The 144,179-nt window shown below is 43.3% G+C and overlaps 1 protein-coding gene and 1 pseudogene across 2 annotated transcripts; one reads left to right on the forward strand and one right to left on the reverse strand.

Moving 5' to 3' along the window:
• The first annotated feature begins 17,278 nt into the window (after nt 1-17,278).
• On the forward strand, nt 17,279-105,230 carry LOC147447803 (Serine/Threonine-kinase). 2 transcript variants are annotated; one of them, XM_086523513.1, is made up of 8 exons: nt 17,279-17,485; nt 71,914-71,987; nt 72,136-72,216; nt 73,090-73,182; nt 76,378-76,500; nt 76,692-76,766; nt 104,494-104,571; nt 104,664-105,230. In XM_086523513.1, exons 1-8 carry the CDS (start codon nt 17,326-17,328, stop codon nt 104,853-104,855), a joined length of 876 nt encoding a protein of 291 aa, XP_086379639.1. In that variant the 5' UTR covers nt 17,279-17,325; the 3' UTR covers nt 104,856-105,230. The 2 variants fall into 2 exon arrangements, with proteins under 2 accessions (XP_086379639.1, XP_086379638.1); XM_086523512.1 differs by having other exon boundaries at nt 17,287-17,485; nt 71,917-71,987.
• Nucleotides 22,342-25,521, reverse strand: LOC147447804 (uncharacterized; annotated as a pseudogene).
• Nucleotides 105,231-144,179: the final 38,949 nt, after the last annotated feature.

A 144,179-nucleotide genomic window follows, 5' to 3' on the forward strand; every position in this document is an offset into this window, starting at 1 on the left:
TTATATATGAGCTATGCAAAACGACACAAAAAGAATGCCCAAGAAGTGGATCCACAAGCAAAAGCTGGAACAACTGCCAACCTTCACTTTCCTCACGGAGAAACAGAAAGCATGACAGAAGATTCCTTACTACTAAACCTTGACTCATGTCAAGGATGACATGAAGTAGGAGGGGGGAGTGTTGGAATATGTCAACAACAGATGCTTGCTCAAGAAAAGGAGATGCTCGAGAGGTTTTTTAAGCCCTTGTAACAGAAAGTGTGTTACCATATACATGTGGTAGTGATGTGTGTGAACACATTTAGGACCGTCGGGGCATTTTTTTCCCTCTTTAGGAGGTTTTTTCCCCCATGTATTGTATATACGCCCATTCATTCTAGGGCTATCTATCTTTCCATTGCACACTAAGTAATACACTCTCTGTTGTGTGCCTTGAGCTTCCTTCGTCTTCTCCAAGCTGTATGTGTTTTCTTGCAACCCTAATTCCAACAATTGGTATTAGAGCAGGTCACGTCCTCCCGGGCTTAGTCGCAAGTGTCGCCAAAACACCCCTGCTCGTTTTTCAGATTTCAACAAGCTTTGGCGACCGTCAATAGGTAGAAAAAATTTGTGTAAGCTCGTAGAGCTTTGTCTGCTCAGATTTCTGATTTGGGCTCATTTCGGCCTCCGTTTCCACTACAGGCAATCCTGCACAGGCTAGTCATTTTTGTGCAAAAATTTTGTCAGTGCCTTTTTCTGCATAACATGTCCCTTACGGTCTTCTACGGTTATTTCAATTTAGCACGTGTTGTTCTCACTTCGTTTCTCCTCTTTTCGGGCAGTTTCACATCAGCTGCAGCATTTACCATGGCTGACAGCAACACAAATGTGTTCAAGATGTTTGTTGCTGAGGACACATTGGATGGGAACAATTACCCTATGTGGGCTTATATGATGCAACATGTTCTTGTGTTAAAGGGCATCTAGAATATTGTGCAGGGCATTGATGTATGTCCTGGTTCTGAGGATGTAGGCGATGTTGAGGATGTTGCAAGTCTTGCTACAAGGATTGCTGCTGTTAGAGTTGTTTTGCCTATGGTAGATCAAGCTTGTTGGGATGTAAAGGATGCATAGGCTCATGCATTGATTCCTTTGTTTGTGAAGCGCACCATTACTCCTCTCATTCATTCAGTGAAATATGCAAAACAGGCTTGGGATATCCTGGTTGGTCTTTATGCAAGTTGCAATGAGGCACAAATTGCATTGCTGCGTAAAGAGCTGGAGTCGAAGATTATGCATGAGGAAGATGATAAGGACACTTTCCTTGCTGGTGTCAAGGATATCAATGATCAACTTATTTCTGCAGGTGAAGTCATTTCAGATAGTTCCCTTGTGCAGTTTGTTCTTAATGCCTTACAAGATTCTTACTAGACTTTTGCTAGTACTTGGAGACTTATGACTCAAGGAAATCCTGAAGTTGTCAAGTTTGATGCATTATGCACATTGCTATTGCAAGAGTCACTTTCTAGAAAAACAAGACTAGACAGTATGCACTTGAACAGGCTTTTATTGTTGCTCAAAGAAAGGGTGGTAACAACAATGCAGCCACTTCTTATGGTTCTTCTGCGAGTGGACAATCACATGTTCCTAAAGCTTTTGCTGGCAGCAATTCGTCTAGAAATTTTGGTGATAAGGGCAAAAAGAAGATGCGTTTCCATTATTGTAAAGCTAATGATCACTTGATCAAGCAGTGTCCTAAGTTAAAGGCCAAAGAGGCTAAGAAGAAAGAGGGTGGTTCCACTGCAAATGCTAGTTCCACTACAAATGCAGTTATTGTTTAGTCTTATGTGAAAGGAGATTGTGATGTTGATGTTGATGCAAAATGGGCTTTTAGTCCAGAGTCTACCTATAATCCTATTGTCCATGATGCATGCATGTCAATTGCTGTAGATTCATATGTGTGGCATTTTGACAATGGTGCTACAAAGAACATTACCTCACATCGTGATTTGTTTGCCTCTCTCGATTCTATCCCTCATGGGAATTCAGTCACTTGTGCCAACAATGCCTCTTATCAAGTTTAGGGAGTTTGAAAGATTGTGCTTATTGTTGCAAATGGCAGTTCTTTCCCACTTGTTGATGCACTTTATGTACCTGGATCAAGAAGAATCTTTTGTCTATATCTACACGTGCTAGACTTGGTCTTGTAGTAAAATTTGTGGATGACAGATGTACAATACACGATCTCAGTTTTGGTGATGAAATTGTTGCATCTTGCATTTTATGCCGTGGGTTGTATAAGATCACTTTGTATGACAAGTGTGGATAGAATTTTGCAAATGGAGTTTTGGATTCAAAGGCTATTTCAGATGCAAAACTTTGGCATGCACGTTTTGGTCATCTGAATTTTGCCAGTTTGCTGTGTCTGCAAAAATTTGATATGGTTGCTTCTTTGCCGCCTCTTGAAGCACCTATCAAACACGTTTGTGAAGGCTGTATTTTGGGTAAGATGCAGCGTTCTAAGTTTTCAAAGGATGGTTCAGTAAGGGCCACATGCAGGTTGCAGCTTGTACATAGTGATGTTCGTGGGCCCATGCAAAATGCATCCTTGGGCAATTACCTTTACTTCATGACTTTCATTGATGATTACTCCAGGCATGCATGGGTAGTTTCACTTAAAGCGAAGTCCAAAGTTTTCATGTGCTTTAAACAATTTCTGGCTATAATTGAAAATGTCTCAAAATGTACTATGGGCACCCTCTGTTCCAATCAAGGGGGGGAGTATATGTCTCATGAATTTAATGCATTTTTGGCTAGTCATGGGATAAAACACCAATGTAAAGTGCCTTATACGCCTCAGCAAAATGGTGTTGCTGAGAAGAAAAACAGGTTACTTACGAAAATGGCACGATGTATGGTCAAAAGTCAAGCTTTGCCACATTCTTTTTGACTTGAGGCCATCATGTGTGCCACTTATGTACTAAATAGGTGTCCTATGAAAGCTTTGCAATCTATTACTCCATATGAAGCATGGCATGATAGAAAGCCTTCTATTGAGCACATGCGTGTTTTTGGATGTTTGGCATATGCTTTGGTGCCACAAACACACCGCAGAAAATTGGATGATAAGGCTGTCAAATAAATTTTTGTTGTTTATAGTGCTGAAAGCAAAGGTTACATGTTGTATCATTCGCAAACAAAACGTATCTTGGTCTCACGGGATGTTGTGTTTGTGGAAGATTCTGCTCAGCCCTTGCTGTCATATACTAGAGATAGTAATGTCAGATCACAGGACATTTATGACACTTTGTTTCCTCTTTTCAGTGGTGGAAGTTTGAATGTAAATTCCAATGAGGAAAATGTACAGCCTATGGCGGTTTTTGAAAATGTTACAGATCAGCCTGTTTTTGATGTCGATGTACATGATGTACTTGATGAGTAAAGGGTTGAAAATGAGCAGGCTAGAGGTATGCCAAAGTGGCTAGTGCATACTTTGCGTGACAGTAAATTGGTTGCACCTTTTTCTAGTCGTACTCGTTCAGGCTCTCGCCATGAATCTTATGCATCAGATTGTTATGCTTTGGCTGTGTCTAGCCTACATGATGTTGAGGAACCTCTGTCTTTTGATGAAGCAAAGAATTCAAAAAATTGGATGGCTGCCATGCAATCAAAATATGATGCACTTATAGAAAATGACACATGGACTTTATGTGATTTGCCTCCTAGTAAAAAGGCCATTGGTACAAAGTGGGTTTACAAGTTGAAACGCAAGCCGGATGGTGAGGTTGATCGCCATGAGGCTCAACTTGTTGCAAAAGGCTATGCACAGCAAAAAGGCATAGATTATGAAGAAACTTTTGCTCCCACTTGTCATATGACCACTTTGTGTTTTCTATGTGCATTAGCAACTCATTTTGGTTGGGATGTACATCAATAAGACATTGTTACTGCTTTCTTGAATGGTGACATATTTGAGGAAATTTATGTAACGCAGCCTCACGGTTTTGTCAAGAAATGACGAGGATAAGGTGTGCAAATGTAACAAAGCTTTGTATGGGTTGAAGCAATCTCCTCGTGCTTATGAAGAGGCTGACACTCATTTGGTCAAACGAGGCTTTCGTAACGCTGATCATTGGACCAAATGAGAGACATATTGCTGAATTTAAGGCTGATTTGAATGCTACTTTCAAGATGAAAGATTTGGGGTTGTTGCACCTAGTAGTGTGATGGTGGTATTGCCTTATGTCAGAAAAGTTACATAGAAACATTGCTATGTAAGTTTGGACTTGAGGATTGCAAACCTATTGCCACTCCAATGGAAACAAGTTTGAAATTAAGTCTTCAAGATGCTGGTGATCGTGCAGATGTCACTCTTTACCAAATTGCTATTGGATGCCTCATTTATGTATGCAACATGAGGCTCGATATTCAATTTGTAGTCTCACAGGTCGGCAGATTTATGCATAGCCCATGGTTTAAGCATTGCCAGGCTGTCAAGAGGATTTTCCGCTACTTGAGTTTCACTTTACATCTTGGCTTGTTTTATCCCAAGGATGGACCATTGCCGCAAGAATTACATGCTTTTTTAGACTCACATTGGGTTGGTTGTTTTGACACGCGAGTGTCCACAAGTGGTTTTTGTTTCATGCTTGGCTGTTCATGTATATCATAGTTGATCAAGAAGCAACCTACTGTGGCCACTTCGAGCTGTGAGGCTGAGTACATGGTAGTCTTCACAACTACGGTTGAGTGTGGATGGCTCAGACGCCTTATGGCTGATTTGAGTGTTGGATAAGGCATTGCCAACATCATCTACACTGACAGTCAGAGCGCATTGGTAGTTGCGAGGAAGCCAGTTTTTCATGCTCGTACAAAGCACATTGAGGTGCATTACCACTATGTCAGGGAGAGGCTCTCAGCAAGAGAGATCAGCTTGACTTATGTGCCAACACAGGACAACCTTGCAGATCTTTTCACAAAGGCATTGTCTTATGAGAAGTTCGAAGCTTTCCGCAAAGCTTTGGGCTTACTCCCCTTTGTGGACTGATCATGTCCTCAGGGCATGGCACTTCCCTTTATTCATGTGCTAGTTCTCGTTCATCACATCACTCCAGGGGGGATTTGTTACCATTATACATGTGGTAGTGATGTGTGTGAACACACTTAGGACCGCCGGGGCATTTTTTCCCTCTTTAGGAGGTTTTTTCCCCCGTGCATTGTATATATGCTTATTCATTCTAGGGCTATCTATCTTTCCATTGCACACTAAGTAATAAACTCTCTATTGTGTGCGAGCCAAGCTGTGTGTGTTATCCTGCAACCCTAATTCCAACAAAGTGATTGTAATTTTCCCACCAAAAAAACCATTAGATCTTTTTTCACGTTTTATTTATGCAGAATCCGGGGCTATGAGCTTCCAAGCTATATCATAAGGTAGACAAATTTCCCGGATATTTCACTTATTTTTGAAGTAGTTTTAGCCCTTTTACATATAAGACTCTTAGCAAGGGTATAAAAAGGCAACTTTGTAAGGTTTTGAGTAGACAGTTCTATTATCATAAAAAACAGATAAAGGTTTCTCTATACGTTGGTGAGCACTCTCTTGTTGTCAAGATTCCATCTCTTTGAGCCGCACCACATGGTTACCATATTGACAAGGCAAGAGCATCAACACATTAGCCTCAAGGAGCTTTGCAGGTTGATATCTACATTGTAAGCATTTTGCGAGATCCAAGCGCCGACTCCCACGATCTTCCATCTGACAAATCTCATTATCCGAGATTTAGTTTTAGATTTTATCAATTGCATTAGATTCCCATCTAGAGGTGTAAATCAGCTAGCTATTTCATGGATGCTCATATGGGGGTGTATTTGAAGGAACCAGGGGTCAAAAGATAGTGTATACAATCATATACTAAAGCTAGTCAAAAGTGGCTAGTCACAGGTTCAATGTATCTAGTCATAGTGTGCAAGAGATGTCCCCCATGAGGAGGTGTGATCAAGGCACAAATCCTAACAAGCCTCCCCTTTTGTGTTTGAGAAAGTCGAATGTCCTTCTAGTAGGGTCTAAGTCTCCCCATCTAGATAGGCTTACAAAGTAGTGTACCTCCCCTAGAGAACTAGTACCAGTAGGATGTAGGTAGGTCAAATATCCTCCCTGGAGAATTCTCAACTAGGTTGAGGATGGGCAAAGTTTCCTCCCCTTGAGAATAGTGGTCAACAAGGTGGTATGACAAAGCAAAGTCAAATTTGGTGGACAAATACAAAAGTCAGATGTTGCGTTTGGAGAACATTTTCAATACCAAATGGTGCTAGTATGTTTGTATAGTAGGAGGAATGGTCCCCCTGCCTTTGCTTGCTTTGGTGTTGTTGTCAAATTTGTCGTTATCAAATGTCTCTTCTTCTTGGTCTTTATGTTCTTCATTTTTGTTGTCATCTCCTCCCCTCAAATTGGAGCTATCCAAGCCAGTTGTTTGTGTTGATGCATGTGGTGTAGGCATGGCATACATATCAATCATCATGCTAGTAATGAATGCGGACAAGAGAGGTCTTATCATATTTTCAATGGAAATATCTAACTCTTTCACAAATGGCATGTCCATGGTACACAAATAGCTAGATTTGTGTGTTTACAAGGAATTGTCATGATAGATTATACACACAAACTTTACCTAATGATGGCACTTGGGTAGTTGAGTCAAATTTTGGTAGCTTTGTCTAGTGCCCAGAAGCTACTTTCTACCTACAAATTCTTGTGGAAATGAGCCCGTTTGGAGGCTTTGAGGTTGGTGTGCTACCGAGAATAAGAGGCTGTGGGAAAGTCCCTCTATTGGCACAGGGCTCAACGATTGTGGGAAAGACCCCTTGAGAGGGCGGTGCAAAACAACTAGGTGAGGGGAGGACACGTGGGAACACCTGCAAGTGGACCCAAAAAATAAATTGAGTGAAATTTGATGGATGTGGCATCCGACTCTAAGGCAAAGGGGGAGATGGCGTGTGAAAACCTTCTTGCGGACCCAAAACTCGTTCAAATGGAGTTGAGCGCAAATTTGAAGTCTGCCACCAAGGCCTCAGTCAAAATAGGCAATGTGATTGACCTCACGACCTTGAGAGTCCAAATATAGAGCGATTCCCCTTAGCCAAGGCACCCTTTTCGTTTCGTTATCGAATGTGGCACTCTTGCAAGATATGAACTTATTGCAGTAGTTTATAAGAAGCTCAAATCTCAACCAAATTACATGCTCAAGGGCTCAAAATGAAAGCTTTTAGAGATTCCATTGCACACACATAAAAACCTCTTCAATTATGAGCTTTGAGCTGATATTAATTAGAGACCAAAGTCTCATAAAAAATGTAAGGAGAAGCTTGATCCTCACATGGTTGAAGTGAAAACGATATTGCTATACTTTATCAAATGAGGATGCTATAGCTCGTTGGAAAGACCTTGAGAAAATCTACAAACACACACAATTGATAATAAACATGAGTGGGCACAATTTTTCAAGGCTCAAATGAGGGAAAATCAATTCTTTTATTATGCAAATCTAGATGTAATGCAAGGACATTAATTAGAAATCATCATAAGCATAAGGGGGAAGCTTCGATGATCTAGCATAGAGGATTATGCACCTACATACACACACAACCATTATCTAATGAAGGTAGGAAATGGTAGCCCTTATTAGGCTCTGACAACACTTGTTGAGTAAGTGTCTATGGTGGGTGGGTGTCGGTGTGTGTGTGTGTGTGTGTGTGTGTGTGTGTGTGTGTAGGATTCATGGTGTGCGCATAATGTAGGTGCTTAGCACTAATAACACACACCACAAGAAATAAATAATGAGCAATTAAGCATAACCAATAGAGAGATGCAAAGTAGAATACTAGGATTGATTGATTCCAACCAAATTGTGAATACAAGAGGGGCTCTTTAATATAGCAGACCAAAGGGCATCTTTGTGACATCTTGTGATGTGTTGGGCAACTTCTAGAGGTGTAAATCAGCTAGCTAGCTCGTGGATATTCATATGGGGTGTACTTGGAGGAGCCAAGGGTCAAAAGGTAGTGTATACAAGCATGTAATAAAGCTAGCCAAAAGTGGACAGTCACAGGTTCAATGTATCTAGTCATAGTGTGCAAGAGATGTCTCCCATGAGGAGGTGTGCTCAAGGCACAAATCCTAACAGAAATGTCCTAGACACCGTTTCATACACCTCATGCAACTTCGTGAGAACCAAAGCAGTTAACTAAGTATTGGTCAGTGCACTTTTCATAGCCAGTAGTTGATCATGGATAAATTTAGTCTTAATAACAATGATTGTATGGAACTCAATGGCAAATAACTATCCAAGAAGGGTCACTGCTCGCATTGTAGAATCTTAATTAGACATTCCAATGAGCTTGAACCACATATTATTGCTAGTCTTCAAAGCCTAAATGGCTAGAGAAATTTCCTTTAAAAGAGATTCTGCAATGGCCAACATTGCCTTTGCATTACAAGCATCCCAATCGACACACAATTTTTGATACTCTTCATCTTGAAGGTGGGTGTACTTGTTGTTGGAATCCCTCATAGGATAGGGCTTCAAGCCCTCAACTATGTCCCTTAAGCCTTTTTGGGAGAACCAGAGTTGCATAATCAAGTTCCAATGGATGTAGTTATTGCCAGTCAATTTGTTGTTGGTGCTCGAGCAAGGGGGTGGCATACTGAAGTTGCAAGATCTAGAAGTTGGGAATCCTTCTCGCACTCCAATGGGCAATTGCACAATCTCCAAGTCGCATCACACACTTTGCACACATGGCTCCAATAATTTTTGGTCAAAGCTCTCACAAACGCTAGGCATTTTAAAATGCTAGCGACAACGCTAGCTCAATGATGCACAAGTGAGAGGCAACAAGGAAAACTCTAAGGGCTCCGGTAGCCAACGTTTTGAGGCAGAGGTGGGGGTATAATGCTAGCAATGATAGCGACTGTTCTCAATGCCAAGGCTCTGATACCATGTCAAAGGTGATGATGCGAAAGCATAGAGACCAAGGAGAGTAAGAGAGAGAGAGAGAGAGAGAGAGAGAGAGAGAGAGAGAGAAAGAGAGAGAGAGAGAGAGAGAGAGAGTTTCCTAAACCAATCAACCTAAGTGATGATGAATAAAATAGGGGCAATTGGTTGCATATATACCCATCTAAGTAAACTTCCCCATCTGCCCATTCATCTTCATCTATGTCCTTTAGATCAGCATAATGCTTGAGCGCATGAATGTGGACACTTGGGTCATCTCTTCAGCTTCCTTTGAAAGTGGGGAATGATATTTTCAGATCATTAGACCTCTCCCCATACCTAGATTTCACATAATGATCCGACTCTCTTTTTTAGCATATGGGTTTATCATTATGATCTAGTTTCTCTCCCAGTGTTTGTGCTTGTCGTGATGTTCAGTTTTCGTGTCCCATCTGTCTTTGTAGTCATCATTAATCTCTGTAACTGTGAACTTCTTTTCCCCAACTAGGTTTTTCTTGAGAATATGATCGTTGATGTCTGTGTGTTCTTGCATCGTTGGTGTCATGGCTCTTGTAGGTGACCACTAAAGAGGACGATCAATTCACCTCAGATATGGGAAGATAAGCTGGTGGATTTGGACTCTTGTATCAAGACTAAGGTTCTAAAGAGGAGCTTGGAATTGAGCTCAATTAGGATGAACCAGCCTTCTTAAGAGGCCAAAAAAGGTACTCCATTGACGTGTCACCTATAAAAATCGTAAGCAATCTAGATGGTTCACTTTTGAGAGCTAAGGAAATTTATGGCATAGGATTCTTTGCGTAGGACATGCTGAAGTGGAAAGCCATCAAAGTTGTCAATTCAAGAGCAAAGACACAGTCTTCCCATTTATAGGCTAAAAAATGACCTGGTTAGAGTAGTCCATGAGAACTAGATTTTAGTTGACGTAAAAAATACTAAGATTAGCTTAATAACTAACATTAACTTTATAGGTGAGGAGAAGAGGTATGAAGACTAACTAGTAGCAAGGTGGTGTAAAAGTGACTGGAGGTTTAGGAGTCAATCCATCCAAGCTTGTGCTTTGAAGGGCTACATCATCTAAGCGCATCCTAGTGGCCAGGTGGTGGAACAATGAGAGCAAGGTTTAGGAGCCGATGTGTCCAAGATTGTGCTTTAATGTATACGGCGTATACCAAAGGTACACTTATATTTTGTATTTAATTTCCTCTATGTGATCTCAAAAGTACTTACATTAGATTCCACCAAATGAGAGGAAGGTTTAGGAGCCGATGCGTCCAAGATTGTGCTTTAATGTATACGGCCTATACCAAAGGTACACTTATACTTTGTATTTAATTTCTTCTATGTGATCTCAAAAGTACTTAATTACATTAGATTCCACCATGTACGCATTGAAATACTGATTTTACATTGTATTTATTGAATGATTGTAGATGAAATTGACAAAAATTGAGGAACTTTTGGGATGTCTAGTGAAGAGACACATGGAGAGTACACCACGGTATGACAATCTAATTAATCACAAGCTTGCATAAAATCAACAATATTGACTTCTTCCTTGTGCAATTTTGCAATATTTTTGGCATGCTCCAAAGGGGTAAGGCCTTAGTGATGCCTCCCCTTTTTGCTAATGAAAATGGGGAGATTAACTTAAAAATAGATTTTATATTTTTAAAAAATTGATTAGTTTTTGATCGGTGCGCCCTAAAAGTAGTGGTCATTTATTTCATTCGTTGGGTGGGATAGGAATCCCAAATAGAAGCAATGAAGAGATCTCTATCGTGATCTTGAAGATATGGGGTGTCGTGATATCATGTTGTCCGTTAGCCCACCATTGCTGTTGCGCATGACCACTAATTTGATGCCCTGGCCGGCTGCCTCTTCCAACCTTGCCTCAATGCCATTGTTCTCATAAGCATGATAGTGAACCATTTTCAAGTTTCCAAACGTGTTGATGTGTTGCTCTAGCTCCATCACCACTACCAGATGGGTGAATTACACTTACAATGGCAATGTACAATGTACAATATTTGATCAATTAGAAATGAGACACAAGCTATACAACTAAAGGATCAATGGACGCCGAGGATATTGTGTATGGGGTCATCGTGGTGCTGGAGTCATGGGGAGGAAGACACCACAAATGCAAGCCACTATAGCTTAAGTACTTGAAGAAGCTACAAATCGACATGTAATGAGCGTTTGCACATTGAAAACCCTTCGCCAACAAAGCTTTACTATCACAATACTCTTTCTTGCTGGTGAGACAATGTTGCCCCTCCCAGTCTACTCCTCCTTCCCTTCAAATATTGTAGGGAATTGAGCTAATTGATGTTTTTTTTCACTCTGCCTTCCTTCAATTGCCTTTGTGATTGGATAACTCTACCTCCTGCAAGCACGATAATTAGCCACCTACCATGCACTCCTCTAAAGACATTGAATCACGATCCCTATCTATCACACTAACTAGGTGACCGCTTTTGCGCGTGAAGGACTTCAAAAGGTAGTGGTTGTACATTTGCACCATTATGTGTACTTCCTCGGCCTATGTTGTGTGTGTGTGTGTGTGTGTGTGTGTGTGTGTGTGTGTGTGTGTGTGAGAGAGAGAGAGAGAGAGAGAGAGAGAGAGAGAGAGAGAGAGAGAGAGAGAGAGAGAGAGAGAGTGGCTGGAGTTAGGTATCATGGAGAGATAGATAGGTAGATAGATTGATTGATTTATCGTCCATTGAGGTCAAATATGACCCATGGGACCAAAAAAAGACATTACATCCATTCCTTCAAAGTGAGGCCATCAACAAAACATATCAGTTAGGGTCCATCAAGAAGCTAGAGGAAAAGAACAAGAAGAAAACCCAAGAGGGGTCAAATGAGGGGGGAGCCGGCTTGGGAGTTCAAAACTCCTGAATAATGGATTTATCACCTCGATAGACTGCCCATTTACCTTGTGTATGGACTTCGTGCATCTTCTTCAGTTCACTTGCGTTAATCTTCAGTTGATTTGTGGTTGATTCTTTGACGATCCAAATCTTTTTCCCCTTGAAGTGGTAGGATTGGCTTAGCAACCTCCTCCGCTCTTCCTTGTCCTTGAATGGCACTCACCTATGCGTGTCGTTGATACAAGAGATAGACTTGGGCTTGAAGTTACTTGGTTGAAGAATGTCATTGAGCTTGGTGATTGTTTCTTCGAGGGTGTCCTCCTAGGTGCATCATTGTGAGTGGAGCCCCCCGATCCTAACTTTGAGGCTAAGAGATTCTTGTAGCCAAAATTCTTGTATCTTGCTATTGATCTCCATGTGTGCTGCCTCCTGGTTTTCTTGTTGGGCCATCTTCACAAAAGAGGCTTCAACGTAGTGCACTTTTGTAAGCAGAGTTTGACTCTCCTTTATCTTCGCATCCTCAAGATTACTCAAGCATTGCTTGAGTTTAGCATTCTCCGCGACAAGTTCTAAGATGTGAGCCTCTAGGGCTATGATCCTTGCATTGGCAAGTAGTAGAATTCTTCCTCGGTGCAGCTGCCACTGCAAGAAAGCTCTTGTGTGTACTGGAAATTGGTGTTTTCAAGGGAGACATTAGAGCTTTGATGTAGAGGCTCGGACTTTCTTCTAGGAAGCAATCTTTGTTACGATCGTGGAAACAAGACCAAGGACTTTAAGGCTACCTTTGAATTTTGGAACTCATACAACGATGATCTGTAATCGTCAAAACAAGGCATCATCCTTTTGTTGCACAACTCCTCGCGCACGCGCGAGAGAGAGAGAGAGAGAGAGAGAGAGAGAGAGAGAGAGAGAGAGAGAGAGAGAGAGAGAGAGAGAGAGAGAGAGAGAGAGAGAGAGAGAGAGAGAGAGAGAATTCCATGGTTTCTTGCAACCATCACAAGCTATGTACTTGTAGATAAGTGCATTCTCCATGCTCACATGGAAGCAAATTGATGAGGAGGATGTGATTGTAGGTTAGCTCGCACAAGCGTATGGTGATGACGATGAAGTGCACGTTTTTGTGGCATACATCTATATGAGGAACTTGAATAGCAAAGCACACTACGAATCATGAATATAAGAAAACCAAAGCCTACAAAATAATATAGCAAAGCACCACATAGTTTGAATATATGAAGTGGTAGTGGGTTTGGATCCCGAATCCAATGCTCATTTAATTTGATCTAAGGAAACTTTCTGTGTGCTCAATTTTTAACTCTTTCATAGCACCCTTTGAGATACCAACAATCCCATCATTTCCCCTCTCTTTAGCATCTCACATGAGTCACATACTATAGTTGAAGTGGCCAAGCCATAGAGACCATCATCGTACTGTGGTAGCTTGGAAGTGACACAATGGTGCAAATGATGCAGACAGAGTGGAGGCAATGACCCAAACGGGGCTGGGTGTAGGGCTTGATGTGAATGGAAATGAGGCTGGTAGAGGTAAAGTGGTGGCTCGACATTGTAGCTGTGTCACAACTAGATCAGAGCTCTCCAAAAAAGAGGTTTAGTGTATTTGTAACCAACTAAATTTACAAGATCTCAGTTGGATCTCGAGATGGCCTTAAAGAAAATCGAAAAGAATTTACAAGTTTACGACATACACTGTACAAGGTTTGTAACCAGCTAAATTTACAAGATCCAGGTTGGATCTCGAGATGGCCTTGAAGAAGACTGAAAGGATTTTACAAGTTTTACAACGTACATGCCGACAAATGCTTCAACTTTTGACCCCTGAAGAGTTTTAAAGACGCGCTTATTTTCTTTGGTTAGGAAAAATGTTTTTGGCAAGCGTTGATTCAAATCATGGTGTGGCTTCCTCAAGGTTTGCACTTGGTATCTCCTCCAAGCAGTAGCTTGCTACCTGCGAGCCAAAATATTTTTTAATGTAGTTACATATGCATACATGAGGTGTTATGCAGTTAGAGACTATGTAGATTGGTGTTATGTAGCTCTATACTATTGATTGGTCTTTATGCTCTCATTTATTCAAGTAATCTCAATTTACTTTTTGCGTTATTTTTGTTTTATTCATGCGTCTAATATAGCAAGCCTCATGATTATCACTTGTTATAATAAAAATCTCCTCCAACATTGTTGGAAAGAAAGCATAAGTCCCCCCTACAACACTGGAGGGGATAACAGTGGCGGAGCAAGAGCACATTCTCTACGTTATTACTATAAGTGTGGAAAATGGTGCCAGCTACACACCATACATACAACAAGCATTCAAGTGTATGTGCGAGATGCATCTCCCTCTAGCTTTAAAAATTAGAATGTGCAAATTTTCTCCTTCACACATCCATTAATGCCAAATCTTATCTGTGTTGCGTAGAGCTTCTGGCAAAAGCTTCGAGGAGAGATGCTATGAAGCCTTGAAAATAATCGATGATATGGGGTGAAAGGTCCAACACCACTTTGCTTTTTTAGCTCCCACCATTTCAACAGTGAAGCAATCAAGGTTAAGAGGGCCTCCAACGGTGGGTTTCAAGATCCACACTCTCCAAATAAAGGTAATAAAGGAGGAGAGGGTGCGTTCAAAAGACTTTTGCAAGAATACAAAAGTTTGCATAGTTTAAGAACATGAAGGGCCTTAGCCTATACAATATATCAAAATATTAAAAAAGTGGAAGCTGTGATTAGACATACCAGACGATAAGGTTAGCAAGTATAGGTTATCAACCTTTATCAAAAAGCCACTGACGTGGCATTTTGAGAAGGTTGACTTCATGGCTGCAGAGATGGAGGAGGCGAGAGCTTCACCCCAAAGATGGTGTGCGCACGCGAGAGAGAGAGAGAGAGAGAGAGAGAGAGAGAGAGAGAGAGAGAGAGAGAGAGAGAGAGGACCCTTGGCCTCATTGAAGCGCGCAGTCGCACGCACAAGGTGAGTAGCTCATTGGCTATCAGAGGTAGCAGTGCATGAGAGAGAGAGAGAGAGAGAGAGAGAGAGAGAGAGAGTCCTGGGCGAGCGACCGACCCTGTCTTTGTCCGCCTTGCCTCCTGCCTCGTTGCTTGGCTTTTCACTCCAGCTCTTCATCATGCCCCAAAAGTCAAAGTTTCTATTATAACAATAGTAAAAACTTACTATTTATAAATAACAACTGATTTTTTTCCAATTTTGAAGAGCTAAACCAACGGAATATTTTGGTTTTATTAGGGAACAAATATCAAAACTAAGTTTTGGGTGCTCAATACAGACGATAAGGTTAGTAAGTATAGGTTAGCAACCTTTATAAAAAAAGTAACCGATGTGGCATTTTCAGAAGGTTGACTTCATGGCTGCAGAGACGGGGGAGAGAGAGAGAGAGAGAGAGAGAGAGAGAGAGAGAGAGAGAGAGAGAGATGAATTATTGTCCACGAAGTTCAGATATGACCTATGGGACCAAAAACAAAACATTACATTTGTTCTTTTGGAGTGAAGGCGCTGGATACATATCAGTTAGGGACTGAGGGTCCATCAAGGGGGAAGGAAAAAAGAATAAGATCAAGAACAAAAACCTAATGGGGGTCAAGTGGAGAGGGAGCTGGCTTGGGAGTTCGAAACTCCTGAATGATGGCTTTACTACCACGGTAGACTACCCATTTACCTTGTTTACGTGTGTCATGCATCTTTTTGAGCTCGCTTGTTGTAAGCTTGAGTTGGTTTGTAGTCAATTCCTCGGAAATCCAAAGCTTTGTCCCCTTAAGGTGGTAGGATTGGCGTAGCATCCTTGTCCGTTCTTCTTTGTTTTTGAAAGTGAGGATACATTGGCCAGGTGGTATATGCCTATGCGTGTTGTTGATCCAAGAGACAGTGTCGGGCTCGATGTTGATTGGTTGAAGAGTGTCATTAAGCTTGGTAATCTTCTTCGAGGGTGTCCTCCTCGGTGCACCATGGTGAAGAGAGTCCTCCAATTTTGATCTTGAGGGCAAGGGAATCTTGTAGCCGGCATTCTTGTAAGGCTGCTTGGATTTTGCTGTCAATCTTCTTATGCACTGCCGGATTTGCTTCTTGTTGAGCCGCCTTGACAGTCTCATTGAGAGAAGCTTTGACTTCGTGTTTTTTTGCAAGTAGAGTTGTGTTCTCCTTTGCCACATCCTCAAGCTTATTCAAGTGTTGTTTGAGTGCATCATTCTCCAAAACAAGTGCTTGGATCTGAGCCTCGAGGGCTGTGATCCTCGCGTCTTGGAGAACGGCGGGATCCTTCCTGAGTGCAGCTGCCACAACAAGAAAATTCTTGCGTGTGCTGGGGGTCGGCGTGTTTAAGGAAGACATGACTCGATGGGTAAATCTTTAAGTGCTGTGTGAACAGTGTAAAAACCCTAGAAGTTCGGCTCTCTGTAACCCGTGGGACGCTATTCTTGTGGTTTTTCAAATCGGAGTCGTCAAATGAGGCCTCGCGAGCAGAGCAACTGGTTATACTGGCCTTATGTTGAGAGCCTCTCACTGTGTGAGCATGCCCCATGTATGCATTCTGTCATGTTGCTGCAGCAACAGCAGCTGGCAAAGATAAGGATGAAAAGGGAGCTCTGTAGAGGGCAGAATCTGGTATTGAGAGCCTCTCACTGTGTGAGCAAGCCCGGGCGGGTTGCGAAGCAGGAGAACGCCTGCACCATGGCACGTTGCCGAAGGCCTGATGCAGAGATGGAGCGAGGCCTTGTTGGTTCGTCTTTAGGATTGTGTAGGGCAGGGCTAGGTTCAGAAGCCCTCCCATAGGGTTGCCCCTCGCCCAAGGGAGGACAGCCTGAGGCGTTAGGGTTTGCGACCTGAGAGAGAGAGAGAGAGAGAGAGAGAGAGAGAGAGAGAGAGAGAGAGAGAGAGAGAGAGAGAGAGAGAGAGAGAGAGAGAGAGACCCTAAGCTGCTCGCCACAACGAGGAGGTGCAATTGCGACACTCCCACTCTCATTGCTGCACATATCAAGTAGCCGCTCACTGTACCTCTATGCAGCAATCGCAGGAGGAGACAAGCTGACACAAGCCACAGAGAGAGAGAGAGAGAGAGAGAGAGAGAGAGAGAGAGAGAGAGAGAGTCCTGGGCGAGCGACCAACCCTGTCTTTGTCCGCCTTGCCTCCTGCCTCGCTACTTGGCTTTTCACTCCAGCTCTTTATCGTGCCCCAAAAGTCAAAGTTTCTATTATAACAATAATAGAAACTTACTATTATAATATAAATAGCAACTGATTTCTTTTCAATTTTGAAGAGCTAAACCAACAGAATCTTTTGGTTTCGTGGGAAAAAATATCAAAACTAAGATTTGGGTGCTCTATACAGTACAAAAATGGAAAGTGAATTTTATTTTCCTTCTTGTAGCCCACTTAAAACTTTTCGTGAAGTAATTCGAGTGACAAGGCACGCAAGACACGGCTGGCTGGACACAGTAATGCAAAAACGAGATCTCCAATCAGTCTACTCGTGGGCGCAATCCATCGCTTCCTCCTCGACTCCTAAAAGGCCCACCAAGCGGGCCAAGAAAAATGAACCTCCTCAGCAGACTGAGACCCTGCCTCAAGTGGCCAACAACGCTTCTGAGGAGCAAGAAGGTGAGAGAGAGAGAGAGAGAGAGAGAGAGAGAGAGAGACGTACTTAAATGGATGTATCCCTTACGCAAACTTTTGCATGCGTGAAAAATCTGATGTGGACATGTGAGACAGGTCTATTGAGAGAGAGAGAGAGAGAGAGAGAGAGAGAGAGAGAGAGAGAGAGGTAGGTAAATGGATGTATCCCTTATGCAAACTTTGGCATGCGTGACAAATCTGATGTGGACATGTGAGACAGGTGTAATAGACTTGGACACTCCAAACCAAAGATATATTGCAAACACACGCAAGAAACTACAAATAACTGAGCAAAACTTGGGGGTGGGGGGTGGGGGGTGGGGGCTGAGAGAGAGAGAGTCGACATAACATGGTAGAGTTCCACGCCTAGATGCATTGGCCCCAAAGACTGGCGCCCCCTCTCAGTATTTCTTTATTATTATGCTTTACAAGGTACAATGTTGGAGGATCCTCCTCCTCTCAGTGCTCCTAAACCAAATTTAAGTAGAAGTGAGGCCCAATACACACTTATAAAAGCCCCTGGCCAAAAGCAATTACATGAAAAGCTGGCTCCCAAAAGCCTCAACGTAAGTCGCGGAAATCCATATAGCTGCCACGTTATCAACACAAATCACGGAATTCCATACAGCTGCCACGTCATCAACCTCTACGTAGTTTGGGGTCCTTGCTTTATTACCTCAACCCCCTTTTAGACCACTCGACTAGAACCTACAAGTTGGTGAATACTTCTTTTGCTTCTTCCATTAGGGTTTAGGCCCCTCGGTCGGGTCTTGCCCATTAGGCCATGCCACATCATCAATTTGTGACATATTCCCTGCAAAAACAAACATAGGGCAGAAACTAGTTCATTGGACACTAACTCTTAAGTACCGATGGACTAGATTACACATATCCAACACTTGCACAAAGACGACAGGCACTGAACGTTCGCATCACATTCACATCGTAACCGGCTTGAACATTCCAAGTGAGAAATCAATAGCAACACACAAACAGAAATCTCATAATCACTGAACTTCAATGGAGAGAGAGAGAGAGAGAGAGAGAGAGAGAGAGAGAGAGAGAGAGAGAGAGAGAGAGAGAGAGAGAGAGAGAGAGAGAGTCGACATGGCCTGGCGGAGTTCCGTGCCCAGACGTATTGGCCCCAAAGATTGGCGCCCCTTTTGGTATTTCTTTTATATTAAATCTTTGAGCAAAGTACAACTGCCCGTGGGTGTTCGCTCTCAGACTCTGCGTAAGATGCTCTGCCGAGTGAGCACCCTTGGGTCACTTATAAACATTACAAGGGATGCTAAAAGCAGAGCCCCAAAAGATGTAAATCAAAAGCAATAATCTCTCAAAAGCAACTAGCTCAAAATCTGCCATTGAAATCAGCCAACGTGATTTGGGGAAACTCCGTACAACCTGCCACGTTAGCAGCTGTGAGCGCAAAATACGGAAATCCGTACTGTCTGCCACGTCAGCATGCCAGCGCAAATTCCGAACAGTTTGCCACGTCATCAGTCTGCCAGATTGTCAGCGTGTGTGTGTGTCTGGACATAACTGCCACGTCATTAATTTGTAACATACCCCCCTCTTGAAAGAATTGTAATCGCCCTTGATTATGCCTGCAAAATAGACAGAGGCCATAAATTGTCTTAGTAGACACTGACTGTTAATACCGACGCACTAGACACGACACATCTAGTACTTGTACAAATCAACAGTCACATCACAGGACATCACATGACAAATTGTCACAAGACGGGCACCACGTGCCAATAGCAAAGAACAGACTGAACAAACTTTTAGCACTTCAATAACAACTGAACTGAAAGAGAGAGAGACGACACGCGACATGGAGTGGCGGAATTCCACCCCAGAGAGTATTGGCCCCAAACCTTGGCTCCCCTTTCGGTATTTCTTTATATTATTGCCGATTCACAAAGTATAACAGCCGAGGAGCACCTGCTCTGCAATCTGCGCGCTAAAAAGTGCCAGAGAGGGCCCCCAAGGCTCATATTTAAAGGCCCAAAGCCTAAAAGCATCAAATATGAAAAGCTGACCCCAAAAAATCACTTTCCTAAAATTTGGGGATTTCCCTAAAAATCCGCTGCGAATTCCGGGACGTCTGTACAGGTGCCACATCATCATATTTTGATGTGCAAAGTCTTTTGAGTGTGTTCTGCTTTGTTTCTAATGCCTTTATGTCACTTGGGGCCCCATCGGACGGGGTCCCCATAAGTTGGTAGGACTTCTTCTTCTGTTGCTTGTTCTTCTTAGGGTTTCTAGAATTAGGGTTTCTAGAATTAGGGTTTGCAGGTTTTAGGGTTAGGGTTTCTAAAATTAGAGTTTCAACAGTTAGGGGGTTTCTAGCAGAAATTAGGGTTAGGGTTTCTGCTCTCGAGCAGCCCACATCATCTGTAAGTTGGCTCCATTCTTTAGGCTTTGACACGTCAGCAGTTTGTTACATCTCCCCTTCTTGAAAGAGAGTAATCGTCCGCGATTACAGCATATCTGCAAAACAACTCAAGTTAGCTCAAAAATTTCCGAGGGTCATTCCGAGGGACATTCCGAGGGACAATTAGTTTGCTCTTTTTATTAAGGAGTTAGCTTCTCCTTTCTGCTCTTTTGATCAAGGAGTTAGCTGCTCCTATCGGCTGTTTTGATCAAGGAGTTAGCTTCTTCTTTCTGCTCTTTTGATCAAGGAGTTAGCTTCTCCTTTTTGCTCTTTTGATCAAGGAGTTAGCTTCTCCTTTTGGCTGTTTTGATCAAGGAGTTAGCTTCTCCTTTCTGCTCTTTTGATCAAGGAGTTAGCTTCTCCTTTTGTCCAAATCGGAACTCTTGATATTTCGGCGTAGTAAAATTAGCCATCACACCCAGACCGTACTGATCTTCCACGAGTGTCTTGATGCACTAAAATTACATACCCAGGCAATCTCATCCAATTAGGGATATTCAGTAATTGGCATATCACAATGCAACACAAATGCTTACATATGCATGTTACAAGACACAACAAACAGCGCCGTTGAGCACTCCCCCAAGACAAACGGTCTGCGGTATGAAGCTACTCAACGACTACCTCGTCACTCCCCCCGCAAATAACCTAAAAAGGTCCGGGCCATGAGGTCAGAGGACTATAGAACCAAACGCTCCCCAGACCACAGTCTGCGTCGCTTGGAGGTTCAAGCATATAACCAAACGCTCCCCAGGCATCGGCCTGCGTCGTTCCGAGGTTCAAACAATACCAAAACAGTATTTCTCACTTCTCCACCCGGGAGTAAAATCACCAATCATTGAAACCAGTATCAAACCAGAGTCAAACAATTCAAATCGGCACCAAAACAGGTTCAAAACAGATACCATCCATTTCAAACAGGATCAGCAAACAAGATCAAACAGAACTCAAACTTAAAAAGCAATCTCGACATCAGTCGAGCTCGAAAAATCGACTGACTTTCCATCCTGAAACTTGCACCAAAAATCTGGGTTAGGTTCATTCCATAAGGTCGTAGCCGAGCACAGAATGGTCCATGAGCTCTTGGACAGACGGTGTTTCTTTGGCGGCTATGGTAGTCTCAAGAGATAGCAATCACACCGAACCTCCAAGGTTATCAACTCGAGAAGAGACATCTACTGAGAGATGTCGAGAATTTCGAGATATAATCTGCTAGGGTTTCCATGGCAAGCATTTCAGGATACCCCACTCTGCCAGAAGTTGCAGTCCGAAGGAAGATGTCAGAAACCATATAACTTCGGGCAAAAATTTTCTTGAAAGCTTGCCAAGTACTTGGAGTATGCTGCTTGGTAGTCGTAGACATCAACATCTGCATGGCACTACTTCTGAGAAAAACAGTAACTTGAAACAAATCTGGATCCTTCTCTTGCAAGGGATCTTAATTGGCTTATGCCCTGTAAGACATGAGCGGTGAAGACGGGAGCGCGTTTGATGCGCGATGAAGTATGGGTTGGAGGGCGAAGATACCTCACATAATAATTCCAATAGCTCTGTCTGCTCTTTTGTAGGACCGGTATGCTTTCAGAAAAGCACACGCCTGATGCTCTGATACCACTGTCACAAGACGGGCACCACGTGCCAATAGAAAAGAACAGACTGAACAAACTTTTAGCACTTCAATAACAACTGAACTGAAAGAGAGAGAGACGACACGCGACACAGAGTGGTGGAATTCCACCCCAGAGAGTATTGGCCCCAAACCTTGGCGCCCCTTTCGGTATTTCTTTATATTACTTCCGATTCACAAAGTACAACAGTCGAGGAGCACCTGCTCTGCAATCTGCGTGCTAAAAAGTGCTAGAGAGGGCCCCAAGGCTCATATTTAAAGGCAAAAGCGTAAAAGCATCAAATATGAAAAGCTGACTCCAAAAAATCACTTTCCTAAAATTTTGGGATTTCCCAAAAAATCCGCTGCGAATTCCGGGACGTGCGTACAGGTGCCACATCATCATATTTTGATGTGCAAAGTCTTTTGAGTGTGTTCTGCTTTGTTTTTAATGCCTTTATGTCACTTGGGCCCCATCGGACGGGGTCCCCATAAGTTGGTAGGACTTCTTCTTCTGTTGCTTGTTCTTCTTAGGGTTTCTAGAATTAGGGTTTGCAGGTTTGAGGGTTAGGGTTTCCAGAATTAGGGTTTGCAGGTTTCGGGGTTAGGGTTTCCAGAATAAGGGTTTCAACAGTTAGGGTTTCTGGCAGAAATTAGGGTTAGGGTTTCTGCTCTCGAGCAGCTACATCATCTGTAAGTTGGCTCCATTCTTTAGGCTTTGACACGTCAGCAGTTTGTTACATCTCCCCTTCTTGAAAGAGAGTAATCGTCCGCGATTACAGCATATCTGCAAAACAACTCAAGTTAGCTCAAAAATTTCCGAGGGTCATTCCGAGGGACAATCAGTTTGCTCTTTTGATCAAGGAGTTAGCTGCTCCTATCGGCTGTTTTGATCAAGGAGTTAGCTTCTTCTTTCTGCTCTTTTGATCAAGGAGTTAGCTTCTCCTTTTTGCTCTTTTGATCAAGGAGTTAGCTTCTCCTTTTGGCTGTTTTGATCAAGGAGTTAGCTTCTCCTTTCTGCTCTTTTGATCAAGGAGTTAGCTTCTCCTTTTGTCCAAATCGGAACTCTTGATATTCCGGCGTAGTAAAATTAGCCATCACACGTAGACCGTACCGATCTTCCACGGGTGTCTTGATGCACTAAAATTACATACCCAGGCAATCTCATCCAATTAGGAATATTCAGTAATTGGCACATCACAATGCAACACAAATGCTTACATATGCATTGATGCGAAGTGGATGGAGGAGGAGGACCTAGTAGATACTCCTCGGATTGTGAAACTTTACCTCGATGTTTTGGTTTAACGATAGTCTACTCCAAACGGAACCCATAATTCAGCTTGGCCGGAGATCTGGTGCAGTGGGATGCATAAGAGGGGTGTTAGGTGCAGCGGAATGAATGTTGTATTTTCTCAAGATTAGTGATCTTTACTGCTCAAGGTTCCTTTTAGTTCTTAGGGAAAGAGAGAGCTTTCCGTCTTGTAGAGTGCTGTGGTCACGAACAAAGTGAGTGGATATTGTTCGTGCAAATGAATGAGACTGAGAGAAGGAGAGAGAAGAGATACGACACCTGAGAGGTTGTAAAACCCTCCTCCGAAGGCCCCACTCTCGTCGGTGAGAGTAGTCTATTCTTTGATTGCACAAAGGTGTACAATGCGTATGCAATGGACTATGCAACTTGGTCTATGCCGATGACGACGACGACGATGACGATGGCTGAAATATGAGATCTTCTAAGCGCTGAATTTCGAGACTATTTTGGTGGCTGAAAATGACTGTTTTGGCTGCGTTTTCTTGGCTGAAAAATGAGGTTTCTTAGGGCTGAAAACTGATGGTCTTTACGGGCTGAATCTGCTACACTTTAGGTGAATAATGCCGGTCTTAATTTGCTGCTGAAATCCAAAAATGCCAGGGGCTGAAATTGGTCCTTCTGTCGCCGGGGTTCTGCAAATGCAAAAACGCTAGGCTGATCTGCTGTGTCGTGATGACGTTGGGGCTGATCTGCTGTGCACAAATCACCAAGGCTGATCTGATGCAAAAACGCTAGGTCTTCTGTGGAGAAAACGCCATAGTAGTCGCGGGGGTTGGTCTTGTTGAGAAGTTGCCTGTTGAGCAAGGTGCTCCTACTGCCTCTTCTGCCAGAAAGTGCTAACTTGGGTTTGCTTATATATTAACTTAGCAAAATTGCCCTACCTACTTTTGTTGGAAAGTCACTTAAAAATAATAAGTGAAAATAACCAATAAATAGGAAAATAGGCTAAATGCACTAGAAAATTCCCCTAACTGATGCTAATGGATTCTGATGGGAATTCCGATGATCATGCTGTGTGCAACCGGAGGATATGCATCTATGCTAAGTGACTGGGCATGCACGGTCTACGAATAGACTCACAAAAGTGCCAGATCACTGCTAATCTAGACTTGACTGAACTGACTAAACACTGCTGTGGTGTAGCTTGTCCACGGACACATAGGGTTGGGATGTGTCACGTGACATCCCCTCCTTTTCAAAGTGAGGTACTGGTACCGAACTGTATGGCGTCGAGGGAGATCGCCAACAGCATCCGGAATCCTGGAAGGGACTCTTCGCCGGCCCACTCTGATGTGTGGGTCGTGCGGTACTTGAACTTCATAAAGGTCTGCAACGCTTGCTTCTTTGGGCCGCACCGAAAGCGACACAAAGTCGTTTGAATCTCCTTTCTTGCTTCAACTTCGTCTAGAGTCCTGCTTCTTTCGTCTTCAAGAATCTCCACGGCTGAAAATTCCTGAAACCATCTCCAACACAAAACCATGAACATACCTATTCCATGTAAAGTGAAGGAAAAAAAATCTTGTCTTTTCTAATGACTGTGTATGCAATGTAGATGAACATAGAGACGGAGTGACAACCCGTTCATCAAACACATGCAAACAATGCGATCGAATGTTTTCCGTTTGATCGAAATCAAGCAACTGTGGCAAATCACAATGGAAATGCCCATGCTTGGTGCTCAAACTATCATGTGATCTTTCAAAAACTGTGTCATGCCAAGGAAGGGACATGGAATGCGCCTTCCTAACATACAAACTTTTCAACTTTTCATGAACAATCTGCATACATTCGTGCTCATCCATGAGAGAAACGTGCTCAACATACACTATGTCATGCCTAGGAAAAGGGATCACATAACGATGCTGACTAAAATACAGGAAACCTTCACGAATGAAACACTCGAGTAATGCGTGCGTATCAATCATGCGAACACGTAATACTTCTTGTGAGGGTTCTTTGGACCAAGGCTCGAGAGCCAAGATCGCTTCTTCGGAATCTATCGAATCTTCTTGTGGAGGTTCATTAGACCTCGACTTGAAAGCCAAGATCGGATCTTCGTGATTGATCGAATCTACAACGAGGTTAGTTTCGCTAGGAAAAGCATCCACTAACACATCATCCTTGTGAACAATCACATTGTCTTCATGCAACTCATCATGCTTGTGAGAAATCACATCTTGATCATGCAAATCATCATGCTTGTCATTGTCATCCAAATCATTATGCAAATCATTGGCATCCAAATCATCATGCTTATCATTGTGCTTCAAATCATCATGCAAATCATTATGATTCAATTCATCATGCAATTCCTGTGTGTCATGCTGTGGAGAAGAAGAGACTGAGAGAGTCTCCTTTTTCCGATTCTGTTGCATCTGTGCCTGAGCTTGAGAAAAGAGTCGCAATAACTCTTGCATTTGAGCTTTGTTCTCGCGATAAAATTCTGCTTCTATGGCTGCCCTTCTTTCTTGGTACTGGCACTCTATGGCTGCCATGTCTTCTTCGTAGGCTTTTCTTTCTGCTTCTCTTTCTAGGTCTAACTCCTCCATAGAAGTTAGTGCAATCTTTGTCGTAGAGGGGGAAGGGTCGGAAAAACCTCGTGGTGGGGAAAATTCTTCTTCGCCTCTCTCATGCTCATCACCTCCAAGCGAAGTATCCATTCCGCTTCGAGTGATGACCATTCTGTAATCGGGGTTCTTAAGTTCACGAGGAACTTGGGTTCTTGCGGGTCTTGGGTTCTTAAGTTCACGAGGAACTTGGGTTCTTGTGGGTCTTGAGGTTCTTGAGGTCCTTGGTTCGTGAGAATCTTGGGTTCTCGAGGTTCTTGAGGTTCTTGAGTCTTGAGGGTCTTGGGTTCTTGGGGTTCTTGAGGTTTTCTTTCGCTTGCAAATCGCGTTGGAGAAGGATCTTCTCTTCACCCAAGTTCTACCCTTTTCTGCGGACGCACCCCTTGGCGGCCTTGCGCTCACACCAAGGTTACTTTTTCCCACCTCACATCGAGTGGCCGGCCGCTAAGTGCACGGTCCGCTCTTAATGAGCGAAAAGAGACACAAGGGGAGACTGGACAAGCCCTTCTTTCTTGGGATTCCTGTCACTCTTCAATAAAACACGATTAGGAATCGCCACGCCCAAGTAAACTTGGGTTCGTGCGACCTCAACAAGCAAAAAAAAAATCTTGTGGTTCTTGTGGTTCTTTCCTTAAGTGATGCAGAACACTTCCAAAGCTTTGATACCAATGTTAGGTGTAGCGAATGAATGTTGTATTTTCTCAAGATTAGTGATCTTTACTGCTCAAGGTTCCTTTTAGTTCTTAGGGAAAGAGGGAGCTTTCCGTCTTGTAGAGTGCTGTGGTCACGAACAAAGTGAGTGGATATTGTGCGTGCAAATGAATTAGACTGAGAGAAGGAGAGAGAAGAGATACGACACCCGAGAGGTTGTAAAACCCTCCTCCGAAGGCCCCACTCTCGTCGGCGAGAGTGGTCTATTCTTTGATTGCACAAAGGTGTACAATGCGTATGCAATGGACTATGCAACTTGGTCTATGCCGATGACGACGACGACGACGACGATGGCTGAAATCTGAGATCTTCTAAGCGCTGAATTTCGGGACTGTTTTGGTGGCTGAAATGACTGTTTTGGCTGCGTTTTCTTGGCTGAAAAATGAGGTTTCTTAGGGCTGAAAACTGGTGGTCTTTACGGGCTGAATCTGCTACACTTTAGGTGAATAATGCCGGTCTTAATTTGCTGCTGAAATCCAAAAACGCCAGGGGTTGAAATTGGTCCTTCCGTCGCCGGGGTTCTGCAAATGCAAAAACGCTAGGCTGATCTGCTGTGTCGTGCTGATGCCGGGGCTGATCTGCTGTGCACAAATCGCCAAGGCTGATCTGATGCAAAAGCGCTAGGTCTTCTGTGGAGAAAACGCCAGAGTAGTCGCGGGGGCTGGTCTTGTTGAGAAGTTGCCTGTTGAGCAAGGTGCTCCTACTGCCTCTTCTGCCAGAAAGTGCTAACTTGGGTTTGCTTATATATTAACTTAGCAAAATTGCCCTACCTACTTTTGTTGGAAAGTCACTTAAAAATAATAAGTGAAAATAACCAATAAATAGGAAAATAGGCTAAATGCACTAGAAAATTCCCCTAACTGATGCTAATGGATTCTGATGGGAATTCCGATGATCATGCTGTGTGCAACCGGAGGATATGCATCTATGCTAAGTGACTGGGCATGCACGGTCTACGAATAGACTCACAAAAGTGCCAGATCACTGCTAATCTAGACTTGACTGAACTGACTAAACACTGCTGTGGTGTAGCTTGTCCACGGACACATAGGGTTGGGATGTGTCACGTGACAAGGGGAGTCACTCCGCTCCTTTGTCAACAGATGCCTTGATTTTGATACTAAAGTCACTGATGTCTCTTTGAGCTTCAGGGATACTGAGAGCTGACAATATTTTGCTGGATGACTTTATGAAATGGAATTCCTGATAATGATACTGATTTGTTTCTTCACTTCTTTTGAGTGCAGGAACTGATAGACGAAATGACTGCAGCATTTTGGTCTGATTGATCTCGAATAGACATGGTTGCAATAGGGGTTAGTCAATCGGACATCGATGAGGTCCCGATTGGACCCAGATGTGATTGCTAGCTACATTGCCGATAAATCATGGTCTAAGATCCGAATGAATGTTGAATGTCATGTGATGTCCTGTGATGTCTGGTGATGTCTTGTGATGTCGTGTGATGTGACTGTCGATTTTGTACATGTGCTAGATGTGTGTTCCTAGTACGTAGGTACTAACAGTCAGTGTCTGCTAAGACGGTTTATGGCTTTTGTCGGTTTTGCAGGCGTAATCGCGGTCGATTACAATGCTTTCAAGAGGGGGGTATGTCACAAAGTGATGACGTGGCGGACAACAAAAACCCTAAAATTCCTGCAAACCCTAATTTTTGCCAAAAACCCTAATTTCCGGAAATCGCGGAGGCTAATTTTTTTTATAAAAAAATTATAATAATGATGAGCGACGCGAATCTTGCTTTTTGTCCATGCCATGAGAAAGAGAAAGAACTAGCTTTAAAAAAAAAAAAAAAGAGACTCTCTAAGAGAGAGAGAACTGATGCTTTATATTTTTAAAAGCTTTTGGGGCTCTGCTTTTGGGCATCCCTTGTACCTTTAAATATGTGGTGAGGGCTTCACTTCTCAGAGCATCTGGACACAGAGTCGGAGAGTGAAACCCTAGCCACTCTCTTGTACTTTGATCTGATTAATATAAAAAGAAATACCGAAAGGGGCGCCAGTCTTTGGGGCCAATATCTCTAGGCACGGAACTCCGCCGGGCCAGTGCAAATCTATTGTGATCTGTGAATTGTTTTGAAGTGGTTATTTGGTGCTGTCGCGATTGATTCTTGACTTGGAGTGTCCAAGTCTATTACAATATCATTTGGTTCCCTTGATTTATTCTCCTTATTGGCAGACTCTTGTCTTTTTGAGGTGGATACTATCTTGCCCCTCACATAAGTCAATGAGCCGGCATGCATTCCAAATTGATGCTTAGTCATGTGCCATAAGTCTCTGAATGGAGTTAGACTTCTGGTTTAAAGCATAGTCTTGATCTCTTTAGTAAATCATAGCAAAACCTCTCAATTTGATCTTTCAAAAGAATCTTCGACAAGGATCCCAAAACCTCTGGTAGTAGTCATCCAACGTATCTTTCTCAGTCATTTGCAAGTGATGCCAAGGTGTGATGACATCTCTTGCATATTTATCTAATATCCAAGTTGACGTGAAAAAAAAAAACCACGTCGCATGTGTTTCTCTGCGTAACAACAGAGTAAGATGCCGCTTTTCGCTCCCTGGAATGTTCTGAGAACTGCTCTTTAGAGAAGGTGACGTCAAACTGTTGCACAAAGTCAAGGGCGCGATAGGTGTCATGGCCTGACTCCCTTCCTTGAACTCCTTGGTTTTCTTGTTGATCTGGTCATCGTCAAAAGAGGACGACCTCTTCTTCTTTAAACGGCTAGATGGCCTTCCTTGCCTTCTAGATTTTGTTTCAAAAATCTTCTTCAAAAGAATCTTGTGTTAGGTGCTTAGAAATTGAAGAAGCTTCTTAGTACCCTCGAACTTTTCAAATGGCGCCTTCCTCGTGTGTTGGTGTTTTCTCATTTAGTCTTCTGGTCCGAAAAGGAAGACTTTAACAAACTCAAAATGTCACCAGCGTGTGACTATTATCTATCCTTTTTGTTGATTTCTTTCTTATTATCTATTTACTTTCACTTTTTGGAAACACCCTTCGGGAAATCTAACTGCCCTGCATTGCATAGCTAGTGTGGAAATGTCCAGAGGGAGTCCAGGCCTGAGGGCAAGAGAGCACTAAGGTTGGACAAAGACTATGGTTAGCCAAAGTGGGGTCATTGACTAGTCAAAGTGGAATCCTTTGCTACAGAGGCTACATTTCAGTTCTGGATGTGGCCGCAGTGTACAAAGAGGGTCGGATGACCTAGAAAGATACAATGGCAGCATCTCCTAAAATTTAGGGAAGTGCTATTTTGGGACCTGAAAATGTGTTGACGTCATTACTACCTCCGGAATGACAAGGGGAACATTTTCTTACTCTGCTGTGAAGTCAACTGGGCAACCGGTTGGGATATTTTTAGACGGCAACCCCGAAACGGGAAAATGCTTATAAATGTGCCAAGTGGCACCTTCTGGAGCACTTGCCTCATGCAACAAGAGTTGGCGCTGAATTTAGGAGGGGGAGAGCCTCATTTTCAGTTTTGTCACAGGGTAAGAGCTATGGAGTGCTTGCTTTCTCTCTTATGCACAGTGCGGTGCCAGGAGTGATGCCGTGACGCTACGCACTGCCCTCTCTCTCCCCTTTGGCAGTATGTTATGCCCCTCTAGTGGGCTCTTCATTTGACCAATGTACAGTTGTGTGGGTTCATGCGCAATTGCCGAGGCAAGAGCCTCTTGCACAGGTATTGGATTAGCTAGCGGCTAATCCCCCTGCAGGTACAGGTGAATTCGGAGAGGTTTCACGCCAGAAATCTCGTCCGATTCAAAGGGCAAGTAGCCCTACAGGTGCGGGAGCTCGAGGACTTGTTATGGATGCGACCGGCACGCGAAACGGAGCCCAAAACAGTAAATTACAGCCTGCTGTGTATTTTTGCAGGTTTAGGGTTTTGGCCCTAAACGGACCCTAATACTCCCAGGAGGTTCGGGGACGCAAGGGGACCGCTGTACAGGTGATCTGGCGCATTTTCGGGGCTGAAAACAGAGAATTCAGCGTGCTGCAGATTCTCGCCAGGTTTTGCAAAGTGCCCGTATGCGTCGGGAAAGTCAGTCAATGCGTGGGAATACTGACTGTGAAGGGTTCTAGTACAGTTATACTGCCGAAATCGGGTTGGAACAGGGGAAATTCAGCCAAGTTTGTGCGGGGCAGCTTGTAGGGATCCACAGCGTTTATTCCCTCTTTTGAACAATAAAGAAATACCGGAAGGGGAGCCTAAGTTAGGGGCCAATCTGGTGTCGGTCTAATCATACAGGTGCAATCTAGCAGCTTGTATCCCTTTCCCCTTTGTTGTGTCCTGAAAGTACAGGTAAAATAGACGACTAATAATGGGTGAAAGCTAAATCAAGGTTTAAAGTAAAGTCTACCGCCCTTTTTGGATTGAACAGGCCGGTTTCACAAAACCATTGAATTGGCTATTTCAAATTGCCCATCTGTCTGGGGGTGGAACGAAGACGAGAACTGCAACCACGTGCCAATGTTCTCCCAGATTGCTGTCCAAAACAACTAGTAGACCGGGGATCTTTGTCCGAAACAATGGGCTTAGACATGCCATATATTCTAACAGTTTTGCCAAAGGATCGGGCTTAACTGTCTTCTTTATTGCAAAGCAGTGAGCCTGCTTACTGAATCTGTTGATGACCGTTCAGAGGCCATCATTCCCACTCTGTCTTCGAGAGATCAAAGATGAAATCCATTGCAATACTAATGGGTAAATTCTTAGTAATCCCTGTGCCTTATGCTTGTTAAACTTGACCTTCTGGCATACTAAACAATTGCGAACAAAGTCGTCCACATCCTTCTTGAGTCTTTGCCAAAATAAATAACGCTCCACACCTTTCAAAGTGGTGTCGATGCCGTGGTGACCCGTTGTAACAGACTTGGACACTCCAAGTCAAGAATCTACCACGACAACTGTAACAAACTGCTGACGTGGCAAAACCCTAATTTCTACCAAAAACCCTAACCCTAATTCTGCCAGAAACCCTAACTGTTGAAACCCTAATTCTAGAAACCCTAACCCTAAAACCTGCAAACCCTAACCCTAAAATTGCAAAAAACCTAACCCTAACCCTAAGGGCAGCGTGGCAGATTTTCGAAAATTGCATTGGCATGATGATGTGGCAGGTTGTATGGATTTCCGCGTTTTGCGCTGACTGATGACATGGCAGGCTGTACGGATTTCCGTGATTTATGCTGGCAGCTTTTTGGCTTTGCTTTTTTTTTTTTCCGAGAAAAAGATCCTTCTATTAGTTAATGAAAACTGCCCATAGGGCTACATCCACCTCTGCAAGAGAGGGCTACAATAAGCATGATGGGGAGACTCTCCCAATGAAAAAACAGCATATATACAATGAGGCTAAATCAAGAGATGGGAGGAGGGAAGAGCCACACATGTGGACAGTAGTGCCATCTGAGCACCCCTTGGACTATGGTGTAGAAAGGCCCAGGGCGCCAGAGTCGAAGGAAAGCCTCGCGGCGCTCCCGCATGCGGTCGGAGCTGCCCTGTAGTCCCTCAAGCTGTCCTCTAAGAGTATGGATCAGCTCTAGCCAAAAGTCACGAACACTCTGCTGGTGGCACAGGGCGAGCCTCAAAGATGCGGAACCAGAGAGCTAGGCCGCTGATGAGCTCCCAACACTCCTCTCTCTCACTGCACCACTCCTGTGGAGTAAGCTCTGTAGCAGGCTGGAGTGTAGGTCGCCCCCCCTGCATCATTATCATCCTGCTGGTGGAAGATACCTCAAACTGAAGTGCCGGGCCCGTGAGGGCGGACCAAGCCGCTGCCCCCCAAGTGTACTGTCGAGCCGTGGAGAGGGCAGGCATCAGCCGAAGAACTCGAAGCCACACCTGTTGGGCCGAGGGACAGTCCCAAAGACAGTGATGCTGACTCTCCACCAACTGGTCACAGGTTGCACATGCGGCCGAGAGACCACTATGCACAAGCCAGCTCCCTACTGCTGTGGCTCTGTGTGCAACCAGCCACTGGAACAAAGTGACGCGCCTCGGCTGTCTGGAGTCCCACAGCCTCTGCCAAAAAAGTGCCAAGAACTCGACTGTGAGGCCCTCCTCCTGCCAATGACGTGCTGCAGCGGGGCGGGCCTCTCTGTGTGGTTGCAAGTATATGACGTCCAAGCCGAACAGTGTACTGAAAGAAGGGGACTCCTGGGAAGTCTGCAGAAGAGAAGGGGTCCCTCCATAGCCACTCACCAGGATCCCACTGTACTCGTGCCAGTGGACAACACTCCCAAGCCCATAGCCTCCAGTGTCCAGTCTCAAGAGCTGCTGGGTCAGGGTCTATGACGCAAGTCCTCCCACAGATGCCCACAACTCGGATCCTCTGGAAACAGCACTCTGCTACCTGCGGGGCCTCTACTGCAACTCGTTGTAATCGTCCCCCACCCTGAAGCTCGAAGAACAAGGCTGGGACAGTCTCTGAGCAAGCCCTGACTGAAATGAGAACCTCCAGTCGTGTGAAGGCTCCCATCCACCGGGGTGCTACTGGCTCGAGAGGCGTGAGCCACTCAGCTGGAACTGACTCTGAGATGTCCTGACACATGCTCTGCACCCCTCTCATGCCCTGTAGCTGGACAGCTTGCACCTCCTCTGACAAACCTGTGAACTCTAGCCAGTCACCTAGAGAGCGCGCTGGACTTGTTGCCATGGAACCCCAAGAAACATGAGGCAGACTCTGTTGCTAAATTGGCTTTATCTATCAGAAAAATAATTCTAAACGAATTATTGGATTTATAAGTGAGAGGGTTTTCTCGCTTGGAACAAAAGGAAAAATAATTCTAAATGAATTATTGGAATTTTAAGTGAGAGGGTTTTTCTCACTGGAGACATCTGAGTACAGAGTATTCCTGGTGCGTCATTCAAAGTAATGACGGGAGCACTGTGAACGGGAATATCTGTAAGGCCACCAAGAACGAGTACTTCTGATGCGTCACATAGGATGGGTGATAGGGAGCATCGGAAAGAAGTATCCGACCATCCGGGAACGGACATCTCTCATGCGTCATAGGATGGGTGACATAGAGCATCGTGAAGGAGATTGTACCGTAAGTTCGGTAGGAAAGGACTAGGTGATGGGTATTCCTGATGCGTCACAAGGTGGGTGACGGGTACATCGGAAAGGGAATATCCATAGTCGGGAGGAAATTCCGAACTGTGTTAGAATTGTGCACAAGGAAAAGCAAGCACTTGAATGAAGATGGGTTCAGAGGAAACTTTGAGGAAAAACAGATGCTTTTTGAGAAAGCGGGATTGCTTTTCGGGAAAGCAGATGCTTTCCCGCGAGGAAGTTTATGTTTGCATTGCAATTGTGCGTGTGATTGCATCCAGGGACGCCTGGGAAGTGCTGTGAAAGCATTGTTTTTAACTTATAAGGTTTTATTGAGTTTTTGGGCAGGTTCAAACTATTTTTAAAATACGCCGGCCGCTCACTTAATAAGTGGGCAGCCATCTGATAAATAAGGCAACAGATCAGCCAACGTTTTCTCTCTCTCTTTTTTCTGGCAGAACGGAAAAAAAAAAAGAAAAATTTTTTTTTTGAAAAAAAGAAAAAAAAAAAAACGGCCGCAATCTCTACGCGAGCAGCTATTCGTGCCCGTGGCTAGGAGCTATAAAAGCATCACATGCCCTCACTCAGAGGAGAGGACCAATCTTTGCAAGGAGGAGATGCTACTGCAGATTTCAGCCGTAAAGAAGACGTTGCCGGTGATGCCCATGGCTGCCTCAAGTGTACCAGATGTCGCCAAGACCCAAAGCGCGAGTTCCCTCGCGAAGAAGTGCCTACGAAGCGTGTTTCCATCGCGACAAGTTGCTGTTTTTCTCTGTTTTCAGCCCATAAACGTCGTAGACGGGGCTGATGTACGAGAAGGAACCCGAGAACACCTCTTTTGTGTGTAGGATTGGAAGAGAGGATTTTCTATGGAGAGATCTCTTTCGAGGAATTGCTTTTCGAGAATCGAGTTGCGTTTCGAGCGTCGAGACTTTGAAGGTAACGATTTTCATGTTCTGATCTTTGAGTATTTGATTGCAGGTGTACTTCCTCTTCGTGAGGGAGTAGGAGCAGAGGAAGGCATGAGCCTCTGCAGGAGAAAAGCGCTCTGAGGAACTAGAGCCAGATCAGCCCAAGGGTTTCGTACCCGAGTTTGGGAAGTAGATCCATAGATCGGAGAGAGGTAGTCTCTCAAGTTGTGATATGGAAGTTGGGATTCCCAAGTAAGGACTTCGTGTTCGGGAAAGCAGAGTTGTTTTGCGGGAAGAGGACTCTGAAAAGAGAGTTGCAGGGATGCCATGCCCCGAGTCTGGAAGGTGAGATCCAGAGGCGAGAACCTTGATTCTCGAGGAATTGGAATAAGGAACGGAAGTTCCTTGGAATAGGGTTTCGCCCTAGGAATCGGAAGTTGAGGCTTCTGGGAACCATCAAGTCTTATTCTAGAACGAACGTGGTAATACGTTCGGTTCAAGTGCTTGTATAGACTTCTCCTCAGTAATAAAGATACTATTACGGGGGGGGACCAGCCCATCTTCTGGTCCCCAGTATTGTGTCGATCTTCTCACTCTCTATGTCTCTCTCTATTTATTTCTCTCTATATCCTCTGGCTTCGGTAATAAGTGATAAATCCTATTTATCCGAATGTATTTTATATTGTTATGCGCTCCCGTTTGTGACAGTGGTATCAGAGCATGGTCTCCTCTCTTTCTCTGTAAAGGAGGACGACTCTGGGAAGATACGGGAAGAAGCCATGACAAGCCAAGAGAGAAGTAAGCAGGCGGAACCCTAAGTCCTGCAAGGAAAAGCTTGCAGAGTTGGAAATTTTTTTTCTCTCTGCAAGAAGTCGACACAAGGCTTGGGATTCTCTGAGAAGGCGAGAAGAGCATGATGCTCAAGAACCTAGAGAATCCAAGGAGCGGAATGCTCGAGATTCTTCAGAATCCAGAAAATATCCACGAGCGTCAATCCAGAACTATAGCCAAGAAATCCCATCATATCGGGAAGGATATGAAGAAGGTCTCTAGACCTAGGAACACTCCAGTCAAGTTTGATACTTTTGACGGAAGGGAAGATGTCTTGAAAGCTACTGCTTTTATTCGACAGTTTGAAGTTGCCTTTGCAAATGGCAATTTTTGAGAAGTGTCGAAGGTGAGGCATGTGACCAAACACCTCAAGGGGATTGCAAGTACTTGGTGGTATACCAAAGCTGTGCAAGGAACTTACAACAAGACTTGGATTCAATTCAAGGCTGAATTTTTTGACAAATGTTTTTCCTCTATGCTTTGAAGAAGGCATCCAAGAAGATTGGGATCGGTTTGCCCAATAGGAACACGAGTGAGTCAAAGCAAGTAGTGGTTCACTCTTGCCAAGGTAGCTCCATTCTTGATCCTCTCTGAGGAAGGAAAGATGAACAAATTTAACGAAGGACTTTTGCCTGAATTTGTAAACCCATCTGCAAGATACTTTGTAGCAGATGGTGGAGTCAGCAATACAAAGCTGAAAGTGTACACCTTAGTGTACATAGAATCCAATCCCCGTGGTTGGACGGGAAACATTGAACACAGAAAGTTTGGAGTAAGGGAATTAAATCTAACTCTTGAGTTCTTGAATAGAAGACCCTTGAACTTTAAGTGAGAGGGCAGGTTTTTAATCAAAGTTACATCTTTGAGGAAATCATACAGTGCATTATGCTTGTTTGCTCTTTTGCACGAGGTATAGTTGTGTCTAACCAGGACAATCACTCTCGAGTGTTTATGAGAGTAAGGTTGAGTCAGAACATTGTTTATACGATGAACTGCTTTGCTTAACCATCCGGAAGGTCCATGATTGATCTGGTATCCGGTAGTTCTCCAACAAATTACCTGCTATTGCGGGTAGGAAATTATGAAGGAACCATTCTGAGTTTTCAAGCAAAGAAAAGCTTTCATGAAGCTTGAGTACTCTTTAAGCCCACACCCCCTACCCGGTAAGGGAAGACATGGTAGTGCTTTTCGCACAAGTGAAGGAATACTCTCTTTATGAGGGAAGGAACAAGTGACGACTACGGCCTGTGCTCGAGGAATCCAAGGATTAAAATCCTAGATTATTTGATGAGCGGGTTTTGCTCTAAGATCGAGCCAAGGGATCGTTAAGTTGAGCGTCTTCGCTCTAAGGATCTTATGAAGGGAAGGAAATTTCCTCGGTTCACCGAAACTTTAACACAGCTTAAGAATTATGTACACTTTTGAGTACATGGATAACACATGAAGATGCAGACCTATGTCAAGGAATTGGATGAGAGTTTGTTTTACTCTCTTGGGCGCCTTTTTGCGCGCAAGGATATTCTGACACGAGAATCTCTATTTGAGATGTGTTCGGTAGAAGGAATTTGAGTTTCTCTACGGAGAAGAGGTTTTCCGATGGTCGTTGATCATTGAGTACGCTATGTGCCTTTACCATTACAGTAGCAACTTTTGGTTGCGGTATATGTTTCTCCATGAGAAGGTCAAGTAGCATTTACACGTTGCTAAAATTAATTCGAACTATTATGTTCGTAAGAATATAGCTCGTCAACCGTTTCAAAATGGTAAGAATTACATACGGGAGAACATCCCTGAGAATCAAAGAAGGTTCGCTCTATTGTGAACTGGGTTTGAACGTACGTTCAGAAAATGCTATGGCTAGAATCCTATCTGCCTGAGATTTTGCAAGGCGTCATTGATGCTTGCAAGGAGGAAAAGATTGGAAGGAAGTGCGCCGTGCACAAAGAATCTTCGGATTGGAACCGTCCGCCTACGTTGAGCGACAACCCGAAACAAGAACCTTCTTTAAGGTGATGGCAAACTTTGTTTGTGAAAGAAAGACATCGAGCTTAATGCTTTATGACTTGAGCATTCCCTATGTGGGAGGACACAAGAGGTTTAATACCCTCTAAACTAACAACGCAGGATTCTGCGCAAGGGCAGATACCTAGATTGATTTCTAGGAGGATTATTCTTCTCAGATTGAGAAGGTGGATTTGAGTTAACAGACTCTCGAATGAGGAAACGTTCGATCTGTTGGAAAGACGCGAATGACGAGTTCTTCCACGGCTCGTAAGTTTGATGATTGGTGAAGGATGTCCTCGAGGTACTAGAGGAAGGACATGAATCGGTAAGCTAAGTATTGAATTATTAAATTTTTGAATTTTTGTTTAATTTAATTTGTAAGTTCTCTTTTGAGAAAGGACTAGCTCAACTCACCATTGAGCAAGATTTGAAATTTTCCGGTTTCTCCCCGGCAGTTCAGTTGGACCTCTACAGTTGAGGACAACTGTTTATAAGTGAGAGGGATGTTGCTAAATTGGCTTTATCTATCAGAAAAATAATTCTAAATGAATTATTGGATTTATAAGTGAGAGGGTTTTCTCGCTTGGAACAAAAGGAAAAATAATTCTAAATGAATTATTGGAATTTTAAGTGAGAGGGTTTTTCTCACTGGAGACATCTGAGTACAGAGTATTCCTGGTGCGTCATTCAAAGTAATGACGGGAGCACTGTGAACGGGAATATCTGTAACGCCACCAACAACGGGTACTTCTGATGCGTCACATCGGATGGGTGACAGGGAGCATCGGAAAGAAGTATCCGACCATCTGGGAACGGACATCTCAGATGCGTCATAGGATGGGTGACATAGAGCATCGTGAAGGAGATTGTACCGTAAGTTCGGTAGGAAAGGACTAGGTGATGGGTATTCCTGATGCGTCACAAGGTGGGTGACGGGTACATCGGAAAGGGAATATCCATAGTCGGGAGGAAATTCCGAACTGTGTTAGAATTGTGCACAAGGAAAAGCAAGCACTTGAATGAAGATGGGTTCAGAGGAAACTTTGAGGAAAAACAGATGCTTTTTGAGAAAGCGAGATTGCTTTTCGGGAAAGCAGATGCTTTCCCGTGAGGAAGTTTATGTTTGCATTGCAATTGTGCGTGTGATTGCATCCAGGGACGCCTGGGAAGTGCTGTGAAAGCATTGTTTTTAACTTATAAGGTTTTATTGAGTTTTTGGGCAGGTTCAAACTATTTTTAAAATACACCGGCCGCTCACTTAATAAGTGGGCAGCCATCTGATAAATAAGGCAACAGATCAGCTAGCGTTTTCTCTCTCTCTTTTTTCTGGCAGAACGGGAAAAAAAAATGAATTTTTTTTTTGAAAAAAAAAAATAAAAAAAAAATGGCCGCGATCTCTACGCGAGCAGCTATTTGTGCCCGTGGCTAGGAGCTATAAAAGCATCACATGCCCTCACTCAGAGGAGAGGACCAATCTTTGCAAGGAGGAGATGCTACTGTAGATTTCAGCCGTAAAGAAGACGTTGCCGGTGATGCCCATGGCTGCCTCAAGTGTACCAGATGTCGCCAAGACCCAAAGCGCGAGTTCCCTCGCGAAGAAGTGCCTACGAAGCGTGTTTCCATCGCGACAAGTTGCTGTTTTTCTCTGTTTTTAGCCCATAAACGTCGTAGACGGGGCTGATGTACGAGAAGGAACCCGAGAACACACCTCTTTTGTGTGTAGGATTGGAAGAGAGGATTTTCTATGGAGAGATCTCTTTCGAGGAATTGCTTTTCGAGAATCGAGTTGCGTTTCGAGCGTCGAGACTTTGAAGGTAACGATTTTCATGTTCTGATCTTTGAGTATTTGATTGCAGGTGTACTTCCTCTTCGTGAGGGAGTAGGAGCAAAGGAAGGCATGAGCCTCTGCAGGAGAAAAGCGCTCTGAGGAACTAGAGCCAGATCAGCCCAAGGGTTTCGTACCCGAGTTTGGGAAGTAGATCCATGGATCGGAGAGAGGTAGTCTCTCAAGTTGTGATATGGAAGTTGGGATTCCCAAGTAAGGACTTCGTGTTCGGGAAAGCAGAGTTGTTCTGCGGGAAGAGGACTCTGAAAAGAGAGTTGCAGGGATGCCATGCCCCGAGTCTAGAAGGTGAGATCCAGAGGCGAGAACCTTGATTCTCGAGGAATTGGAATAAGGAACGGAAGTTCCTTGGAATAGGGTTTCGCCCTAGGAATCGGAAGTTGAGGCTTCTGGGAACCATCAAGTCTTATTCTAGAACGATCGTGGTAATACGTTCGGTTCAAGTGCTTGTATAGACTTCTCCTCAGTAATAAAGATACTATTACGGGGGGGGGGGGGACCAGCCCATCTTCTGGTCCCAGTACTGTGTCGATCTTCTCACTCTCTATCTCTCTCTCTATTTATTTCTCTCTATATCCTCTGGCTTCAGTAATAAGTGATAAATCCTATTTATTTGAATGTATTTTATATTGTTATGCGCTCCCCTTTGTGACAGACTCCAACCAAGTGGCCTCTCTGAGTGCTAACCATGGGGTTCCAGACGAGGGGCTGCCGTAGGCGCTCCTCCGTGCACGTCGGCTGTCTCTGCTCTAGGACATGCCGTAAGAGCTCCCAAGATCGAAGCAAACTCACAGCGAATCGGTCCTCCAGTCTCCTGCTCAAACCAACTCGGCGCAACTCTGTAAAGATCCATCTGGTCGAGGTTGCCAAGGGCCTCGTGACTGAGGCACCCTGGCACGAAGCCTCTGCAGCAAGAACTCCTTCCGGGGCTCCTCGCCTGGAAGAAGTCCTCTGACGACGAACTTCCCAAGAAGGGCTCTGCTCTGCTGTGGTGGATCAATGATCCCAAGAGCTCCCTGAGAACAAGGAAGTATGATGACTGACCAAGCCACCTTGGCTTGGGCAATCGGAGTGTCGCGACCTGACCAAAGGAAGTTCCTGATCAGCCTCTCTACCTGGCTGATACAAGAACTCGAGAAGATCCAACAAGAAGTGATGTACCACATAGTCGCCAACAACACCTGGTTGGCAACTACTACTCTACCAGCCAGCGAAAGTCGTGCTGAGCTCCAATGTAACAGCTTTCTCCTGATGGACAGGAGAAGAGGAGCAATTTGCTGCTCGGGGGACAAGTCCAAACCAACCTGACAACCCAAGTACCGAACTGCAGTCCCTGGAGGAATCCACCTGAAACCCTCTCCTGGCATCCAATCTGGCATAGGAGCACTGCCAACCGAGAAAGCCACTGTCTGTCTCCAGTTGATCAGTGCGCCCGATGCACAGTAGAAGGTCTCCAAAGCCTGCTCACATCTGTGTAGATTGGCCTCCTGGCCCTCGAAGTACAAGGCTGAGTCGTCGGCAAACTTAGCGTCCAGAAGCTCATCTCCCCGTATAGGGAGTGCTAAGCCCCTCAGACCAACCTGCTGTGACACCAAAAATCTGCTCATCGCCTCCGCATAGAACAGAAAGAGAAAGGGGGCAAGAGGACAACCCTGTCTGACCGATCGTGTGAGCATGAAGCGCTCACCTCTACCTCCTGCCAAAAGCACCTGACTGTGAGCCTGTCTGTACAAAGCTGACACCCCTCTAATCCAAGCATCTGAGAAGCCCATCCTGCGTAGCGTGCCCTCTAGAAAGTCCCAGTAACCTCTGTCGTATGCCTTCTCGAAATCTAGAAGAAGAATCACAAGGTCCTCCCCACGGAGCCGTGCCAGGGCAGAAGCCTCCCAGAAAGTGAGCTTCCGAAGAAGATTTAGACTGCTTCTTGGACGTATCAGCTTCTTCAGTGGAGGGCTTCTTTGTGGGAGGCTCAGAAGGCTTTGCTGCAACATTGCCCTTGGCTGAAAACTGTTTGCTCTGGGACCCTTTCTTGTGGCTATTAAATCCATCGGAATCTCCCTTCGACAGATTGCTGGGCACTCTTGCATTCTCTATCAACTGAAACATATTCATGACAATAGTCTTTGTGCAGTAGTCCCTGATTTCTTGGGCAATTCGCAACAGTACTTCTCAATCTGTTCTGACAATGGCACAAACCTGTAAGAGGTGACTTGCAACAGTGCGGCCCAAAACTGTTTATTGTACTCTTCCAAATTCGCACACTGTTTAGCATTCAACTCGTGCCATTCTGTCATCACATCCACTTCAAAAGTGTTTGTCAACCATGCAGGCGCAAAAAGTTGTTTGAATTGGACCCACGTTGTTGGGGCTTGACCTTGGTTCAACAATGCGGTCCACCATTGGAGCGCATTCCCTTTCAAGAAAGTGGCAGCCTTGCGTATCTTTGAAGATTCCGTGAAGTTTCCTCCAGCATAAGCTGCATCGAACTGCTGTATGAAGGTCAAAGCCTTTAATTGGTCCTCAATTCCTTTGAAAGTTTCAAACTTCACTCCCTGCCCACCTTCCTTGTAATCCTTAGGCTGACTCAAAGGAGCCACATTATCATAAACAGGTGCCTGTAACAGTGGTGCTCCATGAGTGTTCATTCCAGCACTCGCATCAACTGTTTTCCCTGTCATATCTGCATTTTGTACGTATGGCTGCGAAAAACCAGCCATACCAAATTGTGTTCCAGGCACTTGAAACTGGCCATAGGCACCCTGAAAACCTGGTTGGACACCCATGTTCGCGTACATAGGGTTACCCATGCCTGTTTGCATTGTCCCGAACACATTCCCTGGCATATAACCTGTGGAAGGTCCAGCCATAGCTTGAAACACTGAACCACCTCCAAAATAACCAGGATAAGTATTAGGTAATGGAAGGGTCTGACGCATAGCCTGTTCATTGCTCCCTTGACCATTCACAACTGGTTCCTGTCCAGCTAAAGCAAGTTGCTTTGGATCATTGGACACCGCTAGTTGCTCAACCACATGGGCTTTCCCTCGAGCATCATGAGTCCTCTGCGCATTGGAAATCTCCTTTTCCTGCAACGGCTCAGTCATGCCCTGTGTAAGAGGCTGAAAACCCTGTGTCGGAGCCTGTAAGAATTCCTGCATCCTTGGGTTGTTAGCCAACTGTTGAAACATGTCCATGCAACAACGTAGTTGAGTTCTAAACAACCTGTCCTCTTCTTGAAGAGTTGAAGGAATTTTCTCTGTGCCATGTGAGGAAGATCCCTCTTCAGGTACTTGGTCTCTCTTCTCTGCCATATCGACAATCTCTGTGTTGCTTTCACCCACAACAATCCACGCTGCACTTTTTGAAGAAAAAGTGACTATCCCGCCGATGGAACCATATAACCGGCCTATACAACGTAGAGGCCGGTACTATTTCAATTACCTGTTAACTTTACACAGAGCACTGAGAAGGGAAGAGAACACAGTTGCGTCCAGCGACTAGAATGTCACTGCGCACACGAGACCGACACCCTGTAGGCCCCAAAGACTGGCGCCCCTTTCGGTATTTCTTTATTCAAATTAAGGTAGACGATCCGACCACTTAGCGCAAGCTTTCACAAAGCTGTCCAAGCCTGGCGAGGGCTGAAAACGCAGGTTTTCGACCGGATTTCGACAGCATAACGGCGCAAAAACCCCTGTAGGTCAAAAACACCTATCTAGGACGGATTCCCTCGATATCTGGAAGCTTTCTGGTGAGCTGTCACAGAAATTCAGCGGGCTGTAATTCTCTGTTTTTCACTGCCGGGAGCCCAAAAGCGTGTACACGCATCCCAAGGCTCTCACAAGGCTCCCCCGATGTTCCCTTGCAGTTTAGGTGCGAAACCCTAAACCTGCAGAAAAACACAGCAGGCTGTAATTCCCTGTTTCGGATCGTTTTTAGCGGAGCGAACACGCCTACGCGTGTCCCAAGGGCTCCCGCACGCAATGGGACAGTTCCCCTGTGAATTGGACGAGTTTTCGCGCGAGAAAACTCTCCAAACTCGCAATCTTTCGTGATGGAACTGTGCGTACCTGTGGGGGATTAGCAATTAGCTAATCCGGTTCCTGTTCAGAAGGCTCTTGCCTTGGCAAACGCGCATAAACCCCCCAGAACTGTACATAGGTCAAATGAGAAGCCCACTAGTGGGGCATAACATACTGTACGTAGGGGAGAAAGAGAGCAGTATGTAGCGTGCGGGGCATCACTCCCGTCACCATACTGTGCATAGAGGGCAAGGTAAGCATTCCATAGCTTCTGTACCTGCTACAATCCACCTGAGGCTGAAAATGGCGCCCCCTTTGTTGATATGCAGCTCGTTTTTGCCTCCCAGAGTGGCAGAATCGCTCACAGGCTGACACGTCGCCCAGTTTTCGAGTTTGGGCTTTCCCTGCTAAAAATATCTCAACTGGTGCGTCAGTTGACTTGGCAGCAGAGCAATAAAATTTTCCCCTTGTCATTCCAGAGCTAATGACGCAAACACATTTTCCGGTCAAAAATAGCAGTTCCCTAAATTTTAGGAGATGCTTCCATGGCGTCCCTATCGGTCTCCTGACCATCATTGAAGACTACCATTTGACCAACATCTACAATGTGGGTTAATTTACTAGCCCCTTTCAACTTATAAAGTTGCAGTGACTTGACGAGTGGCCCAAATTCCAGTTTGGCGCACACGAGCCTCCATACTCATCAGAATTCAGTGCTAACTGGCCCGGGCAGTCCCTGTCTGACCGACCTAGATCCCCGATGTGAGAAACCCATTTGGCTGCAGCTGTTTCACACTGGCCATGCAATGTCCACTTGCACCTTTTCAAGGGTTTTGGGACAAACAAGTAAAAATAAAATAAATATATCTAATACTTATTTACGGAAGGCAACAGGAAAAATACACCTCCTGGTGACACACCCCACCCTTGAAATACTGCAAGCGACCTCGCTTGCATGCCAATAATACATGCAGATATCTCCTGATATCACATATATTCTATGATGGGAATCCAAGATATACATGCTTCCGGAAATGTAACGTTGGACGATTAAACAATCCCACCAACCTGGCTACGACACATATATCAAGCATAGAAGTCTTCTAGTGTACTCTTGAGCACAAACTTCTCTAGCTAAATTCTGTATGGAAAGAGTAGATACAATTGCTTAACTACTCTCTTGAGCATCATGAACCATGCTCTTGCCTTGCTCCAAAAAGGCTGCATCAAGTCACTGTGGGTTCCATTTGAAAGGCTTCAAGATACAATTGCAATAGCTGAGGTGAATCAAGCAATTCAGACTCTTCCATCCATTTGGCATCTAATGATGGATAGTTCTTGAACTTCACCAAATAGCGTCTTTCAACCTTTCCTCTAACCTTTCTTTCTTTATGTGCCAATATCTGTTCAGGAACAAGGATTTCATCCAATTCTTCCACTTCGGGTTGTTCGTCATCAAGCATATTCTCTGGCACATCACCAACAAAGGGCCTTAGAAGGCTGACATGAAAAGCATTATGTATTTTCCAGCCTTCTGGTAGCTTTAACCTGTAAGCTACATCGCTGATCTTTTCTGAAATCTGAAAAGGACCATAATATCGCATACTGAGCTTAGGAAACAAGCGTTCCTTGCCTTTCCTTTTCCTTAACCTGGCCTTTTCAAAGCGCAAAAGTACCCAATCACCAAGTGAAAATACAAGTTCACGACGGTGACGATTAGCAGCTTTCTTTTGCTTAGCCTGAGTCTTCTCAAGAGCAATCTTTATCTTCCTGTATGTTTCATCCATATCTTGCACATACTTGTCTGCCTCAAATATCTTGTCCTTAGTCTGCAAAATGGGTGGGACTTTCTTTCCTCTTTCCACTATCTCAAATGGTGCCTTATCTGTTGATGTATGCACAGTGTTATTGTAAGCATATTCAACCAATGGGAGATGGTGTTCCCAAGTTGCCTTGTGCTCTGAGACATAACATTTGAGTAGGTCCAAGACAGTAAAATTTGCCTCTTCTGACTGTCCATCAGTTTGCGGATGAAACGAAGAAGAGAGCTTGAGCGTAGTGCCCATGTTCTCAAACAATGCCTTCCAGAAAAGACTCGTCATACGTGGATCCCTGTCACTGACAATTGACTGAGGCATCCCATGATATTTAAAGATATTGCTCATGAATATCTTGACCATGTGTTCTGGCTTTATCTTCTTCCTAACAGGAATGAAATGGACCTGCTTACTGAACCTACAAATGATAGTCCAAATCCCATCATTTCCTGTTTGCGTCCTTGGAAGATCAAAGATAAAGTCCATTGCTATACTTTCCCATGGCCTATCAGGGATCGGCAATGGCTGCAACAATCCCGGTTGCTTTTGTCTGTCAAATTTGACTTTTTGGCATACTAAGCATGATCTTACAAATGTGTCAACATCTTGACGCAAAGCTGGCCAATAGAAGAATGCCTCAACCCCTTTCACTGTCGCATCAATTCCACGATGCCCAGCATAAGGTGGAGCATGACTTTCCATCAAAATCTTTGGCCGTAACTGTTTAGTAACGCATAACTTTCCATGCATCATGAGAAAGTCATTCTTAAGCATATAGTGCTCATGATGTTGCCCATCAACAAGCTGGTCATAGATCCTTGCAAAATCTGAATCTTCAACATATTGTGTCTTCATTTCGTCTAGTTCACAATGGTACGGAATTGACACTGCTGAAATTTGGGGCTTTCGTGACAACGCATCAGCCACCACGTTCTTTTTCCCTTGCACATGCACAATCTGAAAATGGAACATTGACAAGATGTTTGCCCATCGCATGTGCTTCTCAGACAACTTCGTCTGTGTAAGAAAATATCGCAAGGTTTGATGATCCGTTTGGACAACAAAATCAGCCCCTAGCAAATAGTGTTTCCAACTAGTGAGAGCATGAATTACTGCCAGCAATTCTTTCTCATAGACTTGCAAGTTCCTTTCAGTCTTCAAAAGAATTCTGCTCTCATATGCGACTACTCGGCCATTCTGCATTAGAACTGCACCAAGACTATGGCCACACGCATCACATTGAACCACAAAAGGTATAGAAAGATCAGGCAAAATAATTACCGGATCTGAAGTCAGCTTCTCTTTCAAGTGTTTGAACGCTAAAATTTCCTTGGCTGTCCACTTGAAAGTAACTCCTTTTCCTTGCAGTGCATGGAGTGGAGAAGCAATCTCAACAAAATTTCGGAAGCGGCTGCAACAGGGGGTCGGCAGCGGATGGCAGCGGCGGCAGTGGCGAGCGGGGTTGCATTAGTGGCAGTGTCGTGAGCTGCTACAGCAGGGGTGGGGCAGCGCGCGGACAAGCAGGGCAGCAAGGGGGGCAGAGAGGGCAGGCGGGCAGCGCTGGGGGGGGGGGGGGGGGGGGGGGGGGGGGGGGGGGGGGGGGCGATGGCGCAGCGTAGGGGGAACAGCAGCAGCGAGTCTTCTCGAGCTTTTTTGCCTACGTAAATGTCTGAACTTGTAGTCAAAGTGATCCTCACTATGTTATCATGTTAATGTATGCTTTTGGCTTTGCTTTTGGACCAGAAGCTTTTGAGTTTTAAAGGCTTCTTACTGTAATTGCTTTTTAGGCTAAGGGCCTTTAAATATGAGGCTAGGGCTCATTCTCTGGCATGCTTCAGTACGAAGGTGTAGAGTCTCGAGTACCGGCTTGTACTGTGTTGATGCAATATAAAGAAATACCGAAAGGGGCGCCAAGGTTTGGGGCCAATACTCTCTGGGGTGGAATTCCGCCATTACGTGTCGCGTGTCATCTCTCTCTTTCAGTTCAGTTGTTATTGAAGTGCTAAAAGTCTCTTCAGTCTGCTCTTTTTTATTGGCACGTGGTGCTTGTCTTGTGACAGTGGTATCAGAGCATCAGGCGTGTGCTTTTCTGAAAGCATACCGGTCCTACAAAAGAGTAGACAGAGCTATTGGAATTATTATTTGAGGTATCTTCGCCCTCCAACCCGGACTTATTAGCCACTCCCACCCTTACTTCATCGCGCATCGGGCGCGCTCCCGTCTTCACCGTAGTGTCTTACAGGACATAAGCCAATTAAGAACCCAATACTTGGAATTCATGGATTCAGCAGAATATTTGCAGTTTCTGCTCAATGAGCTTCACGACATTCTTTCGCGGAATCTTCAGCAGAATCTTTCGATGCTGCAAAGTTTTCAACACTTTTTGAACTACATGTTACCCCCTCTGGTGCCCAGGTGGTACCTCCTCCTCCGGCACCAGAAAGTACGAGAGCTTCCAACCGACAACCTTCTCAGTCGTCTGTTCCGATCGGGGGAGTCTTCAGGAATATGGTGCAGCCATCTGACCCTGATCCAGTGCAACCGCCTTTGCCACCGCCATTGCCCCCACCTCCACCACCACCGCCACCAGGCTACAATGGTTTGAGCCCATATGGATACCCTTATTAGCCATACCCGGAATATGCGCCAAACCAACCCAAATATTTCAAAGATGGTGGCAAAACAGTCAAATTTTCCACTTTTCCGGGGTGAAAGATTGCAAGAAAGCATTGCAGTTCCTACAACAATTCGACAACATCTATGCTTTAGGGAATTATACAGAAGAATCAAAGATTACTCGAGCAGCGGGATTTCTCAAAGATAATGCTATGCAATGGTGGAGTTCAATTGCGACACAACCGCATGCTCCAAGGACCTAGCAAGCTTTTAAGACAGTTTTTGCACGTAGTTACATGACTTCTATGTTTGGAGTGCGGATTTTGGCAGAGGGGCAACTTGAAAATGCCATCCACTGAAACCATGGACGAATATAACCAAAGGTTTCTCGACGTGTACCTTCCGGTGTCCTTCTTTAGATCTGTTCCCTTGGAGGCCCAATGCGAGCGATGCACCTGTAACAGACTTGGACACTCCAAGTCAAGAATCAATTGCGACAACACCAAATAACCACTTCAAAACAATTCACAGATCACAATAGATTTACACTGGCCCGGTAGAGTTCCGTGCCTAGAGATATTGGCCCCAAAGACTGGCGCCCCTTTCGGTATTTCTTTATGTATTAATCAATCATCAAAGTACAAGAGAGCGGTTAGGGTTTCACTCTCAGACTCTGCGTCCAGATGCCCTGAGAAGTGAAGCCCTCACTACTTATTTAAAGGTTACAAGGGATGCCCAAAAGCTTCAAAATCAAAAGCCCTGAAAGCAAAAGTTCTTTTCCCTCTCTCAGAGAGTTTCTGAAAGCAAAAGCAAATTCTCTCTCTCTCTCTCTCTCTCTCTCTCTCTCTCTCTCTCTCTCTCTCTCTCTCAATGAGAGCAATAAAAAGCAATTATGCTTTTTTCGCCAAAAGCTGAGATATGCGTCGCTCAAAAATATCCCAATTTTTTTTTAATTTTTTATAATAGACGTCCGCCATTTCCGGAAATATGGGTTTGTGTTAGGGTTTGCAGGTTTTTTTAGGGTTTCTGGCAGAAATTAGGGTTTCTGTTGTCCGCCACGCCATCACTTTGTGACATACCCCCCTCTTGAAAGCATTGTAATCGACTGCGACTACGCCTGCAAAACCGACAAAAGCCATAAATTGTCTTAGCAGACACTGACTGTTAGTACCTACGTACTAGGAACACACATCTAGCACATATACAAAATCGACAGTCACATCACACGACATCACAGGACATCACTAGACATCACAGGACATCACATGACATTCAACATTCATTCGGATCTTAGAGCATGATTTATCGGCAATATAGCTAGCAATCATATCTAGGTCCAACTGGGACGTCATCGATGTCTGATTGACTAACCCCTATTGCAACCATGTCTATTCGAGATCGAGTAGACCAAAATGCTACAGTCATTTCGTCTATCAGTTCCTGCACTCAAAAGAAGTGAAGAAACAAATGAGTATCATTATTAGGAATTCCATTTCATAAAGTCATCCAGCAGAATACTGTCAGCTATCAGTATCCCTGAAGCTCAAAGAGACATCAGTGACTTTAGTATCAAAATCGAGGCATCTGTTGACAAAGGAGCGGAGTAACTCCCCTCTTGTGCATCCCACTGCACCAGATCTTCGGCCAAGCTGAATTTCTAGGTTCCGTTTGGAGTAGACTATGCTAAACCAAAACATCGAGGTAAAGTTTCACAATCCGAGGAGTATCTGCTAGGTCCTCCTCCTCCATCCACTTCGCATCAACTGCAGGAAAGTTCTTGAACTTAACCAAGAACTGTAACAGACTTGGACACTCCAAGTCAAGAATCAACCATGATAGCACCAAATAACCACTTCAAAACAAGTCACAGATCACAATAGATGTACACTGGCCCGGCGGAGTTCCGTGCCTAGAGATATTGGCCCCAAAGACTTGCGTCCCTTTCGGTATTTCTTTTTGTATTAATCAATCATCAAAGTACAAGAGAGCGGTTAGGGTTTCACTCTCAGACTCTGCGTCCAGATGCTCTGAGAAGTGAGACCCTCACCACTTATTTAAAGGTTACAAGGGATGCCCAGGCCCCAAAAGCAGAGCCCCAAAAGCTTTTAAAATAAAAAGCATCAATTCTCTTCTCTCTTAGAGAGTCTTTTCTCTTTTTTTAATAAAAAAAAGCAAGTTCTCTCTCTTTCTCATGGCATGGAGAAAAAACAAGATTCGCGTCGCTCATCATTAAAAAGAACAAAAAAAAAAAAAAAGCCCCCGCGATTTTCGGAAATTAGGGTTTTTGGCAGAAATTAGGGTTTGCAGGAATTTTAGGGTTTTTGGCAGAAATTAGGGTTTGTGCTGTCCGCCACGTCATCACTTTGTGACAAGAACCGCCTTCGGACTTTACCTTTCTTCGTATCGTTATGTGCCAAAATCTGTTCAGGAACAAGGATCTCCTCGTTTTCTTCCACTTCGGGTTGCTCATCAGGCTCCCCATCATCAGGCACATCGCCCTTAACAGGTTTCAAGAGACTCACATGCAATGCATTGTGAATCCTCCAAGTATCTGGCAGTTTCAATCGGAAGGAGACATCATTTATCTTGTCAGTGATTTGGAAAGGTCCGTAGTATCGCATACTAAGCTTTGGAAAAAGCCTCTCCTTTCCCTTTTTCTTTCGTAGGCATGCCTTCTCAAAACGTAAGAGAACCCAATCATCCTCCTTGAATTTCAAGTCGCGACGATGGCGATCCGCTGCCTTTTTCTGTCGTTCTTGAGACTCTTGCAAAGTCTCGTGAACCTTGGCAAAAGCCGTATCCAAATCTCGCGAATAGTCATCCGCTTCAAATATCTAATCTTTCGTTTTCAGGAAGGATGGAACCTTCGCAGCACTTTCAACAATCTCACATGGCGTCTTCCCCGTCGAAGAGTGTATCGTGTTATTGTAGGCAAATTCCACCAAAGGTAAGTTCTTTTTCCATTGAGTCTTCTGATCCGAGATACAAGACTTCAATAAATCTAAAATTACTGAATTGGCAATCTCAAATTGCCCGTCAGTCTGCAAGTGAAATGATGACGAGAACTGCAACTGCGCGCCAATGTTCTCCCAAATTGCCTTCCAAAACAAACTCATATATCTGGGATCTCTGTCGGAGACAATCATCTCAGACGTGCCATGTAATCGGAAAATCATCATGATCATTCTGTGTTCTCGGGAGATCAAAAATGAAATCCATTTCAATACTTTTCCAGGGGCGGGTGGGTATGGGTAAAGGCTTTAACAATCCCTGTGCCTTATGCCTGTCAAAATTGACCTTCTGGCATACTAAGCAATTGCGCACAAACTCTTCCACATCCTTTTTGAGTCTCGGCCCAAAGAAGTATCTCTCTACCCCCTTCATGGTGGTAGCAATGCCGCGGTGACTCGTAAAAGGTGGACAGTGGCATTCAGTCCTAACCTTTTCCCTCAACGGTTGTGTAACGCACAACATAGTCTTTTTCATCAAGTAGCCTTCCCGAAGGGAGTATCCAGCTACTGTCTCCCCATCCCGTATCTGTGTGAAAATATCTGCAAAATTTGTATCTGTGGCGTACTGATCGACCGTATCCTCGAAGCTCCTATGATGTATTGCGGAAATAGCCAGAACCAACGGCTTCCGAGACAAAGCATCTGCCACCACATTCTTCTGTCCCTGCACATGGACAATCTGGAAGTAAAACTGTGACAAGAAGTTCGCCCACCGCATCTGCTTTTCCGAAAACTGCTTCTGTGACAAGTAGCAGCGCAAACTCTGATGGTTTGTAAAGACAGTAAAATCTGATCCGAGTAGGTAATGCCGCCACTGAGTAAGAGCATGGATAACCACCAAAAGCTCTTTCTCATAAATCTGTGCTGTCATCTCCGGCCTAGAGAACAATCGGCTCTCGTAAGCAATGACATGGCTTTCTTGCATCAAGACCGCACCTAGACTACGACCACAAGCATCACAATATACTTCAAATGACTTTTGCAAGTCCGGCAAAGTCAAAACTGGTCCCGTAGTCAATTTCTGTTTCAATGTCTGAAAGTCACCTCTGCGGATCCCCACGAGAAAGGGACTCCTTTCTGTATCAAGATATTCAAAGGGGAAGCAACATCTGCAAACTTTCAAATGAACCCTCTGTAGTACGAACACAGTCCCAAGAAGCTTTCAACTTCATGGACATTCTTCAAATCGGGCCAATCACGGATAGTGTCTATCTTGGCCGGATCCATATCATTTGCACTCCTGTTGCTGAGACAAGTGTCCCAAAAAAAAATGTATCTCTGAAGCATATGATCTCTGTGTTTTGCTTCATTCTTGGAGAAAACAATGATATCATCAAAGAAAGTGCCAACAAATAGCCTGTACTCTTGAAAAATCCTGTCCATCATCCGGTTAAATGTCGCAGGAGCATTGGTTAAGCCAAAAGGCATCACCAAAAACTCAAATAACCCAAAAGTCATCAGAAAGGTTGTCTTGTAGACTTCTCACGGCGCGAAGTCATCTGAAAGGTTGTCTTGTAGACTTCTCACGGCGCGATTCGGATCTGATGATATCCACTCTTCAAGTCAATCCTGCTAAAGCACGAGGATCCCTGTAAACTGTCGAGTATATCATCGATCCTAGGAATCGGAAATCTGTTCTTGATGGTGATTTTGTTGAGAGTGCTATAATCGATGCACATTCTCCAAGATCTGTCTTTGTTCAAATCCAACAACAGTGGAGAGCAGTACGGTGAAGTACCAGGCTGGAGAAGACCCTTTTCCAAGAGGTCTTTCACTTGGTTCATAATCTTTTCAATCTGTACTCGGCTCACACGGTAAGGTGGCCGGTTCGGTGACGTGCTTCCAGGTATCAAGTCAATGGTCTGATCTTCAGGCCCTCTAAAAAGCAATCGGCATGAGTGTGGAGAAAAATCTTGGCGTTCTTTTGTTCAGGTCAAAACATATTCAATCTTTATCCATCATTCAGTTCTCTCCCAAAAGAATGAGTAAAGAAACTGAAGTTCATCAAGTACAATCTCTGAGCCCTTCATTTATCAAAGTCGCTTTCTCGCCCGGTAGTCAACCACGGCGTAATTCTTGTGGTACCAAGGGATCTGAGTAGAACGTCACTCGTGTGCCCTGAACACCCTTGTCATTGCAAACGAAGTTTGCCAATGCTCGGTGTAATGGCAACATCCCATCCGGGTGCCAATCAAACTACATCCGGGTGCCAGTCAAACTACCTCCGCCTGTGGCGTCAATCTATCGGGCGTAATTCCAAATCGAGCCGCCAATTCCAAGTAAAAGAAGTTGGCCTTGGCTCCTTCAAAAGAGCTTCCTGATCCTTCACTTTGCCCCAAAAGCGGCAAAGTTTGTACTTTCATTCATTAGATTCGGTGTAGGTCCCACGCCATGTGGTACCAGTTCTGCTTTTCTATTTGCCTTTTTTGCCACGTTCCTCAACTGCTCTCGAACTCTCAGGCCTGTCGTCGTTCTTATCATTTTGTCCTTTCGGTGCCTGTTTAGGGCACTTTGCGGAGATATGTCCATGTTCCCCGCATCCAAAGCACTTCCCCTCCCTGATGAAGCGAGCTTTCTCCTGAGGAGTAAGCTTGGGTCGTGCATCCTTCTTCTCTGGGTTGCTCTTTTTCCGTCTACTTTCATTCCCAGAAGTCTGTTCGGCTCGTTGTGTCATGGCCTCATTTGTGGGGTAGGTCAGATTGCCAGAGTGAATGGCAAAGCCCCGCTTTGCATGACTCATCAACTCCTGAATAGAAGCTGACTTCTGTTCTAAGCAGTGATCTCGGATCTCTGTAGGTAGACCCAAGGTAAACCGCTCAATCTGTTCTCTGAACGAGATCTTCTTGAATGAAGAGGCTGGTCGAAAAGAGCTCTAGAATCTTTTAGAATAAGCATTGATTGTATCTTTCTTGGTCATCCGAAGATGGTTCCAAGCAGCTCGTACATCTCGTTCATATTCTTGCGTCAACCAAGAAGAAATAAGCTTCTTAAATTTCAGCCATTTAACTGGCGTAGTCTTGTTTAAAAGAAGAGTGGACCACCAAGTACGAGCATTCCCCTTAAAGTAAGAGGTAGCTCTCGGAATCTTGGAGTGCTCTGAATAGCGTCCTCCCGCGAAAGCGTTGTCAAACTGCTGTATAAAAGACAAAGCCTTCGAAGCATCTGAGTACCTTGAGAAAGTATCAAACTCGATCGAGTGGCCTCCTTTCTTAAACTCTCGGACTTTCTTGCTTTTATCTTCGAGAAAGTCATACTGGTTAGCTTTGTAAAAAAAATTCTTCTTGTTCACATAAAAGTTTCCGTTATCGGAATCTGAGCTGTCTGTAGACGAGTCCTCAATAGAACTATCAGTCTTTGGGTGAGATTTAGCCTTCTTTGCCTTTCTCTTTCCCTTTCCGAAGCGTTGCTTCTTGCTTCGCTTTTTACCTTTTCTGTCTTCTTCGCTCGAATTCGAGGAGCTAGAAGAACTGTCAGAAGAAGAAGAAGAAGAACTGGGTACTCCTTCAAATCGAACACGCTTCTTCTGCTTCTTTGCCTTGTCAAAAGTGGACTGACGACTCAAATAACCTGGAAAGTCAGTGCTTTTTTTTTGCTTTTTGCCGTGCTTTTTGGCTTTCTTCTGTGCGTCAAAAAGCTGAGCAATCCGTGCATCAACCACCTCTTCTAGTTCCTTCTCTGAATATTGTTTTGGATCAGAAGGTTTCTTGAAAGCAGATTTCGGGGGTGGTGTAGTGGTTTTTTGCCACTGTGCATGCACTTCCTGAAAAGAAGTCTCGCTCATATATTTTGCCAATTTCGGATCCTTCCCAAAACTGAGCATCATCTATGTTGCATCCCCGATCAATTGACGACGCTTCATCTCTCTTTGCTCTGCCTGAATAGGCCGAGGCGGGCCATACTCTCTGTCTGAATCTTCGTTGTGATCCCAGCCCGCATCTCCAGATGCAGAGGGAGTCAACTGATCCTTGCGTGAAGCCATAGGTGCCGCGGAAAAAAAATTGGGGATCGGATTTCCCGTAGAAGAGAAATCGGCCGTGCTCTGATACCACTGTAACAGACTTGGACGCTCCAAGTCAAGAATCAATCGCGACAGCACCAAATAACCACTTCAAAACAATTCACAGATCACAATAGATTTACACTGGCCCGGCGGAGTTCCGTGCCTAGAGATATTGGCCCCAAAGACTGGCGCCCCTTTCGGTATTTCTTTATGTATTAATCAATCATCAAAGTACAAGAGAGCGGTTAGGGTTTCACTCTCAGACTCTGCCTCAAGATGCCCTGAGAAGTGAAGCCCTCACCACTTATTTAAAGGTTACAAGGGATGCCCAAAAGCAGAGCCCCAAAAGCTTCAAAATCAAAAGCCTTGAAAGCAAAAGTTCCTTTCCCTCTCTCACAGAGAGTTTCTGAAAGCAAAAGCAAATTCTCTCTCTCTCTCTCTCTCTCTCTCTCTCTCTCTCTCTCTCTCTCTCTCAATGAGAGCAATAAAAAGCAATTATGCTTTTCTGGCCCAAAGTTGAGATTTGCGTCGCTATAAAATATCCCATTTTTTTTTTTTAATAGACCTCCGCGATTTCCGGAAATTAGAGTTTGTGTTAGGGTTTGCAGGTTTTTTTAGCGTTTCTGGCAGAAATTAGGGTTTTTGCTGTCCGCCACATCATCACTTTGTGACAGCACCATTGGACTACCATCACCATTGCAGGAATATTGTCTATCCAAGCAAGTCTCTACCATGATAGAACTTATGGACCATGCCGCAGTCGGCTACAAACTGATGAAGGGAAAGCTAGAGTTTACCACAGAAGAATCTCCGGCCACTAACCACAACCCTCGGTAACAACGAACAAATTGTAGAGAGTCTCGTGAAAATCAACCGGAAAGGCCTCGTTTGACGCCTCAACAACGAGACACCTTACTACAAGAAGGCCGATGCTTTGGATGCTTTCAAACAGGGCATAATCATTCTAATTGTCCCAAACGCACTGATAGACCAGAGGAGCCGACGTCCGCACCAACGGTCGATAGAACCCCAGCGCCACCTCCTACTAAGAGAGCTAGAGCCGCTATTGGACTAGTTCTTGATATTTATGGCGTACGCCTTGAGAGTACAAATGAATTGTGCCGAGCATATGGCAAAGTCAATGGTTGCAAAGCCCTTATTTTCTTTGACCCCGGAGCTACAGAGAACTTCATCCATCCAGAATTCTTAAAGCAGATGCACTTTGATTATGATGCAGAGGGTGGAGAAATTGAAGCTGAGCTAGCCACAAGGCAAACTCAGAAAGTAGTACCGCTCATTGGTGCTCTTCCAGTGACTATTCAAGATTATCATGGAAAAGCTGATTTCCACATCATGAAGTTGGGCAATTGTGACGTTCTATTAGGCATGCCTTGGCATGACAAGAATGATGCGACTCTCCAAGTTCGGAACCGAACCATCACCGTGATGCAGAAGGGCAAGCCAGTCGTCCTCAAAGTTCGGTTGTCCGAACAAAATTCTGAACTCTCTAGTTGTTTTATAGTTAGATACTTTTGAACTTTGTTTGAGAAAGTATTGTTTGAAATGTTGTTTGAAATAGATGGTATCTATTTTGAACATGTCTTCGTGCCGATTTGAATTGTTTGACTCTGGTTTGATACCGGTTTCAATAATTGGTGATTTTACTCCGGGGTGGAGAAGTGAGAAATACTGGTTTGGTATTGTTTGAACCTCGGACCGACGCAGGCTGATGCCTGGGAAGCTTTTCGTTGTATGTTTGGAGAAATACTGGTTTGGTATTGTTTGAACCTCGGACCGACGCAGGCCGATGCCTGGGGAGCGTTTCGTTGTATGTTTGAAAACCTCTGAACGACGCAGGCCGATGCCTGGGGAGGGTTTGGTTGTATGCTTGTAAAATAATTGTTGTTGTGACTCCCGGCCCGGACCTGGATGGTTATGCGGGAGGAGTATTAAGAAGTCTGAGCAGTGGTTACTCTCAGCACCTCCAAACGACGCAGGCGGCGATCTGGGGGGGCGTTTGGTTGTAAAAGGCCTCTATATCTCCCGGCCCGGACCTTTTTAGGTTATGCAGGAGGAGTGATGAGGGAGTCGTTGAATATCTCCCAGTCCGGACCTTGTTAGGTTATGCGGGAGGAGTGTTCATCGGCGGCTTTATGTTTCTATGTCTTGTACCATGCATATGTGAGCATTTGTGTTGCATTGTGATGTGCCAATCAATGAATATTCCTAATTGGATGAGATTGCTTGGGTATGTAATTTTAGTGCATCGACACCCGTGGAAGATCAGTACGGTCTGGGTGTGATGGCTAATTTTACTACGCCGGAATATCAAGAGTTTCGATCTGGACGAAAGGAGAAGCTAACTCCTTGATCAAAAGAGCAGAAAGGAGAAGCTAACTCCTTGATAAAAAGAGCAAACTGATTGTCCCTCGGAATGTCTCTCAGAATTTTTTTTGAGCTAACTTGAGTTGTTTTGCAGATATGCTGTAATCGTAGACGATTACTCTCTTTCAAGAAGGGGAGATATAACAAACTACTGATGTGGCCAAACCCTAATTTTTGCCAAAAACCCTAATTTTGAAAACCCTAACCCTAAAATTGCAAAAAACCTAACCTTAACCCTAAGGGCAGCGTGGCAGATTTCCGAAAATTGCGCTGGCATGATGACGTGGCAGGTTGTACGGATTTCCGCGTTTTGCGCTGGCTGATGACGTGGCAGGCTGTACGGATTTCCGTGATTTACGTTGGTAGCTTTTTGGCTTTGCTTTTGGACCAGAAGCTTTTGTGTTTTAAAGGCTTTTTACTGTAATTGCTTTTTAGGCTAAGGGCCTTTAAATATGAGGCTAGGGCTCATTCTCTGGCATGCTTCAGTACGAAGGTGCAGAGTCTCGAGTACCGGCTTGTACTGTGTTGATGCAATATAAAGAAATACCGAAAGGGGCGCCAAGGTTTGGGGCCAATACTCGCTGGGGTGGAATTCCGCCACTCCGTGTCGCGTGTTGTCTCTCTCTTTCAGTTCAGTTGTTATTGAAGTGCTAAAAGTCTGTTCTTTGTTATTGGCACCTTGTGCCCGTTTTGTGACAACAACACCAAATAACCACTTCAAAACAGTTCACAGTTCACAATTTATTCGACACTGGCCCCACGGAGTTCCGTGCCTAGAGATATTGGCCCCAAAGACTGGCGCCCCTTTCGGTATTCGTTTTTGTATTAATGTGAGTTCAAAGTACAAGAGTGCGGGCAGGCGCTCACACTCAGACTCTGCGTCCAGATGCTCTGAGTTGTGAGAGGCCTGCTCACATATTTAAAGTTACAAGGGTTGCTAAAAGCAGAGCCCCAAAAGTTGAAGAACAAAAGCCTTAAAAGCTTTGGAAAAATAAAGCAAAGGTTCTTCCTCTCTCTTGCTTGTAAACAAAAAGCAAAAGGATGTTTTATCTCTCTCTCACAACAATTGCGTAGAAAAAGCATTGCTCAAAATCTGTCCTAAATCTCCGCAAAAAGCGCCACAAATCACGGGGTTCCGTACTGCAGCCACGTGTTATCCGTACGGCCAGCCACGTCAGCATTTTCTGCAGCCTTTTAGGGTTAGGGTTTACAACAAAATTAGGGTTTTTGATTTTAGGGTTAGGGTTTCAACAAAATTAGGGTTTTTGATTTTAGTGTTAGGGTTTCCTACAGAGCGGACAGCCACGTCATCACTTGTGACATACCTCCCTCTTGAAAGCATTGTAATTGCCCTCGATTACACCTGCAAAACAGACAGAGGCCATAAACCGTCTTAGCAAACATTGATTGTTAGTACCTACGTACAGGAACACACATCTAGCACATGTACCAATCGACAGTCACATCACACGACATCACAAGACATCACTCGACATCACAGGACATCACATGACACTCAACATTCATTCGGATCTTAGACCATCATTTCATAAAGTCATACAGTAGAATACTATCAGGTCTCAGTATCCTTGAAGCTCAAAGAGACATCAGTGACTCTAGTATTCAAAAATCAAGGCATGTGTTGACAAAGGAGCGGAGTAACTCCCCTCTTGTGCACCCCACTGCACCAGATGTGCGGCCAAGCTGAATTCTAGGTTCCATTTGGAGTAGACTATGCTAAACCAAAAGCTTCGAGGTAAAGTTTCACAATCTGAGGAGTATCTGCTAGGTCCTCCTCCTCCATGCACTTTGCATCCAATGCAGTATAGTTCTTGAATTTAACCAAGAACCGCCTTCTTACTTTACGCTTATTCTTTGTGTCCTTATGTGCCAAAATTTGTTCAGGAACAAGGATCTCCTCGTTTTCCTCCACATTGGGTTGCTCATCGGGCTCCCCATCATCAGGCAGATCACCTTTGAAAGGTTTCAAGAGACTCACATGAAATGCATTGTGAATCCTCCAAGTGTCAGGCAGTTTCAGTCGGAAGGAGACATCATTGATCTTTTCGAGATCTGGAAAGTAGTAGTTCTCTTTGGAAAAAGCCTCTCCTTTCCCTTTTTCTTTCTCAGGCGTGCCTTCTCAAAACGTAAGAGCACACAATCATCCTCCTTCAATTTCAAATTGCGACGATGGTGATCCGCTGCCTTTTCCTGTTGTTCTTGAGATTTCTACAAAGCCTCGTGGACCTTGGCGAAAGCCGTGTCTAAGTCCCGCGTGTACTGATCCCCTTCAAAAATCTTATCTTTTGTGCTTAGGAAGGGTGGAATCTTCGCAGCACCTTCAACAATCTCAAATTGCGCCTTTCCTGTCGAAGAGTGTATCGTGCTATTCTAAACAAATTCCACCAAAGGTAGATACTTTTCCCATTGAGTCTTTTGATCCGAGATGTAGGACTTCAATAATCTAAAACCACGTAATTGGCAATCTCAGATTGCCCTTCAGTCTGCGGGTGGAAAGATGACGAGAACTACAAACAGTCCAGATACCATCGTGACCACTCTGTGTTCTCGGGAGATCAAAAATGAAATCCATTGCAATACTTTCCTAGGGGCGGGTGGGTATGGGCAAAGGCTATAACAATCCTTGTCACAAAGTGATAACGTGGCTACCGAGAGCAAAAACCCTAATTTCTGCCAAAAACCCTAATTTTTGCCAAAACCCTAATTTTTGGAAACCCTAAACCTAACTCCTAGCTGGAAACCCTAAAACAGGCGGCAGAAATGCCATGTGGCAGCAGTACGGACCTCCGGATTTTATAGCGCTGAAAAGCAGCCCTATTGGCGATGCAGTTCGGCAGAGAGAGTGAGAGAGAGAGTACATTGCTTTATCTCAAAAGCCCCTATAGAGGGTTGAGAGAGAGAAATTTTGCTTTTGGTTTTTGAAAGCTTTTGGGGCTCTGCTTTTGGGCATCCCTTGTAATCGTTAAATTGGCGGTTTAGGGCTCACTCTGCAGAGCATCTGGATGCAGAGTCCTAGAGTGAAACCCTAACCGCGCTCTTGTACTTTGACATTGATTTAATACATAAAGAAATACCGAGAGGGGCGCGAGTCTTTGGGGCCAATATCTCTAGGCACGGAACTCCGTTGGGCCAGTGCAAATCTATTGTGATCTGTGAATTGTTTTGAAGTGGTTATTTGGTGCTGTCGCGATTGATTCTTGACTTGGAGTGTCCAAGTCTGTCACAGTGGTATCAGAGCACGGCCGATTTCTCTTCTACGGGAAATCCGATCCCCAATGTTTTTTTTCCGCGGCACCAATGGCTCCACGCAAGGATCGGTCGACTCCCTCTGCATCTGGAGATGCGGGCAGGGATCACAACGAAGATTCCGACAGAGAGTATGGCCCGCCTCGGCCTACTCACGCGGAGCGACGAGAGCTGCAGCATCGTCAATTGATCGGCGATGCAACAAAGATGATGCTCAATTTTGTGAAGGACCCAAAATTTGCAAAATATATGAGCGAGACTTCTTTTTAGGAAGTGCAGGAGTAGTGCAGAAAACCACTAGACCACCCCCGAAACCCGCTCTCAAGAAACCTTTTGCTCACAAGAAATATTTAGAGAAGAAATTAGAAGAGGTGGTTGATGCACGGATTGCTCAGCTTTTTGACGCGCATAAGGAAAGCCAAAAAGGACGGCAAAAAGCAGAAGAAAAGCACTGACTTCCCGTGTTATTTGGGTCGTCAGTTGACATTTGACAAAGCAAAGAAACAGAAGAAGCGTGTTCACTTTGAAGGAGTACCCAGTTCTTCTTCTTCTTCTTCTTCTTCTGACAGTTCTTCTAGCTCTTCAGATTCGAGCGAAGAAGACAGAAAAGATAAAAAGCGAAGCAAGAAACAACGCTTCGGAAAGGGCAAGAAAAAGGCAAGGAAGTCTAAATCTCGCCCAGTGTGACTGACAGTCCTACTGAGGACTCGTCTACAGACAGTTCAGACTCCGATGATGGAAACTTTTATGCGAACAAGAAGAATTTTTATAAAGCCAACCAGTATGACTTTTTGGAAGATAAAAGCAAGAAAGTCCGAGAGTTTAAGGAAGGTGGACACTCGATCAAATTTGATACTTTTTCAGGATACTTAGATGGTTCAAAGGCTTTGTCTTTTATACAGCAGTTTGACATCGCGGGAGGACGCTACTCAGAGCACTCCCAGATTCGGAGAGCTGCCTCTTACTCTAAGGGGAATGCTCACACTTGGTGGTCCACGCTTCTTTTAAAGAAGACTGCGCCAATTAAATGGCTGAAATTGAAGAAGCTTTTTATTTCGCTTGGTTGACGCAAGAGTATGAACGAGATATACGAGTTGCTTGGAACCATCTTCGGATGACCAAGAAAGATACAATAAATGCTGACTGTGAGAGATTCTGGAGCTCTTTTCTACCCGCCTCTTCATTCAAGAAGATCTCGTTCAGAGAACAGATTGAGCGGTTTACCTTGGGTCTACCTACAGAGATCCGAGATCACTGCTTGGAGCAGAAGTCAGCTTCTATTCAAGAGTTGATGAGTCATGCGAAGCGGGGCTTTGCCATTCACTCTGTGTCACAAGACGGGCACCACGTGCCAATAGAAAAGAACAGACTGAACAGACTTTTAGCACTTCAATCACAAGTGAACTGAAAGAGAGAGACGACACGCGACACGGAGTGGCGGAATTTCACCCCAGAGAGTATTGGCTCCAAACCTTGGCGCCCCTTTCGGTATTGCTTTATATTGCATCAACATAGTACAAGCCGGAACTCCAGACTCTGCACCTTCTCCAGGAAGCATGCCAGAGAATGAGCCCTAGCCTCATATCTAAAGGCCCTTGGCCTGAAAAGTAGTTACAGTGATCTGGTCCAAAATCAAAGCCAAAAAGCTGCCAGTGTAAATCACGGAAATCCGTACAACCTGCCATGTCATCAGCCAACGCAATTTTCAGAAATCTCCCTGCTGCCCTTAGGGTTAGGGTTAGGGTTTCTTCAGTTTTAGGGTTAGGGTTTCCAGAATTAGGTTTGCAGGTTTTAGGGTTAGGGTTTTCAGAATTAGGGCTTGCAGGTTTTAGGGTTAGGGTTTTCAGAATTAGGGTTTGCAGGTTTTAGGGTTAAGGTTTTCAGAATTAGGGTTTGCAGGTTTTAGGGTTAGGGTTTTCAGAATAAGGGTTTCAGCAATTAGGGTTTTTGCTCGTAGGCAACCACGCCATCACTTTGTGACACTTCTTCTATTACTTGTTCTACTTAGGGTTTAGGCCCCTCGGCCGGTAGCTCCGTTCTTCAGTAGGTTGACATGTCAGCAGTTTGTTACACTCTGGCAGTCTGACCTACCCCACAGATGAGGCCATGATACAACGAGCCGAACAGACTTCTGGGAATGAAAGTAGAAAGAAAAAGAGCAACCCAGAGAAAAAGGATGAACGACCGAAGCTTACTCCTCAGGAGCGAGCTCGATTCATAAAGGAGGGGAAGTGCTTTGGATGCGGGGAACATGGACATATCTCCGCGAAGTGCCCTAAAAAGGCACAGAAAGAACAGAATGATAAGGATGACGACAGGCATGAGAGTTCGAGAGCAGTTGAGAACGTGGACGAAAAGGCAAGATGAAAACAGGACTGGTTCCTGATTGTGTGGGTACTGATCCCGACACTATGGACGAGAGTACAGAACTTTGCCGAGCTTGGGGCAAAGTGAAAGATCAAGAGGCCCTGATCTTCTTTGATGGAGGAGCCAAGGCCAACTTGATTTCATCGGAATTGGCGGCGCGGCTCGAGATCACTCCCGATCGGATGGGACCACTTGCAGAGGCAGTTCTAGCGGCACCCTGTAGGGTGCCAAGGACGTAGCCATTACACCTGTCATTGGCAAACTTCGGTTGCATTGTCAGGGGTATTTGGGGCATGAGGACTTCTTCATAATGCCTTTAGACGGTTGTGATGTTCTCTTAAGGATTCCCTGGTACCACAAGAACTATTTCCAGAGGGATGTTGCTAATTGGACTATTTTCTTATTTTTAATGATTAATCTATTTTTTAGGATATTTTATTGTGTGCACTAAAAACTGTTAAAAGATTGTAGCTATAGGAACTGCCATCAAGAAACGGACAACTCTGATGTGTCATTTGATGGGTGACGGTAAACATCGCGAAGGAGTTTCCGTAAGTTCGGTGGAAAGGGCCGGGTTACGAGTGCCCTTGATGCGTCACATATTGGGTGACGGTTGCATCAGTAAGGGGGCATCCCGTAGGCTAAAGGAGGAAATCCGAACTGAGTAAGAAAATACGCGTAAGAACGCAAGCACAAGAATAAAGATGGGTTCAATGAATCTTTTTACGAAAAGCAGGAACATTCGCGGGAGGGCAGATGTTTTCCCGCGAGGAGTCTGTGTCTGCATTGCATCTGTGCCGTGTCCTGCACCCAGGGACGCCTGGAATGTGTTTGTGTAGCATGTTTTCATTAACTAAGTGAGTTTTTAAAGTTTGAACAGGTTCACACTTTATTTTATTAAGTGGCTGGTCACTTTTAAGTGACCAGCCCTTTATTAATAAAATAAAGCAAGGCTCTAAACATCCAGCGCTAAAAACCTACGCATGGGCTGAAATCTGTGATCTCTCTCTCTAGGAGCGCCAGGTTCTGCTTTTTCGGCCCCTATTCCCGCCGGGTGCAAGGGCCTATAAAAGGGTAGCCAGCGTTCCAGTTTTCACATGCCGGAAGCAGCAGAAAGTGCTAGCGGTGGGATTCTGGAGTAGAGGCTGGTGACGGAAATTGCAAGTGTTCGCGTGACGACTGAGTACGGAGGTCGATTCTCCGAGCAAGGAGCGACAGGTATAAGGTGTTGATACGCATTGAGAATTGTTGCTTTGTGTGGTTTGTTTTGTAGGAATCTCCCGTCTTACGGGAAAGCCCCTCACGGGAAGTACGGCTTTATGCCTAAGTCCCTTACGGGAAAGTACGGCTTCGCGCCTAAGTCCCTTACGGGAAGGAACGGCTTTGTGCCCAAGCCCTTTACGGGAAAGCACGACCTTCGGGTCTAAGATTACAGAACGGAGGGGTTTCCTCGGGTTCTCGTGCTTGTATAAGAATTCTCCTTGAATAAAGAATACTCTTAACGGGGGGGGGGACCAGCCCACCTTTTGGTCCCCAATACTGTGTCTATCTTCTCCCTTCTCTCCCTTTTGCAAAGTATTTTATTTTTCAGATTTCTAAGTGCTTGTGTACGCTCCCGTTTTGTGACAGCATAGATGCATATCCTCCGGTTGCACACAGCATGATCATCGGAATTCCCATCAGAATCCATTAGCATCAATTAGGGGAATTTTCTAGTGTATTTAGCCTATTTTCCTATTTATTGGGATTTTCACTTATTATTTTTAAGTGACTTTCCAACAAAAGTAGGTAGGGCAATTTTGCTAAGTTACTATATAAGCAAACCAAAGCTCACACTTTCTGGGAGAAGAGGCAACAAGAGCTTCCCGCTCAACAGGCAACTTCTCAGCAGTACCCCCCTCAGCATCAAGATCCATCGCCATCCATCTTCCCCCATCTGGCGTTTTCCTCCACAGCAGTCAGCTATCGCCATCAGGACCACCTCTTGGCATTTTTCCCCTAGAGTCTAGCATCGCCATTACCCCTTGTAGGCTGGCGTTTTTGGACTCAGCAATTCAGCCAATCAGCATTTTGCTCACAAATAGCTTGGCCTATGCAGCGTTTTTACTAAAGCTAGGCCTTTGCATCAGAGTAGCCCATTTCAGCCCTGCCTTACCAGCGTTTTCAGCATCAAGATAGGCTTGTCCCTTCAGCGTTTTTGTCAAGCAGCACATACGCTAGAAAACCTGCAGCCTCAGCATTTTTACAGCAGAGATTTCAGCCCTTTACATAGGCAGATTCAGCATATAGAACAGTAGCAGATCAGCCCCCATTCAGTTGCAGAAGTCCCCCCCAAGTTTAGCAAAGAAAACGCAGCAAAAACAGTCATTTTCAGCCACCGAAACAGTCCCCGAATTCAGCGATTAGAAGATCCCAGATTTCAGCCATCAAGTGGTCGTCGTCATCATCGTCGTCGTCATCGGCATAGTCCCATTGCATCAGTCCATTGCATATGCATTTTACACCTTTGTGCAATCAAAGTAGACCACTCTCGCCGACTAGAGTGGGGCCTTCGGAGGAGGGTTTTACAACCTCCCGGGTGTCGTATCTCTTCTCTCTCCTCCTCTCAGTCTCATTCACTTGCACGCACAATATCCACTCACTTTGTTCGTGATCATAGCACTCTCCATGAGACGGAAGGCTCTCTCCTTCCCTAAGAACTAAAAGGAACCTTGAGCAATAAAGATCACTAATCTTGAGAAAATACAACATTCATTCCGCTGCACCTAACATCTTCGCTCGAATCAGATGAGCTAGAAGAACTGTTAGAAGAAGAAGAAGAAGAAGAAGAAGAAGAAGAAGAAGAACTGGGCACTCCTTCGAATCGAACACGCTTCTTCTGTTTCTTTGCCTTTTCAAAAGTTGTCTGACGACCCAAATAGCCCGAAAAGTCAGTGGCTTTCTTCTGCTTTTTACCGTGCTTTTCAGCTTTGTTTTGCGCGTCAAAAGGCTGAGCAAGTCGTGCATCCACCACCTCTTCTAATTTTCTCTTTGTATACTTCTTGGGATCAGGAGGTTTCTTGAGAGCGAATTTTGGGGGTGGTGTTGTGGTTTTCTGCCACTACGTGTGTACCTCCTCCAGAGAGGTCTTGCTCATATATTTTGCCATTTTCGGGTCTTTGGCAAAATTAAGCATCATCTTTGTTGCATCGCCGATAAATTGTCGGTGCTCCATCTCTTGACGCTCCGCCTGAGTAGGCCGAGGCGGGCCATACTCATCGCGTGAATCTTCGTTGTGATCCCTTCGCACATCTCCGGATGCAGAGGGAGTCGACCGATCCTTGCTTGAAGCCATAGGTGCCGCGGAAAAAAATAAATTGGGATCGGATTTCTCGTAGAAGAGAAATCGGCCGTGCTTTGATACCACTGTAACAGACTTGGACACTCCAAGTCAAGAATCTACCACGACAGCACCAAATAACCACTTCAAAACAGTTCACAGTTTACAATTTATTCGACACTGGCCCGGCGGAGTACCGTGCCTAGAGATATTGGCCCCAAAGACTGGCGCCCCTTTCGGTATTCTTTTTGTATTAATCTGAGTTCAAGTACAAGAGTGCGGGCAGGCGCTCACAGCCTCACACTCAGACTCTGCGTTCAGATACTTTGAGTTGTGAGAGGCCCGCTCACATATTTAAAATTACATGGGTTGCTAAAAGCAGAGCCCCAAAAGCTAAAAATCAAAAGCCTTAAAAGCGTCGGAAAGCGTAGAAAAAGCATTGCTCAAAAGCTGCCCTAAATCTCTGCAAAATGCGCCGCAAATCACAGGGTTCCGTACTGCTGCCACGTGTCATCCATACGGCCAGCCACGTCAGCATCTGCCACGTTAGCATTTTTTGCAGCCTTTTAGGGTTAGGGTTTACATTAAAATTAGGATTTTTGATTTTAGGGTTATGGTTTCAACAAAATTAGGGTTTTTGATTTTAGGATTAGGGTTTTTTGCAGAGCGGGTAGCCACGACATCACTTTGTGACACCCTTAAAAGGTGGACAATGGCACTCAGTCAAAACCTTTTCCCTCACGGTTGTGTGACGCACAACATCGTTTTCTTCATCAAGTAGCCATCCCGTACGGAATATGCTGCTACTACCTCCCCATTCTGTATTCGAGTGAATATAGTGAAAAAAATCCGGATTGATGGCGTACTGAGCAACCATACCCTCGAAGCTTCTATGACGAATCGCGGAAATAGCCAAGACTAGGGGCTTCCAAGACAATGCATCTGTTACCAAGTTTTTTTGTCCGTGCACATGGACAATCTGGAAGTGAAACTGTGACAAGATGTTACCCCACCGCATCTGCTTTTCTAAAAGCTGCTTCTGTGACAAGTAGCGTAAACTCTGATGATCAGTAAAGACCGTGAAATGGGTTTCTCCGACTCTCCCCCTTCCCCATCTACGCCACGGTTTGCACCAAATCCTATGGAGGCTTTGGTCAAAACGAAGATGGACATGATGCTACAACGTTGCGCCACCTTGGATTGCGAGCGTGATCAAGCGTGCTTGACGGCCGAGGAACGAAAGGCAATCTTGGATCGCGAGCGCGAAGAACGATGGTTAGCCTTGGAGCGTGAGCGCAAACAAGCGCGCTTGGCGGCCGAAGAAAAAAGGGTAGCCTTGGAGCGTGAGTGTGAGCAAGCGCGCTTGGCGGCCGAAGAAAGAAAGGCAGCTATTGAGCTTCAGCGTGAGCAAGCACGCGAAGCCCAACGCATAGTAGCCGAAGACAAACGAGTGGCCTTGGAGTTAGAGCGTGAGGCGTAGAGAGACCAACACATGCAAGAGTTGGTCCTATAGGTACTCACCTCAAAGTTCGAGCCGGTCAAAGATGTTGGCAGTTCATCAGGTAGCACAAGCAAAGATTCGGACTCCAAGCACCCATCGACTCTCTCTTGTACTTTGAACACAGATTAATATAAAAAGAAATACCGAAAGGGACGCCAGTCTTTGGGGCTAGTACCTCTAGGCACGGAACTACGCCGGGCCGTGTCATCTTTGTGAATTGTTGTCACGTGCACATCTAACCCTATGTGCATGTGGACAAGCTATCTCAGGTCTAGGGTTCTGGTCAACTTAGGAAGTGTTCTGGTACCTTTGTGAGCTTGTGTGCAGGCCGTGCAGGTCTAGGCACTTAGAGTAGTCGTATATCCTCTTGTTGCACACAACATGATCATCAGCATGACATTCAGTACCCATCATGAGCATTTTACAGTGCTTAGAACCCATTTTCCCCAATTATTCATTTTTCACTTACTATTTAAGTGACTTTTGTTGGAAAACTGGATAGGGCAAATTTGCTAAATATCTATAAAAGAAACCTAGCACCAGGCTACCAGCACTTTCTGGCAGAAGAGGCAACAGAATTTCCAGCAACTTGCAGTGCACCTTCTCAGCAAGACCAACAACTAGCCTAGCGTTTCTAGCCAACAGCAGAATAGATAGCGTTTTGGCTACAGTTTCAGCCTAGCGTTCTCAGCAGTACCAGATTAGCCCTGGCGTGCAAATAGCAGATCAAGACCCGTGTTTTTGCAGATCAAGCTTCGCGTTTTCCAGATTGCAGCCAGTGTTTTGCAGTTTTCCAGCGTCAGATCAGCCATTGCATCAGCGTTTTCAGTTTTCAGCACTTAGACACAATTCCGTCCCTAGACACAATTCCGTCCCTAGCCTCGTAGATCTCACCTACACGCAACAGATCCTCGTGTACCGTCAGATTAGCCAGGGTTTTCAGATTCAGCCCGCTGTTCGCAAATTCCAACATCTGCGTTTTCAGCGCATCGTCGTCGCGTCGTCGCCATCGCCGTCCTCGCCGACACAGTGCCAATATTCAGCAGAAAGTCAAAAGATTGCAGATTTCAGATTTTCAGCCCTAGTGTTTTCAGATTTCAGCCAGTCCTCGTCGTCGTCGTCATTGTCATCGACATCGTCGGCAAGTCCATTGCATCTAGACCATTGTACCAGATTTGTGCAATCAATAGCATAGACCTCTCTCGCCATAGAGAGGGGGGACCCTTGCAGGAGGGTTTGAGAACCGTCTGGTGTCGTATTCTTCTCTCTCTCCCTCGGTCTCAGCACCTTCATTCACAGTGTCATTCCCTTTGTTTGTGATCATTGCACTCTCTTACTAAAGGAACGGAAGGCCCCCCTTCCGTAAGTAAAAGAAACCCTTGAGCACAATTCGGAGCACTCATCTGAGCAAAGTTCAACATTCACTTCCGTTGCACCTTACATTGGTATTAGAGCTTTGGCAGTGTTCTGTATCACTCAAGGAAAGAACCACAAGAAATTTTTTGCTTGTTGCGGTCGCACGTAACCCAAGTCCACTTGGGTGTGTTGATTCCTAATCATGTTTTTGAAGAGTGACAGGTAACCCAAGAAAGAAGGGCTTGTCCATCCTCCCCTTGTTCCTCTTTTCACTCATTGAGAGCGGACCGTGCACTTAGCGGATGGCCAATCGACTTGAGGTGGGAAAAAGCAACTTTGGTGTGAGCGCAAGGCCGCCAAGGGGTGCGCCCGCAGGGAAGAGTCGAGAGGGTAAGAGAAAAGCTTTCTCAAACACCGATTGCAAGCTGAGGAACTCAAGAACCTCAAGAACCTCAAGAACTCAAGAACCTCAAGAACCCAAGAACCTCAAGAACCCAAGTTCCTCGAGAACTTAAGTACCCAAGATCTCAGTTTATGCTCATCACCCGAAGCGGAATGGATACTTTGGGTGAAGGTGATGCGCATGGAGATGGTGACAAAGAATTTTTCCCACTAGGAGGTCTTTCCGACTCTCCTCCTTCCCCATCTACGCCACAGGTTGTACCAAATCCTATGGAGGCTTTGGTCAAGTCGATGATGGACATGATGCTACAACAAGAGACGCAATGTGTCGCCTTGGATTGCGACCGCGAAGAAAGAAAGGCAGCCTTAGAGCGTGAGCGTGAGCAAGCGCGCTTGGTGACCGAAGAAAGAAAGGCAGCCTTGGAGCGTGATCGTGAGCAAGCGTGCTTGGCGGCCGAAGAAAGAAGGGTAGCCTTGGAGCGTGAGCCTGAGCAAGCGCGCTTGGCGGCCGAAGAAAGATAAGCGGCCTTGGAATTAGAACGTGAGGCGCAGAGAGACCAACGTATGCAAGAGTTGGTCCTACAGGTACTCACCTCGAAATCCGAGCCACTCAAGGACGTGGGCGAATCATCAGGTAGCACAAGTTGAGAAGCGGATTTCTAACAACCCTGTCACCGAGAAGTTGACGTTCAGTAAGTATGACGGTAAGATGGATGCTACTATTTTTCACTCTTGGTTGCATCAATTTAATGCTTACTTTGCGATAACTAAGAAAACAGGAAATAGCAAGGTTTTGACGGCAGCCATGTACCTTGCTGGTGATGCCATTAATTGGTATCACGCATGGCAAGAGGCACAGTTAACCGCGCACCTATAGGAAGCCGAAGAACTCTCAAAATGAATCTAAGGGTAAAGCTAACTCACTTGCTAAACCTAAGCGCACTGCTCTGATACGAATGTAAGGTGCAGCGGAAGTGAATGTTGAACTTTGCTCAAGATGAGTGCTCCGAACTGTGCTCAAGGGTTCCTTTTACTTACGGAAGGGAGAGCCTTCCGTTCCTTTAGTGAGAGAGTGCAATGATGACAAACAAAGTGAATGACACTATGAATGAAGATGGAGAGAGAGAGAGAGAGAGAGAGAGAGAAAGAAAGATATATTAACGTCTCGAAAGAGCCAAAATGGCCCATGAGACAAGAAACCATACATCTGGTAATACATCTCTCGTCTATTGAAACAGAAAAAAAAAAGATCTACTCAACATCATAGTGATGTTTGAGTCTACAAAGCTAAAACTGAGAATATGTACAAATACATGACTGATCCCATCCAAATCTGACCATCAACTCTCTTATCTCCCTGTCCTCTATCCCAGGATATCCCAGATGGGTAGATCCAGTATAGAGAGGCCGCTGAAAGGTGGCACTCGTCTCCGATGTCGAGCGATGATGGCTCTGATTTGGTGCAAATGGCGGGGTCTAGGTCGAGGACCGGGTGGTCGAGGACGGCGAGTACGACCCTGTGCAGTGGCCTGATCAAGACGGACTCCTCTAGGCCTCGATGGATGTGGTCCTGGGGGTGGGGATGTATCCATAGACGGAGTCTGTGTCCCAAGGTCCTCTCCCTCTCTACTGAAGAAGTCACGCATAGTGCCCTGTCGATCTGCTGGTGGAGAACTGTCTTGTAATAGTTTGTCCCTGTGCCTCCTCAGCTCTAGTAAAAAGAGTCGGAGGCATCTCTGGTCCTCATAATCCATCACCCGACGTAATGGTCCAAAGCCCTCTCTGAAAAGGCAGTGGTATCTCCCCCTGATCTCGTAATAGACTGTGCAGCGGCAAATGTAATGCTCCTCAGATTCCACCTCTTGGTGGCATAGCTGACATGTCCTATCTGTCCGGGCCATCTGCATGTATCTGCCTGTCTCGATGCGTAGTTGATGGGAGGAGGTACGAATCTGCCCAATGGCACTGCGCAACCCATGTGAGAGATGTACATCCATGTATGCTGGCCGAATCACAGACGGTTCTCAAACCCTCCTCCAAGGGCAAAGAAAAGGATGGGTAAGGTTGGTAAAGTTTAGAAATCCGACTGTGGATGCCAAGTGGTTGGAAGAGGGGACTCGATAGATCATCGTGGGTTGTTGAATCTTTATATTGAGGCGTTTGGTTTAGAGCCTACCAATATTTAAGTTTTAGGTTGTTTCAGTTGTTAGAGTCTGATGCAATGCCTTCTACATTGATGGAGCCACTCCATTCCTTTGTCAACAGATCAATAGAGTCGGGGTATGGGGTTGTGCTCTATAACACAATTGAGGTACTGAGCTGATAGTGCTATCAATAGGATGAAACATTTAAGAGGTGGGTAGGTAGGAGTGAACGCACTCATAGTGGAGAATCCCTGGGGCTTGCAAGCCTATATGGTTGTGTCGCATATCGCCTTCTACATAGATGGAGCCACTCCCTCCTTTGTCAACAGATCAATAGAGTTGGGTTCATAGTAGTCATATGGGGTTGTGCTCTTTAACACAATTGAGTAGTCATAACAGATCAATAGAGTTGGGTTCATAGTAGTCATATGGGGTTGTGCTCTTTAACACAATTGAGGTACTGAGCTGATAGTACTATCAATAGGATGAAACATTTAAGAGGTGGGTAGGTAGGAGTGAATGCAATCATAGTGGAGAATCCCTGGGGCTTGCAAGCCTATATGGTCGTGTCGCATATCGCCTGCATGAGTGACTGTAATGGTCACATGGCCATGTAGTGTGCAGCAGCTCATGTTGAGCTTGACATCTCAACAATTTGACCTCGAGCTGAATTTATTCTTTCTTTAAAAGCAGCACATTTGAGCCACAAGCTTCAGACCTAGTACAGTAATTTCTTTTTTGCTAAGGAATCACTTAGAGAAACATTTGTTGCTGCATGTAAGCTGTAGCAACCATGTCTGCAGTTGTCTTGGCACTGAAGGCTTTGAGGTTTGTGCTTTTCACTTTTACTGCTTCACACATCGACATTGTTAAATTATTTGTCTGTTTGTGCATTTTTGTTTTGATAGAAGACTGGATTATCCCCTCAGATACAGAAGTTGCTTTGAGGATGATGCAAGAACAGTTTCCAAAAATTGACAAGGTGTGAATATTATGGCTGTACTTCAGCCTCTTCTTCTGTTGTCAGTGCATTATGCTGATGGACAGTAGACCCTTATGACAGTTGTGAAGTACACATTTTTGCATTTCATTAGAAGTTTTGAGGTTTTTGTTCCCATTTATGGTTTCAGGTCTCTGTCCCTCCATTTGTACTTCTCTCCCAGCTGTACAGTACTGTGAAGGATCGTACTTTTGTCGACAGGGAGCTGGAGGTTTGTGGAGATGAAGCATTTGTGCATTCTGAAAATTTGAAGTTTCCATTAGTATTTTGTAATTTGCATTGAAATCATGAGTAAAAATAAGTTGAAGCTTTACCAAAAGTGCATATGAATTGGTTGCTACTGTTGTGCTACATCTGCTATGCCCAAGTTGATCGCTTGTTCACTACAATGTGTTTTGGACTCAATACCAGCGGGGCACTTGTGTTGCTTTACTGCCCTCCATGAAACGTTGTATTCTAGATAACCCAGTGTGATAAACTGCCTTGTTAACTTGCAGTGCTACCTTTCTAAGTTACCAACACCGTTTTTTCCAGTACACTGCATGGCTTAGCTACTGGCGACAGCAAGAAATCTTTGATGTGGTCCTTTCCAGAATTTATCTTTTTCCAGACTTGCCTTTGGGCTAGCATCAGTCTCATAGCATTACTATCTTTCAGTGGCTAGTCGCACAGAGAGGGACAGCGGTGGGGTCTGACTAGCTGCTAGCGGGACTCCCCGCGATTTATACTGGATGTGGGCACCCCGAGGAGACTGAAAAATACTCTCTTTGGGATTTCCCCCAGGCACAACAGCTACGGCTACAGGATTTTCATGCGATGGTCTCCATCCTCCCAGATATGATGTACTCGTGGGAGGCTGCAACATGATCAGTTTGCGTAATATGAGAGCGCAAAAAAGTTGAAATTTGGCTATTTCAATTGACTGATCAAAGAGTAGTAATTCTGTGTTGTCTTATATGAATGTTCCTTAAATCAGCAAATGGAAATTTTATTAGTAATAAAATTCAGCTTTCCTTGTGGTGTTTCAATTTTATTCACATCTGTCACAGCGTTTTGTAGTAAATCACTTTGTTACTACTTGTAGGTTATGAAGCAGCAGAGACTTGTTCGTGTATTTAAACTGAGCACTGGGCAAGATGACTTTGCAATTATGTTCTTTCATGATTATATTGCACAGGTGAGACATGGAGGTCCTCACCTCTATGGTGCATCCTCTTGCCATAAACTATCAAAGTAGACAGGTATTTATTGCAGCAACTGATGCTTTAATATTGAATCATGATAATGTTGAAGGATGTCCTGAATCCACTAGTGCCTGAATTTTATCGCATATCACTGGACTATCCACGTGAATGCAGCTCTGTTTAGGTCTTTTGGTAATTGTAATTTCTTTCTAGTTGAAAATTGCAATTGGTTTTCAATGGTGTCTCAATCATATTAGATGCCCATTGGATGGTACTTTTATTCATTCTTACTAGTTTTATGTCACAGCTAAGTACAGTAGATGCATAATAGAAATGGGAAGCTACTTCTTTTGAAGGCCTTTTATTTATTTATTTGCAAGAAAATGATCCTTCCATTAGTTAAGATAACTGCCCAATGGGCTACAACCTGCCCTTGCTAGAGAGGGCTACATCAAAGTGTGGGGAGACTCTCCCAATGAAAAGGTAAGATATGTACAATGATGGCTAAATCAGGATATGGGAGGAAACAACCACACTAGTGGACGGTACTGCCATCTAGGCTTGCCATGAACCATGGTGAAGAAGGGCCTTGGTCGCCAAAGTCGCAAGAAGGCCTCGTGGGCGCTCTAGCATGTGGCCGGAGCTGCCCTGAAGTCTCTGAAACTAGCCCCTGAGTGTATGGGTCAGCTCCAGCCAAAGGCCACATACAGTCTCCGCCGGTGGGACGGGTCGAGCCTTGAAGATGCGGAAGCAGTGGGCTTTCCAGATGTAACAAACTTGGACACTCCAAGTCAAGATTCTACTGCGACATAGCAGAGATTCACTTCAAAAACAGTTCACAGTTCACAATTGATTCGACACGGTCCGGCGCAGAGTTCTGTGCCTAGAGATATTGGCCCCAAAGATTGGCGCCCTTTCGGTATTTCTTTTTGCATTAATCTGTGCTCAAAGTACAAGGGAGTGGGAGGGTTCTCACTCTCAGACTCTTCGTCCAGATGTACTGAGTTGTGAGAGCCCAACCCATCTATTTATTGATTACATGGGATGCCAAAAGCAGAGCCCCAAAAGCTTTCAGTTTTTAAAAGCCCTGAAAATAAAGCAATTTATCCAAAAGCTCTTCCAAAAGCTTGTGTAGAGTTTCTCTTGCGCAAAAAGCAAGTTTCCGTACTGCTGCCCGTAAATCACAGAAGTCCGTACGCTCAGCCACGTCAGCGGAAATTGTGCGGCAAAATCCGGGAGGCCGTACGGCATGCCACGTCAGTATTTCTGTGTGTGTATCCGTTGCCACCCTTGTCCAGGGCCAATGACACATCACCAGTTTGTGACATACCCCCCTCTTGAAGGCATTGTAATCGCCCTCGATTATGCCTGCAAAACAGACTGAAGCCATAAACTGTTAGTACCGATGCACTATGAACACACATCTAGCACAATGACCAGCCTTGGGCGGCTGAGTGTGGCACGGATGGAGTTCTCCTGCGAGGACAAGCCGTCGTAAGTTGGCCCATCTGTCTGCATATGAAGCACTGGTTCGGGAGTCCTGAATACTCCACGCTCTGGTGGAGCTGGCGGCCACTCACTCTAGGTAGGACTACCTTTGGGAGAGTGTGGGTGTCCCTAACCAAAACGCGTATTGTAGGTATACCTATTGTCTTGGCAACGACTAAAGATGTCGTGCATGGGGTCTCTAAGACCGCCACTCACTCTAGGGAGGACTACCTTTGGGAGAGTGCGAGTGTCCCTAACCAAAACGCGTATTGTAGGTATACCTATTGCCTTGGCAGCGACTGAAGCTGTCGTGCATGGGGTCTCTAAGACTGTCCTGACCTCGGAAGTAATCCTGGATAGAAGCGGGATGTACTCTTTTCTCAAGCCGGGGAAGCAAACCGAAATGAGCATATCTACTTCCTTGACAAGAACATCAAAAGCTGGGTAGAAACCATGGCACCACTGGCGGAAATAAGCTCTAACTACTCGGATGGCTAGCGCGCTCATCGGAATGACCTTGGAAGCCATCTCGGGAGTCTCAAACTCAAATTGGTAATAACCTCGCCCAAGGAGCCCTACGTCCATGATCTTGCCTAGCTCCGCAAGAAGGCGGGCCCGGAGGAGGTTGTGCACCTCACTTCTGCTTGGCCGGTGGGGTGTCGATAATCTTGCAGATGACAGAGGTGGCCTAGAGTCGTTCCACCTCTGCTGCAAGGCTTGCTTGCTCCGTCGGCGATAGAGCAAGTCGATGGTGGGCTCTGCAGGGTTTGGCGAGGGGGCCTCGAAGTTCGTCTGAGTCCCTTTGGTGCGGAGCAGGAGCCTCCATCTGTGTGTTGCTGTGAAGAAAAAAGGCAAGTCGAAGTCGAGGGCAACGAGTCGAAGAAAAAAAGATTGCAAAGCGAACAGTCAGCAGCAGAAGAGGGGGGGAGGAAGGGGGGGCCCTGCAGCGCGCAGGCAGGGAAGTGGGGGGAGAACGGCAGCAGCAAGCGGGTTGACTCTGTCAGGATAAGTTCATCTTGTTCAAGAAGAAGAAGATGGCCTTTTATTTTCTTTATTAGGCTTAATGTCAAAGATCTGTGAAATCGTCTTCATATTTGGTTTTCCACAATAAGTAGAATTGGTCAGTCATGCTTTCAGCAATGCTTCCAGGAATTTTCTCTATTCTCTTTTTATCGGCCATTTCCACATTGTGGCTCAAGGAGTCGACTAAGCAAGACTCAAAATGCAAGGTAATGTAAGAATTTTGTGAGCATGCAGTGCATATACTTGATGTAAGAATTTTGTGAGCATACAATGCATGTACTTTCAAAAACAATCAAATTTATTGATTGAGAGATTAGATAAGTCAAAAACTCCAAAGGGTTATTGTGATGCTTTCCAATTTGGTGTCGTGAGTCATAGAGGCTGGTCACTGGTGTGTATCTCTGAGAGTTTAGTGCCTCTGGCTCAACAGAGAGGTCCTCAAAGGCTAATTGAGATAAAAGAGTGATGTGTAAGACTAGCTAGTTGCATAACAGTTGACTTGTTGAGATTTTTAAAGATGGCAGGAGGAACTAAGAAATAGTTTGGGAAGAGGAAAGAAGCATGCATTCCTTTTGGTGGCTCTTTGCAAGGAAGAGAACTGTTACACATTGATTTAGAAGATAGCATTTACAAATTTCAGCCTGCTGTGTCTTATACTCTCTGTGTATGTTTTGCAGGTGAATGCTGCCAAATCTCGTCTGGAAGGGAAACACCCACAAAAAGATCTGATAATATTTGATTGGTATATCAATCATATTCTGCCCATCCATAACGATGTTGGTATTACTTATATGCATCTTGTAAGTGCTATTTTTATGGTGGTACATACATATCATATATAAGCAAAATAGCTTTTGTTTATGGATGCCCATGCACCTTATTGACTGGATCACTATCTCAAGTAATATTTTACTCATTATTAGAGAAATATGTATGATTAATCTCTTTCCTTGAGTCCAAAACTTATTGTGGATTGGAACTTGGCTTTCAGGAATCTCTTCTGTATAGAGTTGGGCAAAGTTTGCATGAAAATCACATTTCACTCCTCATAAAGGCTGGTTTTCTGGTAAGCCATTGTTTTCCAGTATCTTGTGCAAATTTTTTTTTCTCTACTGTGTCTGATGTTGTGAAGGTTATTTTGCTGCTTTTGTTCAGCACACTTCTCTATGCAAACCACATCTGGCAGGACCAATTTAAGCAGTGTTTGTGGCATCTCAGTTCTGTAAAAAGCAAGCCTGTCAGTTCTGAGTTAACATCCAAAGAATTGAGCTCCCTTGCAAACATTTTAACTCTTTCTGTTACACAAACTCTCAAACAGGTCTCCTTTTGGAGAGGTTTTTTCTTTCCTTCAAACATTAAAAGGGCGTGTGTGCATGCACACGTGCATGTGTGTGTGCCCATGAGCATGTACAAATGCACACATGGGCCCGTGGCACAAATAGTGGTTGGCAGCTAGTGGACACATGCCCTGAGCGCTCAGAATGGGCTACATCAAGAGACTTGCCAGGACTAGCTGCATTGTAAGAGTATGTGGGTACAATGGTTCCCTTAGTAGTTTGCTGCAATTTCACCCTCCTCTTTATAACCTGCACTGCTTATTCTTATAGTGTGTCGCTTTAATGATTTTCTGGTTAATTAAAGTAGTTTGTTGTTGTGATTTTTTTTTTGGTTTTGTTTTTGAAAACAATCTTTGTACTGTTATTGAGATGTTTTAAGAGGCCTAGATTGCTTGCTAGTAGATTATGTCCCACACAATCTCATTTGATCACCCTTTTTTTGATAAATTGTATTATAGTGAATCTTGGTGTCTCTTAAGCATAATTTAGGTCACAAAATGATGACATGGCATGACCAACTTGAAGGACTGGCCGAGAGGACAAGGGGTTACAAGAACTGAACCTATAAAGAACTTGCAGATATGGGGTTTTAGGCTCTCCGCCGGTCATCCAGGTAGAACTGGACCCTCAAGGGGTTGTACCTTCGCGAAGCTGTTACAAACTTGGAAACCCCAAGTCAAGATTCTACCGCGACACAACAGAGATTCAATTCAAAACAGTTCACAAAGTTGACACGGCCCGGCGTAGTTCTGTGCTCAGAGGTATTGGTCCCAAAGACTAGCGCCCCTTTCGGTATTTCTTTTTATATTAATCTGTGCTCAAAGTACAAGAGAGTAGGCCGGCGCTCACTCTCAGACTCTGCGTCCAGATGCTCTGAGAAGTGAGGCCTAGCCCACTTATTTATAGGTACAAGGGATGCTTAAAAGCAGAGCCCCAAAATCTCTAAACTCAAAAGCTTTTAATCTCAAAAGCAATTGTCCCAAAAGCTGCCGTAAAAATCTGCCAACGTAATTTTCAGAATTACGTACAGCGTATGGACTTCCACGTCATCAGCGTGAAATCCGTCGCAAAATCCAGGATTTCGGGGGTCCGTACAATGCCACGTGTCAGCTTGTCTGCGTATAATCCGGGACCTACCACGTTAGCAGTGTGTGTCCGTGTACGTGGGCACTGCCATGTCATCAATTTGTGACATACCCCCTCTTGAAAGAATTGTAATCGTCCTTGATTATGCCTACAAAAACAGACAGAGGCCATAAACTATCTTAGTAGACACCGACTGTTAGTACCGACGCACTAGGCACAACACATGTAGCACATGTACCAATCGACAGTTACATCACCGGACATCATAGGACATCACATGACAAATCACATTCAAATTCATTCCAAATCTCAGACCATGATTAATCGGCAACGTATTTAGTAATCTCATCTAGATCCAATCGGGACCTCATAGATGCCCGATTAACTAATCCATACTGCAATCATGTCTATAGAGATTTATGAGACTGAAATGTTGCAGCCATTTCGTCTTTCAGTTCTTGCACTCAAAGAAGTCGAGTACAAATCAATCAGTTTCATTTTCGGGAATTCCAGTTCATAAAGTCATACAGCAGAATACTGTCAGCCGAGCAGTATCCCTGAAACCCAAAGGGACATTAGTGACTCTATATCGTTGACAAAGGAGCGAAGTGACTCTCCTCTTGTGCAAACCCACTGCACTAGATTCACCCATGCTGAAATTGGGGTTCTATTGGAGTAGACTATGCTAAACCGAATGCTTCTAGGTAAAGTTCCAAAATCTGAGGAGTATCCACTAGGTCCTCCTCCTCCATCCACTTCGCATCCAATGCAGGATATTTCTTGAATTTAATCAAGAACCGTCTAATCACTTTACCTTTAATCTTTGTGCCAATATCTGTTCTCAAACGAGAATCTCCTCGCTTTCCTCCACTTTGGGTTGCTCATCTGGCTCCCCATCATCGGGCACATCGCCATTAAAAGGCTTCAAGAGACTCACATAAAAAGCATTGTGAATTCTCCAAGTATCGGGCAGCTTCAGTCTAAAGGAGACATCATTTATCTTTTATTTTATCTGGAAAGGTCCATAGTATCTCATGCTAAGCTTTGGGAAAAGCCGCTTCTTTCCCTTTTTCTTTCTTAGGCGTGCCTTCTCAAAACATAAGAACACCCAATCGTCTTCCTTTAATTTCAAATCGCGACAGTGTCGATCTGCTGCCTTTTTGTGTCTTTCCTGAGATTTCGCTAAAGCCTCTCGGACCTTGGCAAAAGCAGTGTCCAAGTCCCTTGTGTACTAGTCGGCTTCAAAAATTTTATCTTTCGTGCTAAGGAAGGGTGGAACCTTCGTAGCACCTTCAATAATCTCAAATGGCGCCTTTCCGGTCGAAGAGTGGATCGTGTTGTTGTAGGCAAATTCCACCAAGGGCAAAAACTTTTCCCATTGAGTCTTGTGATAAAAAATGTAAGACTTCAATAAATCCAGTACGATTGAATTTGCAATTCAGATTGCCCATTTGTGTGCGGGTGGAAAGATGACGAGAATTGCAACCGTGTGCCAATGTTCTCCCAAATAGCCTTCCAAAACAAACTCGTGAAGCGGGGATCTTTGTCAGAGACTATTGTCTCAGGCTTGCCATGTAATCTAAATATCTGGGCAATGAACAGTCTTGCTAAATGATCCGGCTTGAGTGTTTTCTTCACTAGAATGAAATGAGCTTGGTTGCTAAATCTGTCAATAATAGTCCAGATACCATCGTGCCCACTCTGTCTTCGGGAGATCAAAAATGAAATCCATAGCAATGCTTTCCCAGGGGTGGGTGGGAATGGGTAAAGGCTGTAACAATCCCTGTGCTTTATGCCTGTCAAACTTGACCTTCTACCATACCAAGCAATTGCGCACAAAGTTGTCCACATCCTTCTTGAGTCTCGGTCAAAAGAAGTAACGCTCCACACCTTTCAAGGTGGTATCAATGCCGTGGTGACCCGTAAAAGGTGGACGATGGCATTCAGCTAGAACCTTTTCCCTCAACGGCTGTGTAATGCACAACATCGTTTTCTTCATCAAGTAGCCATCCCGTATGGAATATCCTGCTACTACTTCCCCATTCTGTATTCGTGTGAATACATCTGAAAAATCTGGATCTGTGGCGTACAGATCAACTATGTCCTCGAAGCTTCTATGGTGAATCGCGGAAATAGCCAAGACTAACGGCTTCTGGGACAAGCATCTGTCACCAAGTTCTTTTGTCCCTGTACATGGACAATTTGGAAGCGAAACTGTGACAAGATGTTAGCCCCCCGCATTTGCTTTTCTGAAAGCTGCTTCTGTGACAAGAACTAGCGTAAACTCTGATGATCAATAAAGACTGTAAAATCGGCTCTGAGTAGGTAATGTCACCATTGAGTAAGAGCATGGATAACCAAAAGCTCTTTCTCATAGATCTGTGTTGTCAATTACGGCCTTGAAAACAAGCGGCTCTCATAGGCAATGACATGGCCTTCTTGCATTAAGACTGTCACAAAGTGATGACGTGGCTACCGAGAGCAGAAACCCTAATTCCTGCAAACCCTAATTTCTGCCAGAAACCCTAATTTTCAGAAACCCTAACTGCTGGCTGAAACCCTAAATGTGGTGGAAACCCTAATCTGGTGGCTGAAATGCCACGTGGCAAGCGTACGGTTTCCTGGATTTTGAGGGCTGAAAAAAAAAGCTACCAGCGACGCAAATTGGGCTGATTTCTATGCAATTTTGCTTTATGCCTCCATGTAAGGGAGAGAGAGAGAGAAAAAGTTGCTCTGCTTTATTTTTACTAAAGCCATAGAGAGAGCTTGTGAGAGAGAACACTTGCTTTTGATTTGCAGCTTTTGGGGCTCTGCTTTTGGGCATCCCTTGTAATCTTTAAATAAGCGGATTAGGGCTCACTCTGGAGAGCATCTAGACGCAGAGTCTGAGAGTGAAACCCTAACCGCTCTCTTGTACTTTGACATTGATTAATACGTAAAGAAATACCGAAAGGGGCTCCAGTCTTTGGGGCCAATATCTCTAGGCATGGAACTCCGCCGCGCCAGTGCAAATCTATTGTGATCTGTGAATTGTTCTGAAGTGGTTATTTGGTGTTGTCGTGATTGATTCTTGACTTGTAGTGTCCAAGTCTGTTACAGTGGTATCAGAGCACGGCCGATTTCTCTTCTACGGAAAATCCGATCCCCAATTTTTTTTCCGCGGCACCTATGGTTTCACGCAAGGATCAATCAACTCCCTCTGCATCTGTAGATGCGGGCAGGGATCATAACGAAGATTCCGGCAGAGAGTATGGCCCGCCTCGGCCTACTCAGGCGGAGCGACGAGAGATGGAGCGTCGTCAATTGATCGGCGATGCAACAAAGATGATGCTTAGTTTTGCAAAGGACCCAAAATTTGCAAAGTATATGAGCGAGACTTCTTTTCAGGAAGTGCACGAGCAGTGGCAGAAAACCACAACACCACCCCCGAAACCCGCTCTCAAGAAACCTTCTGCTCACAAGAAATATTCAGAGAAGGAATTACAAGAGGTGGTTGATGCACGGATTGCTCAGCTTTTGGACGCGCAAAAGAAAGCCAAAAAGCACGCCAAAAGCAGAAGAAAGGCACTGACTTCCCGGGTTATTTGGGTAGTTAGTCGACATTTGACAAAGCAAAGAAACAGAAGAAGCGTGTTTACTTTGAAGGAGTACCCAGTTCTTCTTTTTCTTCTTCTTCTTCTACTGACAGTTCTTCTAGCTCTTCAGATTCGAGCGAAGAAGACAGAAAATGTAAAAAGCGAAGCAAGAAACAACGCTTCAGAAAGGGCAAGAAAAAGGCAAGGAAGTCTAAATTTCGCCCAGTGACTGACAATTCTTGGGCGGACTCGTCTACAGACAGTTCAGACTCTGATGACGGATTATGCGAACAAGAAGAATTTTTATAAAGCCAACCAGTATGACTTTCTGGAAGATAAAAGCAAGAAAGTCCGAGAGTTTAAGGAAGGTGGACACTCGATCAAATTTGACACTTTTTCATGATACTCAGATGCTTTGAAGGCTTTGTCTTTTATACAGCAGTTTGACCATCGCTTTCGCGGGAGAAGGCTACTCAGAGCACTTCAAGATTCGGAGAGTTGCCTCTTACTTTAAGGGTAATGCTCCCACTTGGTGGTCTACGCTTATTTTAAACAAGACTGCGCCAGTTAAATGGCTGAAATTTAAGAAGCTTTTTATTTATTCTTGGTTGACGCAAGAGTATGAACGCGATATACGAGCTCGTTGGAACCATCTTCTGTTACTTGTTCTACTTAGGGTTTAGGCCCCTCGGCTGGTAGCTCCGTTCTTCAGTAGGTCGACACGTCAGCAATTTGTTACACTTTGGCAGTCTGACCTACCCCACAGATGAGGCCATGATACAACGAGTCGAAACAGACTTCTGGGAATGAAAGTAGAAAGAAAAAGAGCAACCCAGAGAAAAAGGATGCACGACCCAAGCTTACTCCTCAGGAGCGAGCTCGATTCATCAAGGAGTGGAAGTGCTTTGGATGCGGGGAACATGGACATATCTCCGCGAAGTGCCCTAAAAAGGCACAGAAAGAATAGAATGATAAGGACGACGACAGGCCTGAGAGTCCGAGAGCAGCGGAGGAACGTAGACGAAAAGGCAAGATGAAAACAGGATTGGTTCCAGATTGTGTTGGTACCGATCCCAACACCATGGACGAGAGTACAGAACTTTGCCGATATTGGGGCAAAGTGAAAGATCAAGAGGCCCTGATATTCTTTGATGGAGGAGCCAAGGCCAACTTCATTTCACCGGAATTGGCGGCACGGCTCGAGATCTCTCCCGATCGGATGGGACCACTTGCAGAGGTAGTTCTAGCGGCACCCGGCAGGGACGTAGCCATTACACCTGTCATTGGCAAACTTCGGTTGCATTGTGAGGGGTATTTGGGGCATGAGGACTTCTTCATAATGCCTTTGGAGGGTTGTGATGTTCTCTTAGGGATTCCTTGGTACCACAAGAACAACGCCGTGGTCGATTATTAGGCGAGGAAAGCAACTTTGACTACAGAGAAGGGCATAACCATTGTACTTGATATTAAACTGAAGGGCGAGTCTGTCCCTATTGTATCGGCTTCGGCCATTTTAAAATTAATAAAATCCAGTCTGTTTGTTTACTCAATCTTTATGAAAGAATTGAGCGATAACGATAGGACAAATATGTCTAAACTTGATAAAGAATGCCAAGATTTTCTCCACTCTCATGCCAATTGCTTCTCAAAGGGCCTGCCAGGCGAGTTACCACCCGCTCGTCCTGAAGATCATACCATTGATCTGATACCTGGAAGCACACCACTGAACCGGCCACCTTACCTGTGAGCTGAGCACAGAACGAAGAGATTATGAACCAAGTGAGAGACCTCTTGGAAAAGGGTCTTGTCCAGCCTAGTACTTCACCGTATTGCTCTCCAGTGTTGTTGGTTTTGAAGAAAGACGGATCTTGGAGAATGTGCATCGATTATAGAGCTCTCAACAAAATCACCATCAAGAACAGATTTCCGATTCCTAGGATCGATGACATACTCGACAGGTTACAGGGATCCTGGTGCTTTAGCAGGATTGACCTGAAGAGTGGATATCATCAGATCCGGATCGCGCCCGGAGATGTCTACAAGACAGCCTTTCGGACTACTTTTGGGTTATTTGAGTTTTTGGTGATGCCAAGAAAAGTGAATTTTTGCTACCAGAGATACACTTTTTGGGACACATTGTCTCAGCAACAGGAGTGCAAATGGATCGAGACTATACGTGATTGGCCCGATTTGAAGAATGTCCATGAAGTTAGATCTTCTTGGGACTGTGTTCGTACTACAAGAGGTTCATACGAAAGTTTGCAGAGGTTGCTTCCCCTTTGCATACCTTGACATAGAAAGGAGTCCCTTTCTCGTGGGGATCCATAGAGGTGTTTGCCTTTCAGACATTGAAAGAGAAATTGACTACGGGACCAATTTTGACTTTGCCGGATTTGCAGAAGTCATTTGAAGTATATTGTGATGCTTGTGGTCGTAATCTGGGTGCGGTCTTAATGCAAGAAGGCCATGTCATTGCTTACGAGAGCCGATTGTTCTCTAGGCCAGAGATGACAACACAGATTTATGAGAAAGAGCTTTTGGCGGTTATCCATGCTCTTACTCAATGGCGGCATTACCTACTCGGAGCAGATTTTACTGTCTTCACAGACCATCAGAGTTTGCCCTACTTCTTGTCACAGAAGCAGCTTTCGGAAAAGCAGATGCGGTGGGCGAACATCTTGTCACAGTTTCACTTCCAGATTGTCCATGTGCAGGGACAAAAGAATGTGGTGGCAGATGCTTTGTCTCGAAAGCCGTTGGTTCTGGCTGTTTCCGCGATACATCTTAGGAGCTTCGAGGATATGGTCGACCAGTATACCACATACAGATTTTGGAGATATTTTCACACGGATATGGGATCGGGAGACAGTAGCAAGATACTCCATTCGGGAAGGCTACTTGATGAGAAAAACCATGTCGTGTGTTACACAGCCGTTGAGGGAAAAGGTTATGACTGAATGCCACTGTGAACCTTTTACGGGTCACCGCGGCGTTGCTACCACCATGAAAGGGGTAGAGAGATACTTCTCTTTGCTGAGACTTAAAAAGGAAATGGACGAGTTTGTGCGCAGTTGCTTAGTATACTAGAAGGTCAAGTTTGACAAGCATAAGGCACTGGGATTGTTACAGCCTTTACCCATATCCACCCGCCCCTGGGAAAGTATTGCAATGGATTTCATTTTTGATCTCCCGAGAACACAGAGTGGTCACGATGGTATCTGGACTGTTATTGACAGATTTAGCAAACATGCTCATTTCATTCCAGTAAAGAAAATAGTCAAGCCGGATTACTTAGCGAGACTGTTTGTGGCCTAGATCTTCAGATTACATTGCATGCATGAAACGATTGTCTCCGATAGAGACCCCAAATTTACGAGTTTGTTTTGGAAGGCAATTTGGGAGAACATTGGCACGCGGTTGCAATTCTTGTCATCGTTCCACCCGCAGACTGATGGGCAATCTGAGATTGCAAATTCAGTGGTTTTAGATTTATTGAAGTCTTGTATCTCAAATCAGAAGACTCAATGGGAAAAGTACTTACCTTTGGTGGAATTTGCCTACAATAACACGATACACTCTTCGACGGGGAAGGCGCCATTTGAGATTGTTGAAGGTGCTGCGAAGGTTCCACCCTTCCTAAGCACGAAAGATAAGATTTTTGAAGCGGGTGAATATACGCGAGATTTGGATACGGCTTTTGCCAAGGTTCGCGAGACTTTGCAGAAGTCTCAAGAACGACAGAAAAAGGCAGCGGATCACCATCATCGCGACTTGAAATTGAAGGAGGATGATTGCGTGCTCTTACGTTTTGAGAAGGCACGCCTCAGAAAGAAAAAGGGAAAGGAGAGGCTTTTTCCAAAGCTTAGTATAAGATACTACGGACCTTTTCAGATCACTGAAAAGATAAATGATGTCTGCTTTTGTCACCAGCGTGTGACTACTATCTATCCTTTTTGTTGATTTCTTTCTTATTATTTATTCATTTTCACTTTTTGGAAACACCCTTCTGGAAATCTAATTGCCGTGCATTGCATAGCTAGTGTGGAACTTTTCAGAGGGAGTCCAGGCCCGAGGGCAAGAGAGCACTAAGGTTGGACAAGGACTATGGTTAGCCAAAGTGGGGTCATTGACTAGCCAATTTGGAATCCTTTGCTACAGAGGCTACATTTCAGTTCTTGGTGTGGCTGTAGTGTACAAAGAGGGTCAGATGACCTACAAAGATACAATGGCAGCATCTCCTAAAATTTAGGGAACTGCTATCTTGGGACCTGAAAATGTGTTCGCGTCATTATCTCCGGAATGACAAAGGGAACATTTTATTACTCTGCCGTGAAGTCAACTGGGCAACCGGTCGGGAGATTTTTAGGCGGCGACCACGAAACGGGAAATAGCCTGTAAATGTGCCAAGTGGCACATTTCTGTGCACTTTCCTCATGCAGGAAGAAGTGGCGCTGATTTTAGGAGAAGGGAGGCTCATTTTCAGTTTCTGTCACAAGTTGAGAGCTATGGAGTGCTTCCTTTCCCTCTTATGTACAGTGCGGTGCCAGGAATGATGCCTTGCACGCTACGCACTGCTCTCTCTCTCCCCTATGGCAGTATGTTATGCCCCTCTAGTGGGCTTTTCATTTGACCAATGTACAGTTATGTGGGTTCATGCACGATTGCCGAGGCAAGAGCGTCTTGCACAGTTATTGGATTAGCTAGCGTCTAATCCCCGCAGGTACAGGTGAATTCGGAGAGGTTTCACGTGCGAAATCTCGTCCGATTCAAAGGGCAAGTAGCCCTACAGGTGCGGGAGCTCGAGGACTTGCTACGGATGCGACCGGCACGCAAAACGGAGCCCGAAACAGTGAATTACAGCCTGCTGTGTATTTTTGCAGGTTTAGGGTTTTGGCCCTAAACGGACCCTAATACCCCCAGGAGGTTCAGGGACGCGAGGGGACCGTTGTATAGGTGATCTGGCGCATTTTCGGGGCAGAAAACAGAGAATTTAGTATGTTGCAGATTCTCGCCAGGTTTTGTAAAGTGCCCGAATGCGTCAGGAAAGTCATCCAATGCGTGGAGATATTGAGTGTGAAGGGTCCTAGTACAGTTATACTGCCGAAATCGGGCTAGAACAGTTGAAATTCAGCCAAGATTGTGCGGGGCAGCTTGTAGGGAACCACAGCTTTTATTCCCTCTTTTAAAGAATAAAGAAATACCGAAAGGGGCGCCTATTTAGGGGCCAATTTGGTGTCGGTCTTCTCATACAGGTGCAGTCTAGGAACCTGTATCCCTTTCCCCTTTGTTGTGTCTTGAAAGTACAAGTAAAGTGGGCGACAAATTAAATGGGTGAAAGCAAATAAGGTTTAAGTCTAAGGTCTACCGCCCTTTTTGGATTAAACAGGCCGGTTTCACCTTTCGATTGAAACTGCCAGATACTTGGAGGATTCACAACGCATTTCATGTGAGTCTCTTGAAACCTTTTAAGGGTGATGTGCCTGATGATGGGGAGCCTGATGAGCAACCCAAAGTGGAAGAAAACGAGATTTCTTTGTTCCTGAACAGATTTTGGCACATAAGGATAGGAAGAATAAAGGTAAAGTCCGAAGGCGGTTCTTGGTTAAATTCAAGAACTATCCTGCATTGGATACGAAGTGGATGGAGGAGGAGGACCTAGCAGATACTCCTTAAATTGTGAAACTTTACCTTGATGCTTTTGGTTTAGCATAGTCTACTCCAAACGGAACCTAGAATTCAGCTTGGCTGGAGATCTCGTGCAGTGGGATGCACAAGAGGGGAGTCACTCCGCTCCTTTGTCAACAGATGTCTTGATTTAGATACTAGAGTCACTGATGTCTCTTTGAGCTTCAGGGATACTGAAAGCTGACAGTATTCTGCTGTATGACTTTATGAAATGGAATTCCTGATTATGATACTGATTTGTTCTTGACTTCTTTTAAGTGCAGGAACTGATAGACGAAATGACTGTAGCATTTTGGTATGATTGATCTCGAATAGACATGGTTGCAATAGGAGTTAGTCAATCGGACATCGATGAGGTCCCGATTGCACCTAGATGCGATTGCTAGCTACATTGCCGATAAATCATGGTCTAAGATCCGTATGAATGTTGAATGTCCTGTGATGTGATTGTCGATTGGTACATGTGCTAGATGTGTGTTCCTAGTACGTAGGTACTAACAGTCAGTGTGTGCTAAGACGGTTTATGGCTTCTGTCGGTTTTGCAGGCGTAATCAAGGGCGATTACAATGCTTTCAAGAGGGGGGTATGTCACAAAGTGATGACATGGCTACCGAGAGCAGAAACCCTAATTTCTGCCAAAAACCCTAATTTGCAGAAACCTTAACTGCTGGCTGAAACCCTAAATGTGGTGGAAACCCTAATCTGGCAGTTGACATGCCACGTGGCAAGCGTACGGTTTCCCGGATTTTTAGGGTTGAAAAAAAAGCTACCAGCGACACAAATTGGGTTGATTTCTACGCAATTTTGCTTTATGCCTCCACGCAAGGGACAGAGAGAGAGAAAAAGTTGCATTGCTTTATTTTTACTAAAGCCATAGAGAGAGCTTGTGAGAGAGAACACTTGCTTTTGATTTGCAGCTTTTGGGGCTTTGCTTTTGGGCATCCCTTGTAATCTTTAAATAAGCGGATTAGGGCTCACTCTGGAGAGCATCTGGACGTAGAGTCTGAGAGTGAAACTCTAACCGCTCTCTTATACTTTGACATTGATTAATACATAAAGAAATACCGTAAGGGGCGCTAGTCTTTGGGGCCAATATCTCTAGGCACGGAACTCCGCCGGGCCAGTGCAAATCTATTGTGATCTGTGAATTGTTTTGAAGTGGTTATTTGGTGCTGTCGTGATTGATTCTTGACTTGGAGTGTCCAAGTCTGTTACAGTGGTATCAAAGCACGGCTGATTTTTCTTCTACGGAAAATCCGATCCCCAATTTTTTTTCCGCGGCACCTATGGCTTAACGCAAGGATCAGTCGACTCCCTCTGCATCTGGAGATGCGGGCAGGGATCACAATGAAGATTCTGACAGAGAGTATGGCCCGCCTCGGCCTACTCAGGCGGAGCGACGAGAGATGGAGTGTCGTCAATTGATCGGCGATGCAACAAAGATGATGCTCAATTTTGCGAAGGACCTAAAATTTGCAAAGTATATGAGCGAGACTTCTTTCCAGGAAGTGCACGAGCAGTGGCAGAAAACCACAACACCACCCCCGAAACCCGCTCTCAAGAAACCTTCTGCTCACAAGAAATATTCAGAGAAGGAATTAGAAGAGGTGGTTGATGCACGGATTGCTCAGCTTTTTGAGGCGCAAAAGAAAGCCAAAAAGCACGCCAAAAGCAGAAGAAAGGCACTGACTTCCCGGGTTATTTGGGTAGTTAGTCGACATTTGACAAAGCAAAGAAACAGAAGAAGCGTGTTTACTTTGAAGGAGTACCCAGTTCTTCTTCTTCTTCTTCTGACAGTTCTTCTAGCTCTTCAGATTCGAGCAATGAAGACAGAAAAGGTAAAAAGCGAAGCAAGAAACAATGCTTCGGAAAGGGCAAGAAAAAGGCAAAGAAGTCTAAATCTCGCCCAGAGACTGACAGTTCTTCTGTGGACTTGTCTACAGACAGTTCGAACTCCGATGACGGAAACTTTTATGCGAACAAGAAGAATTTTTATAAAGCCAACCAGTATGACTTTTTGGAAGATAAAAGCAAGAAAGTCCGAGAGTTTAAGGAAGGTGGACACTCGATCAAATTTGACACTTTCACGATACTCAGATGCTTTGAAGGCTTTGTCTTTTATATAGCAGTTTGACCGTCGCTTTCGCGGAAGGACACTACTCAGAGCAGTCCAAGATTCAGAGAGCTGCCTCTTATTTTAAGGGGAATGCTCGCACTTGGTGGTCCACGCTTCTTTTAAACAAGACTGCGCGAGTTAAATGGCTGAAATTTAAGAAGCTTTTTATTTCTTCTTGGTTGACGTAAGAGTATGAACGCGATACACAAGCTGCTTGGAACCATCTTCGGATGACCAAAAAAGATACAATCAATGCTTACTGTGAGAGATTCTGGAGCTCTTTTCTACACGCCTCTTCATTCAAGAAGATCTCGTTGAGAGAACAAATTGAGTGGTTCACCTTGGGTCTACCTACAGAGATCCGAGATCACTGCTTGGAGCAGAAGTCAGCTTCTATTCAAGAGTTGATGAGTCATGCGAAGCCGGGCTTTGCCATTCACTCTGGCAGTCTGACCTACCGCACAGATGAGACCATGACACAACGAGCTGAACAGACTTTTGGGAATGAAAGTAGAGAGAAAAAGAGCAACCCAGAGAAAAAGGATGCACGACCCAAGCTTACTCCTCAGGAGCGAGCTCGATTCATCAAGGAGTGGAAGTGCTTTGGATGCGGGGAACATGGACATATCTCCGCGAAGTGCCCTAAAAAGGCACAGAAAGAACAGAATGATAAGGACGACGACAGGCCTAAGAGTTCGAGAGCAGCGGAGGAACGTAGACGAAAAGGCAAGATGAAAACAGGACTGGTTCCAGATTGTGTTGGTACCAATCCCAACACCATGGACGAGAGTACAGAACTTTGCCGAGCTTGGGGCAAGGTGAAAGATCAAGAGGCCTTGATATTCTTTGATGGAGGAGCCAAGGCCTACTTCATTTCTCTCTCCCGATTGGATGGGACTACTTGCGGAGGAAGTTCTAGCGGCACCCGGCAAGGACGTAGCCATTACACTTGTCATTGGCAAACTTCGGTTGCATTGTCAGGGGTATTTGGCATAGTCACAAGGGACGCATTCCGGGACGGGGAACGGGGGACGGGGGACGGGGCTGAAATGGATTTTTAGTGTAAAAAAGAGAGCGGGATGGCAAGTGGGGACGGAAAAGTGGGGACGGGAAGCCCGAAAAAGGGCGTCCCCTGTTACTATGGTATTTGGGGCATGAGGACTTCTTCATAATGCCTTTGGAGGGTTGTGATGTTCTCTTAGGGATTCCCTGGTACCACAAGAACAACGCCGTGGTCGATTATCCGGCGAGGAAAGCGACTTTGACTACAGAGAAGGGCAGAACCATTGTACCGGAGAGCAGTAGGCTGAAGTACTCGACTGGATAAGACCTTTTTCCAAGAGGTCTTTCACTTGGTTTATAATCTCTTCATTCTGGGCTTGGCTCATACGGTAAGGTGGTTGGTTCGGTGGTGTGCTTTCAGGTATCAGATCAATAGTATGATCCTCAGGACGAGATGGTGGCAACTGGCCTGGCAGGCCCTTAGAAAAGCAATCAGCATGAGTGTGGAGAAAATCTTGGCGTTCTTTATTAAGTTCAGACATATTCGTCCTGTGTTCATCACTTAACTCTTTCAAATAGATCGAGCAAACAAACAGACTGGATTTCATTAATTTGGAAACGGCCGAAGCCGATACAATAGGGACAAACTCGCCCTTCAGTTTCACGTAAGTACAAATTTTCGGCCCTTTTCATTTGTCAATGTCGGTTTCTTCGCCCGATAATCGACCATGGTATTGTTCTTATGGTACCAAGGGACTCCAAGCAGGATGTCACAACCTTCCAAGGGCATTATGTAAAAGTCCTCGTGTGTCACAACTCTGTGACGTGGCTGCCCAGTACTCACACTCACCTGCTTGCATAGGACTTTTCCCCCGGCTGGCTTGCTGACGTGGCTGCCCATGGTACACACTCTGGCTGAAATGCCGACTGCAGCAGTGACACGTGTCAGCGCACCGTACGGACAGGCCCGCAGATTGCGGAAGGCAACGTACGGACAGGATGTACGTGGCAAAGTTGTACGGCAGATTCTCTTTATGCAAGTGCTGGCTGCTTTTTGGCTACGCTGATTCCAACCTTTGACTTGCTTTATACAAGCTTTTGATTTTCAGCTTTTGGGGCCCTGCTTTTAGCATCACTTGTAATCTCTTTAAATATGTGGGTAGGCCACTCACAACTCAGAGCATCCGGACGCAGTCTGTGTGTGAGCGCTTATCTGCACTCTTGTACTTTGAACACAGGTTAATATAAAAAGAAATACCGAAAGGGGCGCCAGTCTTTGGGGCCAATATCTCTAGGCACGGAACTCTGTCGGGCCAGTGTTGAATCAGTTGTGAACTGTTTTGAAGTGTTTATTTGTGCTGTCGCGGTAGATTCTCGACTTGAAGTCTTACCGTGGTATCAGAGCACGGCCGATTTCTCTTCTACGTGAAATCTGATCTTTTTTTTTCCGCGGCACCTATCGCTTCATGCAAAGATCAGTCGACTCCCTCTGCATCCGGAGATGCGGGAAGGGATCACAACAAAGATTCACGCGAGGAGTATGGCCCGCCTCGGCCTACTCAGGCGGAGCGTCAAGAGATGGAGTGTTGACAATTGATCGGCGATGCAACAAAGATGATGCTTAATTTTGCCGAGTACTTCGAAATTGGCAAAATATATGAGCAAGACTTCTTTCAAGGAGGTGCACACACAGTGGCAGAAGACCACAAAACCACCGCGAAAACCCACTCTCAAGAAACCTCCTACTCCCAAGAAGTATACAGAGAAAAAATTAGAAGAGGTGGTTGATGCACGAATTGCTCAGCTTTTTGACATGCAAAACAAAGCTAAAAAGCACGACAAAAAGTAGAAGAAAGGCACTGACTTCCCGGGTTATTTGGGTTGTCAGTCTATATTTGAAAAGGCAAGAAAGTAGAAGAAGCGTGTTCGATTTGAAGGATTACCCAGTTCTTCTTCTTCTTCTTCTTGTGACAGTTCTTCTAGCTCATCTGACTCGACCGAAGAAGACAGAAAAGGCAAAAAGCGAAGCAAAAAGCAACGCTTCAGAAAGGGCAAGAAAATGGCAAAGAAGTCTAAATCTCACCCCGTGATTGACAGTTCTACGGAGGACTCGTCTACAGACAGTTCGGACTCTGATGACAACAACTTTTATGCAAAGAAGAAGAATTTTTACAAAGCCAACCAGTATGACTTTCTGGAAGACAAAAGCAAGAAAGTCCGAGAGTTTAAGGAAGGTGGATAGTCAATTAAATTTGACACGTTTTCTGGTTATCGAGATGCTTCGAAGGCTTTGTCTTTTGTACAGCAGTTTGACATCGCTCTTGTGGGAGGGCGTTACTCAGAGCACTCTAAGATTCGGAGAGCTGCCTCTTACTTTAAGGGGAATGCTCGAACTTGGTGGTCCACGCTTCTATTAAACAAGACTGCGCCAGTTAAATGGCTGAAATTCAAGAGGCTTTTTATTTCTTCTTGGCTGACTCGAGAGTATGAACGCTATGTACGAACTGCTTGGAACCATCTTCGGATGACCAAGAAGGATATAGTGGACGCTTATTGCGAGAGATTCTGGAGCTCTTTTCTACCCGCCTCTTTATTTAAGATCTCGTTCAAGGAACAGATTGAGTGGTTTACCTTGGGTCTTCCTACAGAGATCCGGAATCACTGCTTGGAACAAAAGTCAGCTTCCATTCAGGAGCTGATGAGTCGTGCGAAACGGGGTTTTTCCATTCACTCAGGCAGTTTGACTTACCCCACAGATGAGATCATGACACAAAGAGCCGAACAGACTTCGACAAATGAAAGTAGAAAGAGAAAGGGAAACCCACAAAAGAAGGATGGACGACCAAAGCTCACCCCTCAGGAGAGAGCTCGCTACATCAAGGAAGGGAAGTGCTTTGGTTGGGGGCAAACTGGACATATCTCCGCGAAGTGCCCTAAAAAGGCACAGAAGGAACAAAATGACAAGGATGACGAGAGGCCTGAGAGTTCGAGAGCAGCTGAGGAACGTGGAAGAAAAGGCAAGATGAAAACAAGACTGGATTGCGTGGGTACTGATCCCAACACGTTAGACGAGAGTACATAACTTTGCCGAGCTTGGGGCAAAGTGAAAGACCAAGAAGCCCTGATCATCTTTGATGGAGGAGCCAAGGCCAACTTCATTTCACTGGAATCGGCGGTGCGGCTCGAGATAACTCCCGATCGGATGGGACCACTTGCGGAGGCAGTTCTAGCGGCACCCGGCAGGGACGTAGCCATTACACCTGTCATTGACAAACTTCGGTTGCATTGTCAGGGGTATTTGGGGCATAAGGACTTTTACATTATGCCTTTGGAAGGTTGTGATGTCCTCTTGGGAATTCCCTGGTACCACAAGAACAACGCCGTGGTCAACTATCAGGCGAGGAAAGCGACATTGACCACAAAGAAGGGTAGAACCATTGTACTTGACATTAAACTTAAGGGCGAGTCCGTCCCTATTGTATCGGCTTTGGCCATTTCCAAATTGATGAAATCTAGTCTGTTTGTTTACTCGATCTTTTTGAAAGAGTTGAGTGATGAGGATAGGACAAATATGTCTGAACTTGATAAAGAATGCCAAGATTTTCTCCACTCTCATGCCAATTGCTTCTCAGAGGGCCTGCCAGGCGAGTTACCACCCGCTCGTCCTGAAGATCATACCATTGATCTGATACCTGGAAGCACACCACCGAATCGGCCACCTTACGTGTGAGCCGAGCACAGAACGAAGAGATTATGAACCAAGTGAGAGACCTCTTGGAAAAGGGTCTTGTCCAGCCTAGTACTTCACTGTATTGCTCTCCAGTGTTGTTGGTTTTGAAGAAAGACGGATCTTGGAGAATGTGCATCGATTATAGAGCTCTCAACAAAATCACCATCAAGAACAGATTCCGATTCCTAGGATCGATGATATACTCAACAGAGTACAGGGATCCTCGTGTTTTAGCAGGATTGATTTGAAGAGTGGATATCGTGAGATCCGAATTGCGCCAGGAGATGTCTACAAGACAGCCTTTCGGACGACTTTTGGATTATTTGAGTTTTTGGTGATGCCTTTTGGCTTAACCAATGTTTGTGCGACACTTAACCGGATGATGGACAGGATTTTTCGAGAGTATAGGCTATTTGTTGGCACTTTCTTTGACGACATCATTGTTTTCTCCAAGGATGAGGCAGAACATAGAGATCATCTGCTTCAAGTCTTTCAGGCATTACAAAATCACAAGTTAGTGATTAATGCAAAGAAAAGTGAATTTTTCCTACCAGAGATACACTTTTTAGGACACATTGTGTCAGCAGCAGGAGTGCAGATGGATCCGGCCAAGATAGAGACTATCGATTGGCCCGATTTGAAGAATGTCCATGAAGTTAGAAGCTTCTTGGGATTCTGTTTGTACTATAGGCGGTTCATTCGAAAGTTTGCGGAGGTTGCTTCCCCTTTGCATATCTTGACACAAAAAGGAGTCCTTTTCTCGTGGAGACCCACAAAGGTGAGTGCCTTGTAGACTTTGAAAGAGAAATTGACTACGGGACCAGTTTTGACTTTGCCGGACGAGCAGAAGTCATTTGAAGTATATTTTGATGCTTGTGGTCGTAGTCTGGGTGCGGTCTTAATGCCAGAAGGCCATGTCATTGCTTACAAGAGCCGATTGTTCTCAAGGCCAGAATTGACATCACAAATTTATGAGAAAGAGCTTTTGGTGGTTATCCATGCTCTTACTCAGTGGCGGCACTATCTACTCGGTGCGGATTTTATTGTCTTTAAAGACCATCAGAGTTTACGCTACGTCTTGTCCACAGAAGCAGCCATCGGAAAAGCAGATGCGGTGGGCGAACATCTTGTCACAGTTTCACTTCCAGATTGTCCATGTGCAGGGACAAAAGAATTTGGTGGTAGATGCTTTGTCTCGGAAGCCGTTGGTTTTGGCTATTTCCGCCATTCACCATAGGAGCTTCGAGGATATGGTTGACGAGTATGCCATAGATATGGATTTTGCAGACTTTTTTCACACGGATACGGGATGGGGAGACAATAGCGGGATATTCCATTTGGGATGGCTACTTGATGAGAAAAACCATGTTGTGCGTTACACAGCCGTTGAGGGAAAAGGTTATATGGACAACCCAAAGGGTGCACGGCTTTTTGGACCAAGAGCTTTTAGAGGCCACTGCTTTTCATGTAATTGCTTTTGGATGGCCAAGGGCCTTATATATGTACTAACGGCTCACTATTTGGCATTCTACCTATGGAAGATGCAGAATAGAGTCTCAAGTGTTGTACCTCGTTGAAGCGATATAAATAAATTTCGAAAGGGGTGCCATGGTTTGGGGCAAGTACACTCTCGCTACTTTGTATCGTATGTGAATTTTCTCTCTTTCAGCTCAATTGTTTTGAAGTGTCTAAAGTCTGTTCAGTCTGTTGGCACGTGGTGCCGTCCCGTTACAGTCAGTCTTTGGGGCCAGTGCATCTGGGGATGGAACTCCGCCGCTCCATGTCGACTCTCCTTTTCTCTCTCTATTTAAAGTTCAGTTCAGTTGTTGCTATTGATTTCTCCCTTGGAGTGTCCAAGCCTGTAGCAATTTACTTCTTCAGTCTCCAAAGGATGAAATGTAGATATGTCTTTGTAGGTAAGTGTGATTGATAGACATCTTATATATATATATATATTCTAAATTATTGAGAATGTTTACACATTTCACGTACCTTACAACCCTATCCGTACAGTACTATGTACTGTACTTACCAAGTACATACTCTACGCTGCGTATGGTTCCATCTTGCTGCAATACTTGCTCTTGAGGTGCTAGATGGATGGGTTCTACTCGGCCACGTTGAAGGAGATAATTCAAAGGAAGGTTGCGGAAGATTTTGGATAGTAATCCACAGCACTCTTCTCAAGCAAAACTCTTTTTGCCAGATGAAAATACTTCCAACTAAGAAAAATGTGTTTTATAATTGAAGTTAAACATAGCAAATGCAGGCTTAAATTGAGTTCTTGCCCATGTAACAAGGTCCTAATATGAATGTGAGAGTGTAAGATCATCCCGCATATAAGGTTATGATGCAAACTTGATCATCCACAACAAGCACATAGAACTTATTTTGGGCACGAGAATGCTCACAGTCTACTCAAATGAGAGATTGGACCTTCTTATGATACGATGCCCTGGGTGCCTGTTAAAGCCATTTAATGCCTTCATCAACAAGTAGACATGGTTCTCAAAAATCATAAATCACAATATTTAGGGGGCTGTTCCACATCCACTTTCTTCTCTAAATCATCATTTAAGAAAAGAGATTTCTGTTGGGATCGAAGAGCACACACACAGAGAGCCAACACGAAGAAGGAGATAGACACAGTGTGTGGCGGGGCGGTACTCACACTACAATGTGTAGTTATGAGTATAGTTATTATGAATGAGTAAATGAATGGCTGCACATGGGCGGCTGAACAACGGGCAGCCGGGCACACGGGCCTTTAACCCAACAATCTCCCACTTAAAGGCAGTGTGCCTTTAAAGTGGCCAAAGTACAGCAAAAGAAGTCAAGCCATACCCATCAGCGATCTACAGTGTGCAAACCGCTGTGAGGGTAACGACTTCGTGAGTAGATCAGCAGGGTTATCGTCAGTGTGTACCTTGACAAGCTCTATGCGCTTGTCCTCTAGCACCTCTCGTATGAAGTGATACCTCACCTCAATGTGCTTTGTCTTCGCATGGAAGACAGGATTCCGTGCCAACGCTATGGCACTCTGGCTATCACAATGTAGAATCGGAGCATCACCAGCCATACCAAGATCTCCCACTAGTCGTGAGAGCCATACGGCCTCCTTGGTAGCCTCAGTGGCAGCCATATATTCAGCCTCTGTAGTGCTCAAAGCAATGCATGGCTGTAAACGTGATGCCCACGAAACCGGTCCACCTGCAACTGTGAACACATAGCCGCTAGTAGACTTCCTCGAGTCCACTGACCCTGCATAGTCTGAATCTGTATATCCGCAAACATACATATCCTTCTCACCATAACATAGCGACAACTCTGAAGTCCCTCTCAAGTATCTGAGAATACCTCTCACTGCATCCCAATGACGCTTGCCCGGGTTAGACATGTACCTGCTAACCACACCAACTGCATGAGCAAGATCTGGACGCGTAGCCACCATGGCATACATCAAGGAACCAACAGCTGACGCATAGGGAATCTGAGACATCTCTGTAGTCTCCAAATCTGTCTGAGGGCAGTCATCATGGCTGAGTTTTACATATGGAGGCAACGGGGTACTAATGGCCTTCCCCCCTTCCATATGAAAACGCTCAAGCACCTTGTCAATGTACTCTTTCTGACTAAGAAAGAGCATCTTGCGAGAACGATCACGAGTGATCCGCATACCCAAAATATGACTGGCATCCCCAAGATCCTTCATGGAAAAGGTCTCATGTAGCCTATGTTTCAAGGCATCCACATCAGAAATACACTTCCCTGCGATCAGCATGTCATCCACATACAAAACCAAAACAATAAGACTACCATCTGCAGCCTTGCGAGTATAGAGGCATGGGTCCTCATAACTGCGTACATAGCCCAATGAACTCATGAATGCATCAAACTTACGATACCATTTTCGAGATGATTGCTTCAGCCCATACAAGGTCTTAAGAAGCCGGCATACCATCTTCTTTGAACCATGAATAACAAACCCACTTGGTTCCGGATGTAAGAAAGCTGTCTTTACATCCATTTGCTTCAACTCCATGTCTTCTGTAGCTACCAAGGCAAACAACATACGCAAAGTAGACATCTTCACCACTGGGGAGAAGATCTCGTCAAAATCAATGCCCTTCTGTTGCTTGAATCCTTTAGCCACAAGCCTTGCTTTGTACCTAGGCTTTGCATCCATTGAACACAATTTTATCTTGTAAACCCACTTGCATGGTAGTGCCTTCTTACCCTTTGGCAAAGGAGTAAGCTCCCACGTTTCATTTTGGATCAACGAATCCATCTCTGACTGCATAGCCTGCTCCCACTTGAGCTTGTCAACACTAGACATGGCCTCATCATAACATGATGGCTCCCCGCAATCAGTCAACAATACATAATCCATAGAAGGCACAAAACGCTGAGGCTGTCTTGCACGCCGCTCTGAACGCCTCAAAGACTGTGCAGGAGGTGCATCTGGCTGTCCCACATCTACATGATCTCCCAACAAGGGCTGTCCCACATCTACATGATCTCCCAACAAGTGCTGATCTCCCACTTGAGGGTCAATGGGCTGCCCACGAGCAGCCATGGGACCATCATACCGATGACCATCCTCCTCAAATATCACACGCCGAACCTCAACCGTTCGCGGTGATGCTCTCTACATAGAGTCCTCATGAAAAACAACATCATGGCTGCGCACAATCTTCCTGTCAATAGGATCCCACAATCGATAACCCATCTCACCAGAGCTACCATAACCCAAGAAGATACATCTCTTGCTCTTTGGATCCAATTTGCTGCGTTTTGCCTTAGGTACATGTACATAAGCTTCACAGCCAAAAACACGAAGGTGACCATACGAAGGTGGCAAACCTGTCCATACCTCTTCAGGCACTTTGAAGCCCAAAGGAACACTAGGTGAACGATTTATCAAATGCACAGAAGTGGCAACAGCTTCAGCCCAAAATCCATTTGACAAACCAGCCATAGAAAGCATACTACGGACTTTTTCCTGTATAGTCCTGTTCATGCGCTCTGCCACACCATTTTGAGGAGGTGTATAGGGAGCACTAAGCTCGCGCCGTATACCCTTCTCAACACATAATGTTGTGAAATCATGAGACATAAATTCACCCCCATTGTCCGTACGTAAGCACTTCAACTTACAACCTGATTGGTTCTCAACAAGAGCCAACCATTGCTTAAATATATCAAACACCATATCCTTCTTACGAATGGGGTATGCCCATACCTTCCTGCTAGCATCATCAATGAACGTAACAAAGTACATAGCACCTCCAAGAGAAGCATTGGGCATCGGCCCACATACATCACTATGCACCAAAGCTAGCTTTTTCAAAGATCTGTGTGGAACACTTTTCTTATGAGAAGACCGAGCATGTCGACCATAAAGGCAATGCTCACAAAACTCAAAACCACCAAAATCTGAAACGGGAATGTAATCCGCAGGTGCCAACAACTTCAAACCTTTTAGTGACATATGCCCCAAACGCTGATGCCATAAAGAAGCAGGAGGTTGCTCAGTGATCCCCACAATGTGATCAGCCACACTAGCTACACAAAGGGAAAACAACGTATTCCTCTTAGCACCTTTAACCAAAACAAGGCTGCCCTTAGTGATCTTCCAACCTCCATCACCAAAAGATACATTGAAACCAAGTGAATCCAACTGACCCACACTAATCAAGCTTTTTGCAAGAGCCGGCACATGACGCACACGCTACAAGACAAACGTAGTAGAGTTTGGCATAGCCAAATGAATATCCCCAATGCCATGAATCTGCATAGAACGCCCATCGGCAATCCTGACAGTACCTGTGCTCGAAGCATCATAGTCATGAAACCACGACCTATGAGGCGTAACGTGAAAAGAAGCACCACTGTCAATGACCCAATCCATAGGCATACTACGCTCATGAGTGAGAAGAAAAGCGTCATCAAAATAGGATGCAAGCAACACATCACCAAGCTCTTCACTAGTAGCACTAGTCGGAGCACATACATGGTCATCTTGAGAGCTACACTCTCCCTGTGTTGCATTTAACTCCTCAATCTTGACATTGGATTTAGGCTTGTCCTTAGCATCATGGTCTTTCTTCTTACCATTTCCATTTTCCCTTTTCCACTTGTAGCAATCCTTTTTGAAATGGCCTTTTCTACCACAATGAAAACATTCCACATCCTTTTTACTTGTGCCTGCACGGGACTTGCTTCTAGATTTACCCCTGTTGGACTTATACTTGTCCATAGTCCTGCCTCTGACAACCATTGCACTAGAAGACTTACTACCTGCATTATTCTTTCGATTAATCTCTTCCGTGAGAAGACTAGACTCCACATTAGTACTTGTCAACTCATCCGCAGGGACCAGTTACTTATGGCTGTCCTAAATGTGTCCCATGACTCAGGCAACGTGACAAGTAAAAACATAGCTTTTACATTGTCCTCAAACGTAATTTTCTGCGTAGCAAGTTGGCTGAAAATTGTATTGAACTCATTCAAATGCGCATTCATGAAAGCACCTTCCTCCATTCGCAAATCAATAAGCTTTTTAATCCAATACACCATAGAAGCAGCCGAATGCTTATCATACATATCGCAAATCCGCTGCCATAGCTCATAAGCTCCACCCTGTGCATCTTTCACATTGTAATAAACAGACTTTGAAAGGGAAAGCCTAATGGTAGACCTGCACATCTCATCCAACTCCTCCCAATCATCCCTCTCCATGTTCTCTGGCTTAACTCCCTGCAACTTTAGAGGTCGAATCTGTTTCTTCTGCACCAAGACATCCCAAATCTGATCTTTCCAATATGAGAAGTTAGCACCATCCAACTTCTCAATATTGAAAACTGTGTCCTCTTTAGTGCCCATTACAACAAGAATGCAACAATGAGAAACCTGTAACCAACCAACAAACTGCCACAACAAAGTAGTGTTGCAAATCTGACAACACCTGCTGCTCAATCAAAGAGCAAACGCATAGAGTATAAATCAGCTCATAATATGGTCAAAAAAACGTACGTAGAAATCCACAAACAAATGCATAAACCCGTGACACCTGTAACTCAACCGGCCTAGGCAAACTGTGCCACAAAATGTATCAACAATGAGCTGTCATAGAGGCATAAACATACTCCATGTTTGAATAACCACAATAGAGACATAAGCTGACCAAGCTTACACAAATCCGTGAGCATAAATGGATCCAAGTGAGCATATAACCAATGCACAAGCTCAACGAAGTCCAATCTCTACTGTCAACCAAGTACCTGTCCGTACTCAAACCGCAACACTGCAAGCAAGAGCAAACCCGCTCTATGTATAAGTGAACCAAATCTCCACAATATCATGCATAAAGAGTGTCTGTCAAACTGCCATATCCACATCCATCAACATACATAGATGATGTAAACCTGTAGCTCAAGAACACGCATAAACAGACTGCCCAGAAGAGTAGAAGCTCCCACTCAAACCACAACCATATACATGGCTGTCCCACAGTCAAAATACATGTTTTGTAACCACAGAAGAAACCTGTATCCAAAGCTCCCTGTAACCTGTAACCTGTACCCGTACCTGCACCTGTACCTGTACCTGTAGTCGAAGAAGACAATGTCGCCAAAACTCCCACTCTATCTGTGTGTATGAGGCCACTCCAAGAAGAGGCTACACACTCTCAAATGAGCTGTGGGCTCACGTAAGTGGAAGACACTACAACAATGGCACCTGTAATGGCTATGGAAGCTCTGGCAGCAGAAAACTACCAAAGAGAGCTGAAAAACGCAGCTCCTAGTCTGTAGCTTGGATGGGATTTCTAATGGCACGAATGGCTCCGAAAGGGGGGTTAAACGCCAGGACGCCCGGTGAAAATACTCGCGGAGTGCTGAACCTTCCAATGCCAAGCTCAGAAAAACCTTCTGCTCTTTAGAAATTCGCACGTGCGCGAAACCGAAAAACGGCAATGAAACAGCAGCAAGTTTCAACACACTCAACAATGATGATGAAGCTCTCAATGCTCTCACTACCAAGCTCTGATACCACTTGTTGGGATCGGAGAGCACACACACAGAGAGCCAACACGAAGAAGGAGATAGACACAGTGTGTGGCGGGGCGGTACTCACACTACAATGTGTAGTTATGAGTATAGTTATTATGAATGAGTAAATGAATGGCTGTACATGGGCGGCTGAACAACGGGCAGCCGGGCACACGGGCCTTTAACCCAACAATTTCTCTTTTATCTGATAGACTGGTTATCTATAGTGGCGATGAGCAAACAAAAGATGAATAGTGGTAAAATGTGTAGTGCAAGCAAAAGTCTGTCATAGTTCACCTTCTGTGTGTATAGTGTTCAGCAAGAAGACAAGCTTTGTACTTATCTAAAGTACCGTCAAACTGAAGCTTTTCTTTTTAAGCACCAAAAGATCCTTCTATTAGTCTTTTAAACCTCCCACTGGGCTACATTTCCCCTTTCCTATCAAGAGGATACACAGAAGAAGGGAGATTCTCATAGTGAACAATGGATGTACAGCAGCTAAATCACAAAATGGGAGGGGGAATATGGGCGGTTGGTAGTGCCGTGGATACCATGGTCCACCTTGAAAAAAGATCTTTACCACCAGAGCGGAATGAAAGCCTGGTGTTGTCTCTTGGCCTTGTTGGAGGGCAGACGAAACAAAAGCATGGCAGCATCTCTCGGCTTTGTTGGAGCAGCCCTGAATGCCATCATTTTGTCCTTTCCTGTGGGCAGTCCCAAACAGTGTCTTGGGTCCACACCTAGTGCAAACCCAGGTCCACTGTAAGCAAGCTAGATAACACTCCCAAAAACTCTGCAAAAAGTAAACTCACTCCCTAAAAACTCTGTGTAGGGCTGGTGAAGTTGCTCTTCCGTCCAAGAGGGTCGTCTTTGAATCAGGGCCTACGCTCAACAGCTCCCAGACCCCCAGCAAGCTATTGGCAAATCTATCCTTCCATCCCTGACTTAAGCGAGCTCTGCACATATCGAACAGGCTCACAAAGTTGTCGGTAGAAAATTCCTTAAGACTGCTTAGAAAACCTTGACTCTCACGCTGTAGTAATAGCATTTGCATGTGACATCTAGCTCATAAAAAAAAGGCTCTAGCCTGAGTGTGGTATCTACTGGTAGCACCGCTGTCAATTAGCCAATCATGCTCCCAAGACCACAGGAATCTGAACCTGAGAACTATCCCTTTCCATATCCATTGAACTTAGGACTCTTGAACAGTAAGAGCCGTCTCAACCTCTGATGTTGTCAGAGAAGAATCGGATCTCATCTCCAAATGGACAAAGTCTAATGAATCTGCTGCTGTTGAAGATTCTTCCGTACGAGGATGACATTTCTACAATAATGGCGCTTTTGACCACAATGTTCACAATGTCTGTGGCTTCAAAGGCTTCATGGTCAACTTCCGTCTTCAAAGTACTTGACCCTGGTCCCTATCATCTGTTGAACCTTCTGTTGCCCTTCGGTAAATCCGCTGTTACGTGGTTGGTGGGTGTTTCTTTGATGTGCAGGATCTGCCCTGTGCTGGCTCGAAGGGACTTAATGGTATCATGATTTTGATATGCACCCGCGAGGTGTAGTCTTTGCTACGATTTGCTGCATTACGCTGGATGTTTTGGAATGCCCCTTATTGCACATGGTTTGAGCGTAGAAACTTGCACTATGACTATTACTTGGACAGATATATAGTGAGAGCTTTTGCACACTTTATGTAGCCTGTGGGATACGCCAGCTGGCTCCTCAGGGGCAGTGGAGGAGCATAAGAAGATCTGACACCCTAGTGTTCGTCACTTTTGCCTCAGGGCCATATCATACGGAAGTATGCTCCATCGTGAAGGTTCGTTCTACACTCCTCTCACATGCCAACATGAGGATACCCATAGCCTTTAGGCTTTTGGTCTTCTTCGAGATGTGCTCAGTAGAGCAACCAGAGGGCCATGAGTAGACAGAATATTGTAATTCATATGTTCTTGCTGCTGCCGCTGCTTAGCAGAGATTCTAAACTAGTTGTGTACTTGCTTCAATTGTAAAATTTTCTTTCTTTCATGGGTATGTGAGTCTCTTGATTGTGTATTTTGTGGAAGTGTTCTTAGCCCTTATTGTTGTTGAGTGTAGACCTTCTGACCTTTTGAGAGGTAAATAATCATAAAGACAAGGGTTTATTGATTTTTGCAGCACTGCGGTGCAATGGAGGTTGACCGTTTTTGATGGAAAAACATGCAGGTGCGACAGCTAGCAGAGGATAAGTCATATTGGCTTGCCATTCCAAACATTGGTTTTCTATTGAAAAATCTAACCCAGGTATGTATTTGACCAGACATTGATCAAGGTTCTACTGCACAAAATGTTTCACTCATGCTTTCTCCCTGGTCCCTGGAATCAAATTTTGACAGGGAAGAAAAGAATTACTGTCCCTGTTGAGTAGGCGCCAATACAAAGAGATGCTAATGTCTCTTCTGGAGAAGAAGAAGCTGCGAATGTCACAACTCGGCATGCAATTTCATATAAGGGATTTAATCGGGTCAGGGCAGCTTTGCTTGTCACGTACTCCCGCAGGCTGGCTTGTTCACATACCTAGAGGCTAAAGCATTCACACCAATTAATCTGCATGAAGATTCTTTCAAAGAGCATCGTCTTTTTCCCCCAACAGCATGTGGACACAGAAGAAGCAAGTCCTCACCTCAGCTTCCTAAAGCATACCTGGGCCATCAATGCAGTCAAATCCTCAGTGAAAAGTTGTAACGTCCGAGTTTCGACATATTTTACTGCGCAGAATCGCTCATAAGAAGAGCAAATTTTGTATCTTCCTTGTTTCTTAGTGTAAAGATGAAAGTAAAAGGAAAGGTACTCTCTTTACAGTGATGTATTGTCCTACAAGCTTCGTCACATTTGACCCTCTCAAAAGATGTTCATTCTTTCATTTATACCGAGTGAAAATCACTGCTAATCATTCTCTATAATCTTGCTGACACCTTGCAAATCTTATAAAGGGAAGCCTTTCAGACCATGTGTATAATTTGTGGTTATATTTCAAATATGGTGTAAGTGTAGGGAATGGTCCCTTGGTGCATGTGACCCCTTGGCGATTGGTGGTTTCCAGGCGGAGGCCGGGAGCCATGGGGGAGAAGGAATTGCAGGGAATGGTCATCGGGGGACCATTCCTGGCCGTCATGAGGCGGGAGGGGGGCCAATCATGAGGTGCCACCAGGGCTGCTGACGGCACTGCAGGGGTATTTTGCTCCAGGTTTCAGTACACCAGCCTATTCCTTGTGCTGATGTGGTGTGTTGCCATTGGAGCTTGGGCTGCTATTTTTTGGGTGCTTATTTTTCCAAACATCTAACAGTGCAGCCATGGATTCTGGTGAGGAAAGACCAGCAAATGGACGGCTGGGAGGCGTGGACCCCCGACCTTGAGGAAAGCGGAAAAATTTAGGAAACTCCCTCTTTGTTTTTGTCAAGTCCGTCAAATCTTCGTACATAAGTTTTAAGTGGGTAGTGCAATTAGATGAAAACTATTGGTTGAACAATTGGTTGTAATATTGTGGGGTGGGGGGGGGGACAGTCCTTGGGTTCTTGGCATGAATGTCAATATAAGGAGGTACACTTTCTTTCTTTCATCTATGTTTACTTCCAGCATGCCATGCCATGACACTTTTTTCTTTTGATAATGGCTAGTCCAAGTAGTTCTCCCTTCTTGCTTCATTGCCCCATCTTTCAAACCCAGCTCCAATCAACCTTCATGCAACCTTCAGCTCCAATCAACCTTCATGCAACCTTCATGGTCAGCGGAGTAGAGATGAATATTGCAAGTCTATCATTATTATTTTCAGCCTATCATCATTATTTACAGGTGTCAAATTGGAACCATGGCGGTAGGCTCTATTTACTTGCTTCTCTGATCGCATTCAGATCACATTTTTAGGGTTTTTTTTTTTGTGTGTTGATAGCATCCACATGCTTCTATGGTGAGTAGTTCTTGCACTTCGGCTCTTGGTTGTTAGTCAACTGGCAACTTGCTATGCAGCACCTCAACCTCATCTCGTCCCCACTGCTCTGAAAAGCTCGACACCTTTGTTTTCCCATAAGAGGAAAGAACTTCACATAAGATAGGCATGGAAGCCTTGGATACAATCGAAATAGCCTACTTCTTAGGGTTGGGCTTATGTCTCGACGCTTTGTTAGGTATAGCTACTCCATCATCGATGGCCGCCTGTGCAAAGTTTCTTTGACCGGTATCCACAATTGGAAGCTCAAAGTGCAAAGTTTCTTTGAGTTTGTTTTTCTCATCGCAGTATTCTTAGCATGTATAAACCACTGCATCAAGCTCGTTTAGGAGATAGATGTGTCACAAAACTAGAGTGCTTTGTTAGGTGCATTTGTGTTGAATTGAGACCAAGCCAAATGAATTGAAAAATCAATTCGTCCTTGGCTTCCAGAATGTATTATTTTTTTGACTCGATCTCACTCTATTGTGGGAATTTTTGTCAGTCCGAATAAAAATGTGCTCACTAATTTGTGGTTGCGTTTGAAAAGAAGCTTGTAAAGAAAATCACGGAGAGAAAGGGAGAGAGGGAGCTTGTGCTTTGCTTTTATCAAAGCATATTACTTTGTTGTTAACTTGATCATGATGTCCCGATTTTCATACGTACATCTTTGTAAGAGAACCATAAGATGGGTTAGAATTTATCTAGATTAATTTGCACAAGGGAGTTTGCATAATCCATGGGTATGTGCTAGTTCCATGATAACATGAAATTTTCCGTGCATTGTTCATTGCATTCTTAGTATCGAGTAGCTAATTCAGAGGCTTTTACATACCTTTCTATTTTGACATTCATTTGTCAAATGTCAAAATCGATGCAATGTTGGTTTGCTAAACCATTGTCAATGAGTTTATTGACATGCCTCCTAGCTTGCTCCCATTGGTATATCTTGCAACCAACCGAGTCTTACAAGTTGGCAAGCAAATTTTTTCGAGCAACAAAAGAAACGAGCGAGTCCCTCAATAAAACGATTTGTGACTTAGAGAGATTTTCAAACGTGATAAGGGAAAAGAGATGGGCATAGAGTATGACAAAGAAAAAATTCAAGAGACTTTGCACACCACAAATACAAATCAGAACAGTCTTACACACAAAATTAAATATTAAATGACATGACATTGCCTTTTAAAACAATACATTACACAAGAACTATAGAGAAGGAGATATTGCAAAACAAACTATCATCCCAAAGTATAAATCAACAAGGATTATCAGAATCATCAAAATCTTTGATGGCAGACACTAAACTGACTTGATCACTTCACAGAGGATCATGAGTCAAGGAATCACTTCCCCATCTTTAAGAACCACGACCAAATGCAAGACTACATAATTAAATGATTGTTTCAATACTTAATTTTTACATGTATGAGACATACACTTTCATTTGGCGAATAATGTGAACTCATGATACTCTAAAAAATGTTTAAAACACATAGAATTTTCTTCACTTAAACTACAATGAATTGTGTGATGATTGTATTAAACTTGATCACATTTATTTTTTTAAAAAGACTTTGGAGCATCTTAGCAAAGCTAGACAACTGCTAGAATTGGTTCGTGGTGCCACGAACCCCTTTTCGACTTTTTCAACATGCCCAAAAGCATTTCGTTTAATAAAAAGGGGATTTTGTTTTAATATCTGGTTGTCAAATCGTTATAAAAAAACATAAAAAATCTATAATGATAACATGTGGCCCCGCAGCAACAGCGCTCAGATCCGCTATTTGCTAGCAGTGGCATCGCCCCGTGTTGGAACTCGGTTGTGTCGATGTGGACTGGTTTGGATTACAATCACAAAGGTCATACGAAGGCCTACTAAAGTTGACATTATTTTAAAAAGGAAAAATTACCCAAGTATCTGTTTATTCTGTGAAATTTCCCTCTCAAATTCAAAAATTCCCAAAATGCCACTTGCGTCAATTTTTTATGGATTGCTACAACTATTAGATACCTCATCTTTTTTGCGTAATAGAGATCTATCTTTAAGAGTCTTACATAAATATTTTCACCAATAAGCCAACAAAAATGGTCCTTTGTATCTACAAATAATGAACTAATTGATCCCAAGAGCCAACAATACGATCACAAATCGTTCTCTTAATATTTTCTAATTGAGAACCAATATTTTTAAGAAGAGTTGCAAAAAATTACATGTTGAGAGATGCATGTGGGATTAATGAGGAGTATATTGGGAATTTTAATAATTTGAAGGGCATTTTGGGAAGTTTTAGCCAAGCATTTTGGAATTTGAGAGGTATTTAGGGAATGCTAACAAACTTTGGTGGTATTTTTGTGATTTTTCCTTTTAAGAAATAAAAAACCCTTCATAGGTACGTAGCTCTGAAGACCGTATTGAACTTGCTGGAACCAGTCCGCGCTGGCGCGGATTGGTTTCAACAAGTTTCACAGGAGGAAGGGAATAGCTTGAGAGAGGCGTTGGCGGCAGTAAAACCTGATAACTGATTGACTTCACTCTCCCCTCTCTAACCCTATTCATGGTTAGCATTACTACTAGATAACACCATCTGCTCTAAATCTCCCGGACATCTTCAATATTAGCCCTCACATTGGCGGTGGTGGTGCGTGCCTACATCAACTCTAGTTGCTTCTTCACTCGAATTCCTTGTCGCCTCATCAACCAATCAAAAGTGACTACCACAGACCAGCATGCAACCATGACAAGCTTGAAAGATCTAGAAAGAATAGTGGGTGTTCATTTGCCTCAGTGGCTAAGGAAAATGGAGGGGAGGCGACTCATAGTTACGACCACAGTGGAAGGTGAGCCTCTTTGTGATCCAAGGTCTCGCCTCTCCATCGATGAGACTAGAGAGCTTATACAAGCTGCAGCTATAACTTCCCCTCCCATCGCAATGAGCTACTTAGCAAAGGCATATATGGCGGCCATGATGGTGTCCAATAGTTTGACTCAAGACTGCAGTTTGGAGCTTGTAATATAGTAAATTACCAATCGAATCAAAGCAAGTCCTCGATCGATTAGTCGACCAATGCTCAAGGTGACCTTCAAGCATCAATCAACATTTCCTATAGAAGACACACAGAGAAGAGATCCACTCAAGTCCAAAAATGTTAACTTCCTGTAGAAGCCACACAGAGCTCCACTCAAGTCTAAAAACGTTAACCATCTACACTCTATTTGTAGATTTTCTAAGTATTTGGGAGAGCATTTTCAAGCATCATCTCGAGTCCATTTTCAAGCATCATCTTGAGTCTTTATGACTGCCATATGCTCCCTTCTTCAACTCCTGCTACCTACTGAATAAAGGAGTAAAAGAGAGTAGTCTTCTTGAGGGAGTTCCATCAGCGACTTTCCACTTTGCAGATGATGCCAACCTAAATATACCTCACCAGAATGTCCTTGTTTCACTCCAAAGACTGAGGCTTTCTAACAAGTGTGCCTGCATAAGCTTCACTCCAACCAAAATCTCTTCTCTCACTTCTATACTTGGCAACATTCACCAATAAGGCCTTCGGTTGACCTTTGATGTTGCTAATGAGACAGAGTGGCTTCACATGTCATGGAGACTACTAGCAATAAACCATTGGTACATTTCATGGAAACATGGTGGGATCTGAAGGTGCCTTAGAATGAGACAATGAGACATGTGTTTTTGTGCCAAGAACAAATCTTTTAGAAGCAAAGCATGCAAGCATGTGTGCATCTGCATAGGTTTGTATAAGGCCGCATTCACGAATATGGTTTTGTATGTATTGCAAAGTGTGAGGCACAATGCATATGTAATAGGAACTCACACATTTACTGGACCAATTGAGGCAAATTTGGCTGCGAGGTGCTCAAATTTGCTCAGAAATTGGCTTCTCTCGATTTTCTTTGCTCGTTGATTGGAAATCCCCCAACCAATGTATTGCAATAGATTTCCCTTTGAACATATACTTTACTCAAATCATGGCCAACATGACATGTTTTTTAAGGAGCCCGTGAGGAAAAATCTCACGGTGACGTGTGTTGGTTGCACATTATCTTGCATCGAACACTTACATTCATAATGTAAGCATAGGTGACACACTTTGCTTTGCATAGGATGAAAATACCCATTTGCTTTACTTTTTTTAATTGTACAGGCAATTTGCATCTTTGTGATGAGGTGTGTGCCACATCCGCACCACCAACTAGTGGAAACCCCCTACTTTGGAAGCCTACATCTTTGACATCATCGCTTATGCCACTAGATGCTTCCTCTCTACTTTTATAAAAGAAGATTAAGCCACACACTTTGTATCCAGGCATTACCCATCATTTGAGCCCACTGTGTATGCATAATTTGCATCTAGTTTGTTATCAATCTACTTATGTTTTAATTCTCTCATTAGTGTCAATCTCTCTCTCTCTCTCTCTCTCTCTCTCTCTCTCTCTCTCTCTTGTGATTGACACACTAACTAAGTTATGAACTGCTCGCTAGTGTGTTCGCTATAATCAATCTGTTTCATGTGGTATCAAAGTTGACGGTTCCCACCTAGTCTCATGAATCCCTATTATATTAGCGTTCTTAATAATCCCACTCTCTAACACCACTTGGGCATGAGCATGCTCCACTACCCTTTGGTGATTTGGAGAGGGGAAGATTTCATTTAGTTTTGATTTTTGCATAATTTTCATCTTCAATTAGTCTTTGTGTTTAGTGTGGTTTTCGCATAGTTGCCATCTTTAATTGGTTCTTTTGATCTTGTAATCCCCTTGCATTGAAGGTGTATGTGAGAAGCCTTGTTAAGATCTTTTTCTAGAGCTATCACTCACTCCATCCAAATAAGATGTGAGTGGGTAATTGTATTTTGCAAGCTTTGTAGAACCAAGCTCAAATTGTGTGTCTCCAGAGGGGAGGACACACAAACCTCAAGGACTACATGGTCTAGATCACTCAATTTAGAGTGTTGGTACGTAGGTTTCAGATTCAACTCGGAGAGGGGGACGTGGGAGGAATCCAAATCCCTCTCAATTTTGGTGAAATCCGTTGGGGGGTCCATGAGGGGTGATTCACACGTGCAACACTGCCTGCGTTGACGGACGTGTGGCAGCATTGCATTTTGACTTTTGGCTCATTTTCGACTCCGCTTGGTCCCCTTTACCGCAAGTATCTCGTTCTTATGAGCTCCAAGAAGCCTCAAGGCCTTAACCCACAAACCTACTTAAGGGTGCTCTCCCACAACAACTAAGTATCAAAGAGCTCCAAGCCTCACACTCTCACCCTCTTCCCAAGAGGTGGTCCCTACGAACTCTACAGAAGATCAATTTAAAAAAAAAAGAGGAATTCAAGGCACCAAAGCTCTAGCTTATCTGCAATGTATATGTTATTTAATCTCAAGATTTGCAAAGGCCCCACTAGCACCAACACTATGCGTTTGCACAAACCCTTTGCATTCACATTTGCATACATACAAAGCATGATGAGATTTGGCTTCATAAAGACATTACTTATAAAAGGGATCAAATAATGTCCGTTTTTGGGTAAGACCATCTTTAATGACACACATTTGCACAAAGTCTGATTTGCATGCTATGCCACCATCGACATCCACTTTGACCACTTTGATGCCACACTTTCATTGACCTTTGACCTTTGACATTGCGGAAGAAGCACCATTTGTATTTGACCTACCACGCCTATATCCTACTATTAAATTCTTTAGGGACATGAATTTTGATCCTACACCTAGTCGACAACTCCAGGGAGGATGTTTGACTTTGATCGATCTTACACCCTGTTGTTAAATTCTCCAAGGCAGGACACACTTTGTTGGGTGCTACTATGACACACACAGAGAGGTTTGTTGGGGTGTGTGTCACATCCACACCACCAACTAGTAGAAGTCCCCTTTACTTTGGAAGCCTACATCTTTGACATCATCACTTATGCCACTAAATGCTTCCTCTCTACTCCTATAAAAGAAGCCTAAGATGCACACTTTGTATCCAAACATATCCACTTATTACCCATCATTTGAGCCCACTTTGGAATCATCATTTTCATCTAGTTTATTATGAATATACTTATGTTTTGTTACTCTCATTAGTATTAATCTCTCCCTCTCTCTCTCTAACTGTCTCTATCTGTCTCTATCTAATCTCTTGTGATTAACACACTAACTAAACTATGAACACCTCACTAGTGTTTTCACCATAACCAATCTCTTTCACTTTGACCATTATTTCATACTACTTTACTTTCGACATTAGTGATGCAGCAACATGGAAATCTCTGCATGCTTACATTTTTTTTGGTATATCCATCCTTTGCGGTGTGTTGATGACTACCTTGGAACTTCCCGTATTCCTCTTTAGTGGGACCATTTCTCAGGTAGTACATAGAAAAGGCAAACAAGCTGATAATATATTCGGTCAAGTGTGCTTGATCTAGAACACTACTGGAATAAGTGATCTCTCGAAACGTTTTGACTTCAAGGAAATGATTGTGTCTCATGTGTAGCCAACGGTGTCAAGGAAGCCTTTATAGATTGGTTGTGAAGTATGTAGATGACTATGCTTTGGTCACCACCTTAGTTGTTTGTCTTGGAGGGAGTTGTGGAGGGAAGGTGATGAGGTTGAGGGCTTGATGTGCACTCGCTGCTAGGCATAAATTTTTTACAGAGTTCTCTTCCTCTCGTTTTGCGTCCCCCCCTCTATCCCTTTATATAGACCTCCAAGGTTCGTTATTTCCGGTGCACACATTTTGGATCTCTACCTCGTGCATTGTTATTTTAGGCTACATGCCTTCCACGCCTCTTCTTTTGCATAGTCAACTTTGTCTATCTTAGGATGTGGATTAGTCTCAACATATCTTTTTGGAGCACTTTTTTTGTATTTTGAGGGCCATGAAAATATTCAACACACACTTTTTGAAAAGCAAGGGCTGATCTCAAAGCCTTCTTGTTTTTCTAAGGTCTATAACATACAATTAACATAAGTCCTTTATGCATTGCCCGATTTCAAAGCCTTTTGTTATGGCTACAACCCAATTCCTTACAGTAAACATTAAGACAATAAAATTATTTTAAAGTAAAAAATTAGTCTTGAGTGGACGCAAGGTTATCGAAAAAAGTACATTACACTTCATGATTGCTCATTTATTAGAAAAAAAGGAACAACTATGCTTACATACCAATAACACCTTCAAGAAATAAACTCAATTAGTTGTGAGAGATATAATTGTGTAAATTACTCCTTTTGGGTACACAACAAATTGCAATATAAACAAGAAATGTTGCAAAGAGGGAGATTTTCTAAGGTGGGCCCCTTCTAAAAAATAAATCTTAGATTACACATAATCAAAACATTAAATGTAGACCTTGAACAATCACATACAAACTATGAAGGCTTAATTATTTCACAATTTAAGTGATTAGGAAGTTGAGTGCCACAAATCTCTATAACCCTAGCCTCTCTCTCAAAGGCATAGGATTATGCAAACCGAGTAGCCCTCAAGAAAGGGGGAGAGAAGGTGCAAAAGATAAGTACATAATTAGTTTCAAGCATAACAAAGAAGCATTTTATATTGATCAATTCCCTCTGATTCGCCATACTATTAGATAAATGTTTAGTGCTTTTCAAGAGCATCATGAAGTGTATAAGCATGCCATGGATTCTCTAAAGCATCTCAACATTGCAGATACACTCCTTAATTATCAACGGATGCTAATGAGGCTTGTGTGTGTGTAATGGAAATGGCCTATGAACTTTGAGAGTAGCGGATATTAGAAGAAGCACTTGTGTGGAATTACTTTGTGAGCATTTAGGGTGAACTTAATTGACGGTAGCAACTTAAACATAGCATTTAGTTAACTTGGCATGAATAATACTTTTGCAAGAGAAAGAGAGAGTTTAGAGAGCATGACAACAATTGAGGACTGGATTTGTGTGGAGCCAATCCCCCCTCCAATAGTCATTTGTATTATAGTTTCTCCCATCAAGAGAGACTTGGTACAATACAACCTTTGTGTTCCTTGTGACCGAGGTGATCCAATGAAGATGAAAAGCTTCATGCATCACGAACATAACATAACATTTTTGGAAAGCATTAACTATCCCAATCCTCAGTCCTAAGGCCTTAAACACCCTTGAAGGTGGAGAGAGAGCTAGCGAGGAATGAGGGTAGGGAAGAGGAAGAAGATACATTTCATAGGAGAAAGAATTAGTTCCTCAGTTATCACCACTCTTCTTGCTAGCATACATAGTAGCATAGTAATGAATGTAGAGAAGATGGCAAGCTTAAGCATTGAATAATGGCTCTTGGTTGGATTTGCATTCCATAGCCAAGAGTGTTGGTGTAGGCTCTCAACCTCTCTACTTGCTTGGAGAAGGAGAGGGAGATCTTGCACTTTGCACTACACACAATAAGAGTGTGTGTGTGGGGGAGAGTATACCCCTCAAGCAACCCCCTAGATTGCTTTGGTCAACCCCCCCTTGTAGCTCATGCTTCAAGCTCATTGGACCCCTCTAGGCCTAGCCAATCACAAGCAAGAGGCATATCAAGAAAGCATGCTAGTCTTGGGACAAGTGTCCCCCTTTCCCCTTTGAGAGAAAGGACTTGCTAAATGTCAAAAAAATTAACTAAATTAACTAATTTGACATTGGACCCCTTGCCGGCAATGTGAATGGTTCCTCTATCTTCCCCAAAGCAAGGGCTGACATGTCTCTATAGCCAAGGTCAATAGCATACTCATCTTTCATAGAAGATAGATCATTGTGAGTAGCTATAGACACCGCATTAACTTTTGGTCGTCGTGAAAGTGCATCGGCCACTTGATTTGTGCTTTACCCGCAATGTGAGCAATATGAAAATTAAATTGAGAAAGAAAATTTGCCCACCTTATTTTTTTGTCGGAAAGCTTGGTTTGTGTCATGAAGTACTTGAGACTTTGGTGGTCGGTTCGTAGAATAAATGGAGTCCCCAATAAATAGTGCTTCCATGTGTCTAGGGCATGTAGAACAGCTAAAACCTCTTTCTCATAGACTCCTAAGACATGCTCATCTGTATTGAGCCTTTGGATCTCATATGCTATGGCATGCCCTTCTTGAAGCAAGACTATGCCAAGGAAATCACCACAAGCATCACATTGGACCTCAAATGGCTTTGAGAGATCAAGAAGCATGAGGACTGGTTGGGAGAGGTAAGCTTCTCTTTGAGCTATTCAAAAGCTTTTTTCTCCTTTGCATTCCATAAATACTTAATGTTCTTCTTTGTTAAGTCATGTAATGGTCCTGCTATTTGAGAGAATTTTGCTATGAAGCGTCTATAGTACGCACACATACCAATAAAGCTTCTTAGCTCATGTAGATTCCTTGGATTAGGCCATGCTTTTATTACCTATAACTTTGATGGATCCATCCGGATATCATCTTGAGAGATAATATGACCTAAGTATTGACTCTCTTGGAGGAAAAATTCGCTTTTCTTTTGGTTGAGAAAAAGCTTGTTCTCCCTCAATGCTTGAAAAATCACTTGGAGATGTTGCTTATGTTCCAAGGACTTGGAGTAGATGATGGTATCATCAAAGAACACTCGAGTGAATTTGTGATAGGGTCTATATATTTTCTCCATTAATTGATTGAACATGGCTGGTGCATTAGTCAAGGCAAAAGGCATGACTAGATATTCATAAAGACCAAACATTGTACGAAACACGATCTTTAGGATATCTTCATCCTATTTCCTTATTTGATGATAGCCACTTTTAAGGTCGGTCCTACTGAAGTAGGCAGAGCCTTGTAGCTTATCAAACAGTCTTCTTCTACCTAAGGCACGGGAAGTTTGTTTTTGATAGTGATATAGTTTAGTGCTCGATAGTCCACACACATATAATATGCACCATCTTTCTTTTGCACTAAAAGGATTGCAGAACAAAAGGGAGAGGAGCTATGCCTCACCATCCCTTTGTAAACCAATTCTTGAACTTGCCTCATGATCTCATCTTGTTGAGCTTGAGAAACGCGATAAGGAGGCTCGTTAGGCGGTGAGCTTCTTGGAAGGAGCTCAATGCGATGGTCATCATCCCCTTTTTTTGGAGGTAAGTCCATAGGGACATCATCGATAAACACGTCTTGGAATCCTTTTAGAAGTCTAACTCTTCTTGATTCCTACCATTTACATTTGATGAAACATTAGGATCTTTTAGGGACTCTTTGACAAAAATCATGTACGCAAAAATTGAGCTCTTCATTGATTTATCAAAAGCAGGAGGATTTACAGGTGGTATAGTATGACTAAACTCACTAGCATCTATATACATGTTCTTTCCCTTGTAGGTGAAGTAGATTCTCCTTTTAGGGAACTTCATGTTGGAAGCCATGAGGTTGAACCATGGTGCCTCTAGGATAGCATCCTCATGTTTGAGAGGAGAGATGAAACATTCTTCTTTGTTGACATAGCTTTGGACATGGAGCCTCAACTTCCCAATCAAGGGAGTAATGGAGGCTCGCTGTCCCTTGAAAGAAGTGTTAGCCATTACATATCCCATCTCAAAAGCTTGAATGCCCAACTTGGTGGCCAAGTCCATTGATATGAATTCGTGAGTAGATCCAGGGTCAAACAAGATGAAGGCATCATGTCCCCTTAACTTTCCCCAATCATAGGAGACAGGTGCACCTTTGCAATGAGTATCCTCTTTTAGAACTTCCATTGCGAGCATTTATTTTGGGGCAAGAATGATAGCCATTTGGTCTTAACACTTAAAAAATTTATGGTCCTTGCAAAAAGACTCCATCTCTTCACGAGAGAGTTTTGTTTTACCTTTGTAAACTCCCTTCTTCTTGGAGCGATTGTTGTTATTATTGTTGGAATTGCCTTGGGAAGAATTTTGGGTATTAGTACCCTTTGCATCATTTTTGTATTTGTTTTCCATGGGCTTGAGATTCCATCCAGCCCCTTGTTGGAAATTGATGTGCGAAGCAACCATGGTGTGGTGGATTACTTCGATAAAAGAACCAGGCCATTGGGAGTTGACATACTCGGCCATCTCTTCAGGTAATCCAGCACAAAATTGTTGCTTTTTCTTTGCAAAGTCTATATTTTGGAAGACAATAGCCTTAAGATGTAAGTCCCAAAACTTGTCCACATATTTGTGAATAGACTCATGGGAGAGAAGCTTCAAATTGTGCCATTCGGTGAACACTTTGTCTTTTGCATCACTTGCAAGGAATTGCTTCATGATGGAAACTTGTAGAGTTTTCCATGTCTTTGGGGCTTTGCCATTGCCACGAAGGCTAGACCACCATTGACGAGCAGTTTTTTGGAAGTGCATAGCTACATGGCGTAGCTTCGAGGACTCCTGAAGCCCTCGTCTCCAAAGGCCGCTTCAAATTGCTGGATGAAGGCCAATACTTTGTTGCTGGCACCAAAGGTGCCATCATAGGTGAGAAAAGAGATACTCTTTCCACCCTCTTTGAACTTCTTGAGATTTTGTGACCTTCGCCATGCAGGGTATGATTTTCGATGTCCTCCCCTCATGTATTCTCTAAGAGAATAGCCATAGCTTTCGTCGGAAGAGGAGGAAGGTGAAGAAGAAGGAGAAGAGGCTGACCTCTTTCTTGCCATTTTCTTCCTTTATTTCCTCTCTTCCCTTTTAGAGTGACGAGGAGAAGGACTGTGTGTTGATCTTTCCCTCTTGGAAGGAGTTGGAAATCGGCTAGACCGCAGTCTTCGTGGAGCCACATCTTCCGAAGAACTTAAAGTTTCATTACTTTCTTTCTCTTTGGATTCCTCCTCTTGTATGGGAGAGAGTCTTAGCTCTCTCTCCTCTTGGAGAGGAAGGGAATCCCATAAGCACAAAGTTGTTGAGTAACTTTGGCTTGCAAAGCAGGGTTGCCCATAGCTTGCTGCAACCTAGTAACAAGATAATTAAAAAACATGGGGGCATCATCATTAGCACCTTCATGTGCAAAATCAAAGTTATCAATGTTCATTCTACTCTCTTGGTTATTGTTAGTTATTTTAACAAAATTTGTGTACTTACTTAGTGTATGCTTTGGAAATTCAAAACCTTAGTTGCCACTCCTCTTAGCCTTTGAAAATCGGTACTTAAGTATCTACACCCACGGCTTGAATTGGTTAATCACAGAGAGTAATGGAGTGGGTCTAATATTGCAGAGTTTCCAAGGGCTAGCTTCTTTTAGACTTCTTATGGCTCAATAATGGTGAAGCCGTAGGCAAGTCTAAAAAGACTCCATTATTAAGACCAAAGCTCCCGAGGTGTGCACCATATCCCACATAGTGGGCTCAACAAAATTGATAATAGATCCCAGTCCCACTTACCCTAATATAATCAACCATTTATAGGCTACTTAAGGATCTCTCTTCTTAATCAAGAAAACAAAAACCAAATGCTCTGATACCAATGTAATGGAAATGGCCTATGAACTTTGAGAGTAGCGGAAATGAGAAGAAGAACTTTTGTGGAATTACTTTGTGAGCATAGAGGGTGAACTTAATTGATGGTAGAAACTTAAACATAGCATTTAGTTAACTTGGAATGAACAATACTTTTGCAAGAGAGAGAGTGTTTAAAGAACATGACAACAGTTGAGGAACGAATTATGTGGAGCTGGTGGTCCCCCATGCAATAGGCATTTGTATTATAGTTTCTCCCATGAAGAGAGACTTAGTACAATACAATCTTTGTGTTCCTTGCGACCTAGGTGATGCAATGAAGATGAAAAAAAATTCATGCATAACCAGCATAACATAAATTTTGTGGAAAGCATTAACTATCCCAAACCTCAGTCCCAAGGCCTCAAACACCTTCAAAGGTGGAGAGAGCTAGTGGGGAATGAGGGTAGGAAAGAGGAAGAAGAAACATTTCATAGGAGAAAGAGTTAGTTCCTCACTTATCATCACTCTTCTTGCTAGCATACATGATAGCATAGTAATGAATGTGGAGAAGATGGAAATCTTAAGCATTGAAGCATGGCTCTTGGTTGGATTTGCATTCCATAGCCAAGAGTGTTGGTGTAGGCTCTCAACTTGTCTAATTGCTTGGAGAAGGAGAGGGTGTGTGGGAGAGTATATCCCTCAAGCAACCCCCTAGATTGCTTTGGTCAACCCCCCTTGTAGCTCATGCTTCAAGCTCATTGGACCCCTCCAAGCCTAGCCAATCACAAGCAAGAGACATATCAAGCAAGCATGCTAGTCTTGGGACAAGTGTCCCCATTTCCCCTTTGAGAGAGAGGACTTGATAAATGCAAAAACAATTAATTAAATTAACTAATTTTTCATTGGACCCTTGGAAAGCCAACCAATAGCCTTTAGGCATGCCATGAGGGCAACATGAGGAGGAGCTTGACAAGTGTCCCTTTTGCTTTCTTTGTACCAAGCTTGCCTTGTGTGAGGGTGTGTGTGGTCCCTCTCATCCCCCTAGCTTTAAGGCTTGCCCCCTCTCTTGTAGGTATGGGATTTGACTTTTTGGACACCTTACCCCCAAGCACCTTACCTAGCATTTGATTTTGCAAAGATGTTATTCATTAGTGATATCGTATATGTTATAATTTTTATGGCTTCTATAAATGTAACATTTTTAAAAAGCAACAATGCTTGATGAATAAAAATTTCTTTTGAATATGATTAGATAGTATAAATTTTCACAAGAACACTTAAAAATAATAATTACAGATAATTCAAACATTCGTATATGAAATACTCTTCACGACAGCGTCACTAACCAAGTTATTAATATACAACAAAATAACTTGCACACGCATACATAAATCATATTACGTTCATACGACCGGGTTAACGACCTGAACGTCACATTTATGCAAAAAACAAATGCTTCTAACAAGCGACACTTTGTAGCCACGTTACCGAGACCGAGTGTTGCTTGAATCTAAAGAGCAATAATGGTTTGCATACGAGCATCATATGGCCATGTTATCGATCGATGCCCATATGTTTTTTTGGCTAGGGAAAGGGAAGTTGACACCATAATATCTCCATGTTACGGATGTAGTACCAAAACAATGAGCCTATACTTAACACAAGGACATCATATTCCCTATGTAATCGAGGTGATGTCCTTGTGGTAAGCACTATTCTGTAGAACAGCTTACGCACACACTCACACAGTGTGGTAACGTATCTTATTACTCACGTACAATATGACAAAAGACACACTACAATAGAATGTATACACACCACACACTCGAGTCGTGCGATCACTTCAAAAAACAATGTTACAATAAAAGACATGTGCATCATAATATACATATTGCCGATCTCATTTTAGCTCATTTTAACATATTAATAGTGTATAATTTCATGAAAAAAACATTGTTATGAGTGGACGCACATAACTAAAATAAAAATTTGGTGCAATTTTTAACAAACCACTAATAAATTGAATAGAACATCTTATACCTTGTTAAATTAAAAGTATATTAGCTATTTGTAGACATAGAGAAATAGCAGAGTATGATTTTTAGTAAACTATAGCATTTGATTTTGCAAAGATGTTATTCATTAGTGATATCATATATGTTATAATTTTTATGACTCTTGTAAATGTAACATTTTTAAAGAAACGATGATTGTGATGAATAAAGCTTTCTTTTGAATATGATTAGATAGTATACATTTTCACAAGAACACTTAAAAATAATAATACAGACAATTCAAACATTTGTATATGAAATAATCTTCACGACCACGTCACTGACCAAGTTATTCATATACAAAAACACGCATATACAAATTATATTATGTTCATAGGATCGAGTTAACGACCTGAATGTTACATTTATACAAAAAACAAATGCTTTTAACAAACGACACTCTATAGCCGTGTTACTGACCGAGTGTCGGTCAAATTTAAAGAGCAATAATGGTCTTATACGAGCATCATATGACTGCGTTATCGATTGATGCCCATATGTTTTTTTTGCAAGGGAAAGGGAAGTTGAATCACCATAAGGATACTAATATCGCCGCGTTATCAACGTAGTACCCAAACAGTGAGCCAATACTTATCACAAGGGCATCATATTCCTCGCGTAACCAAGGTGATGTCCTCATGGTAAGCACTCTTCCGTAGAATAGCTTACGCACTGTCATAATAACTAATATCTAATTCTCCTAAATGATTTTCTCATGTTAAACTGATCATTCAATATGGGGAAGTACCAGGGGAGAAAAAGCTAGAATATTGGTTAGGCTGACAGACCGATCACAGTAGGGATCCAAAGGAGGCAAAATAGGGATCCAAAGGGGGGGCCATCTGCAAAAGATCAATGTGCATCAATGGGCTTCAAAGACCCTAAGGTTCAGCCCATTAAAACTTCCAAAATGCTAAGGTTCAAAAATTCAAAGGTTATGTCCAATGGTCAAGCTTAGGGTAAATTGGATGCTTGTGGGAAGACTCAAAAGTCTTCCCACATCCCTATCCTTGAGGGGTTGAGCCCTTTTAGTAGCTGATGAGAGAGAAACACACACACACTCTTGCAAGCTACCTGTACACAAAGGGCATAGTGGACATATGTTAGCTCCCTAGCCCTATTGCCCCCAAGGTGCATTCAAATCCTATTGGATGGCCATAAAGGTGGACCAATGAGAACTAGGCTAGAGTAAATTTAGTTTAATTCATTTAAAAACACTTGATAAAAGAACCAATAGAAATTAAGCTCTCTAGAAGACCATTGGACAGTCTCCCAAGGGGTCCAATGAGCATAGCCCAATGGCTTCCTAATACCTATTGGCCAGAAGACTAAGGGGTCCAATGTGAGTTTAATTGCATTATTTAAATACCTAAAGCTCTCACAAAAGGGGAAAGGGGGACACATGTCACAAGGATATCACTCATGCTTCTTAATTGTCATTGGATAAACTTTGCAGGGTCCAATAGGATGCCAGCATGTGCAGTTAGCAAGAGGGGTCGACCAAGAAAGAGAGGGGGCTGATTTTAGCAATGCATTATCACTTACAAACTCACACAAGCTCATGTGTGAAGTAAAGAAGACTATCTCCTTCTCAAGATTTAATGGAAAGCTCATCATCTACTTCAAGCTTGCGAAAAGGGAGGCCTACACCAACAACTCTTGGCTTTGTGATGCAAATCCAACCAAGAGCCAAGCTCCAATGCATGCTCATCTCCTCTACCATGCTAATTACTAAGCTATGCTAAGCTATTATGAGTGATTATGTGAGGAGAAATACTTCTTTCTTGTAAGAATACTCCTTCTTCCTCTCAATCTACTCATACCTCGCTAACTCTCACCATCTTTGAAGGTGTGTGAGGTCTTGAGTCTTAGACCGTGAGGGAATTGATGTTGTGTTATATAAGTGTGATCTTGGTGCTTGAAGCTTCTATCTTCATTGCACCAGCAAGTTATTGAAGGAACACAAAGTATCGTATTGTAAAATGTCTCCCTTGATTGGGGAAACCTATAATACAAAGCCTTTTGGAGGGGGACTGGCTCGATGTGAATCCGGTCCTCAACTATTGTCAATAGCTTAATTTCTCTCTCTTTTGAAGTATTGTTCATGCCTATCTAACTAGGTGTTATGCTTCTGTTGCTCTCTCTCCATCCAAGCACTCTTGCTATGCTCATTAGGAATCTATTCTAATGAAATGCTCACTATGTATATGTTATTTTCTGCCACACACAAGTTACTAGAGTATTAAATGTTTCATTTCTCTCTCTTTTGAAGTATTGTTCATGCCTATCTAACTAGGTGTTATGCTTCTGTTGCTCTCTCTCCATCCAAGAACTCTTGCTATGCTCATTAGGAATCTATTCTAATGAAATTCTCACTATGTATATGTTATTTTCTGCCACACACAAGTTACTAGAGTATTAAATGTTTCATTTGTATCGGAGCACAAGGTTTCTCTTTTCTTGCTCAAGAAGAGAGGTCCTCAAGCTAACTATAACTGGTTGGTATTATTAATTGCAATTGAGTAAGTAGAATAGGGATTTTTCAGTGTTGCAGTGTGCCTGCTTCGTGCAGATAACGGGGCATCACCGTCGAGAGCTATGGTCTTAATAGTGGAGTCCTATGGGACCACTATTGAGCTATTAGAAGTTTGATAGAAGCCGGTACTATTTTGGTGTTGAAAGAACCTCTTTTCTATTCCTTGCAATTAATGATATTCAAGCCATGGGTACATGAGCTTGAGTGCTTTTCTAAAGGGGTTAAGAGGAGTAGCAACTAGGGCTTGAAGTGCCAAAGTACACCTAAAAACAATTTTACACCTAAAAGTTGTTAGAATGACTGACAATAGTAAAGAGAGTGAAAGTAATCTTGATAGCTTTAATTTTGCTAATGAAAAGGCTATTAATGATGTCCCTATGCTTGTTAATTACCTTGTTTCTAGGCTTCAACAAGCCATGGGTAATCCATTTCTTCAAAGTGAAGTGCAACAGTAGCTACATGCTCATGGGATTCTCCAAACTCCCCACCAAGAAGAGAGAGTACCTAGGAAGCCTCCTTGTGAGACTTCCAAAAGAGGCCTCTCTCCGATAAGGGAAGAAGAAGAGGATCCATATGAAGGGCTCAAAAATCTACTACTTGACGACGCATCTCCTTCCCAGAGAACTCAAGTTTCAATGATAGAGTCGCACCGAAAGAGCGAGAAATAAGTCAGTCTCCTGCCACCTCGATAGAGATGGATCCATGAAGACGGCGGGGAAAACGCTCTCCAACACCCCCTAAACGGAGAAGACCATCGCACACTTCTCCACACCATAATTCAAAGAGGGACGGCAAAAAACAAGAGAAGAAAAGGGGAGAAAAAGGTCACCCTCTTCTCCATCTTCTTTATCCTCTTCCTCTTATGAAGAAAGTGATGGTGCAGACAAGGAGAAACAAGGGAAGAAAAATGCGAGAAAGCGGTGACCCTCTTCTCCATCCTCGTCAAATTCTTCCTCCTCTGAAGAAAGTGATGGTGCAACTTTTGAACCACGAAAAAGAAGAGGCCATAGGAAATTCTATGCCGTGTGGAAGAGGTCATCCAAGCTTAAAAAGTTAAAAGAGGGAGGAAAGAACATCTCTTTCCTTACCTACAATAGCACCTTTGGTGCTACGGACAAAGTCTTGGTCTTCATCAACAAACAATTCGATGTGGCGTTTGGAGATGAGGGCTTCACGGAGTCCTCTAAGCTATGCCATTGAGGTGGTCCGGGGCGGGCAACAAGAAGAGTGGCCTCTAAGCACTCTTCTAGGTTCCCGTGCTGCTCAATTGGGTTGGGGTTGGAAAAAAACAACAACACACACACAAACCCGCAACCTAACCCTACACAAATTTGGGGCACCACCTAGTTTTGGATGCGAACTAGGACGCGTAAAGAGAGAGAAAGAGAAATAGTGCTCGGGCTGCTTTGAAATGTTCGACAGTGATCAAGAAAACATAATTATATATGTAAGAAAAAGAGAGAAGGAGGAGGGGGTGCTTGTTGCACTAATACCTTCTTACAAATCTATCATGAACAATGAAAGTGAGATTAGTATTTGTTCAACATAGCTTGAGTAAATTACACCACAACACATCACAAGAAAATCCACCCCAATCACTGTCTTAAGGCCAGGGGATTCCTCTCCACCCTGTCACCGTGTCACCCTCTTTGTGCTTGGCTTCTCAAGCTATAGCATAGTGCTCTTGCTTATGGCTCCCCCCTTTTGTGCTAGCTACACCCTCCTTTTATAGCAATTTTGAGGGCTAGGGTTACTCCTCTAGCCATGGTTGGGTTAGATTTTCAGCACTTATCTAATTTCTTTTGCTTGGAATTATCAAGAAGTTGGTGTGGATAGATGAAGAAGAGAGAGAGGAGAGAAGTGGAGGTGATAGGACTTTTCACACTAGGTTAGTGTTAGTAAAGTAGTAGAGTTAGTATTTTATTGATTTACAAATGGAATTGGATATTTACAATGGGAGTATCCATGTAGGATACAAATAAGGAAGAAAAACTATTATTAGGTAAGAAAACATGGATTTCTTACAATGTTGATGCTCCAAATGTCTTGAGTAGGGTCAATTTTGACGCTTGTTGATGGTCCAGTAGCTTTGACAGTACGTTTTTTCTCCACTCTTGACCTTCCTTGGGAGCCAAGGTAAATGAACATGAGAAATCAATCACCATGATGCTGTCTCTCAAGAGAAGAGGCTGAATTTTGTGGTTTTTTTGATAGATATGGGTAATATGAAAGAGAAAAAATGAGACTAGGTGGTCAATTTTGGAATGGAAGTGTGTGTAGGAGACATGAGCTCACCATGGTTTCTCTTATTCTTCAAGGTTGAGAAGAAGGTGAGTAGGGTGCAAAGAGGAGTGGTGAGAGAGGTGGGGATGATGAGTGGAGAAGTGTGTGTGAAAGAGGAAAATGATAAAGTGGAAGAGGGAGTGTGGCTGCATAGCATGGGCAAACTGGGGTCCACCAATAAAATCTTAGCTCACAGCTCGTGGCTTAAAAAAATATGACAAAATTTGAGGAAAAAGTTCAGCCTACGAGCTACAACTTTTGTTTGTATCACCTTTTCAAATTCGGAGAGCAAGTGATCTTTAAAAATTCAGCAAAACCGATTGTTTTTTTCCACTGCACAAAGTCCTTGTGAGGTCCTTCTTTGGATGATTCTTTTGAATACTTCCAAGAGTGAGCCCCCCATAGTGCATGCATGCATGCCACATACCCTTGACCTTATTTGGTAGGTCTATAATTGAAGATATTATTGAGATCATGATATAAGTGAATAGTACAACTAAGAAAATCAAATATTGAGGGGTCTAAAAAAAATTATGTACATGTCAAATATAAATAATATAGGTGGAAAAAATATAAAGGGGTCAAAATAAATCTCTCTCATTATAAGTCTACCATAAAAAGATGAATATTTTTGGTGATCTAATTTATGAGAGTAATAGAAAATAGATGTAGGAAGGAAAAAATCACAATAGTGAAAAAATATACACATAAATAGAACTAGTTTTTTTCGATTTTTGCTGGGATGGAGTTACACCAAAAATAAGAGAAGCTTGCATGAAATTATTTTTATATGGAATAAAGAGTATGCAAAATGGTAAGAAAAAAAATGGTAATGGTGAGTCAATGTACATAGCATAAATAACATACCCTAGGTAGAAATATTTAAATAAATACCAAAATAATTATGAAAAATCCTTTTATTTAGGCCCTATATACAATGAAATATTTACACACAAATGGGCCATAATATACTTATATAAAATTTTTATTTATTTTTGGTTCAACTAGCCTAGTGACTAGCTAATTGAGGGTTTTTAAGAAGATATGGGAAAAGTCCCCTAGCTCACACACACCTATATACAGTGAAAGGGTGAGGGTAACCACAGTGTTTGAGTGATTTGAAGGTAACTCGCTATGGAAATTACAGAGAGCCGAAAAACGGATATCATTAGCTCTCCCCCAGGATGATGGTATATTCATGTACCATCATAAAGCATCTTTTCCAAAGAGAGTGCTTCAGAGTTCTTGACAAGATCTTCATTGTTTGGCCCCTTGGAATTTTGGTTTGAGTTACACTCATGCTTCACGGAACAATACTTACATGAGATAGATGCCTTTTGACAGATCTTTGGTAGATCCTTTGGTAGAAGGAGACTCAAATAAGGCTTCAAGCGATACCCGTTTACCTTCTTGGAGTGCTCTTTTCCATTCAAGTCCATAAGTTGATAGTAAATTGAATTGAAAGCCTTCTTGACTATGTATGGCCCCTGCCATCTAGTTTCAAACTTGGCATCAAAATGATTATCGAGTCGATTGTCATACCTTAGCACAAGATCTCCTTCATTGATGCCTTTGTCATTTAGTTTCTTGTCAAGCTTCTCCTTCGCCTGCGTAGCTTTCCTCTTGTAGCACTCATATGCTGCTTCTCTTTTCCACTCAAGCTCAACTAAGGTAAGAAGTCGATCCATCCATGCTTCTTGATCATATTATGCTGCTTTGCCATGAAGTCGCATGGTTGGAATGTTGAGCTCAATTGGTTGTAAAGCCTCTTGACCATAGACCAAGTGAAATGGTGTGTTGACAGAAAACAAGCACGCACTTCTTTAGACTGCTTTTCTAGCTTGGGAAAAACAAGAAATGACCCCAATGGATTAAACATTAGCTTATATCCAGAATCATCAAAGATAAGTGTGTCAGGTGGTAGGTCATGAAAATTTTGGAGATTCTTGTGGAACACCGGTTTATCTGTCGCGCTCAATTTAAAAGGGGCCCTTGTGCACTGCGCCTGACTTACCACTCTATTGAATCTTTTGTGGTGGTCAGGGAACACTGTCGCTAGCGTGCGTTTGAGCTTCTCAAACTCGCAGCAGCTCCATATCCACACTTCGAACCATCTGAAACAAAAATTCAGAAACACTTCTACATCGGGCCTTACCCAAAACTGTGTATCCCCTTCAACAACATACTGCATTTCTGGCCAGTGGGGCAATTCTTCACCATATTTTCCATCAAATTTCTTGAGCAGTAATCCATTAAGGTCTAAAATGAGAACCCTACACTGGACGCTCAACGGAGGTGGTGGCCTTGGCCATATCAGTGGGATTCTTTTAATTAGTCTATACCATAGAGGAAACACGAGCAATGCAGGAGACAACACGCAATTCCGTATTGCACGAATGTCAGCCCTGCCATCCTGCTTGTCAGCCCTGAACCTATCTGCAAGGCGCCATTCTTCAACTGAAAACATATCTGCAGATGCAAAATTACACAAGACTCAAATTTAAATATGCAATTAGGACATATCTATAGATTGAAATCATACAATAAAAACACACAATGTTCAAAAAATAGGCACAAGATGAAAGAGACGTCGAATGGGAAAGAAAGTTATATTAATTTTGGAAGTGGTTACATAAAAAGAAACATGGGGGGCTAACTATAATCTTTTGCAAGCTCTGGGTTTAGGGTCAGAACTTGTGCCGGTATTCTGCATCTCCTTAGTGTCTTCTATTTCCATCTCCTCTTTTGGCTGCCCCTAGGTCTCTTCCTCTTCCTTGCTTTTTTGCTCCATTTCAGGCTTCTCATCTCCAGTCTTCTCGATTTTTTTTCTTTTTTCCTTTCTTATATGCTGAGAAAGGGTCTCCTCGGGACTTCCCTCCAGCCTGACATCTACACGACCATCAGCTTTGGAAAGCTGTGCAGCAAGAGATCACTTATTAGAGACATAATCAATGAAAGAACTTACTCTTGCCACGTTGGCCTCGTTTTCTCGGGGTCTTTGATCTTGTCACCCGCACGCCAGTGTCTAGACGATGTGTCTAGAAACACATCGTCTTCCTCATTCTGGGTTTTCTCTTCAGCACCAGTCGTACTCTGCTCCTTTACCTCAAAGTTTTGTTCTTCTTCTGTTGTTTCTGAAATAGATTTCTCAGCATTACCAGGGACATTTTCATCAAGCAATACCTCCATAGGTGTCTTGTATGTAGGCGTCACTGCATCGTTCCATGTGTCTTTACCGGCAGTAGTTTTGAAGCAGCTTGACTCTGAAAAAACATCAGAGAAGACAAAAATCAACCACCTGAAAAAACATTAGAGAAGACAAAAATCAACCACCTGATTACCCATTGAAACAATTTTCTCACCTGTTTTTGGGCATGGTTCAAGTGGCTTCTTCTTTATATGGGATTGGTCTTCTGCAGAAATAACTCCGAGGCAATCCTTAAGCATGCACTTTCCTTTCTCAGCCAAGTGAGCATAGCAGAATGCATGGTATGCATGTGAACAAGGCAATAGAACAACATCGCTTGAGCGATTGTGATCATGAATTTTTACACACAAGCATTGCACACATCAATGAGAACAACACTATGTCCAGGAGCTGTTGCTCGTGCAGGCAAGACTATGGTTTCAGGTAGCATTGGTTGACTAATCATGCCTGTCACAAACGTGACATAGAGACCAAAGGTTTCCTCACGGTCCAAGCATTTGGATAATTCTTCCTGTAGGCAAGAGACCTCTATTATCAGACAATGTCAAACAGGTATAAAATCGGTATGAATGCTTGAAAATCGGTATAATGATGTTATCATACCGGTATGATTACATCCTGCTGGTATGATGTTATCCCACCAGTATAATGTTATTATACTGGATAGTATAACATCATACCGGTAGGATAACATCCGGTAACATCATACCGGTAGGATAACATCCAGTAACATCATACCGGTAGGATAACAGTATATCGGAAGCATAACATCAAACCAGTTGGATTTTATCATACCGGTTGGATCTAACCATACCGGTCGGATGTAACCATACCAGTAGGATGTTATCATATCGGTAGGATTATCTCCTAAATCCTACCGGTAAGATAACATCCTACCGGTAGGATATAATCATACCGGTAGGATGTAATCATACCGGTAGGGTATAATCCTACCGGTATGATAACATCCTACCGGTATTTTCATCTACCCTTACCAAATATGATATAATTCTACCGGTATGAAAAATCATACCGTATGGTACTTTGCATGTATTATACTACAATCACATGGAGTTAAAAGAATACCTGTGCCTGCTGTAGGGTGGCTTTTGCTTGGTCAAATTTTTCTTGGAGGCTGTCAAGCAAGCCTGTTGGTACATTGGCATCATCAGGGAAGTGCATTCGGATGGTGTCAAGGGCACCCTTGCAATGGTGCACATCAGCAACAGATTTGACCACTGAATCCTTAGCCTTCTGACACTCCGCTGATACATTGTCATGAGATTTTCTAACCTCAACAAGAAGTTCTTGCAAGGAAGTGGATACTTCAACACTAAAGGCAGACTGAGTGGTCGCAAAAAGTCCACTTCCTACTGGTGTACTTCCGGATGGGGTATTTACTAAGACGATGGCAGAACTACTTGGGGTACCTGTGGATACTTGGGAAGTCTCTAACTTCCATTGTTCTCTTTTCCTATCTAAGTGACCTTCATTGGTCACATTCTTCACCACCTCAGATGCAAACTCAGCCCTTTTTATCAGACCTGTGCATACGAAATAAACATATCCGCGTGCAAACTTGACTCCCAGCAGATAGTTTGGTGGTTTGGATTGGTACACCTGCTTGTAGAGCTGGTAGAGTGCCTTGTAGTGATCCGGCCTTGCTGTTTTTATCGGCACTTTTTTCTCCTTCACTGGAAGACACATGAAAACTTTCATCCAGTTGGATATGGGCACATCTGCATCTGTCAACTTCCTAACATCTTTCCCCTCAAGAATTAACCCATATTCCCTATGAAATCCTCCTTTGTCGTGCAGAATGCCTTTAATGGCACCTCCACATCCTCGGGGTGAACAAAGCGGCTGATTTTGGGAGGAGGCTGTAACTTCTGTCTCTGAAAGGAATAAATCCATACTCATTACTCAATGTATCCACACCTCAGTACTCTACTACACACAGGTCCACTGTACACAACACAGAGAGAGACAGAGAGAGGTGACATACCTTCGTGGGAGAATGTCGAGTCTTTGTGGGGGAGACCTGTCGGGCTGCATTCCTTGGGCTCTTTCTTAGGTTGCTATTCATAGCGAAGGATAAGCAGCGTGCACAGGGGGCTGTAGAGAGAGCTGAGAAAGGCACAGAAGGAGAAAGGCACAAAGATACAGAGAAGTCACAGTCATGAAAACATTCGACTGAACATTCGTTCTGACGTGGGCTCCACACGTGTTTTTGAATCCTCCACATGATTTTTAAGATTTTGTATCCTCCACACGAATATTTAATTCAAACAATTCTTGCCCATAACACCAGTTTCATACCCCCTAAATTTTAAGCCTCCAAAAGAAACTTTCAAACGGTTAAAACCGGGCCACCTATTCATGCATCCACCCAATAATATTTTCTAAATTGCAATCTATTCTACAACAAAATGAAAATATTCACATCAAATGACCTATGATAATCAATAAGAGGCAGGATGACCGGGTTTGGTGATGCCATAATTTCTCCTACTCTTTGGGCACCAAACATGAACACCATACGTTGTTGAAAGTGGATCTTCCTACTAATTGCAACGTTTATTCTAATGTGTGGAGTGAAATGGAAGGGGAAAACCTCTATTCCTGGGCCATTATACATGGTCTATGCATGACCTAATGCTTAAAATAAAACAAAAATATAGACGTCCAAACTAAGGTCGTACCTAATGAGAGGAAAAATAAAGGGTTTTACTGATGCATTTATCTCTGCCAACCTAAGGGGACCTAAAATTCTACGAATTACACGTTGAAATTGCAACTTAGTACTAACACTTATGTGTACCTTTTTCCTTGCAATTAGAATGAAAGGATCATACAAATTCTTGTGATTCATGCAAACTACTTGACTATTCTAAAGATTGATCCTACACAAAAACATACACAAGTTGGTTCCTCCGCGGGGGCACCGATTTGAGGCGGTCCGGGGCGGGCAACAAGAAGAGTGGCCTCTAAGCACTCTTCTAGGCTCCCGTGCTGCTCAATTGGGTTGGGGTTGGAAAAAAACAACAGGACACACAAAAACTCGCAACCCAACCCTACACAAATTTGGGGCACCACCTAGTTTTGGATGCGAACTAGGACACGTAAAGAGAGAGAGAGAGAGAGAGAGAGAGAGAGAGAGAGAGAGAGAGAGAGAGAGAGAGAGAGAGAGTGCTCGGGCTGCTTTGAAATGTTCCACAATGTCAAGCAAACACAATTATATATGTAAGAAAAAGAGGGAAGGGGGAGGGCGTGCTTGTTGCACTAATACCTTCTTACAAATCTGTCATGACCAATGAAAGTGAGATTAGTATTTGTTCAACATAGCTTGAGTAAATTACACCACAACACATCACAAGAAAATCCACCCCAATCACTGTCTTAAGGCCAGGGGAGTCCTCTCCACCCTGTCGCCCTCTTACAGTATGTGGAATTTATGGCTAAATTGATGACAACACCCAGAGACAAGCTGTCAAGAACTTAAAAGAAACACCAAGACACTTACACATCATTGTTGTCTATTACTTCACGTTGGGAGAGAGACAAAGTATCCAAGATTACTCCAAATCCACCCTCTTGATTCAACAAATGTTGGGCTAACACTAATAGGAGAAATGATAGATTTCCTACTCTCAATTGAATGATCACTCTCTCTTACAATGGCATAGAGTTCCCTTGCTAATCATCCCTAATACAACACATGCATATGCATAAGACAATGAGCTTCCACTCAAGAGCTCCTTCTAGAGAGGTTGAGCTTGGCTTCTCAAGCTATAGCATAGTGCTCTTGCTTATGGCTCCCCCCTTTTGTGCTAGCTACACCCTCCTTTTATAGCAATTTTGAGGGCTAGGGTTACTCCTCTAACCATGGTTGGGTTAGATTTTCAGCACTTATCTAATTTCTTTCGCTTGGAATTATCAAGAAGTTGGTGTGGATAGATGAAGAAGAGAGAGAGGAGAGAAGTGGAGGTGATAGGACTTTTCATACTAGGTTAGTGTTAGTAAATTAGTAGAGTTAGTATTTTTATTGATTTACAAATGGAATTGGGTATTTACAATGGGAGTATCTATGTAGGATACAAATAAGGAAGAAAAACTATTAATAGGTAAGAAAACATGGATTTCTTACAATGTTGATGCTCCAAGTGTCTTGAGTAGGCAATTTTGACGCTTGTTGACGGTCCAGTAGCTTTGACGGTACGTTTTTTCTCCACTCTTGACCTTCCTTGGGAGCCAAGGTAAATGAACATGAGAAATCAATCACCATGATGCTGTCTCTCAAGAGAAGAGGCTGAATTTTGTGGTTTTTTTGATAGATATGGGTAATATGAAAGAGAAAAAATGAGACTAGGTGGTCAATTTTGGAATGGAAGTGTGTGTAGGAGACATGAGCTCACCATGGTTTCTCTTATTCTTCAAGGTTGAGAAGAAGGTGAGTAGGGTGCAAAGAGGAGTGGTGAGAGAGGTGGGGATGATGAGTGGAGAAGTGTGTGTGAAAGAGGAAAATGATAAAGTGGAAGAGGGAGTGTGGCTGCATAGCATGGGCAAACTGGGGTCCACCAATAAAATCTTAGCTCACAGCTCGTGGCTTAAAAAAATATGACAAAATTTGAGGAAAAAGTTCAGCCTACGAGCTACAACTTTTGTTTGTATCACCTTTTCAAATTCGGAGAGCAAGTGATCTTTAAAAATTCAGCAAAACCGATTGTTTTTTTCCACTGCACAAAGTCCTTGTGAGGTCCTTCTTTGGATGATTCTTTTGAATACTTCCAAGAGTGAGCCCCCCATAGTGCATGCATGCATGCCACATACCCTTGACCTTATTTGGTAGGTCTATAATTGAAGATATTATTGAGATCATGATATAAGTGAATAGTACAACTAAGAAAATCAAATATTGAGGGGTCTAAAAAAAATATGTACATGTCAAATATAAATAATATAGGTGGAAAAAATATAAAGGGGTCAAAATAAATCTCTCTCATTATAAGTCTACCATAAAAAGATGAATATTTTTGGTGATCTAATTTATGAGAGTAATAGAGAATAGATGTAGGAAGGAAAAAATCATAATAGTGAAAAAATATACACATGAATATAACTAGTTTTTTTGGATTTTTGTTGGGATGGAGTTACACCAAAAATAAGAGAAGCTTGCATGAAATTATTTTATATGGAATAATGAGTATGCAAAATGGTAAGAAAAAATATGGTAATGGTGAGTCAATGTACATAGCATAAATAACATACCCTAGGTAGAAATATTTAAATAAATACCAAAATAATTATAAAAAATCCTTTTATTTAGGCCCTATATACAATGAAATATTTACACACAAATGGGCCATAATATACTTATATAATTTATTTATTTATTTTTATTTATGTTTGGTTCAACTAGCCTAGTGACTAGCTAATTGAGGGTTTTTAAGAAGATATGGAAAAATGTCCCTAGCTCACACACACCTATATACAGTGAAAGGGTGAGGGTAACCACAGTGTTTGAGTGATTTGATAGGGTGAGGTAACTCGCTATGGAAATTACAGAGAGCCGAAAAACGGCTATCACCATGTAGCTATGCATTTTCAAAAGTCCACTAGACAATGGTGGTCTAGCCTACAGGCAATTGGTGAAGCTCTCCAAACATGGAAAGCTTTAAGAGATTCCATCATGAAGCAGTTTTTGGTTACCAATGCCAAAGACAAAGTACTCACTGAATGGTGAAGCTTGAAGCTCTCTCCCTACGAATCTATTCAAAAATATGTAGACAAGTTTTGGGACTTACATCTAAAAGCCATTGTCTTCAAAAAGATGGATTTTGGAGGGCAAAAACAACAATTTTGTGCGGGTCTAACTGAAGATATGGTAGAGTATGTCAACTCCCAAAGGCCACACACCATATCTGAGGTCATACACCATACCATGGTGGCTTCACGAATCAATTTCCAACAAGAAAAGGGCTAAGAGAAATTTTAAGCCCACGGAGAACAAGGACCGTAATAATGAGCCTTAGGGGAAGGACACTGTTCAAAAGTCTCCTAAAGGCGTTGAGTATCTTCCATCTCAAAAGCTTGAATACCCAACTTAGTGGCCAACTCCATTGATATGAAGTTGTAAGTAGAGCTAGTGTGAGAAGAAATTTGGAGTTTCTTGTTTGTTGATGTGTAAGAGCATTCTAGGCCTACAATATTTTAGATTATTTGATAAGTTAAATAAGATTTGTAGTCATTCAAAATGTAAATTTGTTTTTGTTTGGTAAGATTGTACATGAGAAGACATGATAAATTACAAGAGATCTTTAAGGAATTAACCTTGGTGAGATTCCTACCATGTACTTGTGACACCATATCTCTCGTTGAACGCTTTGATTTCTATTGTTGTGGGAGTCCAAGGGGGACCTATTTTCAAATTTTTAGCAATAACATTTTTTTGAAGGAAATTTTGGTTGGTTTAAAGTTTGTACACTGTCTAGGAGTTTATTCTGATTGTTTTCGTTCTGTTTCAAATTTTGACCGAGGGAACTTCTTGGAAGCCAATTTTAAAGGTGTTAGGGTGAGATTTTGGGAAAGTTTTGTACGAAGGAAATACAGTTCTTACACAATGAAAAACATTGGTTCTTTGAGTATTTTCAGATTCTATGGTTTTAATGCGCGTTGGAGCCCGAAGATTAAGGAAAAAGTAAGAAATGTCTGTTTTATATCAATTTTTAAAGAAATTGCCAACTTGCACGTTGATAACCGAGCAAGATATGACTTTTTTGCATCAAACAGTGGTCAAAGAGCGTGACAAGATGAACAAATTCATGTGAGACAAGCCCAGATAGATTTGGAGCCAATTGGGAGCTACAAGCTGTTGAAAAGAGTCTAAAAGTTCAGCACTGCTACTTGAATCATTGAATCACTGCTAAAACTTGCTACTTGAATCACTGCCAGATAGGTAAAATGTGCCTTTGTTTGCCATTTTAAGGACCAAGGACCCTCAACAAGAGGGGCCAAAAGGGTGCACAAAATGGCCAAATAGGGTCCCTGTTTGGCCGTTTTGCACGCCCTTGTGGCCCCTCTTGTTGACAGTCCCTAGGGCCTTAAAATGGCAAATAGGGCCTTTTTTTAGTGCATGGTCATGGCATAGAGGTGTAGTTTTTGATGTACTCAGAGCACCCTCTCCCCCCTTTTTACTCTGTGTTCAAAGGCCGGTAAAAGGCCTCACAAATTCTGTGCACTTAACATTAAGCACTAGAAATTAACAAACAAGGAGCCAATTTTTACTTCCTTGTGTCCAACCCCTGTTCTTGGGATTGTGTTGGTAAAGGCATGTCCAAACAACTAAAATGTGCCTCTGTTTGCTATTTTAAGACCCTAGGGATCCTCAACAACAGAGGCCGGCCACAAGGGCATGCAAAATGCCTTAACAAGGACCCTTGTTTGGCCATTTTGCGAGCCCTTGTGGCCCCTCTTGTTGAGGGTCCCTAGGGCCTTAAAATGGAAAATAGGGCCTTTTTTAGTGCATGGCCATGGCATAGAGGTGTAGTTTCTCATGTACTCAGAGCAAACCCCCCCCCCCCCCTCTCCCCCTCCCTTTTGCTTTGTGTTCAAAGGCCCCGGGACATTCAATATTTAAATATTTTCTATATCACGTGTGTTCACCAAAAAGGATTAAAACTACCCCCTATTCCTTCCTTTGAATACATGTGCTATGTTATATATACTTTAGTGAACTCCCCGAGTCAAAGGCCTCAAAAATCCTGTGCACTAAACATTCAACACTATAAATCGACCAAATAAGGAGCCAATTTTTACTTCCTTGTGTCAGCTTCGTGTTTTTGGGAACGTTTTTGTGAAGGCATTTCCTTGGTATTTGAAACCACATGTGACCCCTATTGTTATAGTATCCAACCAAAGGTTTCATGATTAGCACTTTACATAGGTTCTACTAGTACATATCTTCTATGTTAACATGAATGTATCTATAATTTATGTTTACACTTTATCTATCCAAATGAGCTACATAGTAAAACTCAAATCCGCAATCTAGCAGCTAATTTCACAAGTTGTCGTTTCTCTAAGTTAGGCATAATATGGAAACAATAACATGTTGGAAAGCAAGAATTTAGCTTTCTCAACTTGTGAAACATTGCTAATGATATATATTCAATATCCCCAAATGAGGACATCTTGACAAAGGTTATGATCCACTTTAATAAGAATAACCATTAATAATTAAACTGAAATCAAAATATTGCTTGAATTTCATCATGGTGGAGTGATCAAGACTTGAGACTTGAAACATCTTTAAAAAAAATCAAAATATCCATAAAGGTCAACAATGTTTTTCAAATCTGTATAAAATTACAATAATCTAAATTAAATACTCTCACTCGATACGACACATTTAACAAAAGAACAAATTTATATTTCACCAAAATGAATATAAATACAAAACCATTTATAGAGGAATCCAGCCTCATGAAAATAATTACAAACGGAGCCAATGTTGTTGCTGTCATGCTTCTCTTACATGTATTTGTCTTCCTCATCTATAGATTCATATACACTTGAGTATTCGTGTGTCTATGAGAATAGGGAAGATAGTAGTACTTTATAGATGACTTTTCTAAGAGCTCCTACAGAGTACCTATTGGTTCAAGATTCTACACAAAATCCTACTATTCTTATCAAAATCTTTTAACATGGTAGTGAAAAGTTCCTCATGGACCAAAAATAGAGTGATTTCCATCTTTGCACATGGTTGCTTGCTCATGTACTCTCAAAACAAGTTGACTTTGTAAGTAAACAATAGACTTTGTGAGCACAAAGTTCTAAAATACAAAATGATATCATTATAATAACCTAGTGACAACTATACAAAGAAGAAATTAGAAGGAGAATCTTTGATGACTCTTCATAGATAACACAACTTACCTTCATTGTGAGACTCAATCACATGCTACACAACTATAGATGGCGCACCAAATCGATCAACAAAATAGCACACCCCAATGTTATGAGGTGTGAAGCCTAAACATTGAAAGCCATAAAGAGGTTAATTCTTTCGAGCATGATAAACTTAAAGAACGAGATGATATTAAGATCTGAATGTAAGCTACAAGGGCAATTTTCTTACCATTCTATGAATCCTTGCAATGTCCACACACTATTCACACCTCATGTTGTTGTGATATGCAAGTCATGTGAGCTCATACTTTTACCACCTTCGGGAGTAGAGGTTTCCATGTAGTGTGAGTGAATGAAAGTAGGAGTAGAATCTTGTTTTTTGCTGTAATGGAGGTGAGAGAAGGGAGAGGAGCTAGCTTGGTGTGAAACTATGTGGTGGGCAAAGGGAAGAGATGGGGGAAGAGCTTTCTTGGTGCTACAATGGAGGTAGGAGAGATAATGCTGGACTATTTGGGAAAGCTAGCAGAGAGATAATGTTGGACTATAGGGGGTGCATGTGGTTGTTGCAGTAATGGCGAGCTTGGGAAAGGGTTTGTAGAGAGAGAAAATCACTTTTTAGATATAGAATAGGTTTGGAAAGACTTTGGAGGGTGGAAAATGATGTTTTGATTTTTTTTGAAAAAATTCAATTTTTTAGATTTTTGGTACACGTTTTTGACTTTTGGAGGTCAAAAATGCTTTTTTGACCATGAAATAAGTTTGGGGACCTTTTAAGAGGGAAAACTTGAAATTTGATTTTTTTTTGAAAATTTCAAATTTTTAGTGTATTTTTATGTCCGGGTCAAAAAGTGTGGGAAAAGAGGTCAAAGTGCCCCCCCCCCCCCCCCCCCCCCCCCCCCCCCCCCCCCCCCCCCTTTCCCCTAGCCACCTTCCTTACCTTCTCATTAGGTAAGAGGCCATTAAGAGGTGTAAAACTACCTTGTCCCCCCTACTTTTTTGAGGGTATAGAGTGTGTCCACCACCCTCTTTCTATTGGCTGGCGTCTAATTAACCTTGATCCCAAAGGGCCCATAGAGGGTTCATATTTTTCCTGATGAAGTACTCTGCTGCTGTTGCGCACTACGACGTAGAGAATGCTCCCACACAACCCCCATCTCTCTCCTCTTGACATACCCGCAAAAGAGGTTGTCCCTCTCTCTCTCTCTCTCTCTCTCTCTCTCTCTCTCTCTCTCTCTCTCTTTGTGGCTCATGTATTTAGTTGCGGGCCTGTTGAGCTTCTTGTTTTCCCGACGGGCCCGTAGAGAAAATAGTCAAGCCCGGCAAGCCTACAGGAAAACCAAGAAGCTTGACGGGCTTTTTGTGGGTATCCAGGTTGCCCTCAGCCGGCTTTTTTGTGATCATGTTAAGTGTGATGATGTGAATATGTTAATAAAACCTTGTGGTCACACAAAATTTTACATAGTTATGTAAATATTAAATCCCTGGTAAGCTGGTAAGCTGCAATTGGGTCACTTATTTGTGATTAAGAAAGTTTCTTTTTCAAGAAACTTTAAGCATAGTTCATTCTAGTCTAAGAGTCCAAACCATGCTTATTTAGTCAAGAAACCTCGTATAATTTTACGTCTGTGAGTTCTTTCCCAGTCAAATGGAAGATATGGACAACTTCAAATACTGTGGGTATCATTCTTAGTTTCAAAAGAGAAGATTTGGAGAAGCTTGTGTTGTGTGAATAAAAATAGGGTGATCTTGGATTATGCTTTGATGTAGGATCTCCTTTTGCTTATATCTCCTATGCATGGGAAGATTACTTGAACATGTGGTGTTTTAATACTTTCATGGCCATGCTTTGTGTATGTAGCAAAGGAAAAATCTTTCTTTGGACTTGGTGTAAATTATCATGTGTCATAAAATCTAATGTCTAACCAACCCAAATAATTTTCTCATATTAAACTGATCATTTAATGTGGGAGAATAAACGAGATCAAGGGTTAGAATGTAGACATGTGCCTATAGATCTATCTCAACACGGGGACAATGGTAAAGGGTCCAAACGAGAGATGGTCTATCAAAGAGCAAGGTTAGCTAATGGAGCTTAAAGACCTTAGGGTTAGCTTCATTAAAGACCTCCAAAGGTTAGTGTTAAAATACTTTGACCTTAGGCAAGATAAAGCTGTGCTTGGGGTGCTTGCTGACAAAGGTGCTTGAGGTGCTTAATGATTAAGGTGCTAAGGTGCTCCATGACTAAGTTTCTTGAAGGGGTAAGGTGTTTAAAAGTCAAAGCACATCCCTACTCATGAGGGGGCGAGCTCTCTTTTTAGGAACTAGAGAGAGAACACACACAACCTCACACAAAGCAAGCTTGGTACAAAGAAAGCAATTAGGACACTTGTCAAAAGATCCTCTTCATGTTGCTCTCATATTGTGCCTAAAGCCTATTGGTTGGCCTCCCAAGGGGTCCAATGATAGTCTAGTAAATTTAATTAATTGTATAATCATTTATCAAGTTCTCTCTCTCAAACCTCATGCATAGAGTCAAATTCTTCACCATTTATAAGATATTTGATCTTTTTTTATTCTTCTAAATTGATCATCACAAAGAAAAGGAGGAGGAAGAGGAAGAGGGAAACTCTTATGGAGAGCTCTTGAAGAGATAGGCAAAGCAAGGGGGTTTTTAATGCTTGGAGGAGGAGGGAGTCTTTTGTGATTAGATCCCTCTCTCTCTCTCTCTCTCTCTCTCTCTCTCTCTCTCTCTCTCTCTGTGTGTGTGTGTGTGATGAAATCAAAGGTAGACAAGAGTAATTTTTGGAAGCCGATAAGTACAAGGGTAGGTTTTGCGATGCTCAAGGGAAGAATCATCGATGAAGCCAAGCTCTCTCTCAGTAAACCCAAAAGTGAAGAGGAAAGGAGAGTTCCCTCTCTTTAGGAACTCAAATGTGAAGAAAAAGCAAGGTTTGATTTTTTTTTTCTTTAGGAGGTTGTGGGAGGTTTTTAAGCTCTTATACACCTTATTACTCTAGTGTTTGTCACCATGTTTTGAGCACACATAAAGCCCTTTTATGTAGACCATTTCTCATCCACCGTTTGATTACGCAGGGATTCAAAGGATTACTTGTCTTGGTTGGTGATTATTAGAGGTTGATTTGATCATTTCTTATAACGATTGTTAATGTTTAAATAGATTCATCATTCAAATTGGTACCAATTTTTATTTCCTCTTTTTTTTTCTTCTCTCACACATCTCTCACAAACAAGGGACCGATCTCCTGTTTCACAAAAGTGATGATGTGTCACTAGAACTCGTTGGCTAGTAAAAATGAAAGAGGATCGTGAAGATAATGACATGCTATTTTGTAGGATGAAAATGCGGTAAATTGCATGAATAATGATAACAACTTCAATGCTGACATGGCAAATTTGGTCGCCAACATTTTTTCTAGTGTGAACTCATAAGTGAATGCCCTATGATTAAGCATTTTCCTTTTAGAGCGCTAGCTTTTTTTATCAATTTCTTTTACTCTCAGTGACTTCAAATATAAGCATTGGGGGTAAGTTTTGGTAGATCAGTGCATGGTTGTACATCTGCATAGTGACTCCCCAATAGTTTTACTTTGTGGATTATTTAGTATAAAAAGACCTAGGATCAATCATATACTTGATAAATTACAAGTTTCTACTTTTAGGAGAATTGACCTTAGTATTGCTCTTAAAGAAGTATACAAGGCCATGTTTAGGACATCCTTTGGGTTGTTCGAGTATTTGGTGATACTTGTTGGTCTTACAAGCTCTCTTGTAACGTTCAATGATAGGATCTTTTGAGAGAATAGACAGTTTGGGGGCACATTATTTTTTTCTCCAAAATTTTGGAGCAAAACATTGAGAGCATTTGTTGCGAGTGTTTAATGCAGTGTGTTAACACATGTTAGTGACAAATGGAATGACAAGTGAGTTCTTTCTATGAGAGACACACTTTGGGACACATTGTTTCATACAAGGTTGTTAGCATGGATCCCAACTTGAGATTGTCCTACCTTGAAGAATGTACATGATGTTTGTACTTTTTGGGATTTGTTCTCTTACTACAAGTAGTTCATAAGACATTTTAGAGAGGTTTCTTCGCCATTGCACAATCCCCAAAAACTAAGAACGTCATGTACTTTCTTCAATGTAGGAAAATCTCAAGTAGTTGGCTAATTTAGTTAGATCGATGCTCGCAACCTCGGATGAAACAATGTGTCCCAAAGTGTGTCTCTCATGAAAAGAACTCACTTTTCTTTTCATTCGTCACTAATGGCTGGAGCAACCTCGATTGTAGGTGGTGGCACCCCAAGTAAAGTTGGTTAGTAATGTTGGAGAGTAGAATTTTTGAAATTGGAGAGTAGTTGGGGGTCCAAGAGTTTAATCAAGGTGGGGGTCCAAGAGTATACTAAGGATAGGTAGTGCAATAAATTCGACAACACAAAAATGAAGGTGAGAGGGGGGGTGGGGGGAGCAATAGAAAAAAAACTGCCTATTATGTGGGTTCAAAAGTAGGAATTATTTTATTCTTTATTTTCTCACATTTTCACATACATAAGGGTATTGAAACAATGATCTTGAAAATAATTTAAAATTTCAACAGGAAAAGGGTCCCTTTTATTGGTGAAAAATTCATAGGTAAGGGGTTTTATAAATAGTCCTTGAATGCACATGATATATAGATGGGAGAAGAGGAGTGCAAAGCACTCTACTATAGCAACAAGTAAATGAAACAAACGTCTGCAAGTTATCTCCCCACGTGTAAGAAGCAGCAAGGCAGTCCAAGCACACGAAGCGTAAAAACATAAGGAACAAAGTGGAGAGTAGGTGAAGGAATAAAGATGAGATCAGGGTGCACATATATCTTGTATAGGAGTGTCTCCTACAAGGAAGAGGAATGTAGTTGCCTAGCCTGCATAAAAAAATTGCCTCCAAGAAACCTCTCTCACAGGTACCTACAAGCATCCCTCTCGTAACTTCTCATTGGCAACTACTAATTAGAGAGGAAGTCTATCTTTTGCATGAGCAAGGTAGAGGCTGTTGAAGTTTAAGTAGATTTGGGTTGCAGGTGAACACTAGTTTAAGGTCATAGCTTTCACAAACGGACTCCGATTTCAAATTTTTTATACATCAAAATGTAGCTTGGAAGTGGCTCTATAGATATTAGAGTAACAAATGTCCTAAATGAATGTCAAAGGAAACCCTTTAGTTCAAGGGTTTGAAAAAACATAGTTTAAAGCCTCAAAATTCCATTTTTGATGAGGGGTGTTTGAAACTAGCTTTTTGGGGCAGTTCTGTGAGAAAACGGTCAAAGTTTTGGATATAGTTTTGATTTTTTTCTGTCTAGACTACTTGAAACAATTGAGACAAGACCTTAGAAACAAAACAGAGTTGGGGTTTCCAACACAACATTGCCTAGAAACATACTTATAGTAGAGCCTATGGAAGTCCTATAACCTATCATTGAGGACTACGTGTCTGATACGACTTTAGAGTCTTTTGGTTTCTACAAAATGGCTTCTGATCTATGCAAGAAAGAAATTGAGATTGCTAGTTCTATTAGAGTGCCACTAAAGGAAATGGATTACAACAACATGACCTTAGTGTACCAATTTGACAACCAATATGGGGCAAAGATTTATACAGATCTCTATAATCACTTTGTTTGTTGAATTGATGATTGTCCATCGGAGGGATTCATTGAAGAGGAAATTTTGAAGTATCTTAACGATAAATAAGTGGATCACATAGGTGTCAAGTGGAAGAAGGTCCATACCTAGTAGACAACCTGGGACGAGTAATATCTGAAAACCAAAGAGATGCAGTGCCTAAACATGGCCATTTCCATCTTTAGAACATCTCATGCAAGTCCATTCCTTGAAAAAAGAATTCCATAGCTCTATATTTGACATCCATAGGAGAATATATCAACATGTACAAAGGAAAATCCATTGGATACAAGGCAATCACAAAAGAGAAGATCCAATATGTTATTGCTTCAATAGCTATAGAGTCTATCTTGATCTTAGACAAGTTTGGATACAAATTTGAAGCAATATCAAGAAAGGATTTTTGAAAGATCACTTTTTGTGGGATTCCATTGATGACCAATTGACCATATCTAGTGCTCCTAATGTAAGCCCAGAGCTAGGAACTCTAAACGCCAGAGTTGGAGTTGTTGAAACACCGACAAAGCTAAGACAAGTCAAACATTTAAAGAGTAGATTCTACCACAAGAACAACCAGAGTGGAGGATACTCATCTAGAGAGAACTGCAGATAGAGGTGGCTTTATGGTCATTACAGGGTCATCTATGCCACACCATACCAAACGAGTAGTTCTAGATGTAACTACAAGAGAAGTATCCAGAGTTGAGCCTAGAGGACCAACACCTACAACATATGAGGATATTTTCATAGAAGCTCCAAGAGTGATGAGATATGTCGCTTAGCCAAGACACATGCACCTGTCTCAAGTTGCAAAATGCATGGCATCAAAGTACAGCAGATCAGGGGATCC

Source organism: Adiantum capillus-veneris, chromosome 11 (assembly GCF_014529385.1).
Source record: "Adiantum capillus-veneris isolate H3 chromosome 11, ASM1452938v2, whole genome shotgun sequence".
Taxonomy (NCBI): domain Eukaryota; kingdom Viridiplantae; phylum Streptophyta; class Polypodiopsida; order Polypodiales; family Pteridaceae; genus Adiantum; species Adiantum capillus-veneris.

Bases quoted from the DNA above. Each gene is read 5' to 3' on its own strand.
- LOC147447803 (XM_086523513.1), top strand. From the start codon at position 17,326: ATGCAAAAACGAGATCTCCAATCAGTCTACTCGTGGGCGCAATCCATC. The intron at 17,486-71,913 runs GTGAGAGAGAGA...TTGTTTTGATAG, and splicing joins CGCTTCTGAGGAGCAAGAAG to AAGACTGGATTATCCCCTCA. The intron at 104,572-104,663 runs GTATGTATTTGA...AAATTTTGACAG, and splicing joins TATTGAAAAATCTAACCCAG to GGAAGAAAAGAATTACTGTC.